General features: G+C 35.7%; 5 protein-coding genes across 9 annotated transcripts; 3 read left to right on the top strand and 2 right to left on the bottom strand.

Annotated features, from left to right (window-relative positions):
* The first annotated feature begins 731 nt into the window (after positions 1–731).
* On the top strand, positions 732–6,877 carry tdo2a (tryptophan 2,3-dioxygenase a). Its single transcript, XM_019069441.2, has 12 exons — positions 732–864; positions 1,053–1,155; positions 1,476–1,566; positions 1,982–2,052; positions 3,097–3,224; positions 3,496–3,682; positions 3,919–4,026; positions 4,107–4,218; positions 4,308–4,365; positions 5,883–5,962; positions 6,145–6,235; positions 6,425–6,877. The coding sequence occupies exons 1-12, from the start codon at positions 830–832 to the stop codon at positions 6,579–6,581; spliced, it is 1,221 nt and encodes a 406-aa protein (XP_018924986.2). The 5' UTR covers positions 732–829; the 3' UTR covers positions 6,582–6,877.
* ctso (cathepsin O) lies at positions 6,878–13,517 on the bottom strand. Its single transcript, XM_042738285.1, has 8 exons — positions 13,252–13,517; positions 12,699–12,807; positions 12,475–12,614; positions 12,168–12,335; positions 10,785–10,906; positions 8,795–8,958; positions 8,292–8,384; positions 6,878–7,972 (listed from the first exon to the last, which is right to left on the bottom strand). Exons 1-8 carry the CDS (start codon positions 13,411–13,413, stop codon positions 7,938–7,940), a joined length of 993 nt encoding a protein of 330 aa, XP_042594219.1. The 5' UTR covers positions 13,414–13,517; the 3' UTR covers positions 6,878–7,937.
* A 1,394-nt stretch (positions 13,518–14,911) lies between these two features.
* On the bottom strand, positions 14,912–58,332 carry rnf130 (ring finger protein 130). 3 transcript variants are annotated; one of them, XM_042738284.1, is made up of 10 exons: positions 58,128–58,332; positions 57,369–57,786; positions 42,545–42,733; positions 33,138–33,388; positions 31,173–31,244; positions 26,758–26,840; positions 21,626–21,722; positions 20,450–20,654; positions 18,312–18,405; positions 17,256–17,904 (listed from the first exon to the last, which is right to left on the bottom strand). In XM_042738284.1, the coding sequence occupies exons 2-10, from the start codon at positions 57,640–57,642 to the stop codon at positions 17,889–17,891; spliced, it is 1,281 nt and encodes a 426-aa protein (XP_042594218.1). In that variant the 5' UTR covers positions 57,643–57,786; positions 58,128–58,332; the 3' UTR covers positions 17,256–17,888. The 3 variants fall into 3 exon arrangements, with proteins under 3 accessions (XP_042594217.1, XP_042594218.1, XP_042594216.1); XM_042738282.1 differs by having other exon boundaries at positions 42,545–42,736; positions 58,128–58,325; XM_042738283.1 differs by lacking the exons at positions 17,256–17,904; positions 18,312–18,405 and adding an exon at positions 14,912–16,088 and having other exon boundaries at positions 42,545–42,736; positions 58,128–58,327.
* Positions 58,333–63,390: 5,058 nt separating this feature from the next.
* On the top strand, positions 63,391–69,752 carry LOC109072361 (proteinase-activated receptor 4-like). The gene is made up of 2 exons (XM_019088608.2): positions 63,391–63,817; positions 67,540–69,752. The coding sequence occupies exons 1-2, from the start codon at positions 63,718–63,720 to the stop codon at positions 68,529–68,531; spliced, it is 1,092 nt and encodes a 363-aa protein (XP_018944153.1). The 5' UTR covers positions 63,391–63,717; the 3' UTR covers positions 68,532–69,752.
* Positions 69,753–72,540: 2,788 nt separating this feature from the next.
* On the top strand, positions 72,541–83,538 carry LOC109072362 (leukocyte cell-derived chemotaxin-2). Of its 3 annotated transcripts, XM_019088609.2 has the most exons (6): positions 75,272–75,423; positions 75,865–75,897; positions 75,991–76,081; positions 76,653–76,804; positions 77,022–77,163; positions 83,475–83,533. In XM_019088609.2, the coding sequence occupies exons 1-6, from the start codon at positions 75,384–75,386 to the stop codon at positions 83,497–83,499; spliced, it is 483 nt and encodes a 160-aa protein (XP_018944154.2). In that variant the 5' UTR covers positions 75,272–75,383; the 3' UTR covers positions 83,500–83,533. The 3 variants fall into 3 exon arrangements, with proteins under 3 accessions (XP_042594214.1, XP_042594215.1, XP_018944154.2); XM_042738280.1 differs by lacking the exons at positions 75,272–75,423; positions 75,865–75,897; positions 75,991–76,081 and adding exons at positions 72,541–72,629; positions 73,940–74,030 and having other exon boundaries at positions 83,475–83,538; XM_042738281.1 differs by lacking the exons at positions 75,272–75,423; positions 75,865–75,897; positions 75,991–76,081 and adding exons at positions 73,780–73,846; positions 73,940–74,030 and having other exon boundaries at positions 83,475–83,538.
* The last annotated feature ends 38,358 nt before the right edge of the window (positions 83,539–121,896 follow it).

The following is a 121,896-nucleotide window of genomic DNA, read 5'->3' as shown; positions in this document are numbered from 1 at the left end:
ACATAATACTAAAGTAAAGGCCAGCTCACACCAAAAAACAAAAGTAAACCGATAACTATATAGATAACTATAAAGATTAAGTTTTTAGATTACTATAAAGATAAAGATATTTTGGGTTACATACCTGTTTAATGATAGTGAGAGTGACTTGTGTTTTTAAATTCTCCCGCTCATGATAGCAGGATGGATTCTGATTGGCTGTCAGTATTTTTATCGTTCATCAACAGGAAAAAAAAAAAGTTCTAAATTAATTCCAACGATATTTTTTCTCTGTGCCTTTATTGTTATAGTTGTGGTGTGGACTCTGCTATTCTTTAATATTGAGAACGATATATCTTTATCGTTATCTTTATAGTTGAAAGTTTTTAGTTTTGATTTTAATTTGTAGATATTTTGTGTTAATGATTATATTGGAGTATACTGGTATGTCAAATTGTTCTATAAATGTAAAATCTGTAAAAAAGACTGTTCAGTTGAAATAAGGAGTAATTCAGTCATTTTTAATGGGAGTAAATACAGGAACGCTGTTGACTGCCTAGGTAACGTATATCTGAACCCTCTGACATGATCCCATACGTTCAGTTTATGTACAAAAGCCCTGCTCGTAATGTTATGAAGTCAAAGTTCTGTTTCAATTTGCCTGTTTCAGTTCGATTTCACCAAAGATAAGAAAAAGACAAAGTACAACATTGAACATGGACAGAAGGGAGGTGGGGTAGATCTAGAGGCGATTGGTCAGTCAGCATGGGGGCAAACGTTATAAAACGTCTCAACATCCTTGAGATGTGCCTTTTTTGAATCCGGCTTGTCTCATATTTACATTTCAGCCATGAGTGGATGTCCTTATTTTCAGAAGAAATTTGTGTATGTATATTTCAAGCTTTCAACATATTTAGATAATTGAGATTATATAAGGATACTCTCAAAGCCACAATTCTTCCTTAAATGTAGAAGATCATGTTTCTGCCATATCTGAAATCAGAAGACAAAACTACACTGAGTGTTGCACACAAAATGTGTATTTGCTGTTGATGCATTTGATGAAAATACAGGTCAAGCAGTAAGCAGCATCTGAAAGAAGATGAGAATGATGATTCTCAGACTGGAGTTAATAAGGCCAGCAAAGGAGGTCTCATGTACGGTGACTATCTGCAGGTAAACTATACATTAGCTCATGCTTATTAATGATATTTGTATACATTTTTAATAAGCATAAAGCATAGCTTCTCCTAAAATAGTTCATGATTAATTGGCGGGCAGCCCTGGAATCTAAAGTTTATTATAAAGGTCTGTATGTTCGGAACACAATGTGATTCTTCCTTAGTTGCCAAATTAATTAACACTGGAAAATGCATGCATTTCAGATTTTAATGGCAAAGAGTGAACTACTTAGTTTTATGTTCTAATTTAAAAATGGTAATTTCAGACTTTTTTGGCTTGCTTTCCATGAAACAAAAATGCTCTCTCATCCCCAGCTGGATAAAATAGTGACATCTCAGGTGCTTCAAAGTGAGCTGAAGGGAAACAAGATCCATGACGAACATCTGTTCATCGTCACACATCAAGGTGAGCCAAACAAATGCTAAACAGCCTTCGGGCAAATCAGTCTTAGCCACTCTCCAATGAACGCTCCCAAAACACGACAGGCAAAGAATGCTCATTTCCCCGTTTATAAAGCTGAATGTTGAAAAGTTTCACTGCAGACAAAAACAGGCAAGACTAACTCAAAAACTCAACGTATAGCTGAATGTAACCTGTGTTCTATATCTGATTTAACAACAATCATCATCTACCACAGCAGTAAATCCAGCATTACTCAAACTCATGCACATAATACTGTACGTACATAAATACATGCTGAAATGTAATGCCTTTCATAACCTTGGAGTTCAGTGGCAGTACCTCAGTATATTTACCTTGAAATGTAATGACTTTTCACATGTAACCTGAAGAAATGATTAACTCATTGCTTGTATTGCAGCATATGAACTGTGGTTTAAACAAGTTCTGTGGGAGTTGGACTCAGTGAGAGAAATCTTCACCAGTGGACATGTGAGTAGCCTCAAACATGAAGACTTGTGAACAGCTGTAGTTATCAGATTTAGCTCCCTAAATTGAATGGGCCTGCTTTTAATCAATGTAACACGATTAAGATTTAATAAGTCACCTATTAAAAATTTGTTAAAGACCATTTTTAATGAGAATATTACATCTAATGAAGGTTCAAGCTGACAGGGCACAAAGAAGAGATTAGTGAGAGATGATGAATGATTTTCATAAATATCTGTAAATAAAACACCAATTCAGACAGAACCAGGGCAATTATTTGAATGTTATTATCTTTTCTTTAGTGCTATTCTGCATTAGAATTCAAAAGAAAGGTTGATAGGATTTTTGTAAGAAGTCTCTTATGTTTAAGCTGTAATCTTGTGAGATATAATTAAAAAATTAAAATAATTGTTTTTTATTTTTAATATATTTTTAATTGCAATTTATTTCTTTGATGGTAAATCTGAATTTCCAGCAGTCATTGCTCCGGTCTTCAGTGTTAATCATTGTAATATGCTAAATTTATGCAGAAACATTTATTATAATTATGAACAACATTGAAAACAGTTGGGCTTCTTAATATTACTGTGAAAACAGTGATACTTTTTTCAGGATTCTTTGATGAATAGAAAGTTCAAAAGAATGGTAATTATTTGAAATAAAAATATTTTTAACCTTGTAAATGTCATTATTTTGTCATTGTTGAATACAATTATTAATATATTTTTTAAAAAATTGTGTTTTTTATTATTACTTCACATTATATAAGGATATTTGAGATTCTTGTCAAAGTGCCACATATGCATGCTTCTAAACCTAATAAAATATTCAGTTCATTTATTGTTTGGGGGCTTTCAGGACAAAGATGAACAGCCCAAACCTTCAGTTTTCTGATGTGCATAGTTCAGTTCAAAGAAAGGATGTGCAGTGCAGCATGAGGCTGCCACCTTCAGTCTACTTTAAGATACTTCTCTAGTTAATGTCATGTGTCAGGGACATTATAAACACTGCTGAAAATAAATCAAAATGTACTTCAAATTTCCCCAGGTACGTGACGAACGAAACATGCTCAAAGTCAACACTCGCATCCACAGGATTGTGATGATATTCAGATTGTTGCTGGACCAGTTTGCTGTTCTGGAAACCATGACTGCCTTAGACTTCTATGACTTCAGGTAAGGTGTATATATTTCTCATTATTTAGATTTTTTTTTTCTCACTGCCAAACAATTACTGAAAACAAGTATTACATTTCCTGGATAACAGCATTGTTTGGGCAAACTTGCTGTTGGAAATGTGCTAACACTCAAGAGACGGGAGATAGCTAACTCAGTAAATAAGCATTAGATGGCACTAATTTGTTAAATCAAAATCAATGGCAGTGTTTAGCATAATTGCATTTAGCTCGATTGATCTGCGTTTTTTTTTTTTTTTTTTGGGGCACAGGGAATATCTCTCACCTGCTTCGGGCTTCCAGAGTCTGCAGTTTCGACTGTTGGAAAACAAGATTGGGGTCCCACACAACCAGAGGGTCCCCTACAACAGAAGGCATTACCGGGACAATTTCCGTGACCGGGAAAGTGAGCTGCTCCTCCATTCAGAGCAGGAGCCCACGCTGCTGCAGTTAGTGGAGGTAAACCTGAGGGAAATGACATTATAAGATGAAATATTAGCTGTGAAGTCATGAATACTGTATTAATCAATGAAATTCAGCACGAGAACCATAACTTACTGAATTTCATTGCAGGTTATTGGTATTCAGAGAGGAATAGGTTATGTAGCCAATTTATATATCAAGTCAGGATTCATCTAACAGACCTGCTGCAACCTGCTGATTAACATTTCTCATAAGCAATCAATACTTTTCAGCAATGGCTGGAGAGAACGCCCGGCTTGGAGGAAGATGGCTTTAATTTTTGGGGGAAACTGGAAACTAATATTTTTGAGGGGTTCAGGAGAGAGAAGGAAAAAATAGAGGTATGTGGAGGATCCCTGGATAATTCTGTGCAATGCTCACGTCTAAGTTGTAAGTGACAACTCTTGTTTCCTCTTAATAGCAAAAAACAGACTCCGAGATGAAAGAGGAGATGATGGCCGAGCTCATTAAGCGGAGAGACATTTTCTTATCGCTCTTTGATGAGAAAAGACATGATCACTTAGTAAGCACAGGTCAGCAAAGCTCTCGAGATGCTGCAGAGATACAATGTCAAGTGACACATCCTCTAGCGGGTACAAGTGAATATCTTCTGTCTGTGCAGGTCAGAGGAGGCTGTCCTATAAAGCACTGCAAGGAGCACTGATGATCTACTTCTACAGGTATATCTTTCTGCAGGATGACCAGCTAATCTAATCACAAAATCAGTTAAAAGATGCTATTATATGACTCTTGTGCTCAACAAGGCTTCATTAAAATAAAAAATAATATAAAAATAGAGATAATAGTAATGTTAGTAATATTTTTACAATTTTAAATTACTGTTTTCTATTTAAATATATTTTAAAATATTATTTATTTCTGTGAAGGCAAAGCCAACATTCATTTCTCCAGTCTTCAGTGTCATGATTCCTTCAGAAATCATTCTGATATTCTGATTTGGTCTTCAAGAAACATGTCTTATTATCAGTTGTGAAATAATTTTCAGGGTTCTTTGATGAAAGTTCAAAAGAACATCATTTTCATGCTGTAGAAATCTTTTGTAACAATATACATGTTTTAACGGTCACTTTCAACCGATTTAAAGTGCCGCTATTATGGGTAATGAAAGGTTTATATTTTGGTTTTGGGAGTCCCCAACAACAGGTTGGCATGCATGCAAGGTCAAAAAACACTTTTATTGTCTTATAATAGTCATTTGTTTATTATTATTATTACCTTATTTGCTCAACGACTCCCAAATGATTCATTTAACGATTCATTTTCCCAAACCCCTTCTTTGCGTGCCTAATCTGCGGTGATTGGTATCATTTTCATTATATTATGCCTGTAATGCCTGATAAAGCAGCGTTTGTGAACGCAGTGCTGCTTTGTGTACAGCGTTACTGGGGAAACCGATATTTTTACAGCTCTAAAAGCAGCACCTAGTGGCAAAGAATGAATTTGCATTTTCATTCAGACCAACTCGAAAAGACCAACAAGTGGGCGGGCAGTATGCTAATATTTTAGGTTGACTTCAACATGAAACGGCTTGGGATTCGTTTTAAAAACGACTCTTTCTTTTGAGAGACAGTAACTTATACACAGTGCACTTTCAGATTTAAAACTTTGCAGGATGTTTTCATTCACTTAGAGCTGTGTAACACACTGAATGAAAGGTCATTTTCAAAAATCCACGATAAAGGCACTTTAAAGAATTTTTTGCTGAATAAAATAATTAAGAATAGTAGTGTATATCAACTTTTAATGCATTAGGTATACCAACATTGAACAATCGTTTACAATTAACGATATATATAATGTGCTAAAAAATATAGAACTGTATGAGAAATTAACATTAACCAAGAAAAATAAATATTGTAAAAGCATTGTTCATTGTTAGTTCATGTTATTGGTATTGGTGTTAAAAAACTTACATATTTGAAAACCAAAAAAAAGTTAAATTTGACTCTCTGGTCTGAAAGATACTACAAAACATACCTTAATATTTATAAATATACTTTTAAAATCAGATGTAATATGGTACTTCTTGATATATGTCATGGTACTGAATGATACTTGCCATTTATTTACTATTTACATGATACTTCACTTAAAAGAATACCATGGTACTTTTCCTGAATATGTTTTCTGATAGCTCATACTGTATGTAACTCAACTTATCGCTATCTGCTCTCAGGGAGGAGCCTCGATTTCAGGTTCCTTTCCAGCTCCTGACATCTCTGATGGACATCGACACCCTCATGACAAAATGGAGATGTATGTGACACCACTGAAAGCATAAAGCATCCGAACAAATAAACCTGACCTAAAACACCCTGCGGGGCAAAGCCTGTTAGGAGTGTCAACACTGAATAAAAGAGAACTAAAGATTTTCTTTTGCATATCAATAATGGTTTTATTTTACTTCCTGCATAATTTATACCAGAATTTCCCCTTAGACAACCATGTGTGTATGGTGCACAGAATGATTGGCAGTAAAGACGGCACAGGTGGCTCATCAGGCTATCAGTACCTGCGCTCCACTGTCAGGTAGGCCAAATAATCTGGGACAAATCCAGTCTTCAGATGAAACACTCTGCATCTGTGGAATTATTCATGTGAAACACAATGCTGCAAATGAGATGTGAATTGGCAGCAATGTGCAATTCTTCTTCTAAACACGAACCACTTAAAAACAAGACCGGGATGTATTGATAAGCCTTATGTATCTTTTGCCAGTGATCGCTATAAGGTGTTTGTGGATCTGTTTAACCTGGCCACCTTCCTGGTTCCGAGGGAGTGGGTTCCCAAGCTGGACCCGAGTGAGCACACCTTCCTGTACATGGCTGAATGCTGTGACAGCTCCTACTGCAGCAGCAGCGATGACTCAGACTAAACAGATGGAGGGACGAGGAAAGGATGGACAGCGTTTGCAGAGTACAGAAAAAAAAAAAAAAAGCTTACCATCACCAAGATTTGTCACCAAAAACTTTTTAATTTTAAACGACAGAATGACAGGCTACAAAGCTGTGTTGATTTTACATTAGTTCTAGATTATGAATTGAAAAGAGTGTCAACAAAATATCTACATCAGTAAAACTGTTGATGCACTTGTGTATATACTGTCAATATAATATTTTAACATGTAATAAACTGATTTCTATTTTGTAAATAAAATACACACATACAGTATAGAGAAACTTCTTGTTTATTTGAAAAAAAAAAAGAGTCAATGTTTTTTGTCAAAATGTAAACTTGGATAGAATAGTTTATATTTACATTTATTACACGCTTTTGTCCAAAGTGACTTACAAATGAGAACAATAAAACCAATCAAAATCAACAAAAGAGCAATGATATGCAAGTGCTATCAGTCTCACTTAGCTTAATGCAGTACATGTAGCAAGGTTTTTTTTAAATCATATAATAAAAAACTAATAAAAAAAGATAGAGCAAGCTAGTGTTAGAGGCCTTTTTTGCTTTTGTTAATTGTATAATCCAAAAAAGAAATCAAATAGATAGAAAACAAAAAGATAAGAAAGGCTAGTGTTAGTTTCTTTCTTTTTAAAGAAAACAAGCTGTTAGTAAATTAATAGAGTGCAAATCTAAAAGAGGCATGCTTTTTTAAAGAATATAATTAGAATAGAGAGTGCTAGAGTTAGATTTATACATAGAGTTATATACTAAATTTCAGATTATTTTTAAAATGCATTAGCAAATGCAAAAAAGTACACTTTGTAGTTAAAAATGTTTATAAAAGCAGAAATATTTAAATATCTGGTACATACTGTAGTAATAAGCACTTTTTCTTTAAAAACTCTTCAGGCCTGTAATTAGTATTCACATATAATTATATTTTCACATTTTTGCAGATGAGTTCACTTGTGTCCTATATCAGTGCAATGTCACAATACAAAACGTTGTGCACTTGTATTCACTATCAGTGTTTTCTATAGATTAAAACATCCTTATGGACAGATCTAGCTGGTGTGTGTTGTATAACTAAAATAGAATCTGGCTCTGACTGCGATTATTTTGGGCTACAGTTGCTGGGATTAGGAATGTGGTGTATTAGCTCAAATAGCAGCGTACTTGCTTTGCATTCGAGAGGCAATAGGATTTGTTATCCGCACCCCCGTGAGAATTTTTGCAATTCTCATCAGCTACACCGGAGGATTTCCGTCTTGAGAGTGATATTTTAAAATGTCGATCTGCCATGGTCTTTTCACGGAAGTACAAAGATTATTGACAATTACACAAAAACAGCAGCAACGTTGTCCGCAATGCCTGGGAAAAGAGAAAGAGTGGCTGTTGATTGTCATCTGACATTGCATAGAGTCATTCAAAGCAACTGACAAGCAAGGTCACAACTTCAAAATAACCTCGCTACATCATTTCTAAATCATCTGATATGAATTTAAAGATGATCAACTAAGCATTTATGATTAGATTTTTACATTATAAACAGTATTGACTGTTTGCCAACGTCCAAACATTTCATGAATATTTATGAACACACACAATGCCTCACAGCAGCATTGCGTGCATCACTGTGACTGTCAACAAGGTAAAAAAGCATTAAAAGTGGGTCACTATATAAACTTACCACACATGTCATTCCCTATTTTTATGTAAGCATATCCATTGTCACCCCATGAGGTCCCCCATGAATTGCGTACTATCCAATACGGCACTTCACCTGTGACAAAATATGAAGACACATCATTGAAAATATACCCCAGATGGGAAATGATTAATAACAAGTCATTCTAGATAGTATAATGGTATGAAATGATTAATAAATCTCGCAGTAACAGTTTTGGCATGACACAAAGCATCAATTTTTCTACTTTACCCTGAAAGTACCTAATTTAAACCTAGTAAACAAACAAGAGAAAACAAATCATCGCAGAGGATAAATGCTGCGGACAGCTTGCTGATTATAGTGCAGACACATCAGGATGTTGGCGCACAGCCAGTGTTTGCCAGTGTCGGCTCAATTCTGTGCCCTTGACAGGACGTAATCCGTGAAGGCCAGCGCTCTGAACCTTTATATGCTCTGAGGCACAAGTAAAGAGTGTTTAACCGCCCATGTCTGTGTGTGTGTACCTGTGGTATCATAACCGGTGATCAGAACGGCATGGTTGGCATTGTGGCTGGAGCAGTGGTGCTGAATGATGCCACCCAGGTAATCCTGCCAGCTGATGGCATCCACAATGACAACAAGAGGCCCTGACTCCACCAGCACACTCATCATCACCTCCTCCTGTCCACTACAACAACATACAGCTGAAGTCAAATGATTAACTACACCTTGCAGAATCTTCAAAATGTTAATTTTACCAAAATAAGAGGGATCATACAAAATGCATGTTATTGTTTATTTAGTACTGACCTGAATAAGATTCACATAAAAGATGTTTAGTCCACAAGATAAAGTAATAGTTGAATTTATAAAACTGACCCCGTTCAAAAGTTTAGATACCCTTGATTCTTTATACTGTGTTGTTACCTGAATGATCCACAGTTGTGTTTTTTTGTTGTTGTTGTTTGTCCTGAACAGTTAAACTGCCTGCTGTTCTTCAGAAAAATCCTTCAGGTCCCACAAATTCTTTGGTTTTTCCAGCATTTTTGTATATTTGACCCCCTTTCCAACAATGACTGTATGATTTTGAGATGCATCTTTTCACACTGAGGACAACTGAGGGACTCATATGCAACTATTACAGAAGGTTTAAATGCTCACTGATGCTCCAGAAAGAAAAACCAAGCATTAAGTGCCTTTTGAACAGAGAAAGAATACTTTTGAAAAGAATGAAGATGTGCATTTTTCTTATTTTACCTAAATATCATGTTTTGTCATTTAGTACTGCCCTTCAGAAGATACATACATGTTTTCCAGGAGACAAAATAAGTTAAATTTAGTCTGATCTTCAAATTCAAAATGTTCTCATACGAGTCCCTCAGTTGTCCTCAGTGTGAAAAGATGGATCTCAAAATCATACAGTCATTGTTGGAAAAGGGTTCTAATGCACAAAAATGCTGGAAGAACAGCAGTAAGTTTAACTGTTCAGGACAAACAAGGGACTCATGAACAACTATCACTAAGCAAAAAATAAATAAAAAAATGCTGGAAGATAAGAAGTAGGTTTGGATGTTTAGGGTATCATGAAAATATATAGCTAAGCAAAAAATACTTGTGGACTGTATGCAAACGTCTTTTATGTGGAATACATTATCCAGGTCAGTACGAACTAAACATTAACATGAATTATGTATGATCCCTCTTATTTTGGTAAAATAATTAAAATTCTGCAGATTCGGCAAGGTGTCTGTAAACTTTTGACTTCAACTGTAACAATCCCATGGGACTCTGCACACTTTACTTAGATTTACTCAGTTGATTACTAGTTCATTTCCAAATTGAACACAAAAATACTGCACAATTTAAAATAATTGTTTTCTATTTAAACATATTTTCAACTGTAATTTATTCCTGTGATGGTAAAGCTGAATTTTCAGCATCATTACTCCAGTCTTTAGAGTCACATCATTCAGAAATCATCCTAATATGCTGATTGGGTGTTCAAGAAACATTTTTTTAAATATTATTATTATCAACATTGAAAGCAGTTGTGGTGTTTAATATTTTTGTGGAAACTGTGAAACAGCTTTCATGATTTTAAGATTAATAGGAAGTTTAAAAGTCTTTTGAAACCAAACCATGCAAACCGGCTCGCTGGTTGACCTAGTTGGTTAAGACAAAAACTGTCTCGTCACGATAAGAACACTACGTAAGACACAGAGTGACAGCTGGTACAAATGTAAGACAACGAAGCACAGGTCAGAAGTGTTTGGTTTGGTATTTGACCGGTGGTACGAGCTCTGTGAGTGTACAGTCAGTGGCCGTTCAGCACCTGACCCTGAGTTGCAAACAGAGTTGACAAGAACAGATGAGTAAACATAAAACATTGGCCCACATCCCGACAAACTTCAACCTTGAATTTTAATAGTACATGAGGTCTGCACTGCACTTAATGCAATGGCACAGCTGACTGTTGATGTAAAGCTCAAGCCATCTGCATGCTACATCTATTACCTGAAGTCATACGCTGAGTAATTCCTCACTGCCACTCCAGCGTGAGACTGAGGAAAGTACTGGCAGATCCCAGCCTGGTCTTTGAAGGGATACTCCGCCTCATTCACCAACTTCAGTTTGGTCTGAGAAACGATACACAAAACCGGATATGTGAATGTGCCAATAATGGAATATCTGGGATGATAAACACCTTTAATCAGCAGCTTGTAGCTGGAACAGACCAATTATTATTATTTATTTTTTTTTACTTTCAAGTTTTAACCCTCGCAAAACTGCTGCAGCTAGCTAATTAATTAACACCCTTAACTAAAATACTAATTAAAAAGCTTCAAAAAAAAAAAAGTATCATTTAAAAGCTTAGAATGTGCACTTCACAGCACAGATCACAGATCTGACCAACATAATTACTGCTTTTAATCAGCAGTATGTAAGAATGTAAGATTCAAAATGTCTTGTTTGCAAATTTAAGAAATATAAAAATAAGGATAATAGGATAAAAATAACAACCTGTACAAAATTTGTTGGACAACCGTTTAAAGGTTTGGGGTCTGTAAGATTTTTTAAATAAATAATTGAAGTAAAAACTGTAATATTGTGAAATTTAATATTGTGAATTTAAAATAAATGGTTTCTATTTTAATAATAATAATAATAATAATAATAATAATAATAGTATGTGAACCTGGAGCACAAAACCAGTCATAAGTAGCACGGGTATATTTGTAGCAATAGCCAACAATACATTTTATGGGTCAAAATTATCGATTTTTCTTTTATGCCAAAAATCATTAGGATATTAAGTAAAGATCATGTTCCATGAAGATATTTTCTAAATTTCCTATCGTAAATATCTAAAAACTTTTCGAGTAGTAATATGCATTGCTAAAGACTTCATTTGGACAACTTTTTTTCAAATAGTTTTATCTCATATAGTCCGATCCTAACAAACCATACATCGATGGAAAGCTTATTTATTCAGCTTTTTTTCAGCAGATGATGTATAAATCTAAAAAAAAAAAGCTGACCCTTATGACTGGTTTTGTGGTCCAGGGTCTCACACACACACACATACATACATATACATATATATATATACACACACACACACACACATACATACATATACATATATATATATACACACACACACACACATATATGCGCAGCCATTTCTCTTGTCTCAGTGTTAATCCTTCAGAATCTAATATACCGATTTGGTGCTCAATAAACACTTCTAATTATTATCATTGTTGAAAACATTTTTGGACAGGTGTATACAGACCATCAAAATGCATGGTTGTGATTCCATTATCAATATCAATAAACATGATTTAATCTTCCAGTTGTATCATCACAAGAAAAAGAGAAAGAAGATGACAGCACCTGTGCCAACCAATCCAGAGCTCCAACAGGAGATCCGCCATTACAGCCCTCGTTTTCATATGAGCAGTCTATAACCTGCTGCACACTGAGCTGCTGCAGCTTTCCTCCATCTTTAGCAGATACCGTTTCAATGGCCTCCACCACACTGAAGGCCCAGCATCCTCCACACTACACGAAAAACAAGAAGAAATGCAGAGTAAACCTGTCTATTACACACAGTAAGAAAAAGAAAAGTCATATGTCTTGAGTTTTTACATGAGTGGAAAAAGATGACATGTAAACCCTAGTCTTAATATCAACACCATACCGACTCCTGGTTCCGGACTGGTCCGACAATTCCATGGTCCCTCCAATCAAACTTGGGTGGATAATTAATCTTAACTTTAATTCCAGTCCCAGAGGGGTCAAACTTTGGAGCCGTCTCAGTCCGGGCTGTGAGATATCGCTCTGAAAAAAAAAAAAAAAGACATGTTAGATGACATCATACAAAGTGCATTCATCTGTAAGAATCCATAACCTGCATATCATCACCTTTGAATTGCTGTGGAGATAAGTCCGAGAACTGGTTGATGCCGTAATGGGCAGACTGGTTTGATCTCTTCAGTACTGAATTCAGAAAGGCTTGTCTCTCGAGTGAGTTCTACAATCAGACAAAGCAAGACATGACCACAGACACCTTGAGCAACAGGTGAGATGCTAATCAAGAGGAAATGTGTCACATCACATGACAGAAACTAATGGCATTGCCTACATTTTATTTATTTTTAAAAATATGTTCCGTAAAACTCATATTTCATATTGAGACAAGTAGTAGCTGTAGATTTACCTTATGGTTTTAATATTTAGATGCATTAAAATCAGCTAGTTATTGTCTGCCTCTCAAAACTAAGTTACCTAACTAGACAGCATTTCTAGGCATCCAAGGCGCATTAAACTGTATTTGTGTGATCTCATCTATGACGCCTAGGGTCTACTTAGGCAGTTCACTATGTTTTAAAACACAGACTTATCAGAGTTCTTATGATTCTTATTTAATACTGTAGTTTGTGGGATATTCATGTTAATACACTAAATGTAACGTTACCTGGAGATTAATCCGTCTCTGCTCATTGTTTTCATGTCCTCGCTGAAACGTCTTCAGTCGGTCTCCGTCCGTCAGATTTTTCCTTATTAGTTCGACGCTGTTGGATCCCGTGAGCAGTTCATGGTAAATTATCAAAACAACTAATGTTAAAGTAAACGCCATTTAAATAGAGTTATTACTAAACGTTTAGTTAATCGTTCTGTACACTTGAACAACTTTCATTTCTGCTTTCGGCCTATCAGAGCGCTCTATCGCCCTCTCGCGGCGGATGAACATTACTGGAGGCAAACAGACTCTTCAAATGTGAAAATAAAGCATAAATCACAGACGAAAAGGTTATACACACTAAACTGAATTAAATTAAATTAATACAATAGCGTCTAATTACATTCGAAAGCAACCATTTTTCCCTTAGGCTTTCCAAGAAGCTAAAGATCACACTCAATGGTGCCCGTGTGTTACTCGGTTCCCTGCTGAAAAAACAAAACAACAGAAACCATCACAGAAATTTTAATGCTTTCCACTACAAACACCATTACACACAATCCAAACAATCAATTTTTAACCATTAAAACCATTCAAAAATGGTCTTTTGTGGTATGTTTTGGGACATATTCCATTAGGATTTAGTTGTTTTAACAATAGAAGGTGAAAAATTACCAATGGAGACCAACAGACACCATTACAGTTTCCATTAAAACCAGTAAAACCATTACAAGTTCTGTGATGGTTTCTATTGTTGGTTTGTTTTTTCAGCTGGGTTATTACAAAAGTACAAATAAAAACAATAATAATAAACTACATCTATTACACTTCCTGTTTAATTTTTTTGTTTAATTGTGAAGCTGCTTATAATTATATTCAATAGTAATCGTTATAATAATTTAGTTACATTTAATATAAGGAGTGATGCTTTTTTTTGGCTGTCCCATTTTCACCAGCTCTACTATATATGAAAATATTTATTCACGTAATAATAATGATAATAATAAATATACTAATAATAAAGATAATAAAATGTTTAAATCAGTATTTAATCATATTTAATTATGTTTCACTTTATAATAATCTAATTTGCTCTTTTGTTCAGGGTGGAACAAATTTATTCTATTGAACTCCAAAATTATTTTTGATTATGTTTTGTTTTATAATAATCTAATTTGCTCTTTTGTTCAGGGTGGAACTAAAAATAAAACTAGCTTTTCATTAATTGAAATCAAACTGAAATAAAATGAAATATAAACACTGGATTACATTTTAAACGAATATTAGAAATGTAAATGAAAACTGATATAAAATGCATAAAATAAAATTTAGATTATTATGAATTTAAATGAAATATGATATATGGTTTATATAATAAAATAAAAAGTTGAAAGTCAAAAAAGTACTAAAAATTAATAAAAAAATATATATATATATATATATATATATATATATACAGAAGAACCGCCTGCTTGTTTTAAATCAGCAATTTGGGAAAGTTTCAGGTTCTAGAGTTGCTGCATTACAATCATTTCCCAAAATGTAATTTTTGTGGATTTTTTTTAAATTTTCAAAATACTACAAAATACTAATTACTTTAATAGATACTAATATAACACTGATTTGTGTTATTTGTGTTGATTTTAAACCTCACCCAAAGAAAGCAAGCAGTACAGGCAATTATGACAAGTTTAATGCCGAGGCAGTATGTAACATAGGTAGCACATATCATGACCCACATAAAGCAGAGCCTTTACTCACCGAGTGTCTCAGAGTAGAGCTTCAGCCCTGTCCTGACTGCAACCACATACGACCGAAAACAAAACTGATCTCTGAGGGTAGGCCAGCACGGCCACAATGCCATCCCCCAAAAACTGGTTACGAAAACGAGAACGCAAAAGAGACAGACACTCTTGTGCATGGACAAAATCCAGGAAAGACAAACTGTGCTAAGAGGCCACTTGAGAGAGAGAGAGAGATATATATGAATTATTATATGCAAATACTGTATATATTCATATATATTAGGTCCCCTTGCTTGGAACTGATTAGTATTCGCTGTAGGTATTCCATAGGATTTTCTTTAAATACATGTTTAAAACATTTTCCTTCTATGTACAGAGAAATTTCTACAAGGAAGTAACGGTGATTTGTCGAGGAGTTTCGAGTGCTAACGGGCCAGCACTAAACGTGAAGCTGCAGCCTTTCAGCAGATGAAGGACGAGTTCATTTGCATCTTGTTTAGCTACAAAAGCAGAGATAAAAAGCAGACAGCTCTTCTATAAAGGCTCAGTTTCCGATCCTGCTTTCACGCCTGTCCACGAGAGAAGAGCTTTAACAATCTGGAACAATATTAAGCATGGGAACTTAAAAACGGTCAGCAAATTACATACACGAGACAACAGTTGACACAATATTTGTGGCTAACCGAGGAGATCAGAGAAATGAACTAAGAGGTACTTCCCACAGCCGTCTGTGAAAAGATGTCTTTTCAAATAGTCTTTCAAAAAGTAAGAGAAAAAGTAAGTGTAAGGAGGCTGATGATGGTGCAATAGTCCAATCACGTCTACTTGAGGCGACCGATCGCTCTGAAGATCATTCTACAGTGGTAGAGTTTATCACTAGAGTCAGTGTGCTCACTGTCAATGCTCCATTTCACACTCATAAAGGTTGTTCCCCACAGTCTGGGGTCGGGGAGAGGATGATGGAGGAATGGGCTGGAGGTGGAGGAGGTGCGTGTCCTCAGGATTTGTTGTCGTCGTACATGTCCAGCGACGCCTGAATGTCTGGAAGCTCCATCTCACAGACCACGCTGCGCGGAGACACAGAATTACGGTTGAAGAAATGACCACCTGAAAACAGACAAACCACAAAAATGATGGGATCAGATTAAGACATTGGTAATAATACTCTGTTTTGTGTACAACAGGGTGATAGAAGAAGATGAGATAGATAGATGAAAGAAGGAATGATTCTTCTCAATGTTAATAAAATATTCAAGATGCGGCTCCTGCTGACTGAAAAGATTTATTTGCCTCCTCCATAAAGGTTGTGCTCAAATCTGACATTTCATCTCAGCACAAAATCAATGTTGGTCGGTTTCGTGTAATCAGCACTTATTATGTCCTTGACACCAGACCAATTAATCACCATCAAGCTTCTCAGCGGAAATCAGATTTTTTATATAAGTGTTTGGGTGTTTTGTGAATATACAGCTCCCTGATTTAACCCTCATGTTGTCATTTTTACCTGAAAATGCTAATTAAGGTCATTAGACTAAAATGTACTGAATTTGCTCACACAGGGCATAACAACTTCCCAAAACCTTTATCATTATTTATGTACTTTTTACCCATTTTAATTAAGGTCATTAGACTAAAATGTACTGAATTTGCTCACACAGGGTACTTCCCATATATACCTTATATTATATATATTTTAGATAGAGAATTTTTTTTTTTTTTTTTGTACTCTCAAAAACTAAGATGTGTAAGTACAGATCAGGGAGGCCAATGGCCAATCAGTTCCAAAAAGAAAATTAAAACTGACCTTTGCTAATCGAAAGAAAACAATTTGACAAAAAGACTGAATCCAAGATTTGGTGATCATACAAATACTGAATTGTGTGAATTGCAGACTGTTGAGACAAATATGTGGATGTGCTGCTCCATATAATCAGCTTTATTTAAAACAATTTCATAATACACAAGATGTACGTAAAAAATAATGTAACCCACAGGTGGGTAATTAATATAATTAATATAAAAAAATTATAAAATAAATATGCTGGATATTTTATTCTCATTTTATTGTAATATGTGATATAGACTCAAAGACAGCAGCCTAATAATGTCTATTACATAATAATACAGAAAATATACTTAACTCCATCAAGTAATCCTTCATTAGCTTGTTCATGTGGGGTTTTTTAATTTCAAACTAAACTCTGCTGGAGCCGAATAGACCTGACCTTACACAATCCCTATCCCACTGCATTAAATGTTAGGCTGATACAAAACACAATCTGTCCTCATAGATTTATTACAGTATTTTTAGTGCTCTTGGCTTGACTTACTGTAAGGTACTACTGAATTAAACTGTAGCGCTACAATATGCCACAGTAAATCAATATTGTATGTCCAGTAGATTTGTGACATGATGGATGTTGCTGGTCTGAGAGTGAAAATTAGATTCAGGAGTCTCATCATGGAAAACAAGAGACACAGAAGCAACAAAACAGTTTCAAGGAATACAATTAGTACTAGTAACTACTAATTTGCTAAAAAGCACAACAACGATTTTTGCACAAAGCAATTTTAATACACACAAATGTCTTTAAAAAAAATATATTCACTTAATCAAAGACAAACCAAAGGATTTGAAATAAAATATACAAATGTAAAAGACACTTACGCAAAACACTATGAATCTAAAATGAAACTAAAAAGGGCTTTTTTAATACAGCAATTGAGTAAAACAAGCAGTTCATCAGCTATATCATCCAGTGAAAAGCTCTGAATGTGCAAGAGGTGAAAGTTAACTCTAATAACACTACAAATGCATGTGTCTGAAATGGACTTGAATTGTAATCGGCAACTTTATTTTTCAGGATGCATTTCTGTTTTAGAAATGAGGACGCCACAAAAATATCTTCATTCCAACTTCAGTCTGCAAAAGACAAAAATAAAGAAAAAAACATTTAACAAGCACTGATGTGAGGCACATGGAATTAATAGAAAACTACTTTAGATGTGGGCACAAAGTTTTTAACAAATAAAATCTAAATGGAAATATAAAAAAATACTAATTAAAACTAATAGTATCTTAATAATACTAAAGTAACACTGCTTTGTTATATATAAAATCTAAATAAACTTTTTTTTATAAATTTTAACTAAACTAATTTAAAGATTCTACAGCCCTTACAGCTGCATAATACTGACACTTTATATTCACTTGTGGAAAAGTAGTACATTAATGTAGTAGCACACTAATTGTTAAGTTGTGAAATTATAGTATTTTTATGTGACTATTTTGAAATATTGTGATGTGATGTATTTATTTATTGTACTCACTCATAGGTGGGGGCGCTGGCAGTGGCTCTGATGATCATGTAGCAAAGTGTGAGAGCAGAGAGGACGCCGAAGCTGGCAACAATAAACCACTCTTCTGTTAACAGAGTAAAAGGGGGAGGGGTCATTTTCTGTTGAGGGCGGGGCCATGGTATCATCTCGACAGAGAGCCGAAGAGAAGAGGAAACTGGCGACAGGTGGAGGCGTGAAGAAAAGAGGAATACTTCTCTAATCCATGGAACAAGGATAGGCAAGCGATGATCGTTAACAAGACAGATCAAACACGAGAGCGAAACTGAACGTAGCACATTCAGAGCACATGACACTTAGGGCTGGTTTAGCCATACATTTACAAAGCAGAGAGGGTTTTGCATCTGTTAGAAAGACCATGTCATTAGAAAATGCATCAGAAAGTATTCCACATATTTTTTTTTTAAAAGTGATTTTTTAATCTGTAAAATTCTTTCTGTAAAATTCTTTAAAAAAAAAAAAGAGAGAGACCACTACGATTTCAGAAACAACCAATAACCTTCTTTAAAACCATATATAAATTGCAGAGCTGTTCAAGCAGATACACCTGCTTGGGGTTCTTTAATATAATTAATCACTGCAATACAAACGCAGACCAACAGGAGGGGTTAAAATTGCTGAACATAATATTTTAAAGACATAGCACCAGGACAAATGGCTGGTAAATAATAAATTATCCCACAAATGTGTAATTACCTTACATCTGTTTCTGCAACAAAGGTATGTAGTTCCTTGAGCATTTACTTATTTTACTTGCATGCAGTTTTCTGTTCTTTAGTTTAGTTTCACTGCACTTAACATGTGAGCTACTGCTCTGCATAACCTCATTAAAAATGCTGGCACAACCTAAACAATAAAATAACTTCAGAAAGAAAGCAAATAAGTGGGTGTAAAAAAAATAAATAAAATAAAATAAAACTCTGTTGAAACCCTCTGATAAGGTGGTATGCATTTTGTCTGAAATCTTTCTTAATGTACCTTACACTTTTTAAGATGCAAGAGAAGATAAGAGGGAAAGAAATAATATGGAATATGAAGGGTAAATATGATATACATATATTTTGTTTTTGATGAAGGTGTAAGGTTGTTACTATAGGTGGCTTGCTTGTGTAGCAAAACAATCAAATTTAAAAATATGCCAATATTAATTTTCAAATAATATTTAGCAACACATGGCATGGAATGTACATTTCAATCACTTTACATATAGCAACCACAACGACAGATTTAAGAGATAAAAAGGGGAAAACAGCAGTGGCTGATAGAAAAAAAAGTGCATTTTATTAGCCATTATGTCAAATAGAAAATGCAACTATCATTTTAAAAATATGTAAAACAGAGATTAAAACAAAATGCTTAAAAACTATTTTCAAATTAAAAAAGAAAAAAAAAAGAATACAAGATAAAATAGTATTTTTTTTTTATAAAAATAAAATACAGGAGAAAAAAAATAAAAATGAATAAAATAGGCCCAATTAAGACAAAAGGAAATTTCGTTGTTAATTTTTAAATTTTTTTTGATTTTTTTTTTTTTTATATATATATGTGAATTTTTATTATTAAAAATGTAAACGTTAATATTAGTTTAAGTTGTCATTATCACAAAATAACACCTACAATGTGATCATCCCGAAGGTGTTTATTTTATGATAATGACTGGCTGAATGTACATTATCCCATTTATTATACAATTATATATATTACATAGAATTTTTTCTTTATTTTCATATGTCAGAAAAGAGAGACAAAAGAGTGCCATGACACACACGCAGTGACATAAGAAGTCTAGTACAAAATATTTATTGCAGTAAAGGGCAAGACACACTGCTGTGGAGCACAGACACCTGCTGACATCACTGAGCTCAGCCTCAGCAGCACACAGATGTCCCTGAACAACAGGTGGAGCGATGCAGTCAGTGCACTAAAGTAAGGAAAGCTTACCCCCTGCTGGGGAGGAAATGAAGGAGAAGGTGGGACAGAGGTGAGCAAACTTAAAGATGAAGTGTGTGATGTTTGCAATACAGTTTGGTGATGCAGAAATGACACACTTCACCTATAAGAAGATTTAGAATAAGAGAGACAAAATAAAAGATAATAAGCCCCGCTCTTACTAGTGACAGCAATGTTGATCTCTCCGGAGCGAGGAATGAGTTCTTCGTCAGAGGGAAGCTGGGAGGAACTGGAGTGGCGTAGAGGCTCCAGACTGATGCTGGTCTCAGAGGACAAGTCCACCAGCGCTGTCCTCTGGCTGGAAGTCTGACTGCGGGACATCCGATCCATGTCAAAAGCCATGTTGTCCATGCAGGGCAGGTTGGGCTGTAAGTACATTAAATTACTTGATTTATTAACATAAATATGATTTGATGCAAATATAATTACATAACATGAAAAATTCTATGAAATGACTGAAGTGACCACCAGAGGGAGCTACTGGATCATAAATCCTACACCTCTCACTGCAAAAACAAGATTACAGGCCAAATTACTTTATATCATTCTGTTGCAACCAGCAACACATATTCATTTTGCCATTTTTTTTACAGTAATGTGTTTACATGCTCAGATCTGTAATAATTCAGACAATCCATCCCATGTAAACTGCAGGAATTGATGTTATTTTCAAGAACATAAATCATTATAAAATCATAACAAGAACAAATCAAATAAGAGCCTTAGGAATGTCACAACCTGCTGCCCTCCGAGATCAATGTGTCTGTTGTTTTTGTAATAAATGTAAGTCAGTGTGTGTTCACATAGCTGTACTTTGGGGAAAATTATTCCCAGAATATAACTATACAGTAAATGTGACAAAACATTTCTTCAGGGACGTCTGTAATAATAATAATAATATAAAATAAAACAAAAATATTATACAGAGTGAATCATTTTCTAGAAATGCAGGTTTTCTTTACAGGGGTGGTTGTTTAGATAGGTCTATAGTAATTAGAATTATCTTAACATAATTACTTATTAATTATTAGTTATTTAAATAATAAATCATTAATATTTAAACAATGTGTTTGTGGTCCTGGTATTGCCTATATTATGGGGACCAGTAAATTTTGACCTTGTGGGAACATTTTTTGGTCCCCAATTGTTTAGTTAATTTTTACCTTGTGGGAACATTTTTGGGTTTTTTTTTTTTTTTTTGAAAATCTAAAACAGCAGAAAGTTTTGTGTGCAATGTGTACAGTATAAAACCCATTATCCAACACCTGTGTGTGTATGTGTATGTGTGTGTGTGTGTGTGTGTGTGTGTGTGTGTGTGTGTGTGTGTGTGAGCTCACCATAACTCCCAGAGCTTTGAGGATGTTGAGTTTACACATTGGACAGGTGCAGTGCTCATTTAGCCATGGATCCACACACATTTTATGGAAGACGTGCCTGAATATAAAGAAAAACATTTTTTTAGCCATAAATAAAGCACTTATGCATGTTATAATCATCGGTTTATTTTGTGTATATTTAAAGTGTTATACATTTGGTTGCAACACCATATTATTGAAATGTTTCCATTATAACGATGTAAGACCATGAGATGCAGCATCAAGCCTTTGATATCACCATACATCGATACATATTTGAAACTGCTCTAAGAACACTAGTGCAAGAATGACATTACATGTAAAAGCACATTACACATTTATATTACATCCAGAGAGAGGAGAGAGTGAGATTGGAAGATTAAAAGCAAGAAGCTGGTGGACTTCAAAGGAGCAGCATGAGCTTTCACAGAGAGCTTTTGAGTCTCATTCTCCTCCTCCTGCTCATATCCGGCTGCCGCACAATCTGAGCTGTGTTTACTCCAGGAAAGACCCTGGGCTCTCGGTAGCGGAAACCCTGTTCATGAGGCAGATTCTCAGGACAAGACAGCCATTGAGACTCATGCTAGAGACAAGGCAGCCATTGTGGCTCTGAAGATTGTGAAGAATCTTTATCACTGCATCATAGAGCTGGGAAATTTACATAATGTATTTTGGTAAATGCACACAAAGTTTTGAAACAACTCATTACAATGGACTGTTAAAGAAGTGCATCAAGCTAAGTCTAACACTATTTTTGAGTCTTTAGGAAACGTTATGAATCTTAAAATATGCATCATAGTTTCCACAATAATATTAAGCAGCACAGCTGTTTTCAACATTGATAATAACAAATGGTTCTTGAGCATCAAATCGTCATATTAGAATGATTTCTGAAGGATCGTGTGACACTGAAGACTGGAGTAATGGCTGCTGAAAATTCAGCTTTGTCATCACAGGAATAGATTACATATTGAAATATATTAAAATATAAAACAGCTATTTTAAATTGTAATAATATTTCAATATTTCTGTTTGTTCTATAGTTCTGATCAAATCAGTGCAGCCTTGGTGAGCATAAAAGGCTTTCAAAAATATATTACCAATTCAAAAATCAATGCAAATATATTCAATATATCACTCATCCCTACTGCATTCACCCCAGCAGCCTCAAACACAGCAAAAGGGGGCCCAAAACCACATTTTAAAACCCCTCAATTGAGTATGCTAGTTATATCAGTATTACATAAGTTCCCAAAGGAATAAAGGCAGGCTCCTCAGCTAAGAAGTGTTTCGAGAAAGATTTTAATACAACCTGAACAGAACTACTGCGCAACAGAGTTTGTGGAATACAGCTGCAGCAATGCATTTCAGAGGGTTTATCTAAGGATGCTAAATAATGCTAAGTGCCAATGACAGTGTGATTTATGGGTGCTTAAAGGACGTATGCTTCTGGAATGATCCAGTACTGAAGCAACATGAAGACAAACTCCAACAAAGCTTTATTTGCTTGGATGGAGAACATATGATGAATTAATGATGAGGGTGCTTATAACACAAAGGATACATAGAGATGCATACCACCTAAATAAGATACACCAGCTCTGTGTGTGGACCCACTCTTCATGATCTGTATTATATAACAATAACCATAGCACATGCATATTTAAATACAAATTTCAGTCCACCATGACACAAAACATTAAGTCATATCCATGAAATGAAGGGCACACCCCTAAGTAAGTTAAAGCGAAGCTAATGCACAGGGACGTAAATTGAATGGCCATGGCTAGGTCAAGTGTGCTGCCATTACTTGAGTTATTGAGTGCTATGAGTTATTGATTGTGGCTGGAGATGCTTAAGCTTAAGAGAGCAGAGATACTCACCTTAAGAAGAGATAACCATAAGATAAGAACAGATGACAACCATCTCCACACACACACACACACTAAAAAGTTTAGGGTCTTTACTCTTCAGTGTCTTCTTCAGTGTCACATGATCAATCAGAAATCATTCTAATATGCTGATTTGTGCTCAAGAAATATTTCTTATTATTATCAAGGCAGAAAACAGTTGCTTAATGCTGCTTGATATTTTTGTGGAAACTGTGACACTTTTTTAAGGATTCTGTGATTAATAGAACAGCATATAATTGAAATACATTTTAATTAGCTTTATAGCTAACTCTGCCACAACACTGTTGTTGTGCGTTGTCCCTGTACAAATAAACGAAATAAATAAAAAAATAAAAATAAAAAAAAACCTGTATGACAACTCTATGGGTAGGGCCGTTTCTATTCCAGCATGACAGTAAACCATGCACAAAGCAAGTTCCATAGAAAAAGTTTGGAAGAACTTGCCTAGTCAAACCTTAAACCCCTATTGAACACCTTTGGGATGAATTGCAATCGGTTATGAATCATTCAACGTCACTGCCTGTCCTTATAAAGGTCATGCATTTGCATTATGTATTTAAACCTTTTTTTTTTTTTCAGTATGCTTCCTTCTTTTAATTGAACACCTTTTTGCAGATCCCTCAGAGCTAAACTAGCTGTGATTATCTAATACCAAACAGTAAATATCATAAATATCTAACCTTCTTATTGTAATCAACAATAATGAGGAATTGCTAGGAAGCACTGGTATCTTAAAGACCCCATGAAATCAAAGATAAGTGTCTGTTTTCTTTCCTGTGTTGACATCAAATTTTCGAACAGGAAGTTACAGCAGCCAATATTTTTAATGTCCAAAATTTTTAATAGCCAATGGGCTCTCGTTTATATATTTTGTCACATTTTTGGGAGTATGTTACATATACATGGCCCGTTGAATTTGAATTTCATGAGGTCTACAATGCTTGGTACTTTAAGACCTCCTGTATGGTCATCCAACTGTTTCTCACGATGACGGACAGATTCAGACTGGTTTGTTGCTGGTTGCTAGCGGCTGTCTGAGGCAGCACAGGCTGCAGCTCATGAGTGTGTTATTTGATCTGACTGGAGTGAAGCAGTGATTCAGCCGTAAGCAGAGAACAATGCAATTAACCAGGCTCTGGATTAGTGCTTCATTGCTGCTGTACAGTTATAGAGACTGAGAGAGGGACGAAAGAGATAATAAGGATAGAGCGTGAGTGGGTGTGGATGAAAAGAGAAAAAATATCAATGCTAGTAGATATCATGGAGAGATGACTAATATACTGTACTAGAGATAGTTCACCAATTTGTATTTATTTTTCATTTTTCAAATCATTTATGTGTTTCAAACCTGTATGACTGACTTTCTAGCATCAAACTAGTTACTGCACGTAGCAGCTTACAGTGTATCTATATAAGCATTTATAGCATGTGAACATGTACAGTATGCGTGTTTGGTGTAAGATGATCCACAAAATTAGCAGCTAGACTTCCAGCTGTGTGACCGGGTCATACTCGGCAGATGGTGTCTGAAATGGTAGGAAAGGGCATGTTTGTGTATTTGTGTGTGCATACTGTATGTCTCATTCCTTTAATATACTGTGCATGATTAGTGTTTATCTGTTTGTAAGTACAAATGCGTGTGTTTGTGTGTTGGCTGCCTAGAGGTCACTGGAAGCTGAGCTGCTAAAAATAAGCAGAGCGGGTCTGACAGAGTAACGATTCACAGCAACAGCAGTGCCATATTTCCTCAACACACCCACATCTCACAACAGCAAGTGAACCCTGATCTACCTTTTCTCTCCCCAAATGCAATTTGACCATTATTCAAAGTCTGAGGTGAAAACCAAATTGCACTGGATAATGCAAAAATATTTTACCAGTGGACAACACAAGCCAAAATGTCACAATGGGTGAAAACCAAATTGCACTGGATAATGCAAAAATATTTTGTCAGTGGACAACATAAGCCAAAATGTCACAATGGAATAAAAAAGTTTCTCCGCTTGTAACATGGGAAATTCCCACAAATATTTCAACGTTAAAAAGATGCTCGCGACAGACAACGGAATGTATCATTTGCACGTGCTTTTGAGTCTTACAATTTTAAACATTCAAGTGCTCAATTCAGTACTTGTGCGCTCTGTGACTGTGAGATGCTTTCTGTGAGCCGCCTCACACCCAAAGTACGTGCACATAGAGACACATCTGAGAGCGCACGCCTTTGTGCGTAAACGGCAAAATACATACCAAATATATGTCAAAATGCCCCTCTTGATGAGTATTCTTGTAAACAGTCGATTTATAAACACTGTCAGTATACAGGCTATTAAGTTAATGTAAACAGTTGAGAAACAAAACTTATGTGTAACAGTTTGATCCGTGCATGAGGCCTGAAAGAGACAGCAACATAAATAAGCCTGCTGCTGTCATTAATGTTTATTTATACATTGAAGACTAACCAGTGTTATTTTAAAGTTACATAGATTATTCTGTTTCTGTGGTATTTCTGTACCTGAATATATTTGTTAAACCTACCTGAAGAACTTAAAGCACAGTTAATTTTAGTTGTATCTTGTTATTGTATTTGTTTGTGCATTTGTTTGTGATATTTTTTTATTTTTTTTTTTTTTGTTTGTTTGTGTTTTTTTGTTTTTAATTTTTTAGTTTAAGTGTTTTAAAATTTTTTTTTTTAAAGTTTTTTTCTTTTTATTATTAATATTATGAATCAACATTATAAATTGTAACACAAATACAATGGGTGACGAAACATTTAGTTTGGATAATTGTAGTTTAAAAATGTGTCAAAAAAATACCCTAACACCACCCTCAAATTAAAAAATCCCCCCCATAAGAGGAACCTAAAGGGGGAATTTCCCCCATTTTCCAAAACGAAATTCAGGCCCTGATATATAACCATAACAAGAGCAGTTTAAATTCTGAATAAAACATTAAGGATAATCTTAATATAAATGTAATTATTATTATTATTCTTATAATACAACAACAACAAAACAGAATGAAAGAAATGTATATTAATAAATATTAGTAGTAGTAGTAGTTTTTCTCTAAAAAAGAGAAATTAATAAACTGAGCATTTAAAAAAAAAAAAATAATTAAAAGTTAATTTGCAGAAAATAGTGGATATTTCATTGCTAGTGAAACTAAATGCATATGTAAATACACACAGACACACAAACTTACTTGCAGGGTAGGATCCGGACCACATCGTTTAGCTGATAACCTTCAATGCACACTGCACAATGATTAAAATCTGGCTCTGTTTCCTGCAAAACATGAACACAAGATGGAGAATAAAGATAGCCTTTTTATTAGTCAAAATAAAATTAAAAATGTAATTTTCAACATTAGAAAGTTTCATTAGGATACATCAGGGCAGTTTTAGGATCATTTGCCAGTCAAACAAGAACAGGACTGTCAAATGATAATTTTTACAGAAGCTTAGCTAAAATGCAATAAATGAGCACTGACCACACGTAAAGTGAAAATGTGTCTGACAAGACACATTCATAGGCAAGGTGATGTTGCAATTATTTTTTTTTTTAACAATTACATGCAGCAGCATTTTTGACTAGCTAAGGACAAAAGGAAACCTGTTCAAGATAAATCAATATCAATACAGAAATATAAGATACAGAAACACTCTTAATATAACTCTCTTTAGGACCTTGAATCTTCCATACTATTTCTACTTAAGCATCACTAGCCCATTATTATTAAAATATGTATGCTGACCTTATGACACACATCTGTGAGAAACGGAAATAAGGTAGGTGTGAAATTCTCTTTAAACTCTTGGCATTGTGCTTTGAGTACCTGCATTTTGCTCTATATTGATCTGATCTCTTGACCTCCTCGCAGCCTTGTCCTTGTATTCATCTTGCCCAGCTATTCTAAAGTGCACCATTTAAGGTTCAGATATCACACTCATTCACTTGATTATAAAGTCAAACTAATATGAAATTCTTTTAATAGAGGAGATTTATATGGTCTAACTACGGTATAGCAATCTGTACAGTTACAATAGCAAAGTATGTATTGTCTTGTACACAGTATTGCATGCAGAATGCTGTTAACATAAAAGCACACTGCACATAATAAACTCTTTCTTGTAAAGTCCAAACAATACATCAAGGGTTTAAATGCACAATAACTGTTTTTATGTATGAGGTGATAACTAGCAGTCACTCACTTAATTAAAAATGCATGTAAATGAGGTCACCTAAAAACATGTGATCTGCATAATGAGTACAGTGTTGAATAATAGTTAAACAATATCATTGCATAATGCACATGGTTAACTACTACAACAAATAGTAGGCAGCAAAATATGCACTATAAGCTGTTCATTATGCAGTAAGCTAATATTTCAGCTAGTACAGTATGTTATTATGTTAAAACACATGGCTCCTGTGACGAGAATACATGTGTCCTAAATATATAGTTTTTTAGTGACACTTATTTAGACACAGTTTTACAATTCTAGGAACACTTAAATAAAAAATAAAGATCAAGACGAGCACATAGTATTATGGGATGAAGTCATATTGGCAAATGAAGTAGGTCATGTGGGTATTCCATGCACACCATAAATTTGCATACTTTGCACAGTACACTTATGACATACTCCATTCCTAGTCTAATGTATGATAGCATGCCATTCTGAACATTCAGAGTGTATTTAGTGTCAAATCATTTCCTAACACGGATCCCAAAAATACTGGGATATAAATAGAATAAAACCATTCCGTCAGTGTGGTTCTAGAAACTCATGTCAACTCTCAGAGAAAACTATAGGAAGCTGCTCGGGTAACAGTGTCTCCATCTACTTACTGCAGGGTGACTGAGCAGGAGAGAGCGATCGTTCAGCAGATTTAGTAGATACAATGTGTCAAAGATGCTGTATTTCTCTGGCTCTGCTTTCAGTCCATATGTCACTTGACTGACCTATGAAGTCAGTCTGAAGCGAATCTTGACATCACAGAGGAAACACTGCCTACTTACAGGAGTGACTAGTGATCTGCATTTCTTCATATAGATTTTTTATTTTTTTTTAAATAATACTAAGCTTCTGTGTTTTTATAAGCCTTTATTATCAATTAAGAAATGCCTAATCATGACAAAGTTATGACAAGATCAGCTAGTGCAGTGATGTTTGTGTGTTGATATAAGCTTATTTATTTTATTAGATTTTTGCAATAAACAGTATTATCATTAACTAAAACTATCAAAAATCAGTGATTCAAATAAAGCTGAAATAAAATCAAATAAAAACGTTCGATGAAAAAAAACTTAAACTTTAACAAAAAACAAGAAATCTTAAATTCGCAACTAACTGAAATAAAGCCTAAGTCTTAATACTAAAATTATTCAAACAAAAACAATTAAATTAAAGCTGAATAAAAATATATATAAAAAATTAAATATAATAAAATTAAAAATGACAACAGAAATAATATTACTAAAACGTAAACTAAAATAAATAAAGAAAATGTAAAATAAAATCTAAACTAATTCAAACTATTAATGTAAATAATACTAAAATGACACAGACAATCAACTTAATTATTTGATGAGCATATCATTAATTCCATAATTTTTTATCGCCTTTAACAAGTTATAGTGCTACAATAACTGCTTAAGTGGCATTCCCAATATTTAATATGACTTCATAAATTTCCTATAAGACTTGACGTTATGCAGCAGCAACACTTTCAAATATTATTTATATATTATGATAGCATAAATATACCTCTAGTAGCAGGCAATGCATCACTCTGGCAGCTAACTAGACCTCCCTGGGCATGGAGCCATTTAGAAAGTGACAAAAATCCTCCTAGGTTTTATATCACACTGCCCTGGTCTTCCTGGAAGCATCTTCTCTACTCTAGATGCTATTTCCGTCACCTGGCAGTGTCCTGTCTACTCTGCATGGTCAAGGTCATGTTGTGGCGAGAGGTGTTCGGTTTCTAATGGGCCCCTCTCAGCGGGAGAGTCATCGACTGTGGTCCGGTCGGTCCCTGCAGAGGGACATGGCCGATACTCAGAGTCTTAGAGGCTTCAGCCAAGGCAGTGAAGCTGTAAGGATGCATCATCACTGGAAAATGCGTCATAACTCAGTGAAAAAGTGTAGGCGATCGCTTGAAAAGGAAAAGGGAAAAAGGAGAGAGACAGAGAGAGAGAGGCAGAGGAAGACAGACAGATGTTCTCTCACTCAATCTCTACCGATCATGACCTCTCAGATGAAAGGTTTCAATTTCTTGCAGCACTTCTCCAAGGCCACTGATGTTTTATTCATGGCTGATGTGAGCTGACCTTGACTGGGCTATGATACACACTGACTGGCACGGCTCCACCCCTTCTCCAAACCGAACAGCTGTGAATCCCACGACCCTTCTTACATCATCGCTCACCTGACAGTCATTCACCTTTACACAGGTCAATGTCTTTCTTTGGACTTTGTGGTACATTCAGCAAGATCACTTTTAGAGATGAACCTAAACTGTCTGTCACCAATATTTAACCGCCAATTATTGATTAAATTAGACCTTGAGCAAAGGTTTAATATGCATTGTACTATTATACAAGCAATGATACACTACTTGCATAAATAAACTGTGCATTATTTTTTGTAAAAATGCTGAGATCCCTAGTTACTTTATTATAAAGAGACCAAAAAAAAAATCAGTGCAGTGTTGTTTTTTTTGCTGTAAGCAGAAAGTTGGATTTCAACAGGTTAACCTGATCTGAGTTTGCCTTTTTATTATATTTTAAAAATCTTAAAAAACTGAATTTACAGCAGCCAGAATATATGCTGATTAAGTACTCAAGAAACAGTCAATGTTAGAAACAGCTGTGCTGCTTAATATTTTTATGGAAACTTTCATACACTTGTATGATACTTGGATGAATTGAAAAAAATAGAAATGTTTTGCAACATTATAAATGTCTTTACTGTCCCTTTTGAAAAAATTATTAAATCCTTGCGGAATAAAAATATGAATATCTATGAAAAAGTATTATGCACTATATTATGCAAGCAATGATGCATTTACTGCGCATCTGTACATGTAGTGCAGTGTTGTTTGGTTTGCTGTAACCAGAAAAAGGGATTTTAACAATTTCACCTGCTCCGAGTTTGCTTTTTCTAAAGTAATAATAGTGAGCAGATACGTATCACCATCCAGCAATTTCCAAAGGCGTCGTGTTTTGTTTATGCTCTTTAGGCGTCTGCTTTTAAACCGCATGCACTCTGTGTAGACTGTAATGTACGGGTTGCTGCTAGACAGCAAGGCTGGTGGGAGAAAACGTTTCTATCTACTTGTATTTTTCAGTTGTTGAACACAGCTGTAAATAACCAAGCTGTGTGCGTAAAGAATGTGATTAAGCACTCAGAAGAATAGTGACAGCCATATTTATCTGCAGTGCGTACGTGTCCAGTGAGACCTTCATGGAATACGGAGATGCATTATGAATGGAGAACTGCACAAACAGTTCCATAATAGGACACAGTGCTTCGTACTATAGCCTGGCAGACATGACATGGATAGATTCGAGCCTGAGAAAAGTAAACAAGCAATGACGTCAAAAGACCTCACCTTGTCCCCTCTTTTTACTGTCCTGGTAGTCAGCTTGCTAATGGCCTTCTTGGCAGCATCTCCCAGCCGTCGCTATAGTAACAAAGGACAGAGAGGAGACAGTAATTCACATAATTTTAGATTCGCAGCTTGACTTAATGAAACAGGAAATTAAAATTGCTAAACAAAGTTGGGGAATAAAAAGACTCTGAACAGCAGAAAAATATTGCAATTCAGATTTTGATAAACAAGGTAGAGTTGAATAATAATACAGAGGAGAAAGCATTAGCAATATTAATTGGGATAAAAGCAACATATTAGAGTGTTTTATCAGGATTGTATAAAGCAAATGAGGCTGAGTTAGTGAAAGGCCTGACAGAAAGGGCATAAATAAAAGTGATGGGCAGTTCATTGTCTGTGCGTGCGTTTATGAGTGTTTGTTCTGAGATGTCCTCGGTCTTCATTCTGCCAGTTTATTGCTAAATAAACAGCTCAGTGATTTACCACCGACAGTTTACAGAAAAAGCCAAAGGGGCAACCAGGGCCAAAGGATTTGTGTTAGCGAAACTGTGCATGTGTGTGCTATATTTGCAAGGGTCTCAAAATGTCCTCTCAAATATAGACACAAATACACTGACTCGTGAGGATGTCTTCACAAGTACGGTTGATAAAATGGCCAAATGATGTTTTAATTAAAATCTAAAAATGCCAAAGGGGTTAGGGTCAGTCTGCACTAATTATAATAAGCTTAATTAAAAAACAATAGAAGTCAATGGAAGGTGCAGTATGTGTGTGTGCCAGTGTGTGCAAATGTTTGCGATTACATTTAGGTTAGATGTCACCAAAAAACTAAACTTATCAGTTAATCTGTGAAATACTCGATCCATTAAAATGTTTATAAAAAGACGTCTCTTATGTTTACCATTTATTTGATAATACAGTAAAAATACAGTAAATAGTAATATTGTGAAATATTCTTAGAATTTTTATTAGAATTATTAGATCCTTCAGAAATAATTCTAATATCAATTTGGTGTTCAAGAAACATTTCATTTATGTTTTAACTAATTTTTTAAACAGTTGTTCTGCTTAATATTTTTGTGGAAACTGTCATACATTTTAAGGATTCTAGAATAAACAGAAAGTTTAAAAGAACAGCATTTATTTGAAATATATTTTTTTTTTTTACATCATAAATGTTTTTACTGCCACTTTTGAATAATGTATCGCACTCTTGCTGAAACTTTTTTTTTTTTTTTTTTATATTTATATGATCACTCCAAAATCAGTGGTAGCTGATCACTCCAAAATCAGCAAGACACAACAAAAGATATATTTTCATAAAACTGTATAAGCAATAACCACACTGGCAAAGATGTGTGAAAATGTTTATGACTTGCCCCCTATAAAAAAAAGATTTAAGTAGCCTTCCACATTGTGAGGGCAAGGCCTTGAATTTAAATGCACTCACTGTTTTTATTTCACTCCTTCGTAGTATAATCGGTGTCTACTACTTTAAATTTAACTGGTAAATAAGAGATTCAGATTTTACATATTTCTCCTTTATACCAGCAGATGTTAAAACAGCTTGATTATAGCCATTTATGCCAGTAGTAAATTCAGAGGTCTGGTAAAAGCGATGGGCTGAGAGACATCAACACTTCAGTGTAGTTATGAGGACTGTGAGTCTGTGTGTGTGGAACCAGACGCTGAAGAGGCAGAGTGTCACCAAACACACACACACACTTCTGCATTAAGATTTCATGAGCTGGGAAGGCTGGGCCATTTACTACTATCTTTGAGCACACAGGAAGTTCCTGAAGGTCACATAAACCTGTTAAATATCAGAGAAGAAAAATCTGGCAAGGTTTTTAGATGCAAGCTTGAGGGTGAGAGTGTGTTTATGTGTGTTTTGTTCAAAACAGCAACAGGAGAATACTGAAGCAGAAGTGCTAGGCTAGTATATCAGTGTGTGTTCTGTAAGACCTGACTGCGGTCCCGTGCGCTGGTGTCTCTGATCTTCTGGATGAAGTAGAAGATCAGCCAAGCAGAGGAGATAATCATCAGCACGATAAAGGAGATGGAGACAAACACCAAGGAGCCACGGTTGATGTTCTTGGGCAGCCCTCGTGACCCAACCATCACGGACACCAACACAGTCTGGTTCTTCTCCAGGAATCCCAGAATCTCCTTTCCAAAGGACTCGGTGATCATTACCGCCACTATGTCTCCAGTTCCTAAGAGAGATAAATTATATTGAGGTTACTTTCATCCAAGAAAATTATGTGAGGGAGAAAAAAGATTAACAATACACTTATTAAATAATTAATGCAATAAAATACTACAAGTATGAATAATCATAATAATGATCATGATAATTGTTATCTGCATTTAATAATTTTACAGCACCTTTCAAATTTAAATGTTTGCATATTTTCATGATTGCAACCTGTCAGAACAAAACCTAGATGGTATACTATTTGAAAATGAAGAAACGAGGATGTAAATATTAGTATTGTAATTTTACAGTAAAATACAATTATTTGTATTACTTATTTTACAGTATTACAAATTATTAATTCTTATTTTGTTCACATTTTTTATTTTAGGATAAATAAAAATAATCTCTATTATTTTTTAGTCATACTGAATTGGTCAAAAACAGTGAGAATGAGGCCTATGAAAACTCACATGGAAAGAGTTTTCTGAAATCATTAAGTATTAAATATATAAAATATTAGGGGTGCATCTATCCGATACTCAGGATCGGTATCAGCTCCGATACTGGCATTTTCTGCGGATCGGGTATCGGTCAGACGAGACTGATCCCAAATCCAATATTGTGCGTATCTACTATTCTGTGTTATTCTTGAGCCCCACGAAAGGCACAAAAACATTATAAAGCACCAAAACGTTTTCATGCACTATATTTCAAGTGTTCTGAAGCTGTTTCATAGTTCAGTGTGAGGTACAGATTAATATTTAAGTCATTAAATTCAAGTTCACATAAACTCTTCTCTCTGCTGTGGCTGTCTGTTATCCTCCATTTAGCAATCAAACTGCGTGTCTTTTTGATGTTTCATTGTTAGGTACAGATATTTAAACAGTTCTTCTTAGTGAAGCGAGTTCATCAAATCGGAAACTCATTTCAAGCGTCTCCAGTAAGAGGTTTTACTTAAGTTATTCACTTTTGTAACGTGGCTGACACTCCCTCTGAGTCAAAATAAACCACGGGATCTGCATATGCGCTCTGTGCCAATCTATATTGGCGCCTTTAGAATTATAATACTTTTCTGCGCAATCAAAGATTATTAATAGCCTTTCTTATTCTGTCCTATCTATGTTGCTGCCTTTATTACTGTGCTATACATTTAAAAGAAACGTCTTTTAGATTTCTATATAAATGTATATACTTGTTTTTTCATGAATGTATTTTACAACAATACAAAGAGCAATGTGTAACATTTTACCAGAGTTTAAACATATTCACTTTTATTTGTAAATAAAATATTTCACTAGATTTTATAAAAATTATTGTGCACCCATGATTTTTCTAGAGCATCTTTTGCTGCTGAATTATCCAAAAACCTAATTTATAATAGCATTTTTGTCATAGATTATGATTATATATTTTTCCATTTGTTATTTTTCATTCAAATGAAGTTGTCTATATGTAGTAGATTGTGTTTAACACACAAAAGTGTGATGATCAGGTCAACACAGAGAAGTATAGAAATTCTACATGGATTTAAAAAAAATGTTATTTCTGGTATAGTTTTTGATGTGTATAGGTTGTTAATTAGTTTTTTTGGTATCGGATCAGATCAGTTCTGAAAAAATGGTATCTTTGCATCCCTATAAAATATACAACAAATACACAGAGATCCATACAAACAACAATTTACAGGAAAGCTACACAACCCATGGCAGATTCATTTAAAGTAAGGATAGATAAATGCTACACAACCCATTGCAGGCATACAAACGCACGGATGTTGTCCAACTCAGTTTAATACTCCTGATCTGACCTATTAAACATTCACAGTCACACAAATGGCACAGTAATACTGCCAACACAAAATGAGGACAAACAAACACCCCGTCCACCCCCCCAACCATAAACACACACAATAACACCGATCTAGGGCTTAGGCCGTGCCATAGACACTGATATAATACTGGCCCTTAGGCTTTGCAATAATAAGGTTAGAACAGTACAGATGGAAACCTATTGCAGACCTGTCCTAGTCAGTGATCTAATCTCACTGTATTCTGCACTAAAACTGCCCTATATACAGGGAAACAAATGCAAATACTATTATACTGGTCAAAACACATTTAAGCAAACGAGACTCAAAACTTTGTTATTTTGACTATAGCAAAGATATGATTAACCTTGCTGGCACAAACTCAAAATACAAACCATTTTGAAAGATATATCAGATATATATCAGACTGCCTCTGTCATATCTAGCTGTGCCCTGACATTTTCACATGCAACTTTCTGTTTGTGGTTTCTGGCATTTTAGACTACAAGTGTTTGGAGTGACAGACTGCAGTAACACATCTTTGAGGTAAAGTTCTTGTCAGGAACTCGAGAAAGTTCTAAACCACTGAAATGCCATAATACAACATTAACTGGCTTTTTCTGATGACGAGTCTCAATGCCTCTAGGGTCTACAAGGCATAAATCTACTTTCACAGCTTTGTAGCAGAAGATAGTATGGCAGGGCTGTGAAAGAATCAAAAGGGATACAGGTTATACAAAACCTCACGAAAGGCACCACATAGAGATATAGGTTCTTAAAGCATTACGTTGATTAAAAAGAAATGTGAGCCACAGTGAAACAAATCCTATAATTTTTAAATGGCACAGCTTAAAAACTTTAATACTAACTATGAGATAATGCTTAAAACTACATACAATCAGTGGATTACGATTGTAGTGTAAGGCTAAAGGGTGAACAGGCATGCATTTATTATGGAAGTAATCAAGGGTGCATCGTCCCTTGTGTATAAAAACTGCTGCATCTTACAGCTAAATCCTGAATGTCATAAGGGTGCAAAGAGAGTGAAAAAGGAGTCTGATTGTCACAGAATGTCAGTGTGAATGTGGCTGCTTGTGTGCCTGACATTATGGTTGTTTCATCATGCATAAACAAAGGTTTAAGTTGCAGTCTACCAGCTGGTTTGTTTTTGTATAAATTTTTTTTATATGCACTGGTGTACGTGAGCACTTATGTTTATGCGCAGGTGTGAACGAGACGTGACTGTTTAGCACGCTGCCTAGCTCAGAAGACAGTTTGTCAGCAGTAAAGATGATGTCTAAGGCAGGACAGGGACAGTTTGCTCCAGCGGTGACTGATAGAGCAGCTCTGACCAACTCCAAGGCCTTTTGACATACATCATGGTGCATAACTCACATACACAGGCACAGTCTGTTGATGACACTTACAGTATTACCAAACTAAATATTATGCGCTATAATAATAATAATATCATTATCAAATATGATTCCAATAGAGATCTCAATAAAATTAGCCAAATATGGATTAAAATGTAAAAAAATAAATAAATAAATAAACTATTAATGACTCATCTTTCATGCATTAAGGATTGAAAAAGTCTAAATGGCTTTACTTTATAACAGCGATTATAAATTAATTTTATTCATTATTGATTGTTCCTTGCATAAAGGTCAAGGCATGCAAATATTGATCTGTGTTAAAGGGGAAACTCCCTCAAAGGTGGTCTTAAGCCCTGCACATGCCGGCTGACACCAACAGTGAAGGTGCTGCAATCCTTCAAACCACAGTGACTCAAGAGAGCATGTGGCATTATGAATTTAGATGTACTTGACATGTTCTTAAGACCTGCACATGCTGTCTGGTCCGAGTCGAGTCTCGAGTCCCAGTGTTCGAGTCCGAGTCCAAGTCCGAGTCACCAAAGAAGACTCCGAGTCGAGTCCAAGTCGAGTCACCATTACCAGAGTTCGAGTCCGAGTCGAGTCTCGAGTCCTGTATTCGAGTCTGAGTCGAGTTTCGAGCTCCCAGTGCCTACATGTCTCCACTCTGGGACCTTCAAAGAACTGATAAAATGTATTGAGTTGGTAGGCATTTAAGTCCATTATATGAAGAAAACATCCTGAAATGTTTTCCTTAAAAAACATAATTTATTTTCCACTGAAGAAAAAAAGCCATGGATATCCTGGATGGCATTGGGAGGAGTAAATGATTAGGAAATTTTCATTTTTGTGTGAACTAATCCTTAAAGGATTACAGAAATACACTCAGCGAAAAAAAGAAACGTGCATTTTACAGGACACTGTATTTTAAAGATACTTAAAACGTAAAAATCAATACGATATGCCGAGAGAGAGAGAGAGAGAGAGAGTGTGTGTGTGTGAGAGAGAGCGCGTTTGTGTGTGAGTGACTGAGTGATTTAGCGTGAGTGCGTTTGTATGTGTTCAAGTGAATGTGTGTGTGTGTGTGTGTGTGTGTGTGTGTGTGTGACGGCACGCGACTGGTCAGAAAGCAACGTGTAACGTTAGTCTGACATGTTTCTTGTTCACGACACCACAGGATTTTAGGAGTCAAAATTGCGTCATCCATCTGACACAGTGACTATCGCAACAGGCAAAAAAGAATCATGTAATCTGATCTGACATGCACGAGCGTAAAGTGAGTGACGTCAGTGAGTGTGTTGTCAAGCAAAGAGAGCGAGCGGTAGCAGTGTCTGTGAGGGGGAAAAAATAGATCCCGGCCGGTCTTGGGCATGAAACAGGAAAAGTGTAACACCTTATATAAATTTTTTTTATAACATATTTAGTCAAAAAAACAACGTGATGAATGCTCAAGTCCGATTTTTTATATCCTCGAGTCCGAGTCCAAGTACGAGTCATCAGTCCGCGAGTCCAAGTCGAGTCACGAGTCCAGAGAATGGAGTCTCGAGTCGGACTCGAGTCCAAAGAATAGTGACTCGAGTCGGACTCGAGTCCGAGTCCAGGACTCGAGTACTCCATCACTGGTACTTGACAACAGTACTTGATAGGGCTGCACGATATTGGGAAAAAATGACATTGCGATATTTTATTTTTCTGCGATATATATTGCGATATGAAATCTAATCTAATTTTTTCTTACAACAAAAAATGGGGTGAGCACGTTACATCTCATTTTTAAATGATTTAAACATCAGAGTATTATTTAGAGTAAATATTTGTTTGTAACTTCAGGATATGGTTTGAAAACATTAACTAACATGAACTTACCACGAGCAATACTATTGTTACTATTATTTATTAATCTTTGTTTATCTTATGTTTCATGTTTGGTAATGTTACTTCACAGTGCATTAACTATGTTAACAAATACTGTACAACTTTTGATATCAACAATGAAGGCTATAGCCTCAATGTTGAACATGAACAATGTTGTAGAAGTGCAGTTTAGTAGCAGTAAATGTTAAATAATGTAGTTAAATAGTTTAATAAATAGACATTATTGTACACTTATTGGTGTACAGATTTTTTTTTATACACCAATTCAGACGTCTCGTGAGTTCAGTGTGTTGGACAGGTCAGTTGTTTAAACCATTCATTAAATTGAATCGGTTCAAAGGAATCATTAGTTCGTGAATCAGACCGTGTACGGCACGCGTGTGTGTAATTATCTCGGCAGTTTAGGATATCGCACAGATTTGACAACACAGAAAACATTTTCATCACTGGATATCGACAGCATCGTGTCAATTGATTTTTTGATAATATGCGCGAGGGAGAGAGAGCAAGACGCGTGTTGTTTGAAGACGAGGTGAAGGTGAGCGCGCGGGCGCAGGGCCGGGGCTCGCTCGCTCGCCTCTCTCTCTCTCGCTGCTCTTCTTATATGGCGCCGACTGACAGGACTTCAAAAAACACATGCAAAATGATAAAACTTTCACTCATCCGCGAATCACATTCGTCAAGGGCCGGGGAGCAGCTACGGTTAATGAATACGGATCAACTGACAGCCTACATCACACATCCATGTGACTATCGTGGATTTACAACGTGATATCGATGCTTAAAGACACATCGTGTTGTACTTGATGAATTTAGATGTACTTGACAACAGTACTTGAAAACAGATATTTAAAGGTGTTGATGCTATTGTAAAAACAATGCTCAGAGAAAAGCATGACTTATCATACTCCTTATTACATTAAAATCATATTTATTCCTGTGATGCAACGCTGAATGTTCAGCATCATTACTCCAGTCTTCAGTGTCACATGATCCTTCAGAAACCATTCTAATATGCTGATTTATTACCAGTGCTGGAAACTGTTGTGCTGCTTAATATTTTTTTGGAACCTGTGACACTTTTTTTCAGGATTCTCTGATGAATAAAAAGTTAAAAAGAAGAGCATTTATTTAAAATATAAATCTTTTCTAACAATATACACTACCGTTCAAAAGTTTGGGGTCAGTAAATTTTTATTCTTTCTTTTCTTGAAAGAAATTAAAACTTTCATTCAGCAAGGATGTGTTAAATTGTTAAGAAGTGATAGCAAGTATTTATATTGTTAGAAAAGATATATACTTGAATAAATGCTGTTCTTTTTAACTTTTTATTCAAATAATCCGGAAAAAAGTATCGCATTTTCCCCAAAAATATTTGGCAGCACAACTGTTGCCAACATTGATAATTCTAATAATAAATCAGCATATTAGAATGATTTCCTAAGGATCATGTAACACTTTATACTGGAGTAATGGGTGATCAAAATTCAGCTTTGCATCACAGAAATAAATTATACTTTAAAGGATATTAAAATAGAAACCATTATTTTATATTGTAATAACATTTTGCAAGATTACTGTTTTTTCTGTATTTTTGATCAAATAAATGCAGCCTTGATGAGCATTAGAGTCTTCTTTAAAAACATTACAAGTCTTACTGATCCCAAACTTTTGAACAGTAGTATATATTATATATATATATATTTATAAATCTTTAAGTCTGTTGCTCTTGAAAAAAATGTGTCAGTTTGCTTGCAGCTGCCAGTTTGCAAACATGTCTCCACCTCCCACACACATACACAAATGCAACCCCAAACTTCCTGTGGGTGCACAAAATATCTTTTTTACGCCAGAACTGCAGGATGCAGGTGATTGAATGCGCACTGCATAATACAACGATATTTCTTAAAAAGCAGATTGTGGAGATGTTTTTATCGTCCATGTTTTGTCATCCAGATATAGTATTCATATAACATAGGCTTAAATTGCGGACTGGGGGCTAGACCGGACCGCAAGGGCACTTTAGCGTCGGACCTTTTCAGCTTTTCAGTTTAAGCTTTCCATCTAATATTTGTATATATATATTGTTTTAGCTCTATTTCATTTAAAGAAAATGAACACTCTTAGAAATCAGTCTAAAATTGCTCTGGTCTAGCATTCCATTCACAAAAGCGGAAGATCTTGTATAAGATCTTAATGAATTTGACAACAAGTCACCCAAACTCAAGAAGGCTTGCATCCCTATTCTTTTGAAAAAAAAAAAAAAAAAAAATCTTGTGACACTATGAATCAAAATCCAGCTGAATCGTGAGGTACCTCAAGATTAACAGCTGGTACATCGAGGTTTGAATCCCATAGGTGGCAGGGGAAAAGGACCCTCTGAATAAATCATGCAATCCTGCTATATTTAACATCTCATCAATCCCATTCTGATAGCGCTGCCGTGACTCACCATCTCCCCTTATTTTCCCCTTTCGCTGTACGACCCACCCCTTTATACATCTTATCACACCTCTGAGAAGCTTTAGGTTGAATCCTATGTGCCCTGTGCATCCTAAGCTCTTGAATATGTGCCAAGCTAGAAGCGTGTGTGTGTTTGTGTAGAGAGTGCACCTGCAGAGCAACAGTGACTGCACTGGGGGATGGATTCCAGTACGCACAGTCCTTCACCATGTCCGAATGTCCTCAAAAACCAAACCAACAGTCTCTGTCACACTCTCACGGCAGGTTTATAACCCCAAGACAAATGATGAAATACCTACATACACAAACAATTAATCCTGAATGTTCCTGCTCCTCAAGGCTGCTGTTTTGGGTTCATACAACTGAGAATCATCCATATATTTTCTCATAACATTAAAAAATAACAACCCATGAATTAACAACCTCCAATCCCATCTGCTACTAAAAGCCACACACCTCAAACCACACTTAAAGAGAGCAGGAAAAACAACTAGACAGAGCACCACATAAACAGAACAGAACACAGAGGTTTTGAGGAGTTTCATTGCATCCATGGCGATTTTTTTTTAATAATAGGTGCGATTTAACTGTCACAGATTTGTATGTATACATAGATCAACAGTTAAGTCTACCTAAGACAGAATGACAACTTGGTTGTAAAATTAAGATTATTCATATATTCTGAACAGGTGTCATTTAATTTAAATAGTACTACTAATGACATGGCTGTTAGATACAGCAATACTCAAAATAAAATTAAATAAAGTGTGTATTATAATTTGATCTACTATCTGACAGGACTACAGTACATTTCAAAAGCATGATTAATGTTACATGCAAGTATTATATAGACTTGCATAATTCATAATAAACAATCCATAATGTATTATATGTAGCTTGATGTATTGTGATGCCGTTGTCTCATGTCCGGTTACCATCTGTGTGGTCGGTTTAGTAAACATTAATGGAATGTAATGGCCATTAAAATTACTGTGTCAGCTGTTGATTTTACCAAAATGCTTTAAAAAATAAATAAATAAAGAATAAAAATACATTTTTGCTGAGCACAGCAACATTTTCCCTCAAACTGTCTGCTGCCCACTGCACAAAACTCTTCTAGAGTAAGTGACAGCCACACACACACACACACACGTTTTGATTAGTTTCATTTTGCAGTTAGCTTTACTTTGCAAATTTTGGAGCTGCAAAATAAAACTGTTTCTCTATTGCACTGACACATACACACACACACATGGTACACACTCTCCCATTTAATTTGATTAGTTTTATTTTGAAGTTAGTTGTACCTCACTGCGTTAAAATCTGCTGCAAGCATTACAAAGACCTTAAAGTAACTGGTCAGGTGTATTGCTCAATAAAACTGTTTCTCTATTGAATTGATATATTTTCAAACAAAAATGGTGATTACTTTAGTATTTTAAAAATATCCATTTACATGTACATACACTCAACAAAACTCCTGCATGTCAACATGTAGTGTTAAAATTACAACAGGAACAAGCTTTGCGTCCTATCTAAAGGAACTGACAACAGAAGTTAGAAAAGTCTGCATGAGACTAAGTACATGGCACAGATTAGAAGGAGAGAGTTGCATGAGTCATAATGAGAATACATTGATTATGGCACTCACCTTCATGAGCCATCGTGACTGTGTCCTCTTTGGTGCTGTTATTGTAGATAATGACAGCCGAGGCATTGAAAGCAGCTGCCTTGAGGATCTTCTCCTTGAAGGTGCACTTCCCTCTCTGCATAATGGCCACCCAGTGTGTGGTTTTCGGTGGGACTATGAACCGGGTGGGACAGCAGCCTTGCATATCCACTGCTAAAAAAAAAAAAAAAAAATTTACATTTTTTACATTACACATGCTCCAATACAAGTTACGCTCATTTGCTCACCCTGTTCTGAGTTGCCATTTTCTAAACTTTTTGCAGCAATATAGAAATAAATTAAAGTGATTGTATTTTACATTTCACTTTATTTTACACGTTATTGTACGTTCATATTTCACATCAAAAACTGGTATTAATGATGAAATTCTAATGGCATTGTCCATTGAAATTTGGAAGTCATCCCAAGACCTGCTGTACAGTACATCCTTATGCATAAACAGATTTGTGTTTTTAATTGCTTTTTGGATTTTATTTTTGGATTTACTGTAATGAATGATTTATTTTTGTATTTCTCATTATTTTTTTTATTTTTATATTTTTTATGCAACTTTCTATAATGTTTCTTGAGCACCAAATCAGCATATTAGAATATGATTTCTAAAGCTTCATGTGATGCATAAGACTGCAGTAATAACTTATAAACAATCTTACTCATTCACAATCCAAAAGAGATCAACTTAGAATCCACTTCAGATCCAACTGGAGGAACTGAATTATCAGTAGGTTGTGCTTGAACGCAGCCTCACTGTGTTCTGTTGACTTGCATTTCTGATGAAACTCACACTCACCAGCATGACATTTGTGGACTGAAAGCATATCCCCAGTAAACTCATTAGCGACGTAATAGAGTATGTGGGGGCTGCTTGCCTCCTTATTCTTTATGTGACTGCTCCACTGACACTGGAGATTAAGGAGTCGCTCTGATGAGTTGGGCTATGCAAACTAATGCCCTGTCACTTCCAAACACTGACTCATATGTCGAAGCTGCCTGGCCTGCTCCCGAGGAGAGGTGGAACCCCCACAGGGAGGCAGAGCAGGTCACGATAATTGATTGTCTTTAAAAGGTAATACAAAGGTTTTTGCTTGTTTCAGCACCCAGCCCACCTCCCCAGCAAAGCCCACCATCCTTCCTACAAGGCATTCTGGTAAGACTTTTGCACTAAACGCAAAAATGCAGAAAGAAATTTCTTTACCATTAGGTTTACACACACACAAATGCATGCACTTTCACATATCTGGGCACGCACACACAGACACAGAAGATGAAGCAGTATCTAATATTTATCAGTTTGCAGCATCAACACTGAGATAATGATGGTGTTTAGATGCGTGTGTGTGTGTGTGTTTACTGGGGTGGAGGAGCAACAGACGAGTCCAGAAGCTAATAATGTTGGTACACAAGCTAATATTGTAGGCCCTATGAGCACCATAGTATCAGCATGAATTATTCATGCAGCTGACCTGCAGCAGCCGATGAGCAGAGCTGAGATACAGTCGTAATATGAATCCAAAAATCACCTGATATTGAAGCATAAAAACAGCCTGATGGTGCATCAAAGATAGATGAGAGAAAATTACAAATGCTCACAGGAGGAAATTAATTCACAATTCAGGGCTCCAGACTAACATTTGAGAGCAGATCTACAGATAGTGGAGCAGATTTGGTAGCACTGGGGGTGGTGTGGGGGGTATTAAAATATAGATCATTTTATCATAAAATTACTATTGTTTTGCAATAATAAGTGCAGTTACTAATAATATTACATGTTCATTTCTTGTTTATTTTTGTTTTGTTTATTGTTTATACAGATTTGACAGTAAAGCACCATGCTTAAATTAATACACTACAAAATGTACTTTTATTAACAACAGTAACAGGTGCAAAATTTAATTTTCATATACACTACAAAATGTACTTTTATTAACAACAGTAACCTTTTAGTATACCAACCGACTTCAGGGATTATGTTTAATTTAGTAGTAAATTGAAGAAAAGTTTGCTTTTCAAGTCACTGACTTTTCTTACTTCATACACAAAAATAAAGTGTAAAAATATGACAAAATCTGATTATTTGATATTTTATAATAGTGATTTTATAATTTCAAAATATAGAGAAAAAGTAGAAATTACTGACTTTTAAGCCAATAAGTGCTGCCGTCTACTGGTTATTATTGTGTTTTGATGTATTTTTTTTTTATTTGTTATTTTCTAATTTTAATGTATTAAGAGAATTGATCATCCCATTAAAAATTACTTTCAAACTAGACCATTTTAGAAATTCTAAGTGCTGGAAATAGTTGTGTGAAATGCTTGAAACTCATTGAAAACTGCTTGAATTGCTCTCTCAAACGGTTGTACAAACCCTGAAATGAATTATGTAATGCATTCGATTATTTCTACCACAACATCATGGTTACAGTTAGCGTTACTGCTTCTGGTTTCCTGATGTATGTCAGCGCTGTTTAGAACAGAGCATTCTGTACAGAATTTGATTGCTTCTCAGTAAATCTTGCAGCAACCTTACCATTGTGCAGCGAATTCAAACTCTTCTCACTGGATCTCGCAGCACTGTTGCATCTGTGCAGTAACGTTTTGATGTATTTTTTTGTTTTGATGTAAAAGTGTCGCGAAATCTTTTTTTCCCATGTAAAGTTGTTTTGGGGTTGGTAAAGTTTGTTTTCTTTGCGGTGCTGGCTGATAGGGTGTTTTTTTTTGGTGTGCAGCGTTGCCGTTTGATGTTTCTCAAATGCAACAAAAATGACAGCGCTTATGAGCTGGACAATGCAGCGGTCGCACCAGTGCAACCGCTCACAAAAATTTGTCCCACCAGCAGAAAAAATGGTCGCAGTCTGGAGCCCTGCAATTCTATATTTCCACAAAAGAACCTAGCAACGAAATAAAGAGATAAATATAGAATCTAATTTCGGCAATAAATATACTGATTTCATGCTTGTGTTCATCAGCGTGTTTTAATTAAATGTTAAATTAATGTGCTGTAATTGCAGTAAGTACTATAAGTCCTTTAAGGTCAAGGTTGGTGTTGCATAGTGCCTCTCTGACTTTGCAGTGTTATCAGTGCTGAGAGGGCATATTTGGGTTCGTAAGGAAAGCTGGTGAAATCTGGTCTTCTATTTGAACTTTCTCCAAATTGCGTAAGGTTATATAACGAGCAACTCAATGACATCCCAAAAACTTAGTGATAAAGCAAGAACACATGAAACAATCGGGACGGTTCAATTCTGTGCTTCAACTTTGACATGGAAATATTCAAACTGTGAATGTCTGTGTCCTCAGCATGAGAGGACGCATCCATTTCACCTCTTGTGGAATAAAAAGGCACTTTCCATGTCAATGAACCAGGATTGGTCAGTGAAAACGGTCAAAGAAAATTATCATTATTGTTGTACTCTGACAAATTTATTATCATTATTGTAAGTATGATTTACAAGTACAAAGTTTTGATTAACAAAGCGAAAATTATCATTATTGTTGTACTCTGAATTATGGTATAACTTCAAAACGATTTTAACGTCCTGCGCAATTTGAAAGCTAATACCTTTGAACGTTGCCGTCACATAGGGGCAGCTGTGGCTTAATGGTTAGCAAGTTGAACTTGTAACCCGAAGGTCACAGATTTGATTCTCAGTGCTGGCAGGAGTTGTAGGTGGGTGGGGAGTGAATGAACAGCGCTCTCTTCCACCCTCAATACCCATGGCTGAAGTGCCCTTGAGCAAGGCACTGAACCCCCAGTTGCTCCCCGGGCGCTGGATATATAGCTGCCCACTGCTCCGGGTGTGTGTTCACTTCTCACTGCTGTGTGTGTGCACTTGGATGGGTTAAATGCAGTTAAATGCAGTATAGGTTACCATACTTGGCAAATGTCACGACTTTCACATATAGAGCTTCATATGCATGAGTTTTCTAATTCAGAAGGTTTGCTTGGTAGGTTGTTGCGCTTGAGTGATGAAGAACTCTGGTACGAATCCTGTGAAACTACGGTTCAACAAATCAGCTCAAATCCGCATAAGGAAGTTAAAATCGCATGGCTGCATCAACAAATCACTTTTGCATTTGTTAACACTATCGGGTAGGTTAAGGGTTGGGTTTGGTGTAGGAAATATTTCCAACACCATAGAGCATTAACCTTGGATTATTTGAATTCTGAACAGCGGCAATAGGTACCTCAAGCAGCGTAATAAAAACAAAGCAATACGTGACACGGTCATGTATTAAACGTGTGTTTTAGTGCCACCCTCTGGAGATTTCACTTTGAAACTGGTTCGTAATTATGGTGTAAAAAACTAGGACGCACCAAAATTTTAGGTATTACATTTTGTTAATTAAAATATCATTCTTCATGAATAAAATATCAATTAGATAATGACTTGGCACATGATTGTTGGATACAACAAGAGTCAACACCTCTGATGTGAGACATAACAAATCCCCATTTTAAAGAGCAGTGTGTTTACACTGTATCCAATTTATGAAAAATGCCAAAACTCTCCATCTGTCAGAGAACCATGTGAGAATTCATCGGCGGCAATGCCATCAGTTTGGCTAGTCATCATATGGTAACAACAGCTCAAAGTCCCACAGAGCATAGTGCCCAGGAACCAGAACCAAATAAAATCCAATACAGTATTTGCATTTTTAATTTTATCATTTTCTCCTTTCCTCTAGCTTTAAAATTGAGCCATCAGCATAAAATCTGATACAATCTGTGACTTATCCTTTAAACTAATTCATGCAGGGCAATAGTGCAGGAATGTGCACACAATTTTAAAAGTTATCTTAATAAGATGTCTTCCTGGAGAATTGAGATGGATTAATTCCATGTCTTATGTCATCTACAGCAGTGAGAAGTCCTTGTTAAAGTATCTTTTCAGTCTTGCTCTACTTAATACACAACTGGAAATTATTTCAACTTAATGACTCAGCGTGTTCCAAAAGCTTCAGGCTTGACAAGAAGCTATCATATTACCTAGTAAAAGCTGGTAAAAGTCAGGTTTTGTTTGATCTTAGAAAAGAGAAATAAACAATGTCGGTCTTCATTTTCATTTCATTGCATCAACATTTAAATGAACTAAATGCAAAGCCTGCAAATGGACAAATTGCATGTTCTCACATGTCCACTCTCTGCTCTCTAGTAAAATGGGGAGAATTACTAATGCAGAACATGAGACAAAAGTTAATGCAGTCATCTAAATGGGATCCTGTTATGAGGCTTTGACTTTACTGCATCATTACTACATTACTCAACCATGTAGCTGCAAAATAAACTTATGAAGACATTAACATTAATATCAGAACACGATTCTACTGGAAATGTTATCAGCCGTTCTGGACATGACCCATATTTTCAGAGCCAATAACACTGGTTCAGAGGCTGGTCAAGCAATCTGGCACTAGGTCATTTCTGCCAATCATTAGCTAGGATGAACAGATTGTCTGAAAATCAAATCGGTATCTTGTCCAATAGCTAGTCGGTTTTCACAAATTAAATGCAGTGCCAGAGGACATGTGCTTCCTAGAAACCCGTCTCCATTAATTCTAATCAGATGATGTGGGCCATGTGAGTTGATCAGTGTGAGTTTTAAACCGAACTGATCCCGTGTATCTGACCCCAGTCTGCTTGTCATAACCAGGCAGTGTGGACACATCAGCATATATACAATTTGAAAAAATTGGAAAATTGTACATTCCTGTTCAAAGCACCTTTACACTACTAATTTTTGGACAAAAGACTCTGAAAACAATCCTAAATTGATACTTCTCAACTATAAATAAAACAGTTTCAAACAAAAAATAAAATCATAAAGTATGTGCAGAACACATCTGCTGCCTTAAACAGCCTTCGTTTTTATCTTTGATTTTCTAGCTCGAACATTGTCTGCATAACCATGACAGGCATGTGCCAGCTTAGGAATGCTAGATACCATCAGCAGAAGCAACAGCATCCTACCATCAGACCACCTGCACTACAACCAGACAAATATGTCACAATAACCCATATCTCAGTGAGGTATCTCTCATCTCTCCCTGTGGGAGTCAGAATCATACAACTTGGTTTTGCAAACCTGAACAGCTGAAATCTGTTCTTATGCTGTATGTGAAACAGAATGTGATATTTGCATCACACCAAGCACAATTTTCAGGTTAATCTACAATGAGTAGTTTTAATCACTTCAATATTACATAAAGCATACATTAAATTCCAGGAAAAGCTTTCAGACAGATGCCGAGTCATTCATCCACAGCAGAAGATATGTAGGTCAATCCTCCTGACAGAAGTGCACATGAGAACTGTTGATGATGACAAGGCACATCACATCTACTGTATTTAAATCTGGCTATCTGGGTGCTATGAGGTAAAGTTTGCATGCGTATTAGTGGATCCCTACAAACTAGGTTCAGACACGACACTAATTTGATCCTCTGCAGCTCGTCTCCTAACATTGTGCTCATTTCAAATAAGAATACATTACGACCTCACATGCACCCAAACAGAGGAAAATCACTGGTATTAAGAAAAACACAGGCAGCCAATTTGCTTCCTCAACCCTGCTGGCCCTCTCCAACCTCACTTCCTATGACAACAACACCACTGCAATCGATGTCCCAACATTACTCTAGCTCACATTTCCTGCCTGGATCAATTAGAAGCATATGGCACGTCACATGGTTCCTGTCCGTTCTTTCATCTGTTTCTTTCAACAAATGGATTTTTCTGTTCTTATTTGGGTAATAGCAAATCAATGAGACTTAAAAAAACCCTCTCACACTGCAACCTGCAGTTGTTAACTTCAACTGATTTAACCCATAAAAATGTTGTTTTGTTGGTATAAACTAACCTATTTAAGTTGATTCAATGATATTAAATAATATTTTTCTATTTAATTGAGATCTTACCATTTTTAGCTTGCCATTTTGTTCTTGCACTTTAAAGAAATAGTTCATATGTTCATAGAAAAATCTGCCATCCAAAATAAAGATGAGTTGTGGATTATTGTGATGTTTTTATCAGCTATTTGGACTCGCATTCTGATGGCACCAACTCACTGCAGAGGATGCATTGGTGTAATGCTAAATTTCTCTAAATATGAAGAAACAAACTCATCTACACCTTGGATGGTCTGAGGCTGAGTAAATTTTAATTTTTTGGGTGAACTTGGCTATTTCTTTAAGGAGGATAGGAACATTATTATTGTATGAAAAAACTCAAATTTAATATCCAATATCTGTGAGTTTAATTTTTATGGGATAACACCACTCGAGCTAACATCTTTCTCTTATTATGGTCTCTTCAACAAGACAGAAAAGGAAATAAAGAAAAACCTATATGAGAAAAGAAACACGTTCAGATAGTGTCTGTTCAAATTTATATCTCTAGCTAACTTTTTAAATGACGCAATTAATTCTTTCAATCTACACAAACTCTACAGGAAAAGTATTAGCCTACTTGATAAAGATGGACCATGGGGTCACTTGCCCATTGGTGTACTTGTCGTGCGCATGACCTGGAGCGATTCTAATTAGCCCTTATGTCGGAGTCATTTACTGCCATTTGGGCTTATTCAAGCGTCATAATTCTATATGCACTGGCAATCATGCTACAGGATGCTTATCACCACAAATATGCATCACTTCCCACTGGCCACAGTCTTGTTTGAGGCTGCTACAGTATCTCTTGATGCTTCATGTCTGATTGGGGGCTTTGCTGGACTGGCTTTATTGGACACTAAGTTACCTCTGTATATTGGCAGGTGATTTTCTGTCTCACTACCCATTAGCTAAGTGTGGTTTGTTATGTTGCCAGACCCCTAATGATAGGAGCATCTGGTGGGGAACCTGAGAGAACTGAGTGAAAAAGAAAATGGTGAGTCACAAGACCTGCACTCCTTTTGTCTGTTTCTCCTTTTCTCTCTTTCAATGGGGTGCACTAAGAGCAAAAGAATCTTTTTGTGCTCACCACCTTGTTTAGACTGATGAGCCACTGGTAAGCTATACGAAGGGCAGGAGAAGAGATAAACAGAGGTCAGTCAAATACATTGAGGTCTCCTGAGGAAATATAATCTTAAAGCAATCAAACAGGAAGCAGTGAACTGCTTGTTTTTTACTGTATAAGACAGGCTCACTGAGGCTTATAGTGACTTAGTAGTTTTTCAAAGGCAAATACGGCACAATCTTATGTTTTGTTTAGTGCTGGAGTTCAAACGTTATTGGTGATTGACAGTTATCAAGGTTCAGCAACTGCTTTCAAAAACTTGTTCTTGTATGGCTTATAAGTGAAATGAAAGTAAATAAGGATGGACTGATTGATATCAACCAACATTTCTCTTAAACCTGTGATCTGCAAAATGCTGAATGTACTTAAATTCAGGGCTAGTATTTTTAAGTGCAGCATGCGCATATTGCAGGATAAATGTGTTTACGGCTGTTTGCATTTAGAAAAATAAATGTTAAACACGTATGAATTGCGATATGTCCAGTTTCAAGAATAACTGTAATTCTGTCAATACTATGGCCAGTTAGTGAGTAGTGACAGAAAAAATGCAAATAAATGCAAAAATGATGGGAACCCCAAAGGTGCAAATACAAATTGGAGTATGCTTGATGTAACATGGGTGGCACAGACAGATGGTGTATGCATTAATAGTAAATAAGTACAAATAATAAGAATAAGAACTTTCTCAAAAACAGCACATATTACTATCATTATTTCAGTCAAACTTAAAACCACCATCAAACAACTTTCCTTCCTTATGGTACATATGAGTTATGAGTTATATCTGGACATAGACTGAATCATGGCCATTTGTTAATTCATTTTTTTTTTTTAATTAAAGATTACAAGGGCACATGTATTTAAAAAAATATTGATGTGCACAGATAAATCATTTATAATAAATATTCCATAAAATGCAAGAATTGTCCATTTTGATTTCATTCTGATTTCAATTTTGAGTTTTTTCAATTTCATATAAAATATGGCATTTTTCTGTATCAAACAGAGGTAATTTTAAACTATTTTCTGACACGTATCCATGTAATTAGTATTACCGCAGTGCCCACTGTGGAGAATCAAGATCAGTTTAATCAGTGTTATTTAACACTCCAAAAGACTGTGTGACAAAAACAATACAAGCCCAAACCCACGCATCTTCCTCTTTAAATGTATGCAGCTGAGAGCAATAACATCCCAAACATTCCTTCCTTTGAGGGAAAATTCTTGGTCAGCTGATCAGTAGTACTGAACCACTCAGGAATGATTATGCTATAGTGAAATCACAAATGCAGCCATCCTCAGAGAGAGAGAGAGAGAGAGAGAGAGAGAGAGAGAGAGGGAGAGGGAGAGAGGGAGAGAGGGAGAGAGAGTGATGGAGTGAGAGTGATTAGAGTAACAGAGCAAGTGGGTGTTACTGCTTTATGTCAAGACTCTTTTCACACAATCTTCTGCTAAGAATCATTACTTTATCTCAGATCCAACTGAGATGGCAATAAAAGAAGCAGAATAACTTGTGAAAGTTTAGCTTTAAATTTACTGTGCACACTTACTTTTAAATGATGGTATGTTTTCTTTAGCTCTAGGGCAACTCAAACCTGGTCTAAAGTCTAAAGTCAATGGCGCAATATTTTTTTTTGTTATTTAAAGAGCGCGTTTGTAGAAAATGCACCTCTGGGCGGGTCCACAACATGCATTCACTTTGCTTATTACACACAGGGAGCAGCAGCACACAAACATTTTTAAATATGAAACAATTAAAGATTAAATTGTAAAAAAATTATTATTGTGTAAGCTACATAAATATAAAAATGCCTACATGTCATAAAGGATAGCCATTGCATGTATCAGAATTAGGCTACCTATTTGCTCACGCACGAGCAGCTCCATTTCACCTCTGGAGATGCATTCTGTCTTTGTGCTTGCAAATTCCGCTGTGTAAATAGCAAATCTGCCATGGCACGAGCACAACTGCCTCTTAAAGGGAATGGGAAATGACACTCTGTTTTTTTGCACGTTATGCTCAAAAAACACCCGCAACTCATTAAGAAAATAGGGACAAACTTTTTAGATCATGCGCCGACCGTTTTCCCGTTGTTAAACTAGCAAAAGTGGATTCGGACAAGCCCTGAGTGCACCTGCACTGTGCGCTTTAGACTATGCACTTAGATCATTAAAACAGGGCCCATTGTCTTTTGGGGTGTAGTATCTTTCCTCACTTCGAATGGGGGAATGGATGTGCTAATGTCCTTGAGAACATATTTTACATTAAATATAGTGTCCCTGTTCCAGCTCCTGACTGGATCAGGATTAATGACCCCCACTGGGTTCACTGAAATAATGACCAGTAGGTCAGACAACTGCCTCAGGTCATTTCAACACACTCAGTTAACTAGAACAGCATGTAAGCTAAAATTGGTACAATGAGGAATGGACACGCGACAGAAAACTGCCCTGCTGAACTCATCAAAAACAAGCCTTGAAAACAGAACTCAAAATCTATGATCAGCAGTATGGATTGCAATGGTTGATATCGATAAATTCATCTTCCTTAGACTTACCACAATGGCACTAAACCAAGTCAAAGTGCCCAGCACCTCAAGAAGCATTCTAATGGTGCTATAAATATTGATTAATAATTGATTTACAGAGAATCTCAGTCTCAAGGATTTCTGGTGATTTCTGAGCATCCTGTAACCTGAACAAGCAGAGTATAAAACAACAACTGGGATAGTGAGGGAGAGAGAAATATACATCCGAACACTGGAAGACGACACCAGCCAACCTAAGAATGATTATAGATACTGCACTTCCCTTGAGCCATTCAATACAAGAGGATCCAGGAAAAAGTAAATGATTCAGCAAAATTTTGAATAACAAGTGCAGCTAATGGAGATAAATTTGACTAAATGTGTCAGCTAAAAAAGAAATGGGAGATTGATAAAGACAACCACACACAGCAGCCATGGCAATGCAAAGAGCAACTTTGGCCTTAAAGAGCATGGATGGTACTGGGATTATTAAACAAGTTTGCCAAGCAATTGACCTATGGGTAAGCCCTTCGAATGCAGATGAACCAGTGGCAGTCGAGTATCCATTGCAAATGGAGTGGAATTCGGACATCTGTAGGTTTCAGCGCCATAGAGAAACATTGGAAGATCCAAAGCTTTCATCGGTTTGATGGAGTTTATGCTACGAAAATGGAAAAATGATATGCCTGTGGTACTTGTAACACTGATTCCAGGTACCACTGAGAAGTTGGGCAATAAAATTAATTTTATTACACATCCTAGACCCAAACAACACAGAGCAAAATGTCCCTAAGCATTCAACCCTAATCCCAATGAAGACAAAAACATTTATTTTCTGATTGTCATACTATCATTAGGTTACAATTTTCATCTACTCAAGTAGAATGTCATCTTGCGTTTCAGCAAGGTATCTCTGGCTAAAACCAGCTAATGTTAATGAGTCAATGCTATTACAAACCTAAATAGCAAACTGTTCTCACATCATGTAGTGTAAGTCAAAAACACATAAACGAAGGTCTACATTTCAGTGCCTCTCCATATTAAACTGGTTAAATGTACATTAAAGGGTTACTCCCTACTTGAAAATTTTGTCATTAATCACTTACCCCCATGTCGTTCCAAACCCTTAAAAGCTTTGTTCATCTTCGGAACACAATTTAAGATATTTTGGATGAAAAGAGGGAGGCTTGAGAATGTCCCATAGACTGCCAAATAAATAACAGTGTCATGGTCCAGGAAAGTATGAAAGACATCGTCAGAATAGTCCATCTGCCATCAGTGGTTCAACTGTAACGTTATGAAGCGACGAGAATACTTTTTGTACATGAAGAAAACAAAACTAATGACTTTATTCAACAATTCCTCTCCTCTGTGTCTCTCCAAATCTGATTTTCATCCAAAATATCTTAAATTGTGTTCCTAAGACTAACAAAGCTTTTACGGGTTTGGAACGACATGAGGGTAAGTGATTAATGACAAAATTTTCATTTTGGGATGGAGTATCCCTTTAATTTAATCGTACTCTGGGGTACATGAACAGTGTTGATCCTGCATGTTGTCATCCATGATCATGACGACCATAACATGAGACCTCTCCCGCTTGCATTTTGATCAGTAAACTTGGGGTGGGATGATAAATCGATGTGCCGATTTATCGCAATATTTCCGACAATGAGATCTTATCAATACTCTGGCACCAAGTACATTTTTTTAAACATACAAAAGATTTTAATTCATACCTACACTGTGGCTGTTTACCACTTTAGCTTACCGGAGCGGCAGTACCTCCAGACTTCTTGTGGTGGCTCTTCCCAGATTGCAGATGGTCAGATGTACCGAAATTGTAATTCACAGCGAGATTGTTGTTAGAAGAGAAGAAGATATGAGATTATTGAGACTAATGTTGATGAATAAGAGATTGTCTAGGATCTGATGTTGATGAGGAATGTAGGCATCGATCATGTTATCATTGCAGAGCACATATTGAGTCTGTGAGCTGCCTAAACTATCTGCTCAGATCGCAGGTGGATTTCCCTCACTATATGAGAGAGAGAGTGGCGTGATAAAGAGTGAAAACTTGCACTTAAACTTTACACAGGCATTTTGTTTTCATAGTTAGACAGATACCGTGATGTATCGTTATAGGATTGTCTAGCAATATATCAATTAGTGCAGAATCGCTGTTTTTGTGATATTATTGTATCGTGAGCCATGTATTGTGATTCATATCGTATCGTAACGTACCCTGTGATTCCCACCCCTATTGTAAACCCTCGCTTCGAGTTACCCACCATATTTATTTTAAAATCTTTTATATATCCCTCCATGGAATATTTAATTCCCACTTGAATGGTGGCCTTTCTGTGTCCAAAATTGTGCAAAAACATCGTGGGACAAGGTTTTCACACAAGCAGGCCACCTTACACATCCTCTGAGACACAAGAGCTGCTAATTTAGTGCAGAGGAGGGTAAGGAATGGCATTACTGTTATTGCAAACAAAGCAAGCCACACTTGTGTCCCTTATCCCCTACGTCACTGACTTTTCAGAACAGAGCACACAGTGAAGTGGCCTCTTCAGGGGAGGTTATGTAAGTATATAGTATGAAGGGTGTACAGTTTTGTTTACTGAATCATTACAAGAGAATCAGCCAAAGCAGGGCACCTGACTAACCACAAGGTCTCATACACAGACAGCAACTGTCAGTATCCAGGGTAGAAAAATTAAGAAACTCCACTGAACACCAGCAGACTTTTTCTGAAGCTTTCTCATGTAGTAAATATTCAACATCAGTTTTCTCCTCTGTTTGTGCACAACAGAGGAAATGACACGGCAGTCATGTGAAGATGTCAAATATCACAGGAAGTTTCTAATCTGCAAACCCACGCTTTACTAAAATGACTTTCAAAGCTGTTGTCTTTCATAAAGCAAGATGGATTTTAACATATTTGCAAATGTGATGACAAAAACAAACCATAAAATGTATTAGGTTTATTATGTAGACAAAAATACAGTATCAATATCCATAAAATTATGGACAAAGTCCTATGTAAGTTTTCTAGCTGGTTAGTCATTAGCTGGCTCAACCTGGTCATTAGCTGGTAATTTACTGGCCCAAGATGATCTATAAACATATTTCATGCCTAAGACAGTTTAGCTGGTCTCTCAGCCTAACCAGTCTGGTTTCACAAGGGTTTTGGGTATTTTCCAGCCAGTGTGGTTTAAAGTTCATTTGGCCGCATAGCTAAACCAACTGAAGACCAGGGCTGCGTTTCCCAAAAGTACAGCAAGTTAAACAGGGTGGTTGATTGCGATTTCACTTTTTTAACGTTAGTTAGTGTGTAATGTTGCTGTTTGAGCATAAACAATATCTGCAAAGTTACAAAGCTGAAAGTTCAATGCAAACGGAGATATCTTCTTTTAAAATTCTGGCAGTTTATTGCCTACAAAACGGCTGGTAGGGACTACAACAAGTTACTTCCTGGGTTCGTGACATAAACATAGATAAACCCAACGCTTGGGAAAAGGCAGCAAAGGGGACAAGGCCATGCTGTGCTGCTTTAGAGAAGAGGAAGAGAAAACTAGAGGTGCACGTAAAAATCAATCAAATGACGTTTAGACGCGCACTAGAGGCAGTTTAGCCAATCACAACACACTGAGCTAGCTAACCAATCAGAGCCCATGGTCTATTTCTGAGGGAGAGGCTTCACAAAAGCAGGAAATGATCAGTGCGTTTCTCAGAGAAGGGACAGAGGAATAAAGATAAATTATGTGAAAAATAACTTGTACGATCATGGAAGTAAGATTTTTGGCACTGAAATACTCGGTCAGACGTCCAAATTGTTTATTGAAACTTTGTCCATGCATAGCACGATCCAACTCTTTAACAGTGTAAACAACTCTGAATGCATGAAACAGCATTGTACTCCCCCTTTAAGCTTATGATGTTTTGGGTAAACGCAGCCCAGTTTACCTAGACTAGGAGACCAGAGAGGAACTGCAAACCATCTCAAGACTGCTTCAAGATGCCCTTTCCCTCAACATGATTATTATAATAGTTACTATTAACTCTGATAAGTGAAGAGTTGTAAAGCTAAGGGCATCTTTTTTGTGTTTTTTTTTGCACACCTGTTTTTGCATATACCTATTTAAATAAATATATAATACTATAATATATATATATATATATCTATATATATATATATATATATATATATATATATTATATATCACACACACACACTCACCCCCATTAACAGCAGCAGGTGCGATCACGATCCCCTTCGCCTCTGTTTTGGGGGAATTCTGCCCGTAGCGCCCATCATTCTTCGTCACCATCTGTTGAGGATTGCCTTTATGGTCCAGAACGGTGGCGTTGACCGTGGCGCTATAATAATCCTCCTTGTTCACCATAGTTTTGTCGGCACCGATAGACAGCGTACACCTGGGCGAGAAGAAAGCGAGGAGGAAGGCAAGAAGGCAGCTGCTGCATGACGCCGGCGCGGCCAATCTCTTCAGCATCTTCGGCAATGTCTTCACCGATCAAAGCAACCCGACTCTGCGAATCTTTCAACGGTCAGCGCTCTGTCTCAAGAGCCTTCATGTAAACATACTGTCCTCCTTTCAAGCCACAATGTTCATATGAAGAGCCATGCGGCGCTTCCCCTGATAGACAGAAAGAAGGAAATGGTAGATAGATTTCACCACGTTACTGACTTGCGATGACAACAAAACGCCTGTATTTCACCAGAGAGGCTTCGTATAATGGACCCCGTTTGGTTTTATAAAAGGCAGTTAAGCTTGTCTACAGGTCCTTTAACTAGTACTCATGCTTTAAACGACTGTTAAAGGGAACCAACTGTATCTCTTCTGCTGTCAGGACAGCTTTGTTCGTGCAACCAGCCCTTACAGCCAGCTGCCATGCAACAAAAACACCTTTCCTCACGAGCTGAGATTTTGATTTAACGTTAACGTTACTTTAAAAAGGTTCTGACGTGATATCTTACCTGCTCGGTCGCTTCCACCTGTATTATTTACAGTTAGACTCACTCTTTGTTGTGATATTTTACAGCGCCGTGGCTTGTTCGGCCATAGGCAGACCGATGCTGTTCTGCTCGCCTTTTTTCCTCCTCGCGAACGCTAACTGAGCCGTACGCGTGTGCGCATGCGCGACGCAGCGCGTTTCTCGCACTGTGAGATCAGATCAGTGGGCGGGAAAGACAGGGCCACATCACCATCATCTCATTGCGTGTATACTGAGCCTAAATCACTCATTTACTACCAGTCGTAGCATTTAATGTGAAGAGTCCACAAGTTTACAAGGAATTGTTTATGTATTTAATGTGTATTAGAGGTTTTAAAGGCTATTTTATAAATATTTTCTATATTGCTAGTGATCAGAGCTGCTTAATTCCAATTTGCTCATCTGAAAAATCAGATGATGTTTATGAGAAGCATGTAAAGCAGAGTACAGTACTGATGACGACATAATGCAACTTCCAAATTTGGTAGCCTGCATAAAGGTATTTTTTATGTAGCCTATTGCTCTGTAAAGAATAATATTTGAGATCACAACACTAAAATATGTCAGTGAAAATCCAGATCCCAATTTTAAAGGGGTCATGAACTGCCTTTGTTTTTATTTTGCACTGTTCTCTGAGGTCCACTTATAATGTTATCAAGATTTTTACATTACATCAAAAAAAAAAAAAAACATAATTTAGAAGTAATAACCTATGGACCCTTTTCACAAGACTGTGATGACACGTTTAACGGTCATCAGCATCGTAAATCCTCGAAAATTTTTCATAGGCCTACTTGTATTTTTTAATGTAGCATATGTACATTTATAACACTATTATTTGTATTATATTACCTTTCATCAAATTACAAATAAACTAGTTAACGCTAATGCAAGCGTGTTTCTACAGTAATTCAGCATCTGATAGGAACAGAAAGTTTAACATTGCTGTTTCTTCTTACTACTGTGATTAGTCTCTCTTAATTATTTTCCTTTTATCGAACATCTATCCACTTTCGTGGATTTTTCTTTTGCTATTTTAGCAAATGGGAATGAAAAATATATATTTGTGGTACTCTCCCATTCACTCCTCCTCAAGTTAACCCATCTATGACGACTTCCGCTGCTGAGAAACCCAGAAATGTAAAGGTCCATTTTCTATTCTTTTTTTAACCCCCCTCATCAGAACGCTTGAATAGGCGTGGTGCCCACTGCTATGATTGGCTAACACTTGTGTATGTTTGCCACTATACATTCCTCAAAAATGGACACTGCTGTGATTTATGTCAAAAATGCGTAACCCAATACATATCAAACGATCTGTAAGAGAGACAAAGCAATAGTGACCACATAATGAAAACAGTTACTCACACTTGTGGTGTGTTATTACTGTTAGACCCAAAGCATCTGCAAAGCATCGTCTTTTAGTTTTGATCTTTTTGAAAATCCCACGCCAAATTGTGCCTTGTTTGTAAATTAATCTGCAGTAAATTGAAAATAAAGTTTATGCACGCTTTCCTAACACTGGCATCAGAACGAAGGCAACGCAAACACTGTTTTTCCACAACTTGGTTTGGTTTCTGCATAGATCTGCAAGTTTACCTCTCTCGAAAACACTACATGTGCAAATAGATGGGCAGGGGTAAACAGGCAGTGATGTGGATCTTCTTCTGTGGAGGCGGTGCTTATCCACAGTATTACATCATAGAGTAGAACATTCCAAAAGTTGCTGTTTTAGCAGACTGCCTTCAATATAAGCTGATTTTAGACTAACGACAAAGTTGAGTTCTGAAACTTACAGGATGTTTTTATAATACAGTGACCTCTCACATGTCAAAAGATCAAGGGGATTTTGGTTATTTATTTCATGGCCCCTTTAAATAAGTAACAGTAGGCCTAACACTTCACAATAAGGTTTGTAAACAGTATCTATACATTAGTTAAACTAACAATATTGCTTTCAGATTTTTTTCATCTTTAGCAATTTTAGTCAGTAAAAATGTTCATTGTTTATTGATGTTCAAAGTGCATTTCAACTTTGAAGTAACAACTTTGGTTTCAAAAAAGTGTTGGTACTCTAAATGTGAGAAATTTACCAAATGAACAATACTTCTACAGCATTTCATCTTGGATAATGTTACTTTTTGTGTTATGATAATCGCTTTGGCATTTTATTTTTCATTTTAAGTCATTTTGAATAAAAGCATCTACTAAAAGCTAGCCTAAAAGTTAACTAATGTAGTTAAGTAATGTTAAATGTATCATTATTGCAAAGTGTTAACCAAGTAAGTAATTGATTCACATTATTACATTATGTAACTTGTTAATTGTTTGTTGTCATGCATATTGTTTCATTTGGTTAGCTAAGTAAAATGCATGCACTCCCTTAGCTGGGAACAATTTGTGACTAAATGGGTTAAATCATATTTATGGTGCCTGCAGAACATTTGCATCTGCATCTGTATAGCCAGATGGTATGAAGGTGCACTGGACAACAAATCACGGTCTATGATGAGGTTTTCTTTTCTTTTCTTTTCTTTTCTTTTCTTTTCTTTTCTTTTCTTTTCTTTTTTTTTTTTTTTTTTTTTTTTTTTTTTTTTTTTTTTTTCTTTTTTATAAACAAATCCTTACTTAATCTTGACAAACATCAGCAGTAGATACAAGAATCCCATATCTTATTATTTCCAACTTTATTGTCCATAATTTCACCTTATAACAATTACATCTAACTACTTATATATGCAAATTTCTTGTGTAGCCCAATAATAGCATATTATTTTAGTTGAACCATATCAACAACTCTTTAGATCTCTGGCTCTCTCTAGTGGAGGCCATATAGTCCTACATTACAATAAATTATATTGTTACAATTTTACAGGAGGCAGAATGCAATATCATGTTTAATTCATTTTCTAACACTCAAACTTAAAATACATTTACATTAAAGTTCAATTATTAACTTTAATTAAACAATTTTTTAGGATGAAGATTGAAATATTATTTTTAATTAATTTTTTTTTTTTATTTAATTGGTTTTTTGTTTTTATGAACGACCCCTCTTCATGTTTGTTTGTTTGTTGTTGTTGTTGTTTTTGTTTTGCTTTTTAGAGGATGCAACATTTACACTTATCAGCTCATTTTGATAAATATACTTAAAAATATTAAAAATCATTCCCTCTAGTTTACATTTTTATTTCAAACTGAGAAAAATGCGGGGCAGGTGGAATGTAAAACTGTAAAAGTGACCACAGCTGATGCATGCACAGACATGATACAATGGAAAACTGAAACTAATAGTTGACTAACTGATATTCAATTCCCTTTTCTATACTTAGACAGGTGACCTTTTAAAGTATACACACATGAAAATGACTTGTATACTGTGGACAAAAAGATGGAGTTCCTGTCAGAATTCACAGCACTACTGGTTCCAGTCCTCTCCTGTTGCATTACTTAGATTTTGTCAGTTAATGAATTGTAGGCTTATATGTTGTACCTGATCAATTTGTCTATCAGTACCTTGCAGTTACATTTGTCATCAAGTATCTAAGGATTTCTGAGTTCCTACAGGTCTCACACTCCAACACGAGTGTAATACATAGTCGCTGTCAATACTTAAGCCTTTAGATGCTTTGCAATAGGAAATATTGCCCATTATTGGAATCAAACTAGCACCAAGCAGTTGTGCTGTGTATTTATTTACTGTTTCGGCAATAATGATGCTAATCTTGCACATCAAGAGTGCACCAACTGTGTCAAATAGCGCTAAAATTCAATAAAATTGTGTCACTCAAATGTGTTGTGTTCATTAATTGTATTAATGTAAGTTATTATTAGGTAAAAAAAAATTAACCTCAGATGTTTTATGGAACAACGTGCTATTATTCACCTTCACCTTCTCTTTTTTTTATTTTTAAGGAACTACAGAAAGGACAATGGTTTGTGTGAAAAGTACTTATTTTGTCCAGCAACCGACATTTTTCCATAGCACGTATCATTTCCTCCCTAAGATCCTATCTCTTCCTGTTTGGTCCAGAGGTGCGGTTATGGGACATTCCAAAATGTTATTACTGTGTTACACATTATCCACTAATTAATGCCTTAAATATAAATGCAGACATATAAACTATATATATAAACTATATATAAAAATCATTAGGCTACTCATTAACAGCTTAATAGCTTGGTCAGCTATTAAGATCCCTTAACCTCAGCTACCACTTCTATGCTGATGATACTCAGATGTATATACATTCTCAACCTGGTCAATCTGTGGATGTCCCTCATCTTTCCAACTTTATTTCTGAGATTAAGTTGTGGATGTCTAAAAAGTTCCTGTGTCTGAATAGCTCTTAAACTGAAGTTATGCTTCTTGGATCTCCCCACCAACTGCGAAATGCTGCTTCTTTAGATCTATCAGTTAATGGCGTTGCCCTAGAGCTACAAAGTAAACTAAAAAAATTGGTGTTGTCTTTGATGACATCCTGTCATTCGAGCCTTTTGTACAGAACATGGTAAAGACCTTCTTTTTCCATCACGTATTCGGCCTATGTTGCCCTTTTCTGTTGCTGAAAAATTTATTAATTATTTTGTTTTCTCACGAATTGATTATTGCAATGCTCTCCTTGTTGTATCCAAATCCTCTCTAAACAAATTGCAATACTTGCAGAATTCAGCAGCTAGAATTTTCACTGGGGTTAGGGCTGGCGACCATATAACTCCTGTTTTGAAGACGTTACACTGGCTCCCTGTGAAATACTGTATAGATTTTAAAATCCTAATGCTTACATACAAGGCTCTCCTGTGGAATTCTCTCCCAATTGACATTAGGGATGTTAATTTTTTAGCTGTTTTTAAAACTTTTCTCAAAACATTCTTTTTCAGAAATGCTTATATTTGATTAGTTTTTATTGTAATGTTTTGTGATTATTTTTTTTTTGAATGTATATTGTCTTATATTGTTGTGTTTTCTTTTATATAAGTTTTCATGTACAGTGCCTTGAGAAAGCAACTTTTAAAGGCGCTATAAAAAAAAGTATTATAAAAATCTCCAGATGTCTCTCTCCATATCATTTGGCTCTATAATTCCAACACTAATCACTTACAATATTCAACTAGCCTTGTTCAAAAAGGTATCAATAAAGTTGTCAGTTGTTTTCAAGCGACTTGAGCTATAGGCGTACCCACACCCATAACCTCAACCCTACAGCAGCAGATAAACAGTGAGAAGAGGCGACTCACATCTGTTTCAGATCTTCACAGACAGAGAGAAGAGGAACAGCCAAGAGAGACTCCATTGATTGGTCTAAACTCATGAGTGGGTGGGATGAGAAACCACACCAGACAGCAAAACTGTTAAAACTCTTTTCTGTTTAACCTTTATTTAGCCTACCAGGAGACAAACGCGAATAGAGGATAAACGGTAAAGAGGCGCGGTGGACCGGTACTTCTACAACCTGAAAAAAACTTGAAATAGCACACCGCTAGAAAATAATCAGTAGACATAGATTTCACCTTTAAACCATTAAAAAATAGGCTACGTAAAACTTTTATTTAAAAAAAGAGATTTCAGCGCCATGACATTTTTTGTGATTCCTCGAGTGCCTCTTCTCTGTCTCCTCATTTTTCTGAACGTCTCATCAGCTTCAAAGGTGAACAGCTCAAACAACAGTTTCAGTAAGTCTTGATTCTCATTATATTAATAACTTTAAGGTTAACACACCCTGTTTTAATGGTCTTTTATTAGTTGTATGAAAAGTTCGGGTTTTTGTTAAAAGCATATCAGAATAAGTTACGTAGCCAATTCTACATACGTAGAAAATATGTGGTCTGGGCGGCACTGAGCTGAAACATGCTCAGACATGAGATTCAGTCCAACATAACCTGTCTACATTGGATCATTTTGCGATAGCCTACCACTGACAGTAGCCTAGGCTACAGGAGAGTGACCAGATCTTTTTAGACCTTAAAATAAATAATTCTTTAGAAAGTAGGCTAGGTCACCCATAAACGGAAATTATTTCATCATTTCATCATTACTCACCCTCATGTCATATGGAGGCCACTTCATCACATAATGCACAGAAAAAGAAAAACAAGAAGAAAAAAAGAGACAAAAGTTCGACATTGTGAGTCCGTATCCTATGAGATAAAAAGTCGAAATTTATGTCATAAGACATAATTATGAGCTATAATGTCGAAATTATGTGATAAAAAAGCCATATTGAGCAAATAAGTCAAAATTGTGACATACAAATCATGATTATGACATAAAAAGTCAAAATTATAAGACAGACAACCAGCCAGCCATAATTAATTTATTATTTTCATAATTTCAACTTCTCAAGACAGATAGCCATAATTAATAATGAATTTAATTAATAATTATTTAAATTCTGATAAGACACTTGAAAAGTTGACTGACATTTTGTCATAACTTCTGTCATTTATCAGTTTAGGACAGGGGTCGGCAACCTTTTCGGCATGACGTGCCATTTCTTTATTTTTCTGGTTAACCACTGTGCCAACCCATCGCCACCACCCCCCACCACATGGCATTATGTACATAAACATTTTGAAATTATATGATTAAATAATATAGGCCCAATAGGCCTATTTGATTTTCATGCAAATAGTTTCTGAGGATTTTTTTCATATATATATGAAAACACCACTCGCAAACAGAGATCTGAGTTTGCGCTGTGCAAAAAGAAACATTCAGAAGCTCATAAACTTGTCAGCGCTTCCATGCGACTTTTATTAATCGATACTGAATCGTTACATTATATTTCTCAGCAAGGAGGAGGGTTAAAATCGCTTCATTGTTTGTAGAGAGAGACAGAAACAGACAATTTACATCTCTCTCTCTTTCTCTAAAAGTGGCCATATTTGAGAAAAAAAGAGAGAAGTTTACATCAGTTTTGGCACAGTGGTTAACCAGAAAAATTAAAAATGGCACGTCATGCCGAAAAGGTTGCTGACCCCTGATTTAGACTTTTGTCATGATTATTACTTACTTACTATCTCATTATTTAGACATTCTATGTCATAATTATGATAATGATTTTTTTTCTTTTGGTGGTGGAAATGGGCTTCAATACACATAATTTCAAACTTTTATGACTTGTGTAGAACACAGTAAATGATTAGTCATGATGAGTAAAGTAGCAAAATAAGGTGTAGGGACAAACAGGTCCGGATTAAGAACACATAGGGCCCCCCTTCAGCCTATCTTGATGCCACAACATTTTCTACAACAGAATTATCTGCTGTTGTGTTTTTTTTAATCAAATCTCCAACACAGAGATACAATGTGCATGCACACTAAATATTCCAAGGTACAACACATTAAAATAATAAATACATTAACACCAGCTATATGAAGTCAAAGCAAACAGGTTTCCAGAAGTAGCAACAACTCTGAGCATACAGCTCCCTTAAGGAGTTTAGTTTAAGTAGTTTTATTATTAGATGGTCAGGTCTTTCTGGCCCTGGTGAAACATCAGAGCTGGACTGGTGCTAAAATCCAGCCCACCTGGCTGGACACAGTCCCCCATAAATGTTTTGCTGGGGTTAGGGCAATTGGAATAAATTATTTCTTAATAAATAACATATGAAAACAAATGATATTTTTGAATACTTAAAATGTATTCAACAATATAAATATTCCATTATATTGCTGGCTCTTAAAGTTTATTAGAACTATTAAATTGTCCTTTGTAGTTGCCCTAATGAAAAGTTAATTCTTGAATCCAGAGTTAACTATAATATTAGTAAACCTTTATAAAATGGACTTATTGCCTTTATTTGAACTAATATTTAATAGGCTATAATAAGTATCCTATTACTATTTTCGTGACATTAATAATAAATATCATTAACCGTATTTCTACAGTGTCAGTAAATTCATGTTAAATAGCCTATGTGTGGATTAAATAGCTTATTTAGTTTTGTATAATGTACCCCTTCACTTCAGTTCACATGGTCAGTGCTATTCAGTCTGGTTTCTGCTAGCTTCACCACAGAGACTTTACTGTTTACATAAAGACTTAAGTGTCGTGTGTGGTAGGAAATGGGCAGGCGCTGCAACAAAAGTGTCGAGCTACAGTTGCTGTTGAGCTATTCTCTTATGCTGCGTGGTTTAATAAGGTTTAATCAGTGTCGTTTCATCACTTGGCTTTAAGTGTTTGTTTCCCATGCACTACAGTAAAGCCGAGGTGATTAAAAGATACCCACCACTCTAGTGTAAACGAGTACAAACACATTTTTCATTGCTCATATCTTTTGGACTGAAATAGGGCAGACTTTAATAGTGGGGTTTCGGCAAAAAGGGAAAAGCTCGGGACAAATGATATCTGACTGATTTCTTCTGGGTGGTCCTATATTGTGACTGAATGAATAAGTCTATTCTGTCATTCTTAGAAAAAGTACAGTTGTGGTCAAAAGTTTACATCCCCCTTTCAGAATCTGCACAATGTTAATTATTTTACCAAAATAAGAAGGATTATAAAATATGAATGTTATTGTTTATTTAGTACTGACCTGAGTAAGATATTTCACATAAAATATGTTTACATATAGTCCACAAGAGAAAATAAGACAAATTTATATAAAATAACCCTGTTCACAAGTTGAACAGTTAAACTTACTGCTGTTCTTCAGAAAAATCCTTCAGGTCACACAAATTATTTGGTTTTCCAGCAGTTTTGTGAATTTGAACCCTTTCCAACAATGACTGTATGATTTTGAGATCCATCTTTTCACATTGAGGACAACTGAGGGACTCATATGCAACTATTAAAAAAGGTTCAAACACTCACTGATGCTCTAGTAGGAAAAAAACCCATGCATTAAGAGCCGGGGGGTGAAAACCTTTGAACAAAATTGAGGTGTGTACATTTTTTTTCTAAATATCTTTTTTTCATTTAGTACTGCCGTTCGGAGGCTACAGAAGATAATTACATGTTTCCCATGCAGAAAACAAAATAAGTAAAATTTACCCTGATCTTCAAATTCAAAAAGTTTTCACCCCCTGGCTCTTAATGCATGGTTTTTCCTTCTGAAGCATCAGTGAGCATTTGAACCTTCGGTAATAGTTGCATACAAGTCATTTGAGCATATGAGCAAACGTTCAGGTAACAACACAGTATTAAGAATCAAGTAGATAATTAAATAATAACATGCATTTTGTATGATCCTCACATTTCTCACATTTCACTGCTGGTTATCTATTCTCTATATAATCGTGTATGTGACGAAAAAAAATCTTGAATCTTGATCCCTTTTATTTTGGTAAAATAATTAACATTTTGCAGATTCTGAAAGTGGGATGTAAACTTTAGACCTCAACTGTAACAAGATATAAATAAAACTGACAAATCTGTCTTTCCTCCACTTAGAGTCGCGAAGCATGCCTTTGATTAACGGTACACTTCAAGATGAGCATAAGGAGCAGATCCAGAGCTACAGCTTTACACTAGTGGTTCCTCTTGTCTGCCTCTTCGCCTTTTTCATCGGCCTTCCGTCAAACTTGTTGGCTTTCTGGGTGCTGCTCTTCCGAACCAAGAAACACCCATCCACCATTTTGCTGATCAACCTCACCATCTGTGATCTTCTGCTACTGCTGGTGCTCCCCTTCCGTATCATCTACCACTTCCTGGGCAATAACTGGACATTTGGAGAACCATTCTGTCGTGTTGTGATTGGGCTCCTCTATGGAAACATGTATGGCTCAGTGGTTTGTCTGGCACTGATCGCTGTGGATCGCTACATAGCTCTCGTTCACCCTTTTGGTGCCAAGATGTTTCGAAGTAACAAGAATTCTGTCTGTATGAGTGTTTTAGTTTGGATAGTGGTTTTAGCTGCTGTTGTGCCCTTATTAGCCTCACAACAGTCCTATAAAATAATCGACCTTCCTCTAACAACCTGCCATGATGCACTACCTAAAGAACAGCAAGAAAAGTACTTCCTGCCATACTTTGCAGTTCTCTTCTCCATATGCTTCCTGCTTCCACTGCTGGTTGTGCTGTTCTGCTATTCTGCAGTGTTACACACACTTATGGCTGAAGGGCAGCGTTTTGCACATGCGATTAGAGTGACTGTGCTGATGTTAATGGTTTTTGTGGTTTGCTTATTGCCTTGTAACATTCTCATGCTTTTGCATTACTCCAATTCAGCTTTTGACCTTTATGTTCCATACCAGATCGCTTTGTCTTTCAGCACCTTTAACAGCTGCTTCGATCCTTTCATCTTTTATTATGTGTCTAAGGATTTCAGAAAGAAGTTATGGGAGGCTCTCAGATGTTCTGGGTCTGATTCAGAGTCCTCCTCAGAATCGAGGACAAAGATAACCTTACTATCAAAGATGAGCAGGACTGAAGGAGCAGCCTGATCATGAGTTTAGCATGACAGGTATGCAAACCAGAAGACATTAGGTTATGTAAGTCAAAAATTCTAGGGCGTATTGAATTATTACTATAGATAACTGTCTATCGGTCCACACACCTATCAGTCTGCCTATCTGTGTTAGTAACTTAAAATTATTTTCATTTGCACGGGAAAAACTGGCATGAGGAGATATTAAATCATTTCCTCCTTATTTCCTTTAGTCATTAGTGATACAGGAGACAGGAAATAGATACATTTAAAAACATTTAAAAAGGAAAGGCAACATGCAACAGTTGCAAACTTAATGCTTTAAGGCTTTCTTTCATGAAGCACACTGCATGTTGGCATCTGAAATAGGAATGCATTGATTGCTGTTTGTAAAGATACACAATATGGCTCAACATTTTCACACTGCCACAAACAGTTCAGTGCCACAGTCATGCAATTCTGTGTTTGTATATTATATTATATGAGATTATAGTAAACAGTAATGAAGGATGTCTGTTAATTTAGAAAAAATGTGGAATATATAACTGCATTTAAATTTAACTGTGAACTAAAAACCAAATATGCATTTAATGGGTTCAAACTGTGAAAGGTAAAATGTAATGTACATTTCAGCCATGTAATATACAGTGGGAAAATGCAGTTGTGGTGTATATTAACCATTAATTAGCAAATGGAGGACTAAAATGCCTTTTATGAGCCCGTTCTTGCAACAGAAGCATCTATATCTATAAATAAAGATATTTGTGTATCTTTGTGTACTTACTGTACTTAACTACATCATATCTGCAACCACATCTTAACTTTTATGTCAAGAAGTGATGGTTGCATTTTTTGTGTTGTTAATTCCAAACATTAATTATGTACATGACCACCAAAACTTTATTTGAAAGTATTTAAACAGTATGTTGTTTTATAATATAAAACCTGACAAAGTATTAACCATTAATTAGCAAATGGAGGACTAAAATGCCATTTATGAGTGTGTTCTTGCAAATATAGAAGAATGTATATGTTTGTGTAGTTCCTGTAACCACATCAAATCTGCAGCCATATCTTAACTCTTATGTCAAGAAGTGATTTTATTTTTTGTGTTGTTAATTCCTAACATTAATTATGTAGCCTACTTGAGTCATGACCACCAAAAAATTATTTGAATGTATTTAAACAGTATGTTGTTCTACAATAATAATAATAAAAAAAACTGACTTAAAAAGTATTCCTCTCTCCCATTTAATGATTTAACTAATGTAGCTGCTAAAATGATCATTCTGAACTTAGTACTCCTTTTAGTGGACATTTCCGACCTCTAGTGGAGACATTTAAAACCTTGATATGACTGAGAATTGAAAAACTAAAACTCCCTACAAGTATTTATCAGTCTGAGGTATTTTCTTTTTTAAACAATGCAAAAATACACGGGTGGATATACCAAACAGAGTTTGACTTTTTATATTGCCAGTACTGTATTAGGCCTGTTTTTTATAGTCTTCCCAAGCAGGGGCGTTGCTATTGGGGGGAAAGTGGTGACAGAGTGCACAGGGCCCAAAATTCCTAGTGACGGCCCTATTCCAAAGATTCACAAAAGCCTTTTGTCCAATTGTGGCTCAGACTAATGCTCTTGTATGTGCAATATGTTGACTTTTCCCTTAGAGATTCAACAGATTTATTAATAAAAATTGGATGTGAATGATCTACCAAAGACATCTTGGTCACTCACTTTGGATATTGCTAGTCTTTATATAAATATTTCACATGAGAAGTGTCTTTGTATGCTTAAAGGGATACTCCACCCCAAAATGAAAATTTTGTCATTAATCACTTACCCCCATGTCATTCCAAACCTGTGAAAGCTTTGTTCGTCTTCGGAACAAAATTTAAGATATTTTGGATGAAAACTGGGAGGCCTGTGACTGTCCCATAGACTGCCAAGTAAATAACAATGTCAAGGTCCATAAAGGTATAAAAGTCGTCGTCAGAAAACTACCTCTGCCATCAGACGTGCAATCTGGGTTATATGGAGCTACGGGAACACTTTTTGTAAGCGAAGAAAACAAAAATAATGACTTTATTCAACAATTCCTTTGAAAACGGTCTCCTCTGTGTCTCTCCATATCACTGTATGCTGCGTATGCTCTTCTGTATCAGCCGCACCACAAGGATGCACTGTTTTCCTTCAAATCAAAGCTAAATACACCTAGAAACAGCGCATCCATGTGGCACGTGTGATACAGAAGAGCATACGCAGCATACGGTTGTTATTTTTGTTTTCTTCGCTTACAAAAAAGGTTCCCGTCGCTTCATATAACCCAGATTGCACGTCTGATGGCAGATGGAGTATTCTGATGATAACTTTCATACCTTTTATGGACCTTGACATGGCTATTTACTTAGCAGTCACAGCAAGGAGAAGCGAGTGCACCTTCAGAATTTGTAATACAGATGGCCTCTTATGTCTCAAAATGCAATTATATCATTTTTTGATAATGATTGAGTGAGTGGTATGGAAATGGGTTCCATTTTTGCCCCAAAGTATGGCAATTTATTTGTGGGTTTCTTTGAGCATTGTTATATATTTAATAGTGATCCTTTTCTTCCATGTGTCTTAAAATGGTATAGATAGATTGAAGATATATTCTATATCGTTATCTGGGTGATCAATACAGCTAATGAATTTATGTTTGGATTGTGTAGTTATGTGGATAATTTTAAATTTACTTTGGAAGTGAATGTTCCACTTGACATGTGGGTGAGAAAAATTAAGGTAGGCTATATAACAACTTTATTACAAAAGATATTAATTGCAACACTCTTTTGCTTGCTGCTAGATTTCATCCTACCTTTTTGAAATAGGGACTTACCAAGAGTCAGTTTTAAAGACTGAGGAAAATGTAAAGAATTTGCAAAATGGATATTCGCCTGATTGGACTGAAAAAGTAGTGCACATTAACACGTGCAAATAAAGACAGTTCAGTGCGTCAGTGTCCAGGTGCGGGTTAACAGGCCACCAGTTTCTCTCTCTGTGATGCTAAAATTGTGATGATTTCTAAATGGTATCATTGTTTGTTATTGGGTGGGTTAGGTTTCAACATCCTGTAGCATATATTGACAAACAGGCAAATACAAAAGTGTGCATTATTATATTCATGAACACACACAAAAGAATATGTATGTCTGATTTGTAAGAGCACAGTTAACATGCCCTAGATTGACCCACAACAACAAGCAACCCTTTGATTTCATTCTTCCTCTTGCTTTGTTATTGAACTGTCTGCATTTTCACTTTGTCCTGTCAATGAAAGCAATAGAAACAGAAAAGGAGAAACATGAAATAGCTGCCATAACAACTGACAGTTAAACTGATTCTGTGTTGTGGTTTATTTGCAATCAGACTGCAATAATTCAACGGTTTATTTTTTTAATTCCTACATTAGCTTCTTTAATGATACATTACAGCCTTTAGACATGCTCCACAAACTCTTACTTGTCACTGAAATGTATAATGACATTCCTAATAACAGTCTATTTTTTTTCACTTGTATTCCCATATTCAGTGGTTCAGAGGTGTTGTAATTTTATAATTTATTAATTTAAGGAGAACACAAGGGCAGGTTTCATTTGCTTTTTGCAAACATTAATTGGTAAACTGAAATGTCCCCACTTACATGCAAACTATCAAAGGGTTTAGACTAATAAAGTAGCACTATACTACATGTATTTGTACTAAAAAGTTATACAAAAAATGTATACATGTTGTATAAGTATAATATGTTAGTTTTTTTTTTTTTTTTTTGGCCTAGTGGTTAGAGAGTTTGACTCCTAACCCTAAGGTTGTGGGTTTGAGTCTCGGGCCAGCAATACCACGACTGAGGTGGCCTTGAGTAAGTTTATTGTTACCATTTTAAGATTTGCTGAATTTTACTGATGTTTTATGGTGTGTCAAATAAAAAATAAAAAACCTGGGTGAAAGGGTTAAAATTGAAAGTTAAAATTTGAAAGGAAGTTAAACAAACAAAAAAACTAATCATGCAAGTTAAAGTCTCAATGTGTTTCTCTTTTTCAGTGATTTGCAGCTGTCTTGTTGATGCTAGTCAAGGTATGAAATGTAAATGAAGAAAAAGACAAACAGGCAGACATATAAAGACAGAGCATAAAGTAAACCAGAAAATTATTTTCATTTCACAGTGAAATTTGGCCCCCTCTGCAGAGGTAACTCAAGTAACCGCAAAAGAGGATGTGATAAAACTATGGAGCAAGCCGGTAATTTTTTTTCTTTTCTTATTCTGACTCCCCTTATATAGAGCAAACAAAACTCTCAAACAAATTTAGTTTTCTCTGTCCTCTCCTCCTAGCTCTTCTCAGAATACATCGATGACAAATTTAGTGGAGGCAGTGTTATGATATATTAATATCATTCTTTTTTTTTTGAGTGTGTTACCACAGACTTGACACTACCCAACAGCCCAGCGTTACCAAAGATCTTCTGCACCATAGACAACATACTTATAAAATCCATCATCATTTACACACCTTCATTTAGTTTTAAATCCATATCTTCATTTTTTTGAAACATCCGATATTTTCCAAACAGACCAGGCTGTTTTTTTTTCATACAGTGGAAATTGATGTGTAATAACATTATTATTCACAACAACAACAACAACAACAACAAAAACTGTCATATGAGCAAATAATATTTGATGACACTACTCAGATCTAGCTTGATGCATCCTGTTTGATTATACATTAAGATTTGGAAAAGTTTTGATCATGTTGAGTAAATGATGACAGCATAATAATTTTATAATTTATTAATTTAAGGAGAACACAAGGGCAGGTTTCATTTGCTTTTTGCAAACATTAATTGGTAAACTGAAATGTCCCCACTTACATGCAAACTGTCAAAGGGTTTAGACTAATAAAGTAGCACTATACTACATGTATTTGTACTAAAAAGTTATACAAAAAATGTATACCTGTGTATAAGTATAATATGTTAGTTTTTTTTTTTTTTTGGCCTAGTGGTTAGAGAGTTTGACTCCTAACCCTAAGGTTGTGGGTTTGAGTCTCGGGCCAGCAATACCACGACTGAGGTGCCCTTGAGTAAGTTTATTGTTACCATTTTAAGATTTGCTGAATTTTACTGATGTTTTATGGTGTGTCAATAAAAAATAAAAAACCTGGGTGAAAAGATTAAACATGCAAAGTAAACATTGCAAAGACAGTTAAACAAAAAACTAATCATGCAAGTTAAAGTCTCAATGTCTTTCTCTTTTTCAGTGATTTGCAGCTGTCTTGTTGATGCTAGTCAAGGTATGAAATGTAAATGAAGAAAAAGACAAACAGGCAGACATATAAAGACAGACAGAGCATAAAGAAAACCAGAAAATTAATTTCATTTCACAGTGAAATTTGGCCCCCTCTGCAGTGGTAACTCAAGTAACCGCAAAAGAGGATGTGATAAAAAGTACGGCTGTGGAAACTATGGAGCCAGCCGGTAATTTTTTTTCTTTTTTTATTCTGACTCCCCTTATATAGAGCAACAAAACTCTCAAACAAATTTAGTTTTCTCTGTCCTCTCCTCCTAGCTCTTCTCAGAATACATCGATGACAAATTTAGTGGAGGCAGTGTTATGATATATTAATATCATTCTTTTTTTTTGAGTGTGTTACCACAGACTTGACACTACCCAACAGCCCAGCGTTATCAAAGATCTTCTGCGCCATAGACAACATACTTATAAAATCCATCATCTTTTACACACCTTCATTTAGTTTTAAATCCATATCTTAATTTTTTTGAAACATAAGATATTTTCCAAACAGACCAGTTCGTTTTTTTTTTCATACAGTGGAAAATGATGTGTAATAACATTTATATAAGAAAGACTGTGTGTATGTATGTATAATAAATATATATATATATATTATTATTAAAACCACACAAAACCACAACAACAAAAACTGTCAGAAGAGCAAATAATATTTGATGACACTACTCAGATCTAGCTTGATGCATCCTGTTTGATTATACATTAAGATTTGGAAAAGTTTTGATCATGTTGAGTAAATGATGACAGCATAATCATTTTATAATTTATTAATTTAAGGAGAACACAAGTGCAGGTTTCATTTGCTTTTTACAAACATTAAATGTCCCCACTTACATGCAAACTGTCAAAGGGTTTAGACTAATAAAGTAGCACTATACTACATGTATTTGTACTAAAAAGTTATACTAAAAATGTATACTTGTGTATAAGTATAATATGTTAGTTTTTTTTTTTTTTTTTGGCCTAGTGGTTAGAGAGTTTGACTCCTAACCCTAAGGTTGTGGGTTCGAGTGTCGGGCCGGCAATACCACGACTGAGGTGCCCTTGAGTAAGGCACCAAACCCCCAACTGCTCCCCGGGCGCCGCATCATAAATGGCTGCCCACTGCTCCGGGTGTGTGTTCACTGCTGTGTGTGTGCACTTTGGATGGGTTAAATGCAGAGCACGAATTCTGAGTATGGGTCACCATACTTGGCTGTATGTCACGTCACTTTCACTGTCACTTTCACTGTCAAATAGAGTGACTGTAAGATTTTAGTTTGCATTGTATGTTTTGTACTGGGTTATTTTCACTGCAATAGAAAACGTTTTAATTAGAGACTGGTTTGTTGTTCCCCTTTTTGGCTGTTATGCAATGCCATTGTGTTTGGATTGTGTGTATGAGTTTTGAAAGCAGAAACTCCACAGAATTTCCACATAATCTCAGCCAAAATATAAAAACTCACAGTTAAATGTTCCTACCAGACTGAGGACGGCAGCAGAGAAGACGGCATCTGAAAACGAATGCTTACAGGACCATGAGACTTTACATCCTTTTCAGTTTTCTGCTTTTGGCTGGTAAGAAATTACACTTTAATTGCAAAATGGACATTAGCTTTAAACTAGAAAATGTTCTTTAAACCTAAAAAAATATTCCCTTGAATTTTATTCTAACTTGCTTATGGAAAAAATGCACATGCCTACAGCACAAGTAAAGCATGTTCTAATTTTACTTTGAATCTGTTTAAATTATGAATATAAATGAAATTATAAATAAAAAAGGATAAATTAAATGCATGACATTTTCTCACAAACAAGAATAAGTATTTTGATTAGTTTTATTGTTACCATTTTAAGATTTGCTGAATTTAACTGTTGTTTTATGGTGTGCCAATAAAAAATAAAAATAAAAACCTGGGTGAAAAGAGTAAACATGCAAAGTAAACATTGCAAAGACAGTTAAACAAACAAAAAAACTAATCATGCAAGTTAAAGTCTCAATGTGTTTCTCTTTTTCAGTGATTTGCAGCTCTCTTGTTGATGCTAGTCAAGGTATGAAATGTAAATGAAGAAAAAGACAAACAGGCAGACATATAAAGACAGACAGATCATAAAGTAAACCAGAAAATTATATTCATTTCACAGTGAAATTTGGCCCCCTCTGCAGAGGTAACTCAAGTAACCGCAAAAGAGGATGTGATAAAAAGTACGGCTGTGGAAACTATGGAGCCAGCCGGTAATTTTTTTTCTTTTCTTATTCTGACTCCCCTTATATAGAGCAAACAAAACTCTCAAACAAATTTAGTTTTCTCTGACCTCTCCTCATAGCTATTCTCAGAAGTCATCGATGACACATTTAGTGGAGGCAGTGTTATGATATACTAATATCATTCTTTTGTTTTGAGTGTGTTACCACAGACTTGACACTACCCAACAGCCCAGCGTTATCAAAGATCTTCTGCACCATAGACAACATACTTATAAAATCCATCATCATTTACACACCTTCATTTAGTTTTAAATCCATATCTTCATTTTTTTGAAACATAAGATATTTTCCAAACAGACCAGTTCGTTTTTTTTCATACAGTGGAAATTGATGTGTAATAACATTATTATTCACAACAACAACAACAAAGAAACTGTCACAAGAGCAAATAATATTTGATGACACAACTCAGATCTAGCTTGATGCATCCTGTTTGATTATACATTAAGATTTGGAAAAGTTTTGATCATGTTGAGTAAATGATGACAGCATATTAATTTTGTGGTGAATTATTCTTTTATGTGTGTTTGTGCTGCAGAGATGGTGGAAAACGGAGACATGCGGGTCTTGACATTGTGTGTGCTGATGGAGCCACGGTTTATGCTCCATTTGATGTGAAGCTGAACGGCAAAGCTGTACCATACAAAAAGAACAATGCTATCAATGATGGCATTAACTTGAGCGGAGGAGGTTTGTACTTACATCTTCACATCTGTTAAATGTTATAAAAGCATTAATAGCAATGTAGCAAAACTTAATTTTATAGACTTTCATGTTTGTTGAAAATAACAAAGTGCTTGCTTGATAAAATACTACTAGTAATATAGGACATATGGAAAAAGATTTCATACATCAAAGTCATAATCTCACAGTAATCTTCTATCTCCTTACATGATTTGTTTGGCAGGTCTCTGCTTCAAGCTGTTTTATGTTAAGCCAATCAGTTACTTTGGGACCCTCAAGAAAGGGCAGAAGATCGGAACTATGCTCCCCATGCAGAAGGTTTATCCTGGCATCACTTCCCACGTTCACGTTCAAATGTGTGACAGATCAGATCCCACCATAAAGTATCTCTTCCCTCGGTCCGTATAATTAAATTGTGGGTTCAGTGTAATAGGTTTGGCCAAAAGAGGGAAGCAGAGACATAGACTTGAACCCAGCTTCTGTGTTTTTGACAGATAATAGCTCTGATACTCAGCTTGTAGAACATTACTCTCAATCCTGGGTGAGACGCCAATGTGGGTTATAGTTTAGGAAATATTTAATAGACTAATATCATTTTAGTGTAAGCAATATTGATTTGATAAAGTTCACAGAAGTTTTCTGGTGTCATTGTTAAACACTGCAAAAACAGTAAACATGCAAAAAAAAAAAAAAATTAATCTTACCATTATAAAAAACAAAAAGCAAAAAAAGTTATAGCAAAAGAGCATGTGAAAACCATGGCTGTGGACACTATGGAGCCAGCCGGTAAATTGTGCCTTTGTGTGACTCTTCTAACCACCATAATAAATGGCACTGTTAATTAAAGGAGTTAATGTTTTATTCTAACCAGAAATCAGTGATTACACATTTGTAGTGGAGGCCGTGCTATGATATGCCAAAATTCTTTATTAAAATACTCTCAGAAAATCTTTCAGTTTTGTGGACATTCATGCAAAGATCATTCATTAGTCAGGTGGCTACAGAGTATTTGACAACTGGCTTTATAAATATCAGGTTTAAGAAGTATTTCAGGTTTAAGAAGCATTGAATTATCACTCAGTAAGTTATTTAACCATGTTTTTTTAATTTTTAATTAATTTTTTTTTTATGTCTTTGGAAAGCTCTTGCATTCATAAATTGCTAAATGCATGCATTTTAGCCTCAGTTAATTTTAATTAAAAACATTGATTTAATTAATTATCAGCAATCAATGTGATAATCAAGATCAAAAGTCAAAAGTAATCTAAAAGTATATCACCTAAATGTGTAATGTAATGGATTACATTATTAACTATCATTTTTGTCATGTAATTTGGAATCAGTAACAGATTACAGTTTATAAGTAATCACTCTAAAAAATGCTGGGTTAAAAAGAACCCAACCTGGGTTATTTGGCAACCCAGTGCTGGGTATATATTGGACAGAACACATGCTGGTTTATTTTGACTCAACTGATTGGGTTAAACATTTTTAATTTAAGTCATCTTTTGTGTAAAAATTATTATACTGCTGTCTTAAAATGGGCTGGAAATTAAAAATCTCACACAGAATTACTAGCAACCGCAATAGTCAAAAGATGAACATTTATTATTAAGCAAGAACACCCATGGACAAAATACAAGACAAATTGAATTTATTTGGGTGAATACAGCATAGTTTACAATATTACATACATTTAAACTCGTTTAACAAGCATTAAAAAATAAAAAGGCACATTTAAAAGTAGCCTTTTAATTTAAGTGTATTCAACCGTTCTCTGTAATCGCTTTTTACTAGAATAGTGCTATTTCTCGTGCCAGTGTGTCACCAAAATCTGAGCCAATGAAGGACTGCTGTTTCCCAGGTAACTGCGAACTTTAGACCGCGGCCTCGCGTCACACTCTTAGCTGTGAGATGACGTGACTGACTCCAAAACCTGCCTAAAAACAAACAGGACTGAGATTAGAGAACATATTTTAACATCAAATTAAATTACACTCAGTATTATGATGAATAAAATCAATTTATGTTATCCAAGGCAAAAGCTTTTCAAGTTCGAAAGGACCGCTGCTGACACAGCTGACTGACATCTTGTCTTTATGTTGCGTTATGTAAAATAATATAATTTACACCACATTAAAGACTTTATAAATGACATAGATAGTATACAAACCTTTATTTCCCCGAAAGAGTGCACCTAATTGTCGGCGGTAGTGGAACTGAGAACCGCTCTCTTCTATGGACATAAAAAGCCTGTGCTCTCAGCAGCTGCATTGTTGAGAAGGTTAATTTGAGACAGGGTCAACCCACCGGTTAGGAAGAAAAAAATAACCCAGCGTTAAAATGACCCAGCACTTGGGTAAAAATATTAAAAACAACCCAATAAAATGACCCAACAGGCTGAACCCAGCATTTGGGTAAAAAAAAATAATAATAACCCAGCACATTTTTTGAGAGAGTCAAGTCAAGTCATCTTTATTTATATAGCGCTTTAAACAAAAAAGATTGCGTCAAAGCAACTGAACAACATTAATTAGGAAAACAGTGTCAATAACGCAAAATGACAGTTAAAGGCAGTTCATCATTGAATTCAGTGATGTCATCATGCAGCTCAGTTCAGTTTAAATAGTATCTGTGCAATAATTTGCAATCAAGTCAACGATATCGCTGTAAATGAAGAGTCCCCAATTAAGCAAGCCAGAGGCGACAGCGGCAAGGAACCAACACTCCATCAGTGACAGAATGGAGAAAAAAACCTTGGGGTTAACCAGGCTCAGTTGGGGCCCAGTTCTCCTCTGGCCAGACGAAACCAGCAGTTCAATTCCTGGCTGCAGCAAAGTCAGATTGTGCAGAGGACTCAACTGGTTCCTGCGGTCTTGTCCCGGTGGTCGTCTGAAACAGAGGTCTTTACAGGGGATCTGTCTCTGGGGGTCTAGTCCTGGTCTCCGCTGTCTTTCAGGGCTGTAGAGGTCCTTTCTAGGTGCTAATCCACCATCTGGGCTGGATACATACTGGATCCGGGTGACTGCAGTGACCCTCTGACTTGGATACAGACTGGATCTGGTGGCTACGGTGACCTCGGAATAAGAGAGAAACAGACTAATATGAGCGTAGATGCCATTCTTCTAACGATGTAGCAAGTACATCGGGTGTTATGGGAAGTGTTCCCGGTTCCGGTTTACCTAATTAATGCAGCCTAAAAATCCTTTAACGGATTTGGATATTAGAAGTGTATTAGTATGTTATGTGTAAGCCCAGGTTAAAGAGATGGGTCTTTAATCTAGATTTAAACTGCAAGAGTGTGTCTGCCTCCCGAACAATGTTAGGTAGGTTATTCCAGAGTTTGGGCGCTAAATAGGAGAAGGATCTGCCGCCCACAGTTGACTTTGATATTCTAGGTATTATCAAATTGCCAGAGTTTTGAGAACGGAGCGGACGTGGAGGACTATAATGTAACAAGAGCTCATTCAAATACTGAGGTGCTAAACCATTCAGGGCTTTATAAGTAATAAGCAAGATTTTAAAATCTATACGATGTTTGATAGGGAGCCAGTGCAGTGTTGACAGGACCGGGCTAATATGATCATACTTCCTGGTTCTAGTAAGAACTCTAGCTGCTGCATTTTGGACTAACTGGAGTTTGTTTACTAAGCGTGCAGAACAACCACCCAATAGAGCATTACAATAGTCTAACCTTGAGGTCATAAACGCATGGATTAACATTTCTGCATTTGACATTGAGAGCATAGGCCGTAATTTAGATATATTTTTGAGATGGAAAATTCAGTTTTTACAAATGCTAGAAACGTGGCTTTCTAAGGAAAGGTTGCTATCAAATAGCACACCTAGGTTTCCTAACTGATGACGAAGAATTGAGAGAGCAGCCATCAAGGCTTAGACAGCGTTCTAGGTCATTACATGCAGAGCTATTAGGCCCTATAATTAACACCTCTGTTTTTTCAGAATTTAGCAGTAAGAAATTACTTGTCATCCAGATTTTTTATATCGACTATGCATTTCGCTAGTTTTTCAAATTTGTATGTTTAGCCAGGCCTCGAAGAAATATAGAGCAGAGTATCATCAGCATAACAGTGAAAGCTAACACTGTGTTTCCTGATGATATCTCCCAAGGGTAACATGTAAAGCGTGAAGAGTAACGGCCCTAGTACTGAGCCTTGCGGTACTCCATACTGCACTTGTGAACGATATGATACCTCTTCATTCACTGCTACGAATTGATGGCGGTCATATAAGTACGATTTAAACCATGCTAATGCACTTCCATTAATGCCAACAAAGTGTTCTAGTCTATGCAAAAGAATAGTGTGGTCGATAGTGTCGAACGCAGCACTAAGATCCAATAGCACTAATAGAGAGATACAACCACGATCAGATGATAAGAGCAGGTCATTTGTAACTCTAAGGAGAGCAGTCTCAGTACTTTGATACGGTCTAAATCCTGACTGGAAATCCTCACAGATGCCATTTTTCTCTAAGAAGGAATATAATTGTGAGGATACTACCTTTTCTAGTATCTTTGAAAGAAAAGGGAGATTCGAGATCGGTCTATAATTAACTAGTTCTTTGGGGTCAAGTTGTGGTTTTTTGATGAGAGGCTTAATAACAGCCAGTTTGAAGGATTTTGGGACATACCCTAATAACAATGAGGAATTAATAATAGTCAGAAGAGGATCTATGACTTCTGGAAGCACCTCTTTTAGGAGCTTAGATGGAATAGGGTCTAACATACATGTTGTTGGTTTAGATGATTTAACAAGTTTATACAATTCTTCCTCTCCTATAGTAGAGAATGAGTGGAACTGTTCCTCAGGGGATCTATAGTGCACTGTCTGATGTGATACTGTAGCTGATGGCTGCATGGTTACAAATTTTATCTCTAATAGTATCGACTTTAGAAGTAAAGTAGTTCATAAAGTCATTACTACTGTGTTGTTGAGAAATATCTGTGCCTGTTTATGCTTTATTTTTGGTTAATTTAGCCACTTTATTTAATAAATGCCCTGGGTTATGTTTGTTTTCTTCTAAAAGAGATTAACAGTAAGCAGATCTAGCAGTTTTTAGAGCTTTTCTGTAAGATAGGTTACTTTCCTTCCAAGCAATACGAAATACTTCTAGTTTTGTTTTCCTCCAGCTGCGCTCCATTTTCCGGGCTGCTCTCTTTAGGGTGCGAGTGTGCTCATTACACCACGGTGTCAGACTCTTTTCCTTAACCTTCCTTAAGCGTAAAGGAGCAACTGTATTTAAAATGCTAGAAAAGAGAGAGTCCATAGTTTCTGTTACATCATGAAGTTGTTCTGAGGTTTTGGATATGCTAAGGAATTGGGATACATCAGGAAGATTACTTACAAAGCAGTCTTTTGTGGTAGAAGTGATGGTTCTACCATACTTGTAACAAGAAGTAGAATTTACAATTTTGGCTATATGAAGTTTGCACAGAACTAAATAATGATCTGAGATATCATCACTTGGCTGAATAATTTCAGCACTATCAACATCAATTCCATGTGACAGTATTAAATCTAGAGTATGATTTCGACAATGAGTAGGTCCTGAGACGTGTTGTCTAACCCCAATAGAGTTCAGAATGTTTATAAATGCTGATCCCAATGCATCTTTTTCATTATCAACATGGATATTAAAATCACCAACAATTAAAACTTTATCTGCAGCCAGCACTAACTCGGATGTAAAATCAGCAAACTCTTTAATAAAGTCTGTATGGTGCCCTGGTGGCCTGTATACAGTAGCCAGTACAAAGATCACAGGGGATTTATCATTAACATTTGTTTCTCTGGATAATGTTATATTAAGCACCAATACTTCAAACGAGTTATACTTGAAGCCTGCCCATCTGAGAAATCCTGAAAACATTGTTATAAATTGAAGCAACACCTACCCCTTTACATTTTGGACGTGGAAACCCAGCACATTTTTTTAGAGTGTAACACAAGACGAGCAGGCTCACTAGGAATTGTGAGCCTCCTTGGTTGAAATTGCATTCTGGGCACCTCCATACCCATGGGCCCATGTAACAATGTTACATCCATGCACAAGACACATGTGAATTAACAAAGTTTGATGTCATCCATGTCTGATCTAGCTCACAAGTGTCATGTTTAAATGTACAATTTGAAAGCTATTTTGGAGGCAAGGTATTTATCAACTTTAATTTGGCTGGTGAACATTTCTCTGAAGTGTTGTGTTTGCACACAGTGGGCATGGGCCACATAAGGGTCTTGACATTAAGTGTGCTAAAGGAGCCATGGTTTATGTTCCATTTGATGTGAAGCTGAATGGCAAAGCTATACCATGACAATCAACGTAAAAAGGAGCCTATCAATGATGGCATTCATTTGAGTGGAGAAGGTGTATATATCTTCACATCTGTTGTAATGTAGCACAACTTTCTTTTACAGACTTTATGTCATTTCATGTTTGTGAATAAAATACTACTATTATTAATAATGATATACATCAGTAACCTATTATCTCCCCACATGATCTGTTTGGCAGGCCTTTGCTTCAAGCTGTTCTATGTTAAGCTGGACAGTTCCTCTGGGACCCTGAAGAAAGGGCAGAAGATCGGAACTCTGCTCCCATTGCAGAAGGTTTATCCTGGCATCACTTCCCACGTTCACGTTCAAATGTGTGACAGATCAGATCCCACCAAGTACTTCTGATGCTGATGGAGCCGATGGCCATCTGCAACCGTTAAGCCACTTCAAATCAACGTCTGTCGCATCGAGGAACATATTATGCCATTTTTTTCAACTTTATTTCTTCATGATAATAAATAAATAAGTTAATTAATCAATTAATGAATTACAGAGTTGTCATACTGCCCAGTACTTTGCAATCTAATAATAAAGTTACTGCATCAAACCAGAGAGAAATTTTCTATTAGTCTCTGAGAACATGGTGAAACAGCACTGATATAATTAAGCATTTGCTATTTCAGCACATACTGTACAGTCTATCATACACCTTGTGGGAAAGCGTCTTCCTATATTTACTAAAGTTCACTGATTTCAGAGCAACAGATATGTACAATGATTCCAGTTAAAGAATTAGGCACTGGAGGAAGTTTATTTTCTTTGAACTTCTATTTAATTCCATTTGGCAGGCAGTCAGTGACATAAAGTAACAATATACTTCTCAATGAACATCCCTTCAGTAGTGCTTACACAGTTGCATTTAATAATGATATTTTAAATGTTTATTGTTATTTTTAAACTACTTGCAATATTATGTAAAAGACAATGTTACCAATACCTGTTTAAATCAAATACATTTTTATAGTTCTTTTGAGTCGTGTCACGTAGAACTCCATATAAAACTGCTTGCCCCCTCCCACACACACACACACACACACACACACACACACACACATTCATAAGCACACATATAAATGGATTTTATGTATTTATGGATTTTCTCCTTTGAGCTTAGTGACAGTAGAGAATGTCTGGACAAACTGGCCCACTGTGCGATTTACCTCTACACCAACCATTTATCACTTTCCCAGGTTTTCTTTATGTCCCAATCTCTCTTCAGTCCTCTCTCTCTCTTAGTGTTGGTGTTGTCCCATTGTAAGGACTTGAATGTCCTGTTGTGAGCATGATTGTGTCATGTATCCTCCTCAACCTCTGAATATATTCTATTATCTTGTCAATTGAGAAACAGATCCTCTAAATCTAATCTAATCTAATCTAATCTAATCTAATCTAATATAATATAATATAATATAATATAATATAATATAATTTTAATATAATATAATATAATATAATGTAATATAATATATTGTAATATATAATAATATAATATAATATAATATAATATAATATAATATAATATAATTTAGGGCTGTCAGTCAATTAAAGTTTTTTTAACAAATTAATTACATAGTGCTGTGAATCATTAATCGAATTAATAACAAACTAAATTTGGCTGTGCAAATAAAATACCCACAAAAGATTATTTAAAGCTATTATTGTGTTAAATGAGAAAGTTTCAAGTAGACATTACAAATAGTAACTTTAGAAAGAAATATTTTATTTGATTCACCATAAAATTTTTATTACACATAAACGTTTAGGATACAACAGCCTAACATAACCATGGAACATAGAAGATAATTGGAGAAACATCTCAGTATTTTTTGTTTATGCAACAAACAACCAAATGTTGGTTTTGTGACTAACAGTCTTCAAAATAGCTTCTTATATGTTGCACAAAGGATAGGCCTAAGTCATGCAGGCTTGAAACAACTTGAGGGTGAGTAAATGATGACAGGATTTATTTATTTATTGGTAAACTATCCATCTAATGTTTTATTTATTTACTTGCTTACTTATCTACTTTTTTAATAAATGAAATTATACTCTAAAGAATAAACTAAAACTGCCAGCAGGTGCTGGTTACTGTCTTTGAATCATTCATTCATTCGATTAACTTAGGAATTAAGTAAATGGCTCTCTTTGAATGGGCCTTTGAATCATCAATTCACACGATTCATTCAAAACAAGGATTCATTCAGAAACTAAACATTGTTATGTTGCTCACAGATGCAGATCAGTGTTGAGGTGACTTTATAGGTAACATTTTTGTTATATAATATAATATTATAAAATCTCATTCTACAATATTTTTGACAATATTGTGATTAAAATATAACAAAATATTAACTTATTTACTTAACTGTTGTACAAAATCAATACAATACAAAAGTTTATTTCATACATTTATAATAAAAGGTGGCTCTTTTCCCATTTGTTTCAAATGAAATGCCAGATGTATCCAGATCATGTCACATGCAGTCTGGTATTATGATCAAAACTATTTTCATCCCTTTGTTGGATCTTGCCAGCTGTCTTTATTAATGTCTCTCCCTACTGTTACTCTCTAATTGCACAGACCAAACTTTCATCCATTCCATTACAGATGATCAAACCAGGGCACAGAGAGTTCCTCTGGGCAGTGCAAATTCATTTAAATCAACTCGTTCTTATTCATTGGAAATCAAGGCCTACTGTGCGAAGCCGATTGTCCAGTTTTGATTTCACCCTCCATTCATTCCGCAAGTAAATCACAAATGTCCATCACCAGTGATTATATGTTTAAATTCCAGCTCACAAAGAAAACGTTGACTAGGCCAGACAATTTATCCCCAATCCAGCTGTCCTGGAATAAGTTAATAATAATAATCTATTTTCAGACTCAGGGATACCTTAAAATCCATTTACAGACATTTGCCTAAAATGCCTGCAGAACTTCTCACCGTTCCTTCCTTTCTTCTTCTTTCTTTCTTTCTTTCTTTCTTTCTTTCTTTCTTTCTTTCTTTCTTTCTTTCTTTCTTTCTTTCTTTCTTTCTTTCTTTCTTTCTTTCTTTCTTTCTTTCTCATTTATACATTTATATGTACATTTATATGTACTGACCCTTTCCACAGTGATACAGAAGTGTGGGCACAAAGAACAGAGACAATGACAGAGGCATAAGTGTATATCAGGGTGAATATGAGACAGAAGAGATATAGAAGAGAAAATAAAAGAGCGAGATATAGTGAGCGAGCCCTAAAGGGTTTCCTGCATTCAGTGCACATGGGTTTGTTTTTCAGCTGTGCATTCATAAAAAAGCACATACAATATTTAATTTGCAGTTTAATGCGGAGAGACAACTATAAGGAAACTCTGTTTTGGTTTTTGCACCTTCACTTAAAAATCAGATATTTCAAACTCCTAAACTTTTTGGACTGTGATTCACCCTACTTTTAATGAATAGAAAAAGAGGCAGATGTTATTGTAAAAACAGGTTACTGGTACATTGATCAGTAAAAATTAGATATTAAGTATAGGAAAAAGGAAAAAGAAGAAACAGTGGAATGGACTGAAGAGCACTAGTATTTCCTGTGTGCTGGATGAGACAGATATGAGATTAGCAGAAGAGTGTGCTACAGCCTCGCTAATGGATTTCTGTACAGCAATAAGAAGCAGTGAATGGTGGTGGGACTCGTGTTTGCCTGCTCGGCAGAAAAGCTATAATCCATCTCCTGCGTTATTACACGATGGATCTGCCATTCAGGCTAGGTCATTGAATAGAGTTGCCTAATCAGGTATTGCCCTGACTGCCACCACTTCAATTAACGATGGAAAAAAAAAGAGGCGGAAAGAAAGAGAAAATCTTGTTTCCATTGGACTGGAGCGATCACATCTGATTCTGATGAGCTGCTGTGCTGTTAATTGCTGGGTCTTGATAGACGAGTCTCTTAAGGCTGTTTAAATGGGAGAGGGTGAGTTTTTCAGTGTTGATGGGCTGGAGGGGGTTAAAATGATGGGCTTTTGACATATTATCATTATTATGGAGAACCTGAAGTGTTTGATGAAACATGTATAGTACGTTGCTTTATTTTATAAAGCCAAGCTCGAGAAAGAAATGGCTAGAAGGAAGAATGTGTTTTAGTAGTTTATTTATTTATTTTTTGCTTGCCCATATAATGGTTTGACATTTTATATTACCTTAAATTTTCAATGTGTTATGGATTATTTTTTTTTCTTTTTTTTTTATTCATACAGTTGTTTTTTTTTTTTAGAAGAAAAAAGAGTGTTGTAATATGTTGTTTTATGACATCTTCCTCCAAATATTGCCACTACAATGGGGAAAAGGTCATTGTAATTAATAAACTATTTTTTTTTTGACTTGCTTGTAACCAAGACAAATAAATCTACCATACCTATAGATTTACATTTATATATTTTAAAAATTTTAGGGTCAGTAAGAGCAGCAATTTTTATTATTACAATTTACAGTTACTTCTATACTATTTTCTAAAATGTAAAGATTTCCTGTTATGGCAATGACATTGCAGTCTTCAATATTACACAATCCTTTAGATTCATTCTGATATGCTGATATGCTGATTTAAAGAAACTTTTTTTTTTATGATTATCAATGTTGAAAACAGTTGCTGCTTAAGATTTTTTTCAGGTTTCTTTGATGGATAGCCTGTAAATTGCATTTAACATGAACATTAAACAGAAATCTTTTGTATCATTACAAATGTCTTTACTGTTACTTTTTAATCAATTTGATGCATCCTTGCTGAATAAAATGATTAATTTAATTTTGTTTAAAAAAAAGGGAGCATGTACATATTCACTGGAGTAAAGAGTGACATCTAGCCTCGGCCTTGCTATTATTATGCCATTGTGAAGGCTATTAAATTATTCAGTTAGGTCATCACAGAGATAAGTTGTTCAGTGTATATTTATGTATGTAAATACACAGTGTCCTTCTCTCTGTGTCTCTCTTTAGGAAGCTGTATCTCAGATATCAAAGCCTTTCTATTCTCACTGACTCTTATCTGTTGTTCTGGCTCTTCTGCAGTTATTAATTGCGCATTATAAGCTGAAGTCCATTTGTGTGTGTCAAAGCCATGCTCTCTTTCTCAATCCAACAGAAGAAATAGAAAGAAAAAAAGGATGCTGACTGAGGGTATGTATATGTGAGATTGAAGACACACAGAGAGAGAGGGTTCAGTAAACATTTCTCAGATGGAGTAGGTGGCCACGGGCAGGCTTGCTAGCTGCAATGCCAGCTCTCCTTCTCTGTTCTTGTCTGTGGGTGCTACATTAGCTACTACTTTAATAACAGAAATATAAAAGCTATAACCCTCTCCCCAGCAGTGAATAAACCTTGCAATTCTGTTCTATTTGAAGCGAAATATTACTTTTGCTTATCCCTTTCTTTCTCAGACATCCCAGCACTCAAGTACCACCAGCCATCTATTTTATCCCGTTTCCAAGCCAACATGACTATCAATAATAAGGATCATTTTTAAAGATCAATGTGTGCTTTTTAAGTTCATGACTGTGCAGTTTAGTCTTTCAAAAGTGAAAAAGAATAAAAGAAGATACAACGATTAAATGTAAGATATAATTATTAAACAAACAAATAAATGTAATATGATTAATAAACAATTTCGTAGTGTAATTAAAAGAATAAGCATACAGTGTTGCAGAAACATGGGATTTTGAATATAATTATGCACAAAATTATAAACATCTTGTTCATAGTAATTTGCTCAGTTAAGATATTCCTCTTAACCCATCTCTGTAAAGTCTCCCCAACAATTTTAATCATCTTATAAATAGTAAAATATAAGAGGATGTGAACAGGGGTCATGTTATAAGGTACCCATAAGTATTCATTAATCTAACGAGGATTTTGACATTCAGGCCTCAGGCTTCTCTCCCTGATGTACACAAGGGCTGAATTACACCAAGGAGTGGATTATACCTCTTTGGGGCGGCTGTGCCTCCTTCTCTTCAGCTTTAATTAAGTTTTCAGAAGCCCATTAATGAGCATGTTTATTAGCTGCAGGATACAGACTGATTGTAGAGGGAGAGTTGGCTACTGAGGACTCCCAGTTTGAGTCTTTGGAACTCTCCAAACTGATTTCTGCTTGGTGGAGAGTCCCAAAGACCTACTTGTTTAGTAACCACACTTGCCCTAAAGTTCTCAAAGCGTCTTGATGAACAGTTGGCATGAGCGGTTAGGTAAAGAGAGGAAACTTATATTGAACATTCCAAAATGATGTAATCAAGATTTTTAGAACCTTGTTATTCTTTTATTTAAAACTACTGTGCATTTCTGAGCCGGCATCATCAAAAGGAATTGCAATAAATAAACTATTGTCAGGGACTGTTTTAGTGGAAGCTAATCTGTAATAATATAATAAAACAATTTAAAATCATATTAATATTTCACATCAATGTATTTCATATTTAAAGGGGTTTTATTTTATAATGTCAATTTTGACTGAATTTGACCGGTTTACCAAAGAATTCACAGAGAAATGAACTGAACAAACAAATAATCCTCTACTACATTCACATGAAACCGGGTCTTTTGCCAACTTGGTTTCAATAAAAGCTTTAGTTTTTGAACTAACAAGGATGTTTTGATCTCTTAAACTTACATGATGTGTTTTTTTTTTTTAGTACAATGACCTTTTGTATATTACAAAAGACGAAGGAAATTTAGATTTCTCAATTCATGACCCATTTATCATATTTTATTCAAACAAATACATTTTATCTGTAACAATAATAAAGTGCTTAAGTGTGTGTTTCACATCTTATAACCTGTATTTTGATTCTGCAAATGATATTTGCAGTTCAGCTGTATTTGTTTTAGGGCCCTTTTCCTCTCTCCCTGCTTTAAGTGGCTTTAGAGTGTCTGATGTTTACAGTGCTGGTATTGATTTGGTTCTGAGGTCTGCTCCAGACTCAATAGCAAGGGCCCGTGGCTATTGAACCACACAGACGGAGTCAGAGCGTGCCTGTGCAGCATGGAAATAAAGGCCCTGGGTTACCAACGCAGGAGTGAAAATGTTAAAGCGAGGTGAGCAAGGTTAAATCTATACTCTCAGTCAGTCTGCACAAACACGGCACATGCAGGGGAACAAGGACCAGCGGCTATAAAGCAAGATGTCATCAGGGGAGTAAACTAATTTACACATGCATGAACATGCACAAAAACACAAGCTTTGGCCTTTCATAGAAGTACATAAGTGATCACAATACTTGCCTGAAAATGTTAGCTTAGATAAATTTTCTTTTATATTTTAAAATAGCTTTTATAAGTGTATGCTACAGGACACATGTGAGAATAATATAAAAATATTTTAAGCAGTATTTCTTTCAGTCCTTTTATTTTATTATTTTGTGCTCTTTTTTTCTTTTTTTATAATCTAACCTGCATTTCAATGTAGGAAACAAACAACTGAGAGCGAGTGAGTCTTAAGAAGCAGCACAGGTGAATCCAGCATTCACATGTTAACAGTAAATATTATCAGTAAATTAACAGGAAATATCTCACCATTAAGTGTCAGGATTGACCAATAAGAATCAAGTATTCCAGAGAATTAGTTCTGTTTTTTTTTGTAATATGCAGTACTGAGTCTTGTTTCAACAAATTATATCTTGAATTCAATTTATTTTTCTTCCCCCAAACTTCTTGTTTTAAGCATAAACCTCACAGAATTGTATTACATTTATGCTTAGACCAAGAAAAAGCCACAGTATTTGCCATTGGGTAAGAAATCTTAATATCTTACACTGTTTTGTTTTTCAAGTTAATGCACATTTTTGAAGGGTAAAGAAAATGATTTATTGCATTGCAGTGGTCAACTGTTTCTAAATAGGATTTGCGTGGGAGGTCACAGGTCATGCAAGAGCTTCTTCTCCTGACATCTCGCCATCATAGTCACAGCCCACTTTCTCTCAGTGCTATATAAAGCCAAGACGGTGGAGAAATGGGACTGTGTGTCATTGTGTTTAGGTGAGTTGGACAGTGGAAAAAGACAATTTGTATGCAGTAGGTGTGAGTGGATCCGGGTGTTCCTAAAAGCGTAACTGTCCTTGGACATTCTGATATTTGGATATTTTTATGAAGAGTCTGTCTGAAGGGTGTCATGTGGGAATGCTGTGTTTGTGTTTGTCTTCAGAGGACTCTGATGTACAGACACAGAAAATCAAAGAGAAGAGATGAAAACAGCTGAGGCACAGGTAGCTGTGGGCGGTTCGGCTGCTACAGCTGAGGTCTCATCTTTTCTGTCTCTCTCGCTCTTTCTTTCTCTGTTTCTTTTCTTTTCTTTTCTTTTCTTTCACACACACACACACACACACACACACACACACACACACACACACACACACACACACACACACACACGAACATCATATATCAATATCTGCCTTGGACTGACTTGGAAATATCAGTAATTAATAGTGTTGTCAAACGATTAATCGTGGTTAATCACATCCAAAATAAATGTTTTTGTGTACATAACATATGTGTGTGTAGTGTGTATATTTACTATGTACTTATAAATACACACACATGCATGTATATATTTTAGAAAAATATGTTGTTTATACATTAAATACATTTATATAATATAAATTATATGAATATAAATATATACATGTAAATACATGTTAATATTTTAAAAATATATGCTGTATGTGTGTATATTTATACATAATATACAAAGTACACACATATATGTTATGTAAACAAAAGCTTTTATTTTGGATGCGATTAATCACGATTAATCATTTTACAGCACTAGTAATTACCACATCACTACACATAACATTTATTTGCCTTGATTTGAATCAAATTAATTTGTACCCTTCAATGAATGAAAATTATCCACAATAAAATGAAAATTATCCACAAAAACCACTGAATCAGTGACTGATTATTATTATTATTATTATTATTATTATTATTTTTTTTTAACTGGATTAACTGAATCAACCAATTTGTTAAGAAGATCGGGGAAAACATTAAATAAAAGCATTTTTAAAACATTTAGTAATGAGCCAAATTAACTAACAATGAACAGTTATATTTTTATTAACTAACATTAACAAAGATGAATAAATACTGTAACAAAAGTATTGCTCATTAGTTAATGTTGACTAACGGGGCCTTATTGTAAAGTGTTACCAATAGATTTGGGAGCACTACAGTTAAATTTTAGTCTCTAAAACACTATACAAACCATACACAGTAAACTCATGAAATCCATGACTGACTCTCTGCTGTGACAAATAAGCAGTCGGCATGTCTTGCATCTTACTCGAGCTGGTGTTCTGAACACAGAGCTAATGGCTAATGTATTTAAAATTAAGAGGCACAGCACGCAAACAGCTCTGGGTGTTGGTGAAGTGAGAGATGTGGGAAAAGAGCGGAGAGGAACAGAGCTGCGGGTCTTCTGAGCTATATTAAAACACCCAGTGAGACCTTCCACCTTTTGGCATTCTGTTCTCCATATCTCTCTCCTGGCTTGTTATTAAAATAACAGAACTCTGAACGGACTCCATCGAGTGTGGAAGTGGGAACTTGGTGAACCCATTAGACAGGTTAATTAGTACAAAGGGCCAGGGCTCAACTCTGAATGCACTCTCAGATGGGTGCAAAAAACACCACGGTCATTGCGCTTCATTCCACGCTGGCTGCCTGAAAACACTTATGGTTTCTCCCAGGCTGTTTCCTCACAGCTAAATGCCAGTTGTCAATCATGTTTGGGGCATCACATTCAACATTAGCAACCTGTGACATTAGCATGATTTTAATCATTGCCCTTCTACTCATTTAGGACACTTTATGAATATGATTGAATTATTTAATTCCATAATTGAGGGTATAGGCCTGTACACCAATCAAGAGTTACGCATGGCCGATATAGATCATTAAGTCACCCTTAAAATTTTGAAGTTTAAATTCCCCTATTTTGCCTTCTTCGTGATGTTCAGTCAGTTCGTGATCTGACTTTCCTGTATCTCACATTCAAGTTAATCTTAAATTGGCACAGGGAAATCAATGCGTCTCTAGGGTAACCATCAACTCATTTATATATATATATAGTTGTGTGACACCCCCATGTCTGGCATTCAGATCTGATGAAATATAAATATAAATATTTCATAAAAATCTGAAGCTGCTTTTTAATACCTGTTCAAAAGTTGTGGGTCTGAAAGAATTTTTCAATGTTTTTGTCTGTTATGATCACCAAGACTGCATTTATTTAATCCAGAAATACAGCAAAAATAGTTATTTGTGAAATGTTCTTAGAATTTAAAACAACTGGTTTCTGTTTGATTATATTTTAAAATGTAATTTATACCTGTGATGGCAAATCTAAATTTTTAACAGGCAGTACTCCAGTGTCACATGATCATTCAGAAATTGTTCAAATATACTCCATATTATAAAGCGTATTATTATCAATGTTGAAAACATTGGAAATCTTTATACTTTTTATTTTTAGGATGTAACAGTATAAAAGTATTTACAGTCACTTTAGAAAAATTTGAATAAAATGAATTAAAGTACAGTATTAATAATAATAATAATAATAATAATAATAATAATAATAATAATAATAACCTTTTTAATGGCAAACAATGTTGAAATTGAAGAACCTTAATTTTTAAAATATTAAGTGGTTATTCTTTTTTATGGGCTTTTTAGAAGGTGAAACTTTAGATTGTAGATTAAAAGATGCTGCTGTTCTTTTCCCCCATTTATTCAATTACAAAGGGACTCCCAGGCTGTGTGAGGCTGGAGAATAGTTGTGTGTTATTTGCCAGTCACTCTTCTCAGAATACTAGCAATCAACCAAAAAGATGAAATATGAAGAGTGAACAGTCTATAGTAAGCAACAGACCATCTTTTAGTCTGACAGACCTGTAATGACAGCTTTAATAACCACCATCTGCCTGTGCCCAGGGACTTTTTGACTCCATCAGCATTTAATGAGACAGGGGCTTTGGGGGATAAGTAAAGCCAGAGACCTGCTTCTTCAGACACTTTGTGGTGCACAAGGGACACTTACGCTCTAGGGTGTTCTGCCACGCATTAGCACCCTTTTCTTCAATTCTCTGAAACCATTGCATAGCACTCTCAATCAACAGCAGAGCTTGTGGAAAATAAAACACATGTAAGGTCACTGTCTGAAAGCCTCGTTAGAGTCAAAGTTTTAAAGGGCCACATGATGCATTCTGCAATGCAATGAAAAGATAAATGATTTCAGAAATACTCTGAAATCCATATGAATATGTCCACAGCTGCCTCTCCAACAAGGACATCTTTGTAGTGCTCATTCATCTGCAGGTGTGTAGCGGAAGTTCTTTGCTCAGGAGATTTCTATAACGGCAGAAAACCTTGACACTGTCATTTGAAACGCCCTTGCTTCATCGCTCTATGTATATTTTGTACTGTATCTGCATCAAAAGATATATAGCATGAACACTCAAAGTCTGCATGATAAATGCTTTCAATGATTCATAACTAAGAAAAAAAGGGTTTTGTGCCATACAAACGTGACACCACACTTGGCGTTAATAGATTTCAGTATGCACAGCGCACTAGATGCTTGACAGTTGGCTTTAGATGACACAAGTCATCCTGGTGGCAAGCAGACAGAGTGTTCTAAATTCTGCACTGGGTGTTGAGAACAATCTGTGGTGTGAAGCCTCAGGAGAAACTCACTAACACCCCGTCTCTCTGGGCGCCAGTCTTGTCCTCTGTGGCCCTTACAGAGATTGGCTCTGTTAATTGACCAAGGCTGGTCCTGGCTGTAAAAGATGGATATAAATAGTTGTTTCCACTAGAAACGTCACCGGCAGTGGAGGTGTGGAGAGACTAACACCAATGTCGTGAAGCCAGCAGTGGTCATGGTGAGTAGCAGAGCAATTAGTGACTTCCAAATTCCCTTGAAACCGAACTTAAGTGCATCTTCTGTTGCAATAGCTGTTGAGGAGCACAGACCCAGTTCAATTCTCATGTCAGCATGTCCCTTAACAGACACAGAGGATGTGTTTTATAAGCTGTGGGATGAGTGCAGTTTCTTCTCTGACCAACAGGGGTCACTTTTAATACACTCTTTAAGACTCCACTGCCAAGTGTTTGACTCAAAAGAAGACTTGTGAATGGCTTCTCATTTATACATGCAAAATAAAGCAAGAGTCTTCCATTCCATAGGTAGTGACAAAAGAGTGAAAATTTATGCAATATGCCTGGAACAGATGATGTAATTTCTGAAGAAGCAAAAAGTTTTGTATTATTTCATCCATGAAGCAAAGAGAGGCGACATGGTGCGGCAAAATATGAGAAACCACATTTTCAAGCAACCTCAGACTGCACTTCTTTCAGTGACCTTTTAAAAACAACATAATTGCAAAACACTTTCCCCTCTTTGCTCATTGGATTTACTCCACAGGTTAAAAGAAACTATGAAGTGCAGCAAGTTCACCTCATAGGCGTAAAATGAAAACGATTCAATACAAATGTATATGCACTGAAATATATACATTATATATATATATATATACCTATATATATATATATAATATATATATATAATGCAACTCACCTCTAAGAAAATGCATTGAACTGCTCTGTAAAGAAAAAAATATCAATTTAACCTGTACAATCCAGCAGAGTGACAGTCAAGGTCATTTTAGGGCTCATTAACAGAATATCCAGCTTATATTTACAGTGAAGACACACATTGAAGTCTGTAATTAAGAGATTCGGTTTAGTATCCTTTCATCATTTTTGAATAATATGATATTTTTCCAGAAATGATGCACCTAGTGTCAGATAAAATGCTAAGAAATCTGCGAGTTATGTAAAGGTTACAGGGTGTAGCAAACACAAAGAAACTTCCAGATTAATAAATGGATCTAGTGAAGGCAGTCTAATTGAATTCTGAAAACGAACCAATAGAGTCATGTTTTATAAAGCTTTGCTTTATTCCCTCTCATCTTCTTTTCTGTCTTCGTTTTTTAACTAAGCAGACAGTTAGGAGTGCACACAACCTCTTTCCGTCTCTCACAGTCATACCAAAGTGTTTTTCTCATCTCAAATGACTAAATTCTTCTGGATAGTGCGGTATTTTTTCTTTATGTTTGTGACACATTATATTTTTTGCTATTGATTGTTTTGATGTCCCATATAAAAGCCTGGCTCCATCCTTCAAAACTGCATTTGTGCGAAATGGGTTGTGGGCCAATGCTGTAAATGATCAATAGAAGCTTCTTAATTAACCTGGTTTAGGTAAGGTGAGGTAAACTCACGCCACTCACAAGACTAAACCAAAGATATTTACTATACCTCACTGACAATTTAAAAGCATTTTCATCATGTTCGAATGCAAGAACTGGGGCACAGGGAAGCAATGAGCTCCACAACAGGAGATACTGGAGCTTTGTGAACCAACACACTATTCTGAAGAGAAGAAACAGCAGGCAGAACGCCAATTAACACTTTCTACTAGCGCTGAATCTCCACATGCACACTGGAGGACAGTTTAACAGTCTTCTAAGTCATATATAGCCAGAATTGCTCTAGTTTTCTACACTTTGAGTCTCACAGCCAGCCCCAGTCATGTTTTGTTTATACTTGTTTTATCAGCCATTGTCTCACACACAGATTTCTTTCACTTGACCCAAAAAAATTCTTCTGAATCAATACCCTTAAAAGATTTGCGCATTCCCGTTTGAGATCTGACCTCCCCACTTAATGTTCAGCTATGGAGAGTCACATTCAATCTCTCTGTGTGCCTTTGCTGTGCCACATGTCGATGACACAGAGGCGATACTGCACCTTTTTGAGTCAAGGTTTGAATCAATAGCCTTGTCAAAAACAAGGCCAAGCGATCACATTTAGGAGGGAAAGGTCTCTATTGTGAAGACACACACAATGAGTGCAGTCTGTCAGCCCACAGACATGAAAATGGCAGCTCAATCAGAGGTCATCAATGTTTGGACTGCGAGATGTGGTGTGCACTAGTCAAAACATGAATACGAATAGCATGACCCTTCACTTTGAGGGCAGGGAACAGGTTTCACGTGCCTGGCTCGCGATTATGTACGGCGGGGGAAATAAATGCAAGCAATTTTCTCCCTGCTGCAACTTTCAAATAGACCTTTCAAGATATCGTAAACCAATTTTCAAGTACTCAAAAACTGTGAAAAGACACACTGTAGCGTTCTTTTATTGCACAAAGGGATGGCAACAATTAAGTCTGTGGCTTTAGTCTGTTTAGTTTCAAAAGAAAAAGCTTCTGTGGAAAGTTCTCGAGGTGTAGATTTTAAAACAAAATACTCAAGATTAACTTTAACTCACTCTCTCTTTCTTTCTGGATGTTTGTGGAAAACATCATCTGATTGTCTCTGCCAGAGACTGTGCTGTGCTGTCAAAAGAATCTTTTAATACTGCCCTGCTGTGATAAACTGCCTTCATCATAACACAAGCCGGTCATTCTCTGTGGACTGGTCGTAAGTTATGCTACTGAAAGTTTATAAGAGAATTGCCATGGCAAGGCTCATTGAGTGCCTTAATGCTGATCTGAATGCTGCCAAGAGAGTTTATAAGGGCTAGCAAGAACAATGTCTCTCGTGGGGTGTTGAATATGAATCCTACTGATGGGATGCCGATTGCTGGGGATTTGTTGCTGAAAGCTGTAGTGTGTAATTTTTGTACTACTAGAGGCATGAAATAATTGCAAAAAATAGTGAGTGTTTCTGAATAAGTTTCAAACACTCCCTCTGTCTTCCGGTGCGGACAACCAGGTAGCACATGTAAACAAAACAGATTTAACAGATTTAACAGATGTTGTTTGGTGTTGCTAGTGGCACAGAACCTTTATTTCAGTGTTATGATGTACATCCTAGTGAAAAGGATTATTGAATAAAAAAATTAAATTAACAAAAATTGTACGACGGGATTTGGCTCAGTAGACCAGTTGTTAATGTTATCGGGAAACATCCATATACGAGCTTGCAGTCAACTGTTAGAAAACTGTGGGGTTAATGAAGTCCAAATGACATTTTGATTTAAAATTACAGTCAAAATTATTTTTTTACAGAGCCCCGCACATGGCATGCAAGAAAAATAAATAAATTGTGCGCACGATTTACCAATTCGTTCTCTCGATTTATAAATCATGTGCACGATTTAGCAAATCGAGGGAACAAATTAGTTAATCGAGGGAACGCAATAGTAATCGTGTGCACGTTTTAGTACATTGAGGGAACAAATTGGTAATTGCCATATGCGGGGCTCCGTATTTTTTCACAAAGACGCATTTAGAAAATAAAAAAGGTAAATTTCCATTTCATGCCAACTTTAAGTGCTTGTGCACAAGCAGTGACTGGTAAAATGACCAGGGGTGTGTTTCCTGTACAACGACAAAATTGTCTGTTGAGAGTGTACTACTGTACATGTTATTTTGCTTATTTTGTTCAAGTGCATCCGTGTATGTCCATATGTCATAATAACAAGAGATCACAGGTTGAGAACTGTAGTTCCAACCATGCAACATTTCTATGCTGTTTGCGAATGTTCGTTGGAGCTATGCATTCAGCAAATGGCAAATTGTTTAACTATATGTCGATAGCAACAGCTAATTATGCATTTGGAAAATGCAACTCAGATTAGCCCAACATAAATTTCAGTGGTGTTACAGTCTGGTTTATGATAATTAATACTACTACTGTTAAGCAAACCATAGCTGTTTATTTTTACTTCAAGGCAGAAATAGACTTTCATAAATGTTCTGGTGACAGTTACGCTGTTGTTTTTACCAAGGTGATGTCAATATGTCAATCCGTGCCATTTCTTGCATTTTATGTTGTAAATGAAAAGGTTTGTGGCATGACTCCATGTTCATGATTCACTGCTCCACTAACCAATCCAATGTTTTATTGCATGTTCTGTGTGTTTGGCCGCCATGTATTCAAGTGCAGTATATACCAGAGGCTTGTAATAAGGATATTCAGTAGTGTGACTGTTCTCTGTAGCCTCCACCTCCCTGCTACAACTGATTGATAAGCTCGGCTGCATGTGTTCCTCTGTGAAATAGCTGGTTTTGCCAGCAGTTACTCTTGCTAGTCCATGGCATTTTTACTGCCCTGGGTCTGATTGCAGTGGTGACACCCTGTTATATACAGAGGTATAGAAAAAGAGAAGCGAGTGTATATTTTTTCTAGTTCTATATTATAGCAAACAGACAGCAGATCTAAATGGGTGGTTGATTAAATTTCTGTTTGCCGCTGATTGAAAACTTTTCCACAACAGTGTCTTAATATATCTCTCTGACTCATTCTGCATTATAGTGAAGAGACTGCTGCCTGTTCAGGCTCTCATTTCATGACGAGACGCATGGGTTCACACAACCATCGAGCTCAACCGAATGAGCAGGTGCCCTAAAGCTCCACCATTATTTTGTAGAATACTGACATTGAGATGAAAATAGTAAACATGCCATTCTTGTCAGCTCCTCTAGGATGAGGCTGTTTTGGATGGTAGATAGATGTTATTCGTTAGAGTGATGGTTGCTATCAATTGTAGGGCTACCTGACATCCTTCATTTTCACCCAAGATAGAAATATTTTGGTGATTTCATAATGAGGTGAAGGAACCTACAAACCAAAGCAAACAGAAAGATACACTAGTGGTCAAAAGTTTGGAATAATTTAATGTTTTGAGAAAGGTACGTCAAGACTGCAGTTTTTGATAAAAATACATTAAAACAGTAATATTGTAAAATACAATATTACAATTTAACAGAACTGTTTGAATTTGTGGAAACTACAATGGTTTTTTTTTCTGAAAAAATAAATAAAATAAAAATAACAGCATTCACTTGAAATAGAAATCTTTTGTAACATTATACATATATTTACTGTCACTTTTGATTAATTTAAAGTGTCTTTGCTGTATACAATTATATATATTTTTGTTATCTTATACAAAACTTTTAATAATATTAATAATATCAATAATATTATTATAAGTATTAATATTATTTTAATAATAATAATAAATATTTCTATAGAACTGCCATTTTTAAATTGTCATAATATTTCACAATATTACTGTTTTACTGTATTTTTGATCGGTATAGCCTTGGAGAAAATATGAGATTCCTTTCAAAAAACATAAAATTAATCGTAATTATTCAAAACCTTTGGCCACTACATTAAAATGATTAAGCATATTCAGTAATAAATCATATTTAAAACAATCAATAAATATTTTTTTAAAGGTGTCATAAATACAATCTAATAATTAGTCTTATACGCCATGTTTAAAATATAAATGAAATGAAATTAAATAATTTGTTAATATTTCATTCATTTGGTCTCATAATTAGTTGTAAGAGTCATTTGTTTGGGAATCGCAAAATGAGCAGCTCACTAGTGTATATAAGACACTCTTATACTGGCTGTGCTGTACGTTTTTGATTCACTTAAAGAACTGACTCATAAGGGTCAATAGTATTTTAATAATAAGCCACTAAGGTCGTTTTGGTGCAAATGAACCTCTTAGGCATTCTTAAAAGACATTGCTTTAGGCCTATGGTGCAAATGAACCTCTTAGGCATTCTTAAAAGACCCACAAGGACAATTTTGTCTATTATAAATGTTGTTTATGCAAACATTTGTATTTGTACTCACCAACTGTAAAATCTAGGTCTTGAAGCAAAACCAGTTGAAAGCCACTGTGTGCCCATGATGATGTCCAATCAAACAGGCATAAATTAAAGCTGCTCTCAGCAAGTGACCAAGTAAAAAGCCTTCAGTAATAAATGCACAAGGACTGATATTTCAGCGTCAATGCCTGAGTCCTCATCATCCAAGAGATGCCTCAGAGTGACATTTTTTGGCATGGCATTATGTGCATCAAACATGGTCCTATAATAAAACCATTTATTCATGAAATAGGATTATTCATGAGAGAAATAGCGTGTCCCCACATGAGCTTCTTCCAATTCCGTCTAAACGTCATCAACATTTTTCCTGAAAACACAGACAGAGGGTAATTTAACGCTGCAAAGAATTTTCTCTTGTCCCCTTGGACACAGGTTTGACAGACAGCTGTTGAACCATCTGAATGACATCTTCAGCTCCCTAAGGTCAAAACTGTGTTTTGGAGAATGTGCTAATATAAAACTGCCAAATGACAGGGAAGAAAAGGAGAACTGTACAACACTTGACAGTCCTTTGTCTGTGAAACAACTTTAGTTTTAGCCAGTGCAATCTGATCTAACCTAAAAACCTGTTAACCTAAAACTATTCATTCAGAACTTCCTCCCTTTTAAATAACTTTGTTTGTCTACGGCAGGAAAAATATATAAAACTTTTTGAAAACAGGCAACAGAGTTTTTGAAAAGCCGGTGAGAAACGTTTTTAGACCACCAGCACAAAAAAGATGTAAAGTAAAAACAAAAAGCTGAACTTTATCTCGGACAAAAAGGGATGGATGGGTGAGAGTGTCCTTAATTCAATATGTCTGCACTTTTAAAAGCAGGACGGTCGAGAAGAGAGGAGTAGCCATTTTTAGATGCTATTGATTTGTGTAATGCTTGAAAGAGCCATTTATTACAAAGGCTTATATTTTTGTAAAAGGGGGCACTTAACACAGAAAGCACATAAATCATATATTCTTGGCATTTTTCATCCCTCCTCCAGCATACACAATCACAGAAATGGATGTGACTAGTTTCATCATTTAATTGTGACTGGACTCCAAATGTGGACTTGATACAATAAGCTAATGCAGATTAGCTAGTTGCATCATAATGGCTTTGTTCTTTGTTCTCTCACTGAAATGTGAGATGAAGGTTAAGAATGAAGAAGAATTTAATCTCTATTTAAATATATACAGTATGTATATGTATGTACATATGTATGTATATAGATATATGTGTGTGTGTGTATGTATACATAGTAATTATTGCGTTCTCTAATCTCATAATCTCTACAATCTTACGAGTCCATATCAATGCCTTTTTGTGTGTGAGAGAGAGACAATAATAAGGGAAGAGAAACTAAGATGAGGGTAAACAGAAGTACAGACAAACTTTCTAATCCCACTAATGCTTTTAATGATAGAGGACATCATAGCACTGGCAGCTGGTTTAATTATGAGAAAGCCAGGCAGAGCAAGAAGCTCTCCTACACATAGCATTAATTATTGAAGTGCTGGAAAATAAATAATGAAGTCAATTGCACCATTTGTGTGTGGGCGGTAGGTTAAATTATTCATGAATTCAATATTTGTAAGTGTAATAAGAAGTAAGTCGAGACGTCTTGGATAGCAAGAAAAAAAATCCCACTACTATTAGGTAATTTAACTCGTATTAAGTCTTCATCTGTCTTAATGTTAAACATGGAGGAATGCTTTGGAAAGGATGTGTTGTCTTAATACTTAAACAAATACACACTCGCACACTCATATACAGAATGTGTCACCCATTTCAAGTAGTTTTTTTTTCCCTTTCTTCCAGAACCATTAGTCACATTTATGTTTATTTATTAGATCACTTATTATATTGCCCAGTTGTATTTATATGAAGTGTCTTCTACTATTCTTGGCCTGGACCTTTTGGTGTATAGAGAGATTACATAAAGCTGGTTGTTGCATACATATTAATGTATTTGCATATACAGTACATACACTGTACATCAAAATGTAATATTTGTACTTTAAGTTTATAAGATAACATAGAGAATTTGGCATTTTATGAAACAGTAAAATAAAATGAAAACAAAAATAAAATAAAATTTTAAATTTGGTTGCACTTTGTTTTAAGGTGTTGTTGTTACAGTGAAATTGTACATATATAATATTAAATAATATTAATTGACTACAAGTAGGGTTAGGGTTTAGTTTAGAGTTTAATGTAATTATGCATAATTAACTATTATAACTACAGTAACATGCAACGTGTTAACAAAAACACTGTAAAATAAAGTGTTATCTAAATTTTAAATTAAAATAAATTGATAATAATAATAATAATACAATTATTATTATTATAACAGATGCAGATATATGGTGTAAAACCAACATATTACCATATAGTTAAAAAGGAAAGGTTGAATGCATCTATTTGCAGGTCTTATTTTTACAGTATTTTGTATGGAGCTGAGATCAGGGTCACCATAGAAACGAAGCCTTACCTGAACTATCTTTTCAAGGTGACTGGGTTGAGAGTGTCCTTTGCTAATTAGACAGTGTTGTCCAGACAATATTGTGTCTTTTTCCTCATCAATTTAATAAGTCCCACTCTCTGCCAGATGACAGTAACATCTGGATGCTCTAGTCAATCCACGGGTCCAATTACAAGAGCTCACGACTTAATTGGAAAATAGTGTGAGTGTGCAGTCATAACAATAAGATTAAATGCAAGCTAGAGGAGACTCAGCAATATTCTTCTAACTGAATATTACTGGAGAAAATCCTACTTCTGTCTAAAAGTATCTGCTTCTCATTAGCGGTAAAATGCAATTTCTCTGTCTCACTCCCTCGTCTTTCCTCATCATATCCATAAATAGACTGAAGTCGAGCATAAAACGAGAGATATGAGACACAGAATGGTAAAAAAGCATACTGAAGCCAACTGAAGCATAATGTACAATGTCTTGAAGGTGAATTGGAAGGTTTTATGAGTAGTGCATGTAGACACATGATTTAAAAGGTTTACATGATGAAGATTAATAGACACAACTTTTCATTTATCCAAATATAAACATATGCTGCATTAGAAGTTAATAGCAATTAAATATATTATGATTTATGAAAGGTAAGACCCATTAATAATTCATTTTAAGGAACATTAACAAATGCAGAGTTTGCTGATACACCAGCCACTTCTCATTTTTCTTTCATACACATTTTCATAAACAATATGCATGGAAAGAGTGAGAAGACAAATTCATTATACAGATGCAAAATTATTAGTAACTGACAAGCATCCACATAATTATCAGTAATGTGTCAATCTAACTTTTAAAATAAAAATTTATTTAAATCAAAAATAATTAATAATGTTATTATGTTGTGGTGTTATTATGGATGATGTTGTGATAATAGCTGCTGAAAATTATTCTTTTTTGTTACAAAAATAAATGCCATTTTAAAATAAATTATAATTATATAAAAAAATTTTTTAATTACAATAATATTTCAAATTGTCAATCATTTTACTGTCATTATTAAAGAATGCTTCCAAAAAATCACAAACACATGCAAGCTACTAATTTTCCAATTAGATCTGTATTTTTCTGACACAAAAGCAATGAAGATGGCCATTAGAATGACAGCAATACATTGAACAAATACATTTATTCTTACTAAATAAAAAATTATAAAATATAAACTCTCAGAGCTGAAAACCTGGTAATGAACAGCAGCATTTATGTAAATATTTTGCTTAAAATCTGTGAATAATTTATTTGAACGAGTCCATTTACATTACATTTGTACAGTACTTTCCAAAGCTATACTAGGATGTGTTACATATTCATAGCCTCTGACAATTGTATATTTACACAAAATGTGTTTTTTTATACATACATAGGAAATAGTTTATGAGAACATGAGTCAGTGAGGCACATGACCTTTACCTTATTTCAAATTGTGTGTAAGTAATAGTCTGCATATTCACATAAACAGTATGCCTGTGAAACAAGATTTCTCTATGTGCAGCAAAATATGTGGTTGTCATTGGGGACATGATGCACATACAGCATGTGGGAGTTTAATCGCTTGATGTGTCTGTTGTTTTACATAAGTGAAACAAAATTCATACCAAATTACACCACTTTTGTTTCTTTAAAATTCAGTCCTTGTAGTAATTTCAGTGGCTACTTAGAGGGAAAAGGCTTTTGTTCTTTTTAAACACCCCTATGTGCAAGCATCTGCTTCTGTGTATTTGTTTACATCTGCTCAAATGTTTCTCCTTCCACAAAGACAGACACCCCGCCCTCCTCCCCCTGCTGGTGTTTGACAGACGGCCTCTGAGAGGAGAGGCTCAGTACAATTAAATGGTCCTATCAGCGCTGAAAGCCAATGAATCACACTGATGCCTGTGGATGGGCTGCTGTTGTTTGCTACGATTCATATTGAGCCTAATGATGTTGTCCTTCACTTGGGCCCCACAACTCTAGTCAACATTCAATCAGCGATGCATGCCATGTATCCACTAGCGGGAGAGCATACTGTAAGTCTCTATGTGTGCCGAGGTCAGATTTGCATGGTCAGCACTTGGGAATGAAGAGACATGTTGAGAAGATCAAATGCAAGGAAAAGTCTACATTAAAGTGTCAGAGAAAACAAGAAAAGGAGGCTCACTTTAATCATAAAACTGGGTTTGCAATTACTGAAATAAAAAAGGCTGACACAGGGATGTCCCCAGCCAAATAATTTGTTCAGAAATGTGTGAATCAAAGAAAACCTCAACTAACAAATTCTACTAAACAGCCTAATGGAAAATTATTTGTTAGACTAATGATCTAATAAGCACAAGTATAAAGTGATATTTTAATGCACAAATAGCAATAGAGAGTTGCTGAAGCCATTATGATTAAATTGTGAACTTTATGAAGGAAACTTGCGATTTCAAGTTCAAATCGAATGACTTCATTAAACCGAGACTAACACATTATGTTCAATTTATGTTCATGTTTTAAATGTTACAAGCAAAATATATGATGAAATATTTCTGTGCTATAAGCAGGCCGCAGGCATTGGTGTTTCTGCCTGAAAAAGTTAGAAAAAAAATGTTTGCAGTGAACAAATTGTAAATAAAAACCAATGAAGAAATCATTTACTGTATGACGTTGTTGACAGAAAAAGCATGTAGTATATTTGTACGCACAAATTTGAAATTAGGTTATTAAGGCTTATTTCATCTGTGTTCCTATTGGCATAATAATGTAGCCTGAAGAAATGGTCAGTATCAGACCCGAACAATCTTTTTTAGCATCCAATTTTAAGGAAAATGGATGTTCCTATTCGGAAAATTTTTCCAGGTTCTTGTTATATGCTATACTATTATTGTTTCCCAAAAGCACAATATGTATGTGGTCAGCTTCTCACAGCTGATCCTGTTAGGCTTCTCTGTGTCTGTGAAGAGAACACCTATCTGAATCTATTGTAACAATATAAATTACTTTTCAAAAGCTTGGGGTCAGTAATTTTGTCTTTCTTTTTTGAAAGAAATTAATACTCTTATTCAGCAAGGATGTGATAAATTGATAAAAATTATACTGTAAAAAGGATAATAGGTTCCTAAAATATTAGCAGCTGTGGCCAAATGGTTAGAGAGTCGGACTTGTAATCCAAAGGTCGCAGGTTCGAGTCTTGGTGCCGGCAGGAGTTGTATGTGGGGGGAGTAAATAAACAGTGCTCTCTTCCTCCCTCAATACCCATGGCTGAAGTGCACTTGAGCAAGGCACTGAGACCCCAATTGCTCCCTGGGCGCTGGAGCAAATAGCTCCTCACTGCTCTGGGTGTGTGTTCCTTACTCACTGCTGTGTGTGTGCACTCGGATGGGTTAAGCTCATGGCTGCTATTGGTGTTTTTTGTTTACCATACTTGGCAAATGTCACGACTTTCAGTTTTCTTTATTAAACTAATTTCACTAACACTAAAAACTTGAATATAAAAATAATTTGTTTTAAACTTTAATACTATTTCAAAACATTACATTTTGATTATCAAATAAATGAAGTCTTGGTGAGCATAGTACCCTGATTAAAAAATAAAAAATCTTACTCCAATTTACAAACAGTAATGTAAATTAAATTAATAAAAGAAAATCGTACTGCATATTATTCAACATAATTACTTAATTCCAGATAAATGTGTTCGCACTTGCTATTAATATAGATAAAAGTGATCAAAGTGATTATATACATTAATATTGCCATTTTGTTTCAGAATTTCAACAAAATGGAAAGAGGATATGTTCATTTTAAAAGCACTAACATGCTTCTTTTTTTCATCCTGCTTCAGTATGAAATGGAAGGCAAAGGGTGCTGTTTAGTTTCTATATATAAGACAACATTTCTTTGGAAAAAAAAATTATTAAAGCAACCAACAACAGCACATTGAGACTGAGCTCTTATTTATCTCACCATTATATTTTAAGAGTTTTTTCTGAACAGAAGTAGGAAGCCGTCATGGTGGTGCCCATTGGCTGTTCAAGAAAGTCATAGATGTCTTCACAAAACGAAGAAAGGCAGGTACAGGGGTCAGGGTCCTGCTGAGTGCAAACAGCATAGCGTGTGCGGTCTAGTGCATTAGTGTGTGTGTGTGTGTGTGTGTGTTTCATTGTGCATATAGAGCTGGAGGTTCATATCTCAGAAGGTGTATGGAAGTTGCAGGGGCTGAAAGGTCAGCCTCTCGCCTGAAGCTGTTCATCACCCTTGTTGAAAAGGTCACATAGCGTTCCTGTTAACTCTACTGAACGAATACGCCACCTCTCACCTCCAGAGAAGAGAGACCCATAGAACACCTCTGCCTCTGCCTCCTTCCACTGAGAGAAACAGACCAACAATGTGAACTCACTTTTTGCCCCAAGCTCTTTTACCCTTCACTGTGTACAGAAGTCAAGTGATTTCCACCCACTTTTCACAGGCAATGCTCATCACCTTAATAATCTCAGTTCAAACCCCAGCAAGCAAAGTTATTTATATATATATATATATATATATATATTTACCTATTCATAAAAAACTTCAACCTCAGCAATTTCAGAGGACCTTCCCTGGAGTTACACAAGCTTTGCAAGATGATCTCAAAGAGGAGGTTAATATATGTGCATTTAATCCCTAAGATTTGCTGGTGCACTGACTGAACCTTTGAGGGACAGCTGACTAATAATTAAGTATGTGTTATTGTTACTGCATCAGGGAAATCTTAAACTTAATCTTAGAGTTCTAGTTTTTGCTGACTCTTTCTCCCTTTTACAGCCTGTCCAAACCAGCCGCAATGCGACAAGTATCTAGTGACAAGCAGTTTGTCTATCCACATTGCTGTGTGACATGACAATCAAAACACCATAGGCTTACAGAGATGGGCTTTTCAAGTACGTATAATTTTCATAAAGTAATCATTTATTTAAAAATATAAGCTAAATAATCAACCTAAATAAATTATGATTTAAAAAAATGGACAAAAAAACAATAATAAATAGAATAACAAATAAATAAACAATATAATAAAATGTCTAAGATTTATAAACAAACAAACAAATGAATAAATTAATAAATGAATAATTAATTAATTATGGCCCTCACTCTGAGCAAACCTAAAATCCAAAATAAAAACTAGCTGACAATCTATGCTTTTCTTTAAAACAATAATAAATAATAAAACATTAAAATAGAACAGTAAATATGTATTATTAAAAAGATCAATATTGAAAGCATGTAAAGAAATAAATAATATGTATTAATAAAATGACTAAGATTTATAAATAAACAATCTACGCTTTTCTTTCAAATCAAAATAGTAAAATAAAATATATAAATAAAATATGAACAGATCAAGATTTGAAAAAAAAAAAAATAATAATAATCAGATTTGCACGAAAGAGATTACCTTTTGGTCTTTATTGCATCATGCTTAATTAGGATGCAATGTTAAGTTCTATAGTAATGCAGCGTTTAATAAGATGTTATGTTCTGTGAAGAACCCTTGTTCTTCTTTGTCATGGCCTCACCTGTGCCCTAGCATGAAAGTACTGTAAGCCATTGCATGGCATATGAAATAACACCTTGGCAGCATGGCTCAAGGTTGGCTTGCCCATATGGTGGGCTCTGGGATATGTCAGAATGAAGGAATGTGAGAACTCTTTTCATGTGAACTTGCAAGCAGATGAAAAGGTGACTGATTACACCTGTGCACCTCCTCCCTCTCTCCTTCCAGGTGTTGTACAGGCGTGAGACTTGCGCTGTCTCTGTATTTATAACATGTGGGTCAGAGGCCCCATGCTGGATTCAATTAATTCCATGACGAGTGAACCTGTTCTCACCAGCCGGGCCTGTGATTTAGTAGGAGGGTGGAGTAATGCCATACCCTACTTAATCATAATTATTTCTCCAGCCTTGACTTCTGTTTTTGCGAACTCAGCGGCTTGCTTGTTCCCTGATGCAAGAGGAGCTTGTGTACAGCAAAATTTGAGATCACGAAGAAGTCACTGATGCAGGTTTTTTCATGAATGTTATTATAGATCTTTCACACAAGAACATGAGAATCGGGGTTAAACTGGGCAGGAACGATCCACAATGGAGTTCTGCCTTCACTTGTATGTCCATTCCAGTTCATGTTTGAACACTTTTAAAGGAATAATTCACCTTAAAATAAACATTTGCTGAAAATTGTCACTCCCAGGCCATCAAAGATGTAGATGAGATCAGATTTGGAGAAATTTAGCATTACATCACTGTCTTGCCTTTGCAGTGAATGGGTGCCGTCAGAATGAGAGTCCAAAACGTGAATAAAACATCATAATAATCCACAAGTAATCCACATGGCTCCAGGTAAACAGCTGATAAAAGTATCACATATAACTGACACCACAGTACTTGTATTTTAGCCAGAAGTAAAGATTGAAGTCAAACATTTTATTAAAGATGGATTTGGCCCATCTTGGAAGGCCTGAGGGTGATTAAGTTTTCTTTTTTGGTTAACACTGAAGGATGACACTGAAAATGCACATGACGAAAAATCAAATGACTGTAATTAAAAAGAATTGACAAACATATGAGAGGAAAAAAGCTAAAATTAGATACCATTTTTTTGTCTGCGTAAAACTGAATAAAATTATTTTTCTTTCTACAGAAAAAATAAGACTTAAAAAAAAGCTATTTAAAAATTAACACTGCAAATGTAGCACAGTTGGCATATGTTGCTGTGGCCGCTCTCTGTTACAGTGAAAATCACAAAATAAAATGCAAGAGTCGTGTTTCTGATATAAACCCGCAGATTCCCCCATCTCTGAAATCCCAATTTATCCCCCTGTGATATGGCAGACGAGGCCCTGATGTGACTCTTTGATTTCCTATTTCCTGCATATCCTGATTGACAAGCAGGAACTCTGTTACCCAACTGATCTTTAATTATTGCGTGACAAAGACGTGACGGCGCGTGACCCCATGGCAGAGAAAACTCTGTTCCTCTTAGACCTCACAAAAGCTTAGCAATTTTGTGGCAAGCTGAACGCGGCTGGGATTCTGACCATAACGGAGGACTGTGAAATAGCATTGTTGTGTTTCTCTCTTGAGCTGTTGATAGAATTACCACACTGCAGGTGATCTGAGCAGAACAAACACAATCCTCAATTTACCAAGACATATGGCAGAGCATCTTACAGCAGCATCTTTACCAACTGATTCTGTGTCAGCTTCAGGAAGATTATCAATAGCAAATATAAATATATATAAATGTATATATATATATATATATATATATATATATATATATATATATATATATATATATCAGCTTCAGGAAGATTATCAATAGCCAATAATGCTTTAAATGGAGCTAAAAAGCGTGGATATTTAATGCTGTCTTGATATTAACATTTAAATTGTACTGAACAGTAGAGATTAGAATGTTTAATAACAATTACATGCTGTTTCTTCAAATGTATTTGTATCTACTTTGTACAACTTTCTGTATTTTGCACAACTTCTACTAACTTCATTGTTTTTCTTATTGCAGGATATGATGTCAGACTCCACTCATCTACTTTCGGAAGAATATCTCCAGGGTACTTGCGTTTAAGAAGTCTACTACTCCAGCCTCCCACAGTTCAGCACCGCTGTGATACTCAAAGAGCAAATCGGTTAGCCAAACTTTGTAGTGCCTACTGTTATTAACCGAGAAATAATTTCTGTCTTTTCTTTCACTTATAGTTAGAGGGGATTTGCTTCTTTTCATCCCTTTTGAAAACAAACCAACACCGTCTCTAACTCTTTTTTCACCGTCTGCCTTTTTTCTTGTCAACCACCTCATAGGAATAATTTCCATTAGGAAACAAAACATGTGAGAGTAGGAGTGAAAGCAGGGAAAATAAAAGGCAGGATTTCTGGAAAAACTCCCAATCAACTTTTTTTAAATGCTTTGAAACATTGACTGGAGAGACAAACTAAAAAAAACAAAAAAACAAAACAAAAAAAAAACAGTCGATTTCCACCTCTTAACTCGGTTGTTTTTCTCCTCTCATGCCCACCTCTCTCGGTGGCGAGGATTAATTGGCCATGTGCTACTGTGAGGAGCCCTCTCAACCAATTACAGACATCCAAATCCATTGCTTGGCTGGGTTAAGTAGGCCACGTTAGTCCTGTCCAATTAGAGGAAACCATAACCACAAAGAGGGATAGCAATCAGGTCAACTAAAACTCATTCTTCTCTTTCTCCTCTTTGTACTGCATCAGCATCTAGTATTCAGGTGTAAGCGCATTGTGAAATACATACCAAGGTCATTGAAACCCCAAAATAAAAGAGGACATGCTATCATGTCAGAGTCACTTGAAGGAGACCCCCCAGGCTGTTTCTGCTGTGTGTGTATACCACAGGACCAGAATAAATAATTGCATATTACATATTCAGAAATATACATTTATTGATGCATTCCGCTCGTATTTTCTGCACCTCACAGAAAATAGGGGCGGAATGCATCGCACATTAAAGAAAAACCTTGCTATGGTTCAGCTGCTCCTTACAGGCATATGGACTCTTTAGACCTTTTGTGGGCTCCTTTGTGTCCTTTGACCATTTAGGTATTCAGAATATATATATATAGCCTATACTGAAAGTTGCTCTTTCTGTAATTCATGTTTGAGTAATTTAAAAGAAATTATTTTCTAAAATTGAGATTGGAAAACACAGCGTTAATCTGTTCCACTGAGATGATCCATTTTCTGTGACAAAGAGAAAAGCAGCAGGAAGATGATGTTGAAATCATCATCTTCAAATCACTCCTCACTTCTCTCATTTTCAGCCGTTGATGAGGGCTCCAAGCGGAAGGAGCAGAAAAAGGTGTAAATAAAGCGACTGCCTTAGGAATTCACTGATGATGAGCGTCCCGCACCCATCAACATTCTGCCCCACGGGGGGACAACAACACTGTCAACAGCTAACAATATTGTGAAGTTGTGATGACTCAGGTGATTACAGCTGTTTTCTCACGTTTCTCGATCTGTTCCCTGCTCTATGCCTCCTGCTAACGAAGGAGCAGATTAATTGAATTAGATTTCCCTGATTTCCTGCTAAAACAGAAACAGAGTAAGCGCTTTTCAGATAATTCTCATCTAGTCAAGCTGTTTACCATTACCAGTGAATTAATTTCAAGTGTCTTGCAGAGTAACTTGCATAATCATTACACAAGGACAGTATGTAGGCCCAGACATATTCTACAATTTTTTATTTTTATTTTTTTGCATGGGGTGTACTTGATTGTGAGTGAAAATGCATTTAAATTAGGTAAAATGTTATATGGCGTTTTGATTAGACCCTCTTATTTGTAGCTTAAAGCATAAACATTAGCCAAAATGTCAAAGACAGAGGATTTCAACTTGATTCAGAACTTAAATGGTTACTCAACACAGCATTAAAATTGTTTATCATACACAATATAATCTGGATGATTTCATGCTCTTGGCAGCCTACAATTTAATGCCTGTCGAACGATTACATAATTATAATATATATATAACATTACAATTATGTAATCTTTTTTAAATGAGGTGGCAACACAAGTCACAATGAACAGAATTAAATGTTATTTCAAGTTAAGCAAATGAGCCAACTTGTTAAACTAAAAACATAATGTCATTGATCATAAACATAATAGAATCATCCAAACATTCCCATAAATTGAAATGTCACAAACTAAATAAAGATTCATAACTATGAAAATCTGTAATTAGGATTTACAATTTAGATTCTATCAGTAAGTCTTTACTGTGTGTTTTGATGTCTAAGTAAATGTATGTGCGGCAGAACCACATTTTAGGGGAAATACATACAATTACTCATCAGATCATGTTGCATAATAACTACCCACAATTATATTGCTACATTCAATCTATTAGTTGTATTTAGCATGCTTTTTTATTGCCATACACATCAGTACATACCATTTTTGGATAGTTGAGAACTAGTTGAGAACCAGTGGTTTAATAAGCAAACGCGTTTGTAGAATGAATGGCTGGAGCTGTGGGAATCTGCGGGCCTGCTCATATGGAGCTACATCAATGAGAAACAGCACATAATAATGCCTCTTATGATATTTGGACTCCCTTCGCCAAATTTTGGCACGTTAAAGATGTGATCTGTCTGAACTTAAAAGAAAGTAAAGCATATCAGAGGAACTTCAGAAGAATACACACTCCGCACCAATTTTTGTGATTAAGTTTAAAGCTTGTGTAACGGAGCCTGTGAAACTCTCCCCACAGTGGAGATTTCTAGCCCACTAATCATTTGATCGCTAATCAAACGCTCCTCCCCTCCGGTAGGGAGGTCAAGCTGTGGGTCAAACCTCAGAATGGGGCAAAAATGGGATTTCCTTTGGCTCTTTTTATTATTACCCTTGGTGTAATTAGTGCCACTGAAATCCCTTTTGTCTGAGGAGAGAAGGAGGATAAAAGCTTCCAAAATTGGGCATGTGGTCTCCTTTCTTCAGTGCACACCTTTTATTTCTTCTTAACAAGCTTATAAAATATGTCGACAGGCTTCAAACTGGGATTGTGTTCGGAAGCTCTGATAACCAAGCAGTGTTACGTCAGCTCACTCCTGGGCTCCTTTCAAAGTCCTCCACATGGTTTATCTACCAGGATGTAATTAACTGTGTTATCACATATCTCACAATGTCGGAGTTTGGGAGAGTATTGCTAACAATGCTTTTGTTGCATGTACAAAGAGTAAAATGCCTAATGTTTGAAACTTAAAGCCTGCTCTGAAGCTCAGCAAGAACTTTTGCAAGTAATTGTCAAAGGAGGATGTTGTTTATTCAAGGGACGTATCACAGAAGAAGAAGAAGAAGAAATAAAAGACTATGCAATATCTGGTGACTCTAAGCACACTTGCTCAAAAGTTTTAAATGTAGGAACTTTTGAATGTAAAATAACTTTCAAGTGCAACTTCTAAATGAAACAACAACAACATTAAAATAAAATAAAATAAAATAAATGAATGGGTGAATTTTAGACAATAGAAATTTTGGATACAATGCAGCAATAAGAAATAAAATGGAATGTCCTGTTTGAATAGTCTGAGGCTACGTTTACAAGACAATAATGTAGTCAAAAACTGAAATGTTTTTTCCTCGCGTTTTTCACGTATACACGACAACGTTTTCAAAACAATTTGCATTTACACATATCGTGTTAACAGCCAAAAACGCTGTATTACGTATGCCAGGCCAGTAGTTGGCACTGTCACCTTGTTAGTAAACAATACCTGTAGGAAAGTGATGATTATATGAGTGTCTCCGCTGTTGTTTGTAATATTGGTGAAGTAAATACACACTTTGCTGAAGAAGTGTTGTAAATATATTGTTTGGTGAAAATAGTACCATGTACTCCGCCATTGTTGTGTATGTTTGTTCGGGCTGTACTGTGCATGTCTATATACCTAACACGTACTACGCACGTGCATGATGTCACCATTTTCAAAGATTCCGCATTGGGTGTTTACACGGAAACGATAATGGTGGCATTTTCAAAAACTTGCACTTTGAAACATGTTTACAAATATATGTTTTCAGTCCCTAAAATGCTGTTGCCGTGTAAACGAACAGGCAAAACCCATAAAAAGTTTCCCGTTTTTGGCTGAAAATGTTGTCGTGTAAACGGCCCCTGAAATTTGGAACACAGCAGCAGTGGAATAAAGCCATTGGCGGTTGTCATAACAGCCTGTTCTGCTGCCAGTGCAGTTCCTCTGAGAGTTTTCCACAAATAATAAAGTAAAACGTAATTGTTTTTGGACTGAATCAATGACACACCTTTAACTGCAATCAGAAAGCTGCTATTAAATGTATATCCTCATTCAGCTAGTTCAAAGCGAAGTCCCAAAAGACTTTTGCCTGGTAGCTTTTGCAATATTAAGCCAACGTAATGCTGCAATGCATTGGTCCTTGCTCATAATTGCATCATTTTATACTACACAAAGACAGACAAGAGGAACTAGGCACTGCGGACAGATTCTGCTCAAGACTCAGCCATGCACTCGGCACACAGGCACTTTTGGATGCGTATTAACATTGTCCTCTCACATGTGTTTCGAATTGCCTTTTTGTTGTCCTGTATACCCCGAGTTTCTCTCCCACCCCCCCCCACACTCCTTTGTTGTTAAGGGGCAAGTTCTCCAGACGGCATGAGACCTCTTTGCTACTGAGGCATCTGCTGCTCTGAGCCACCCAAGGCCAATCTTTTGAATCGCAAGCTATCCAAACCCTGCCTTTTTTTCTTGTTTTTCTCTCTCTTACTTCTTTCCTCTTTCTGATGGAAAAAGCTTAGTGCATTCAGGGAAGGGCAAGTTGAATTCCCCCCTCCCGGCCCATAGTAATCCAGGCTCAGGTCTCAGTTTGCAGACACAATGGGGCTTGGAGAATTGGACTTGAGATAATTGTGTTGCTATCCCATTTCTCCTGTAATGGAATCTCTCATGAGTGGCGGGAGCGGCTTAGCAGATTCTGAATGGCGTCTGTGCCGATAGCACCTAGACGATTCCTTATGTGCTGCGCCATTTTGGAGGTCCTAGCTGTGCTTTTTTGATTACTTTGTGCGAAGAACTCTAAATCTTTCTCCTGCATTTCTTTTCTTTTTTTGGAAAAATGGTCTTGTCTCTTTAACTCTCTACTTGTAGAACTAAAAGGCAGGTCCATTGGAAAGTGCCGAGAATCGCTCAGGACCTGTTAAGGCTGCTGTAGAGAACAGTAGAAGTAGGGTGACACTTAGACAATCTGGAGTAAAGTTTTTTTACTCTGTATCATTTAACTATCACTACGTTATAACACACAATTTGATACATGACCATTAACTTATATAACTGGTCAATATCCCCCAAATAAAAATCCCACTCAAATCAATATTTCATTTCCTTTTATTTATTTATTTTAATTTCACTACGTTATAACGATAATGTGCCATCAGCTGGTCATTATCACAAAATAAACACTTTTAATGGTGACAAAATACTTAACTGGTAAGTTCTAGGGTTCTGATCACCTAAAGACCAGTTGGATGTCCATTATTCTTTTAAATATTTCTGTCTAAACCAGAGATGATCAAACCAGGGCCTGCAAGCCAGAGTTGGCCTGTGATGACCTTTGATTTGGCCCGACATGATATATCACACGAGGAGGGAAAAAATTTCTTGTTTAATTTTCTTGTTTTATTTTGCATTAAAATAAATTTATATGAAATAAAATAAGTATGTTGATTTCAAAATAATTTAAACATTAAAAACTACATTTTTAATAATTTAATTTTTTTTTTGTGGAAATTTAATACATTTTAATATATAATATAGTTGGCTTTTACAATGCAACACTTACTTTTGGCCCTCAGCCCTTAAACAAGTTTGATTTTTGGCCCTTGGGATTAAAAAGTTTGGGTACCTCTTGTCTAAACTGTACTTTTGCAAATCCTTATACTATTCTAATGAATTCATTGTGCTAAACACTTTAACATACAACACATCTACAGTACATAGTATATTCAAACATACATTTTTTTTTTTCAGTCACAGAGCATAACTATTTGAGGTAGGTATGTCTCAAATGTTTCAAAAGGGAATAAAAAAGTCACCCCTAGCACAAATGTGTTCACCAGGCACATTCAATTTATTCATAGCTTGAATAGTTGAGATTTGTAAAGACTATTCAGTTTGTACTTACAGTTAAAGACTAAAACTCTCATCCGTCACAGCTAATGTTCAAACTCCTGGATTCAAGCTTTCAAAGGAAACAGTTTGTCGAACAATGCCAACACTGGGGGACTGTTATGTGAGCTCTATAAGAGCCCATTTCAAAGACTGATGATTAACTTACATTGTATACTCCACTCTGAGTGGAGGAAACTTGGTTTCTATAACTTTGAAAACTAGTTTAAACTACCTTCTTATTGATTACTCAAGGAAATTAGCCGCTCATGTTTTAAAGGCATGTCAGCAAGAATATGAATTACATATTCTATAGATTATATGCCACATTTTTAAAGATGAACTGAAATAACATTTGGTTTGTGCTTAAAATCAGTATAATTACAGAGCAAAGCAAACCTAGTATCAGTGCATTAGACAATTTGCAGACGCAGAGTTTGAGTTTAAGCAAATTCAGGATTTTCTTGACATAAGAATATTTGCTTTACTAGACTAATATGAATTTTGAAAAAAACACTATACTGATTCCCAGGAGTCTCAGTAACTTGACAAAAATCAATGAAGATGATAAGAATAAAGACTAAATGATCAGATCAGAATCTGTGAAGGACATACAGTAGTTTCTGCATTAGTCAATGAAGGCGAAAAAAGTGACTTTGAAAGAAACTTAACTGATAAAGAGATGCACTGGCTAGAGATCCAACTCAGTTCTGCACCCTGATGGCAGCAGGAAGAAAGGATCTGCAAAAACGTTTTCTTGTACACCATGATGGGAGCAGTCTGTTGCTAAAGGTGCTCCGCTGTGCAGTAACAGCACCATGGAGAGGATGAGAGGTGTTCTTCACAGCGGCTTGCACTTTGTAAGAAATCAGTGATTTTTGAGCAAAAATAACAATTGCATCCTGACAGAACACATTACCATGTAAGAGCACAGATTTTTGAAAAGTGCCTTTTGGGTGAGGGCTTGTTTTAAAAGAATAGCACAGTGGCACAATCACTTTCTCATGTTAATATGCTTGGATGTTTTTCTCAGAATCCATCTATAAGTTGGGGAGTAGCTATCGTAACCGGTTTGTTTTAAAATGTTAGCGCATTGGGGTTATTCTCAGAGTGTGCTTCTGTGTGAGGCGTCAGTTGGAGGTGTTTTTTCTCCATCACCCATAAGGGGGCACTGTGGTTGTACTCATAATGCTGCTTGTGTGTAGAAGCTCTCCGCAGGCTCTGGCAGAATTATTTTCATGGCTTATGAATAAAAATCATTTCTTGGAAACTCTCATACTCACTTCCCATATGCTGAAATTATACATCTGCCCTGTGCATTTCAACTTTCATGGAACCACAAACTATACGGATAACACAAGAGACATGCAGCATATTAATATATTCTTTACATTAAAGACTGTATTTGTCCAAACGAAACAATCAGTATACAAATGAGAACTTGTTTAGGAGGTAAAATACATATTTGCTTTGTTTTAAAACCTAGTGAGCTGCCTACAGAGGCATTATGGCTCTGCCATCGCCACAAAGACTGTTCCAAAAGGAGGCACCTTAATTACACTACCTCATTTCAGCCAGTCACATATATTTTTAGAAGAGAAGACACACTACAGCTCAGTGAAACTAAGTAAAAAATAATAAAAAACCTTTAAATGTATATATATATATATATATATATATACATACATACATACAAACAAACAAACAAACCCAATTCCAAAAAAGTTGGGACACTGTACAAATTGTGAATAAAAACAGAATGCAATGATGTGGAAGTTTCAAATTTCAATATTTTATTCACAATACAACATAGTTGATATATCAAATGTTTAAACTGAGAAAATTTATAATTTTAAGGTAAAAATAAGTTGATTTTAAATTTCATGGCATCAACACATCTCAAAAAAGTTGGGACAAGGCCATGTTTACCACTGTGTGGCATCCCCTCTTCTTTTTATAACAGTCTGCAAATGTCTGGGGACTGAGGAGACAAGTTGCTCAAGTTTAGGAATAGGAATGTTGTCCCATTCTTGTCTAATACAGGCTTCTAGTCTTTTTGCTTAACTGTCTTAGGTCTTCTTTGTCGCATCTTCCTCTTTATGATGCGCCAAATGTTTTCTATGGGTGAAAGATCTGGACTGCAGGCTGGCCATTTCAGTACCCTTATCCTTCTTCTACGCAGCCATGATGTTATAACTGATGCAGTATGTGGTCTGGCATTGTCATGTTGGAAAATGCAAGGTCTTCCCTGAATGAGACGACGTCTGGATGGGAGCATATGTTGTTCTAGAACTTGGATATACCTTTCAGCATTGATGGTGCCTGTCCGATGTGTAAGCTGCCCATGCCACACACACACATTCAACCCCATACCATCAGAGATGCAGGCTTCTGAACAGAGCGCTGATAACAACTTGGGTTGTCCTTGTCCTCTTTAGTCTGGATGACTTGGTGTCCCAGTTTCCAAAAAGATGATTCGTCTGACCACAGAACAGTTTTCCACTTTGCCACAGTCCATTTTAAATGAGCCTTGGCCCAGAGAAAACGCCTGTGCTTCTGGATCATGTTTAGATATGGCTTCTTTTTTGACCTATAGAGTTTCAGCCGGCAACAGCGAATGGCACGGTGAATTGTGTTCACCGACAATGTTTACTGGAAGTATTCCTGAGCCCATGTTGTGATTTCCATTACAGTAGCATTCCTGTATGTGATGCAGTGCCGTCTAAGGGCTCGAAGATCACAGGCATCCAGTATGGTTTTTTTGGCCTTGACCCTTACGCACAGAGATTGCACAGAGATTGTATGTAGAGTATTGTATATATATATATATATATATATATATATATATATATATATATATATATATATATTATTTAATTACAAAATTTGATAAAAATAAATCAAACAGTACACTATGCAAGCAATGCCAAAGTTATGGGTTTGATTGGATTGGAATGCATGAAATTATAAAAACGGATAAATAAAAGGTTAAAAGCATCTGTTAAGGGTGTAAATGTTAATAAATGTTACTATCACTTTAGCTCAGCAACATGCTAAAAGCAAATTCTACAAAAATCAGCAGGGAATTGTGAAACTACACTCTAAAAATGGGTGTGTGAAATATGGACAAAACCAGCTATTGGGTTGTTTTGACTGATCGGTTAGGTTTAACGTTTAAACCAACCTTCTTGCTATTAACCCAACCACTGGGTAAAAAAACAATAATAAAAAAAAAAACAATAGTTTGTCCATATTTCACCCAGCGCTGGGATGTATTTAACCCAGCATTTTTTAACCCAATGTATGTAGTATTTGTAATATAAATCATGAACTTTTCTAACAAAAAACAAGTTTATAATATAAAATTTAATGTGATAATATTTTTACATTTAAATGCAATAATTGTTGCACTACATTTATACACACTCTCATATTTTTGGTCATATTCTCATTTTAGCATCTGCTTGTTTCAAGAGTTTCCCCTTCTCTCCCCTCTTATGTTATCTTCATCTCGCTCTCCTGTTCTCAATCTCACATGTTCTTGCCTTTCCTTCCTGTTAGTAGCTGGGGAGAGGCTGACATTTAAATATGTGCAATGTTGAAGTGAGAATCAGCATTTCTTCATTTCCATTCACTCAGCAATTCATTCACTTGACAAAACACTCTCCATCATGGACCCCTGCAATCTAAGGCACGCTCTTTATTTAGATATGCTGAGGCTGGTCAAGGAAAGACCACTGTGCTTACGTAAAACAATATGAACACGATGAAGAAAGAAGAATGAAATACTTTCAAAAGAGACAGCAAGATAAAGCACAGAGCCTAAAGAAAAAAAAAAAAGGAAATCTGAGACCGATAAATGACCCAAACAGGAAGAGGAGGTTGGGATATACAGGGAAAGAAGTGCAAAATGGGGAACTCAACTTAAATAATAAAAAAAAAACTGTCAAAGAAAATAAAATGGTGAAAAGAAAAGATGTGGAAAGTGAAGAGGTACAATCGCTGTAAAGTATACAGCAGATGAGTGTATAGGTGATCCTAAAGGGAAAGTTCACTCAAAAATGAAAATACTTTCATCATTTACTCACCTCATGTTGTTCAAAACCCAGTATGACTACTTTCTTATATGGGAAGAATGAAATTCGAAGTAATGTTCTGATCACTCTTTTCTTTAAAGCTGTGAAGGGTTTCTGAACCATAACTCTGGTACTTGAGGTCCACTCTCCTGCAGTTTAGCTCCAACTCTGATCAAACACACTTGAACAAGCCAATCAAGGTCTTCAGCATTACTAGAAAGTAACAGACAGGTGAAATTGATCAGGGTTGGAGCTAAACTTTGCTTGGCCTCGATGGCCAGAGTTGAAAAATACTGCAAAAAACATATAGATCACCATATCAGAAATGTGGTCTGTGTTAAAGTAGGAATGATTTAGCTGAGTAACCAGATCACTGACTTGAATCAGATTTAGTTTGATTCTGAACCAGTGAACTGGATCAATAATTCATTGACTCAATAGACTCAACAGAATGATTCAGACACCACAGCTTATCTTATGAACTCTCATGAAGATGCCAGGAGGAGCTAGGCCTGCTGTCAAGATTTTCAATAAAAAACTTAAATTCCTGTTGCTTAAACTGTACAGCATGGCGCTAAAAATACCAATGTCATGCGACTGATTCCCAGGGAATGCATCCATAACAAATGCACCCAAAAATGAACCCAAAAATGAAAATTCTGTCATTAATTATTTAATTTATTGTTATTCCATAACTGTTATTAAAATTTATTAATATGTTTATTAATCTGTGG

This window comes from Cyprinus carpio, chromosome B14 (genome assembly GCF_018340385.1).
Source record: "Cyprinus carpio isolate SPL01 chromosome B14, ASM1834038v1, whole genome shotgun sequence".
NCBI lineage: Eukaryota > Metazoa > Chordata > Actinopteri > Cypriniformes > Cyprinidae > Cyprinus > Cyprinus carpio.
The sequence above is the reverse complement of the archived record's forward strand: the minus strand, read 5'-3'. Positions and strand labels throughout refer to the sequence as shown.

Excerpts from the sequence above, each read along its gene's own strand:
- tdo2a (XM_019069441.2), top strand. The coding sequence starts at position 830 with ATGAGTGGATGTCCTTATTTTCAGAAGAAATTTGT. Across the intron at positions 1,567-1,981 it reads GTTCATCGTCACACATCAAG|CATATGAACTGTGGTTTAAA; the intron begins GTGAGCCAAACA and ends CTTGTATTGCAG. Across the intron at positions 6,236-6,424 it reads TACCTGCGCTCCACTGTCAG|TGATCGCTATAAGGTGTTTG; the intron begins GTAGGCCAAATA and ends ATCTTTTGCCAG.
- ctso (XM_042738285.1), bottom strand. The coding sequence starts at position 13,413 with ATGGCGTTTACTTTAACATTAGTTGTTTTGATAATTTACCATGAACTG. Across the intron at positions 12,615-12,698 it reads ATCTCCACAGCAATTCAAAG|AGCGATATCTCACAGCCCGG; the intron begins GTGATGATATGC and ends TTTTTTTTTCAG. Across the intron at positions 12,336-12,474 it reads CAGTCCGGAACCAGGAGTCG|TGTGGAGGATGCTGGGCCTT; the intron begins GTATGGTGTTGA and ends TTTTTCGTGTAG.
- rnf130 (XM_042738283.1), bottom strand. The coding sequence starts at position 57,642 with ATGCTGAAGAGATTGGCCGCGCCGGCGTCATGCAGCAGCTGCCTTCTT. Across the intron at positions 42,737-57,368 it reads ACCTGCTGCTGTTAATGGGG|CAGTGGATATGCAAGGCTGC; the intron begins GTGAGTGTGTGT and ends TTTTTTTTTTAG. Across the intron at positions 31,245-33,137 it reads GCGCACGGGACCGCAGTCAG|CGACGGCTGGGAGATGCTGC; the intron begins GTCTTACAGAAC and ends TTGTTACTATAG.
- LOC109072361 (XM_019088608.2), top strand. The coding sequence starts at position 63,718 with ATGACATTTTTTGTGATTCCTCGAGTGCCTCTTCTCTGTCTCCTCATT. Across the intron at positions 63,818-67,539 it reads CAGCTCAAACAACAGTTTCA|AGTCGCGAAGCATGCCTTTG; the intron begins GTAAGTCTTGAT and ends TCCTCCACTTAG.
- LOC109072362 (XM_019088609.2), top strand. The coding sequence starts at position 75,384 with ATGAGACTTTACATCCTTTTCAGTTTTCTGCTTTTGGCTG. Across the intron at positions 75,898-75,990 it reads TCTTGTTGATGCTAGTCAAG|TGAAATTTGGCCCCCTCTGC; the intron begins GTATGAAATGTA and ends TTCATTTCACAG. Across the intron at positions 76,082-76,652 it reads GGAAACTATGGAGCCAGCCG|AGATGGTGGAAAACGGAGAC; the intron begins GTAATTTTTTTT and ends TTTGTGCTGCAG.